Raw genomic sequence first — 134649 nt, forward strand, 5'->3', positions numbered from 1 at the left:
AACTCATGAATGTCACAGTCATTGCACCTAGGGGTCCTCAGTTAGGTGCATTCGATGGCTTCAATCGGCAGCTGGCTAACCCCCTAGTCCATTTTGATTCCCCACTTCACACTTAGGGCACATCAAGGGTAAGACATACCTAGGGAGGTCAATCTCGTCTATGGCTAGACATGTCTCCCTAAGTTGCACCCACTACACCTCCCTCCCGCACAGTCTGGGTCCTCAAGTGTGGGAAAACACCAGGCCTAACCTAGCTCCCAGTTCCACTGGCACGAGCACAATGCACTGCACGGTAAGGTAGACACATCCCCTAGGCAATGCACTTTTCTTCTCTTTGCAGATACATTCGAATGATCCCAACCAGTGACATCAGAGGCCCTGCCATCCACTCAACATACCCCTCGACCTCCACCATCACAATCAATTGACAAGCTTCTCTCCCATGACCAATCCCCATAAGGCCCCATCATGAACTCACAGAACCACCCTTCAAATCATCGAGCTTTCATCAACAATGACCCATAAGTGCCATGGGATTGGCACTCAACTAGGAGGGGGGTAATGTTAACCTCGATGAGAGATGGAAAAAAAAAATCAAAATATGGAATAATGCAAAAAAAGGCAGCTCGGTAAATGAATAAGAGAGGAAAGGCCAAAAGTGCAAAAGGTCAAATAAAAGGTAAATGCACATTTTAAAATACAAAGGTGTCACCAAAATTTTGTAAAAGAGCACCAAGCTCCCTCTTGTGCAAATTGTAAAATCTAGATGAGCATAGGTGAAGGGATAAGACAACTAGAAGGGAATAGGGAAAGAGGACCTTGGCAAGATGCCCGGTCATGTAAAAAAGGGGATGGGTTCCCAAGGGATTTAGGGCTTGTATATAAACTCAAAAAGTGAGTGAAAAGCTCATTCTTTGTGTGTGGCTAAAGTGGCTTCTTCTTCTTTTCTTCTCTTCTCCCCTTCTTGCTTGTGTGTGCTTGTGTTGAGAGAGGGAGTGTGAGAATGTGAGGGAGTGAGTGTGTGAGGGTGAGGCATTGGGGAGGAGAAGCTCTCTATCTTCTCCTCTCTCCTTCTCTTATCTTCTCTTGTCTCACGCGCAGCTATGGAGGATGGAGCTTGAGGGAGAAGGCTTGAGGTTTCTTGAGCTTACATCTAGGATCATGGAGCTATCGGAGTGCTTGAGGGAGAAGGCCACTTATTTAGGCATCGAGGTAAGCTCACTACACTCGTAGGATGGGAAGCGTGTCAGCTAGGTGAGAGATAGCCATTAGAGCTTGCTTGAAACGCATGAACAATAAGTGGTCCGTGGGTCATGGCGGTTGAGCATGAGCTCCCATAATAGTCACCTTTTTCATTTGTGCTTCAAACTCTCTTTCATATTTGAGTACTTCTACTACATCTTATTTGATTATAGCCACAGCTTAAGCTGCTTATGCTTTAGTCCAAAATATAGATTTCCATACCTGAGGAAATCTGATTTTGCACTGGTACCTACTCTTGGGCAAGATAAAGTGGGGAGTGTGGATCCATGTATTGTCGACTTATTGGCATTACATCCACAAACAAAAGGGTTCCAAATGGGCATTGGCCACTAGAAAAGTCGCTTCCTTATCATCATCCAAGCCATCCACCATGTTGATTGTTTCAACTACCACTAGTTAGCAAACTGTTGATGGAGGCAAATTTATGTTTAAGAAAATTCTAATTTTGTTGTGACCTTGGTGGATTGTCAATTAGTCCCAATACCAGTTATGATTGGCTTGCCACTGGGGCCATTCAAGCAAGATGCGGTAATCTTCACCTACATGCTCCATATTCAGCATGACCAAAGAAATCACGAATGAACTTGCCACTTCCATTAGGACTGATCGAATAATCCCAAGAGGCCACATTCTCTGTTGATTAGCCATGAGGTAAATGACCACTATGATGATGTTGACTCTTGAGCCACTATTGAGCAAGACATTACCAATTACTCTACCTTTGAATCAAAGAGAGATTATTGGAATAATGGGGGTCTTACAATGGTCCTAGTGGGACTGGCTCATACTACACCTTATGGACTTCCTCCTCCAATGCAATTGTAGTCAGGGCTACCACCTTTAGTTCCAATAGGATAGGTTGATCCAATTGAATCATTTGCAGTAAGTGGTCCTTGAATGCTAGGACCAAATTTAATGTCTTCCAAAGGAATAGTAATAAAGACCAGTCCCATGCAGTCTATGATTCCAAACTTGTTGGAACTGCATGTGAAGAAGATTGGACTTTGACTTTTGGTGATGGCTAGTTCCCTTCCACCCTTGTGGATATTATCTCCAAACGAAGAGTCAACTATACTACAAATTCTACATCATAACCAGTATTACTACAGTCCCTTTTTCTCTTGTGGGTATTGACTTGACCTTGGCTGCATAATCTACCTTGCTACTGATGTTTCTTCAATCCCTTCTGATCTTTTAACTTTAGATCAAGAGTCTACTACAAATTCTACCTCAGTGTCTCTGGTCCCTTTTGCTCTTATGGGTGCTGACTTTGGACCAAGAGTTGTATTTTGCCTCATTATGTTAATGTATATTTGGTCCCTTGTGCTCTTGCAAGTCTTGAATCTAGTATAAGAATTGGCTATGGTTCCCTCATGGCCACCGGTTCCATAGTTGTCCATAGAGCCACTTGGTGGTAAGTTTTCTCTTGTTCTACCTAGGAAATTCCTGTAGACTTCTTTGCTGTTTCTTTGAGTTTCTTCTTGATTGTGTAACAACATTAACTTCTGGCTCAGGTAGCTCTTTGATTTCCACCATATTGATAGACTACAAGGAATAATGATCCTAACTTTGTTACTTTGGAGCATCATATCATTGGGCTTCAAACACTTCAATCTATCATTTATGTATGCAAAAGAAACATTGTTTATTTGAGGGACAACAATATCCTCCTTTGCCTCCTCAATTCCTTCCTCATCCTTTGTGCCCCATGCCGAGACAGATAATCTTGTTGTGTGTAAGCCACTACCGGTGCCACTACTGTAGATGGCAAGCTGCACTCCTCTTGCACCTTGCTCGTTGGCAAGTTGTGCTCCTCCCACAGTGTGCCATGCTCGAACATGTCCCATCTAACTCCTCGCATATTGACAAACTTATGTGTTGTGGGTAGCCATATGGCAAATGCCACACCATCATTGATTATGGTTGTAATCAGTTGTTTTCCAAATGACCTGCATTGTTACACTTGGTACACCATAGGGTTTTGGTTGCAGGTTTGTGAGTGCCCTACGAGGGGTTGCATCCCTTGTCCTTCCTCTTAGACTTTACAGGCTATTGGCATCCCTCATCCTCAAAGTCCTCTTCCTCACTACTACTTTCCTCCAGGCCTGAATCTAAATCTGAGTCATTAGATTCCATACAACAAGGTTTACTAGTGGATTTAGCTGATTTCTTCTCTTTTTCTAACTTCTCCTTAGTCAAAAATATCAACACAAATGGCGTGCAAATAAAAATATTCTAGGTTAAGACTAGGTAGATCTTCTGAAGCCAAAGCTATACGGATCTCCCGGTTAAATCCTTGCACATATAGTGAGTGCAACATTTCACCAATGGATTTTGTGTTTGGAGACATTCTTCCCCTTAGGACTTTGAATTGAGTTGTATAGCTTTGGACTATAGCATCATGGTGCTAGAGACTAAGTCTCTCCAACTTCTAGTCCAGTCTGGTTAGAATCATGGGTGCAATGTTGCCTTCACATCATCAAAAGCTGCCTAGTTGTTTTACATTATGAGCCAAGTTGCCACCTTTTTTTGGATTGATGATTCAAATATGGCCACCTTATGGGGGGATCCATTTAGGAAAAAAAATTAACCATATATGCCACCTCAAACTACCTAAGGAAAGCATCGGAGTCCTTAGCGGATAAGTCAAAAACTTCAGAAAGGGAACCAGTGTGTGGACAGCCATCCAAATATGGATTGAAATACCATAAGATGGAATGGGTAAACCCATAACTTTTTTTTAAAAATGCAAACAACCACCTTGCTAGCTTCAAAGGCATCACAGAGGTGATTGGCATAATAGGAAGTACATCCTGAGGTCTCGAAAAAAAGTTTGAGCACTATTTGTCATCATCATTGAGGAATGAATTACCCTTGAGAGATTGTACCTAACATCATTGCTCATGTCTACACAGCCATGAAAACACAAGCTGGACACCAAAATTCTTGACACCACTACTCACATCCAAACCACCATGAAAACACAAGCTGGATGTCCTCTGGTAGACCTTGAGAGCACATGTGCATGTAGACTTACATGTGTGGGAAAGATCAGCATAGTTGCCATGTGTAATTAGGTCCAAGCCAAGTTTTTGGTCACTAGGTGTGATTGGGCTATACCAAATATATGGGACAGTAGAGTCCTAACATGCTCAAACCCGACACAATGACATGCTAACATTGTAGGTATATCAATCACATCATATCAAAGGAAAGCCCACCTAAATGGACAATAAAAGACAATACTTAACAAAAAAGGGCATACTCACATATTCAAATAGCTCAACAGATGTAGTTCATACAAAGCATCATGGTCTCTCAAAGAGAAAATAATAAACATAGACAAGACTCAGATCAATGAATACATCCAATGTTTTAAAGCATAGAAAATACAAGGCATAAGCTAGATGACCATGGCTACCATCAAAGTGCTACAATAAAGCTAAATGTGAATGTGTGAGGTTGTATATATGAGGATGAATTGGTTCTATACTCATGCCAATGATGCCACCCTCATCTAATGTCATCATGTCAACAACTGTAAGAAAGCAATCAACCATGGAATGAAATCTAACTGAAATTGAAAATTAACTAAGCTACAACAAAGAATTAACAAATCTATTGCACCAAGACATCCTCATCATGTATTAATGGTTGGGAATTCAAGAATACATGACGGCCATGGCTGAGTGCTTCAAAGGCTAAGAAGAAGCTAACTCCAAGAAAATGGTAAAGCCAAGATTATTAAATGATCAAAGATGTCTTGCCTTTGGCCTCTAGTCCCTTTTTATTCTAACCCTCTTTCCAAACTTAAGGGCTGTTCACACATGTACACATAGGCTAGGGCTAAATTTACAAAGGCTGGAATTAATCCAAGGTGCAAATATTAATGTTGTATTTTCCTTCATGACAAACCATCCCATCCTGAAGATGGTTTTGTCCTCAAAACCAAGAAGTAATGGACTAAATCCAAGTCAAGGATGATAGTAATCATGCCCATTCATCTTCCAAGTGATAAGAAAGCACTGTCCATGAAAAGAAGACCTTTTGCTTGCCAAACTGTGAGAAAACTGGCTGCTGTCCAAACAAGGCTGATTCACTAAAACTGCCATAACTTTTGATATATTGGTCCAAATGAGGCGTATGAGGTGTAGAAACGAAGTATACACTCCCAAGCATCACCCCATAACATCAGAATCAAATTTTGATGAAGTCAGGACAGTTTTATTGTCTGCAGAAATTTCATACAGCAAGCTGTCTCTGCACAGTCACTGCATACTGCATCATATATCATCCTGTAATAACCAAGGAAAGTTACTGACATAAGTGGATGGTTGCCAAGAAGACTCTTCAATGGGCAAATTCTTCCACTTAATGAGATACTCAATGAGAGTACGATTTCTGAGAACTTTCTCTCTCTTTCCAATAATGCTTTCAGGCTCATATATGATCAGTCCTGCCTCATCCAATGGTGGTAACTCTTCCAATACTTGTACATCGGGCCCAACATACTTCTTCAGCTGTGAAACATGGAATACATCATGTATTCTAGTGGAAGATGGTAGCTGAAGTTTATAAGCAAGCTCTCCAATTTTGTCCAAGATCAAGTATGGCCCATAAAACCTATGAGCAAGCTTATTGTTCCCACCCTTTAATGAAGCATAGTGCGTCTTGGGCACTTTGAGAAATACCCAATCTCCAACCTTGAAGTCAAAATGTCTTCTTTTCTCATCTGCATAGACCTTCATTACCTCTTGTGCTTTCCTTATGCTGTCCTTGCATTGCCTCATGAGCAACTCCATTCTTTCCAACTCTTCCTTTGCTTGTGGGTTGATGTCTTCATGGAATAAAACTGATGGAAGTTGGACTTTATACCCATAAAGAGCTTCAAACGGAGACATCCCAATGCTCATGTGATGCATGTTATTATAGCAAAATTCAGCAAGGTGGATCCAACGATCCCATGAAGCTTGTGTGTCATGACAATAATGCCTAAGGTACACTTCCACCCAATGATTGACTCTCTCCGTTTGCCCATCAGTCTGAGGGTGATAGGCCGTGCTAGGAGTGAGGAAAGTACCCATAGAGGAGAATAGACTTTTCCAGAAGTTGCCCATAAACTTCGAATCACGGTCTGATACTATTCTCATAGGCATACCATGTAGTTTGAACACACCTTCCATAAATTGCTCGGCGACTTGCCTTGCTGAATATTGGACTTTAGTTGGGATAAAGTGGGCTGATTTGGTCAATCTATCAACTACCACATAGATACTGTTCCATCCATGACTGGTAGTAGGCAATCCCATTATGAAATCCATGGAAATATCTGTCCATTTGCCCGTGGGTATGGGTAAAGGCTGAAGTAAGCCTACTGGTAATAGAGTGGAATCCTTATTTTGCTGACACTCCAAGCACTGAGATACATACTCTTTAACATCTTTCCATAGACCTTTCCAATAGAAGCTTTGATGAACTCTATCAAACGTCTTGAAAAGGCCCAAGTGACCAGCCATTGGCGATGAATGCATCTCTTGAAGCACCTTCAGCTTGAATTTACTGCTGGGAATCAAGTACACTTTATCCTTAAACCATAAGAGGCCATTATGCACTTTAAAATTAGGAAATTGAGCATCACACCCTTGCTGTAATTTCTGTAAAATGTGGGCAGCATGCTCATCAAGCACATATTCCTCTTGAATGTCTTCAATCCAATCCTTATAGATGGTAGACACAGTAGATAGACTATATGCCCACATTCTTGATAACGCATCAGCCCACCACATTATCCTTGCCAGCCATGTATGATATTTCAAAATCATATGATTGCAAAGTGGCCAAACATCTCTTTTGCTTGGGAGAAAGATTGGGCTGCAAGAGAAAATATCTCAAGACCCTATGATCGCTTTTGACCTTGAAGTGTGTCCCATAGAGGTAGTGGTGCCATTTCTTGATTGCATGTAAGATAGCAAGCATCTCCTGCTCATAAACATGCATCTCTCTCTCTTTGTCATCAAATTTTCTGCTCTCAAATGCAATGACACCATGCTCCTGTACCAAAACTGCCCCCAAACCTCTACCACTGGCATCTGCATAAATGGTAAAAGTCTTGGAGAAGTTAGGGCAAACTAGTATGGGTGCTGAAACAAGCAATTGCTTCACCTCATTAAAGCTCTTGTCAGCGATCTCATCCCAAAAGAAGGCCTCCTTTTTCAGCCGATCGGTAAGAGGAGCTGCAACATGAGCATAGTTCTTCATAAACCGTCGGTAAAAGGATGACAAACCAAGGAAACCTCTTAATGAAGTGGCATTGGTTGGTGTAGGCCATTCTTTGACGCACTGAACCTTCTTAGGATCCACTTTGATTCCATCTTCTCCCACTATATGACCCAAGTACTCAACTTCCTTTGTCATAAAAGAGCATTTAGTGGCCTTGGCAAACAGTTTGTGTATCCTCAATATGTCAAAGACCTCTTTTACATGTTGCAAATGGTCTTCTTTATTCTTGCTATAGATCAAAATGTCATCAAAGAATACCAAAACTGTTTTAAAGAGCAATGGCTGAAGTATCTTATTCATGAGAGACTGGAATGTGGCTGGAGCATTTGATAACCCAAAAGGCATAACCATAAACTGATAAAGACCCCTCTCCGTCCTGAAGGCTGTTTTAAATTCATCCCCTTCCTTCATGCGTATTTGATGATATCCCGATCTCAAGTCAATTTTGGAGAACACCTTGGCATCCTTCAATTCATCTAAGAGATCATCTATTCTAGGTATTGGATACCTATTCTTGATAGTGACCTTGTTGAGATCGCAGTAATCAATGCACATTCGAAAGGAGCCATCTTTCTTCTTCACAAGAAGGACTGGAGAAGCAAAAGGTGATTGTCTTGCCTTAATGAGACCCATTTCCAAAAGCTCTTTGACTTGGCGTTCTACCTCTTCTCTTTCCACTTTGGAGAGGCGACATGGTGGTTTGTTGATGGGCTTTGTATTGGGCAGCAAGTCAATGGGATGATCCACTTCTCTTTTGGGAGGAAGAGAGGTAGGTGGCTGAGAAATGTCATCATATTCTTTCAGCAATTTACAAAGACATGGGTCCATGTTGTTGGTAGGAGAAGAGGGCTGATCCTCTTCAATCTTGGAAAGAAGAATGGTGAACATACATGCCTTTGCATTTATCTCTTTCTTAACCTTCTTGGGGCTGATCATCTCCATTCTTTTCTTTTCAACTCCATGTAGTGTTACTTGTTGTCCACACCATTTAAACTCCATTTCCATGTTGTTGAGATCCATGGTAAATCTGCCCAAAGATTTCAGCCAGTTGCAGCCAAGTATTATATCAATGGGACCCATTTCTAATGCAATTAGGCTCACCGATGTAGTGCACAATGGGGAAAGGGTGATAGGTACATTTGGACAGCATTGATTGCTCTTCTCAAAATTTTCATTTGCCACTTGGATTTTGAGTGATGTAGGCATTTCATGCGTATTCAATTTCAGCCCATTGAGTGACTTAGCATTAATGAAGCTATGTGTACTTCCCGTATCTATGAGTATATGAGCGGTCCTTCCCTTGATTTGACCTTTAAGGCGTAGGGTATTATCCCCTCTTGAACCACTCCATGCATCACTTGATATGGCACATAGCGATGGATGTAAATCAGTCCATGAATCATCCAAATAATGACCACCCGGGTCGAAAGGAAACCCATCCATCGGATCATAGAACTCATCATGGACATTCTCTTCATTTTCATGCGCCTCTTCTTGAGTTGTTGTGACATCAAGCTGAGCCAAGCTTCCTTCAATAGATTCAACATCGGAATCATCCTCGATGATCATGCTAATCTTCATATTTTTGGCCTTGCATTTGGTCTTATGATCGGGTGACCATTTCTCTCCACATTTGTAGCATAGTCCTTTAGCATACATATCTTTGAGCTTGTCATTCGATACATGTTTGCCTTGAGTTGGGGCTGAAGTTTTGGCACTTATATCAGTTCTCTTTCCATCAAATCTATTTTCAGCATTAGGTCTGAAATTACTGCTTTGTCTTGACCCAAAAACAGTAGGAAAAGTGGGTATCTTGCTGTAGGTATTGCTGAAAGTATTTGATGGCTTCCCAAAATACTGAAAATCAGTTTTAGCATGCCCATAATGGCCTGATGTCCTTGGGAACTGCGTAGGCTAAAAAGAATGCCCTGTTTTTGGCTGAAAACCCTTGTATTTCTGCCCATAATGTTCAACCAATTGAATGGCAGCTTGTAGGGATGTAGGATTCATGGCTCCAACTTCGGAAGAAAGAGTAGGTTCCAAACCAAATATGTATTTATTCAACTTGGCACTATCGGAGACCCCATGAACATACATCGAAAGGTTCAAAAACTGATTTGAGTACTCTCTAACCGAGAGACCACGTTGCTCAAGTGCATACCACTTTTTCTCTAACCGCTCTTTTTCAATAGGGGAAACAAAGACTTCAATCATAGCATTTTTCAATGCATCCCATGACAAGAAGTCATGTCCCATCCTCGCCATATATCTCCACCAAGTGTGAGCATAGCCTTCTAGATGAAGGGCTGCAAATTTTACTTTGGCATTCTCGGGCCTTGGGTAAAGGGAAAAATACATCTCTAACTTGTCAAACCACTCCTCCAACTCCGTGGGTGAAGGGTTCGCTCCCTTGAAGTTTGAGATAATTATTTTCTCCTTGTACTCTCTCTCGTATTGAGGAGGTTGTCCATTATGGTGCTGCTGCCCACTATGGTGTTGTGGCCCAAAAGAATTGCCAAAAGGTCCTTGCCTAGGATATTCATTATTTCCATGCCCTTGTGCATAAGGAGTTTGCTGTCCATAATGCATACCATGACTTTGTGGCTGGAAACAATGTCCTTGAGGCTGAAAGTATGTGTTGCTCACATTGGGAGGTTGTCCATGGTACCCTTGAGGTTGTCCATGCATAGGTGAGTTGAAAGGTGGTTGCTGCCCATTATTTTGCTGATTCCAACCATGATTTGACATGGGACTTGGCCTATTAGGCTGCACTTGAGTAGAGAAATTATGTTGTGGCTGTCCAAAAGCATTTGGGGCTCAATTCACATGTCCATGTGGCTGCCCATAAGAGTTTGGGGCTGAATTAACTTGCCCTTGCTCATAGCCACCAACATTTGCTTGAGGGTAAAATTGCTTGTAGAAAGAGTTGCACCCATGGATGTCTTCATCATGCTTTGAGTTTGTTTGCACTCTCTCTTGAGGATCCTGCCCATGTGGCTGAAAGTGACCCTTTTGTTGATGGAATTGTGGCTGAAGTGAAGTGAGCTGAACAAAATCCTTAGCTTTAGATGACTCTCCAACTTCAAATTGACCTACCACCTTAGGAGTAGGTGGTTTAGGTGGTTCTTCAGCCCTATGAGGATGTGGGACATTAAGACCAGCTGTAGGCAACATTTTCTCACCAAGAAGTGCTACAAGCTTGTCAATACCCAACCTCATACCCTCGAAACCTAATTTCATATCCTTTATGTCATTTGACAATTGTTGAAAACTGTTTGAATTTATTGAGATATGAGACATCTCTATGGGTTGATTGGTAGGGGAGTGGTGGAACTTGCATCGACCTCTTTGTTCTCATAATGCATTCGGTAAATGGCATCTTGAGAAGTGTCATGTTCACCTCTTGTGTCATGTTCACCTCTTTCCTGTTGATGTTCACCCCTTTCCTGTTGATATTCCTTCAATTCTTCATTGATAGTATCCAAAATAGGGTCTCTCTTCTTATTCCTAGCCATGGGTTGATTTTTGTCCTGAATTTCCTGCAGTAGAAAAACTTGATTATCTTCACTTCTAGAGCTCCAAATTACGAGATCTTTGGCTCTGTTCGAAGCTTGAAGAGCCCTCTATCCAACGATCTATCAAGTGCAGAAAATGGATGAGTACAGAAATTTCTGTAAGGGATTTTCTGTTGCTGTCTGAAAATTCCTGCAGGCAGTGAATACCCTGTTCTAGTCAATTAATGGCTTGTACCATCAATACCAAGCATGTACCAACTTCATAACCCTGTAGGAGAGTCTCATACATCTGCCCATACTGAAAATGACCTCTGTAACCAGTAAAATGGCTATCTAACTCAATGTAGACTGCAATCTTTAATGAGGGTATGCATACATACTCTGTCCCAAACTTTAATGCTGAACCATAGTGTCTTTACCATAGGATGCATACATTTTACTGTAGCCATATGTCTTCATACATTTGCCATACATTCATGAGTACCATACATTTGCCAATATCTCAAGAACTCACTGTCCATAAACTCATGTTGTAGACTGATTTCAAGTGCCTTTGAGATTTGTACCTGCACCTAAATTTGAAAATGCGTGGGATCCGAGACCCGAGGGGTTTGCAAAGTTCCCTCTCGAGCCGGGTTGCGCTCCCCTTCAGGGTCCTCGTCGGTAGGGGAGGGTCACCTCTCTTTTGTCCTACCGACTCGCCCGGCATCCACTTTTCCTCGTGGGCATGTACATGGCAAGTGAATTCTAGCTCTAAAAATCAGTATGATATGCATGGAATAGGAAGGAAATACAATTGCCTTTCATTTGCCCTTTCATGGTATGCAAGATTGAAATTGAAAAGGCTGAAATATAAATGAGAAATGGAGAGGTATTTACCTCAGTAGTGACTCACTGCTTACAAAGCTTTTCTCACTTACCAATTGGGTAATGATTTTCTTATGATCAAGAGGCAAAATAGGCAATCAATTTCATGTCAGGGTTAGGCAATAAAGATTGAGTAATGAAGCTCAAGAAATTACTGATTTCAGTGAATGAAAGTAGATGGGTAATGCTCATTCTTTAAGGAAGAGTTTGAGACATTTAGAGATGGCCATTTCAGTAAATTGAAGAGGTTTAGTAAAGACAATGACTGACATAACCTATAGGCTTCATGTAATGCATTAAGCTATGAATGAAAGCTTCATTAATCCTCTTATTTCTCTTCAACAATTGGAAATGAGATCAGCAATTGGATGTAAAGAGAAATTAAGAGTGATTAGAGTACCTCATTTAATTGATTGGAGAAGAGCATTGTTGATGGAATGACCTTCAATCCATAATACTTGACATAGGTGAGTTGAGCTTGATAATCCTTCTAAAATCAGTCCAAGAGATCTTCAATCTTCAAGAATAATCCCTTCCTTGATAAGCTTCAGCTTCACTAATCCCATGAAAGCTCCATGACTCCATGAATGCTCCAAATGAGGGTTGATGAAGACCGATTACCTTCTCTACTTGAAGTAGGTTGCAATAGGTAATAGAGAGGGCTTCAATGTGTCCAAGAGATCCCGAAATTTGAGAGGGAATGCCAAAATTTAATGGCATAAAAGCTTCATGTTGTCCATTGAATACCTAGACCTCCATTAGCTTCAATCTCCTTCAATGTCGGTCCAATGTTGATGGATTCTTGAGGGGAAATGGTTGAGGAAGCTTCAGAGATGCTTTGCCCACAAAAGCCCCATGATTTGCTTTAAAAATTTCAGGAATCTTTGATGCTGTCCCAAACTGTTATGCATAGGGTTTGCAATCTCCATATCCATGCTCCATCAAAGCTTCAAGCTTCAAGATCAATCAATGTTGGTACTAGGATGTATGTAGAAGCCTCAGGGAGTATAATAGAGCAAAACCCCTTTGATCTTGATGAAGAAATTTGAGAAATTTTAGTGCTGTCCAAAACTGTCATAAAGCTCTATACCTAGGGTTTGAGAAAGCTCCCATCTTCAAAAAGGGTGAAAGATCAAGTAGAAGATGATGTATACTCCATAGTTGCACTCCATTTGATCATCCTATGAAGAGTATAACCTCTCATTGCATCACGTTTTGTTGATCAAGAGGGGGGGCTGTAAAAACAGCGCAAACTGCTGCAATACGTCCTCTTACAGCACGTGATGAAAACGAGGTGGATATGAAGCATATAGGTATTCAAATGAGTCCTCTGCGCCTTGAGATCGGGGTGAGATGAGATCCATATACCTCTTGGTTTCCACAAATCCCATCAAAATGAGTTGAATAATAAACAGAGTCTTTGTACTAGCAAAGTCAAACTGAGTAGCCCCTGCTTCATACCATACAGGCAGATCCTTCTTTAAACCTGTCCATCTGAGCAAATCTGTAAAAAGGATACCAGCCACACCGGCCATTGCAAAACGTGCATGTATAAGCTCCGCTTGCACGTATCATTGTAACGCAGCAGGCTCTTTGCCAAGTTCTAGGGGATCGAAACCATAGTCCCCTGGAAGGGATCCATCGAGATGAGGAGGGGGGTCCAGGCCAGGCAACCAGAGGCGTCTTTCCTTGCATTCGGCAGCAGATGGCAATGATGATGATGATGATGATGATAGTTCGGCCTTAGCAGACCCTGTTGTCGATGCAATGGTAGATTTGATAGCAGCAGTAGTAGTAAGGCCAGGCTTATGGCCGAGCTGCCATACTCTTGTACCCGCCAAGGTGAAGCATATAGGTATTCAATAGGTAGCTCAAGACCCATACAACATTCTTACATAAGCCATTTGAGCACTAGAGGTCATGGGAAGAAGATCTGAGAAGAAATGTCCATGGCAGTTTGTAGGAAGCTCGAAGGAATGAGGAAAGAGAAGAAGAAACCCTTCCTTCTCAAAAGTAACCACAGTTAAAGTGTCCTGTAACCATTAGTTTGTCCACTTACCCCAATTTTTGGCTCAAATCTTGATCACGTCCTGCTATTTTGGCTGGAGCCCTCCATTTCTTCCATTAGTAATGCCAAGAATCACCATCTTCATCCCTGTTTGTAGCAGACCTTCACATGTAACTCCGGTTTGAAGCCTTCATGTCCTGTCAAGTCCTGTCACTCAAATTCCTAACTATGGTTTGCTCTCTCTAGCCTAGGAAACTGAATCTAGTACTTGAAAATGACTTCTGCAAGGATCTAAGCTACGGCTCTGATACCAATGTAAGAAAGCAATCAACCATGGAATGAAATCTAACTGAAATTGAAAATTAACTAAGCTACAACAAAGAATTAACAAATCTATTGCACCAAGACATCCTCATCATGTATTAATGGTTGGGAATTCAAGAATACATGACGGCCATGGCTGAGTGCTTCAAAGGCTAAGAAGAAGCTAACTCCAAGAAAATGGTAAAGCCAAGATTATTGAATGATCAAAGATGTCTTGCCTTTGGCCTCTAGTCCCTTTTTATTCTAACCCTCTTTCCAAACTTAAGGGCTGTTCACACATGTACACATAGGCTAGGGCTAAATTTACAAAGGCTGGAATTAATCCAAGGTGCAAATATTAATGTTGTATTTTCCTTCATGACAACAACTCTCAAATGTAACCCTCGTCACTTCCTCTCTACTCCTTTTATAGCCTTTGCTACCCTCCACGGTGTCTTGAAGTCCTTCTATTTCTATCTTTGGCTAGATTTTCCCTTACCAGCATCGATTACCACTTTTAACTACTATCAATCTGCCCCATTTGTCTTGCACTTAACAAGGGGTCAGGACACTCCATTGGAAGGTGATCTTTGCCATAATGAATGCATTAAATGTATGGTTTCATAGGTCGCTTCACTATATCTTGAAGCTTTGCAAGCTCTAGTTTAAGACTTGCCATTTCTTGAGGTCCATGCCTTTTTCTTTGTGTTGCATGTCCGATAAAGATTTCTCATTATAGATGGTGGGCCTTTTTCTATGTATAGAGAATAGTCTTAGTATTCCTTTCGTTTAGTAGATCATCAATACATGAGGATCTAACTTTTAGAATTGTATACTTGAATTACCACTTTGTACAATTCATCATTTTTATCATGTTAATAGAGCACAGTGGAGATAGCCTATGGGTCATTTATCTATTGAGATCCTCTTATAAATCATTCAAAAATGGGTGATATAATCACACATTTCCTTTGTGCTTTTGGCTTACATTCATGAACTTGACTATTAGGTTGAGCGCATCAAAATCATTGTGTTTAGTATAATCTAGAATGGTAAATCAACAGGCTCTTTCCTTTTCTTCTATATGATGCCTAAAAGCTTGCTCACTTATTTAAGTGTTGGAGGTTGTTAGACTCACATACCTATTCAAATTGCTCCACTAAGCTATAGGGATCATTCATGCTTTGTAATTCTCATTTGGCTTTCAGACTATAGGGATTTTCACTTGGTTCCTAGTGTTAGGTGATATTCCTATCTTGCATAGGATTGAGGTTGCTAATGCCATGCTACTTCTCTCACATTGACCGAATTATCTAGCAATCATTTAGTCAAAATTTTGGCTATTGTGAGATGCTTTGAGGGATCTTTCCTTATTGGCATTTGCTCTTAGTCCAATTCTTCTAGTGAATGGTAAGATACACCGAACATGGTTTAGTTTAGCCTCTCTCCTTGGCCTATCAATCCTATGTTCCTACGTGAACCTAGCGACTTGTTGCAACAAATCATTTTTCTAGTCTCCTTTACTCTTTCAAATCTATTATCATCTCATGTGCTAATCCTCCCCAATGCACTATCTTCATATTCCAAACATATTATTGTGCTAATAGCTATTCAATTTCCACTTCCAATTTACTAGGGTTGAACCCTAGGTCATTTGGTTTGAGAAACATGTTTCCTATTTCTTATTGCTAAACTAAGGTTTCAATGAGGCTAATAAGATCAAATATAGAGGTGGTGGCTCTTGAGGAGGAAGACATTGCTCACTCTAGAAGTTTGGCTAATGGTTAGCATGTTACACACTTAAAGTCAAAATGGTGGTTGTTTAATTAGCCCTCATCAATTAGTAAGGCTCATTAGCTATTGGGGTCTCTGTCATGTGTATCCCTAGGATATTTTCCATGATAGGCTTCATCTTTCGGTGATGCTCTTTCTTTCACACTACATGCATAGAGTTAGCCAATCATTGGTTCTCTCTCTTTGCTTCAAGGTCTCTTTTTTGTTGCTTGGTCTCTCCTAGTTGGTCCATATTCCTTTTTTTAGCTCCTTTTGTACTTTATGTGTTCTATATTTCTTTTAGAAGAAAGAAATCTTTTTACCATTCTATGCAAATGAATGTCAGTGCATAGTAGGCAACTAGGTATTCAATCTTTCACAATCAATGTGATTTAATGCTATGCAAGTAGTATTGTGGTGATGGTGCTCAAACTGACTTTTTCACTTTGCAATTCAAGTGCAATGTCTGAACAAGCATTAAACCTCAATACATGTGACACATTTCACAATTAATTGACTTTCTTCTCAATGAATCAAGTCCTTACAATTACTTGCATGGGTCAAGATTTTCATTCTCTTAATTCTATGCAATTAGATTTGTAGGTAGGATGGTCACTTTTTATCTTATTGTGTGAGTGTTCACACTTCTTCTATCATTTTGTTCTCAACCCAATGATTTCTTACAAATTGGTTTTGATTATACACTCAATAGCCACGAGTTGTCACTTGATCTTACTTGCTACACAATTCAAGAAGATATATTTCTCCTATAATGTGCCTTAACGACTTTGAATTACAAATTTTGTGAATGTCAAGGTGTCCAATTGTGACTCACAGCTATGGAGAGTTACAATCAATTAGTGAAAGGCATGATAATGTCCCAAGTTAAGGAAGCTTTCTCGATTCTTAAATCTTGATGACTTTACCTTGCATTATCTTGGCCTAGTGCTAAGTGGTATATACCATCATTGTTTTTGCTCTTCTAAGACTTCTAGTCAAGAATTAGATGCCTTACTTGGTTGTGCTAATGGTTTGTGATGCTTTTGAGAAGTGTCTAATTGTTGTAGTTTTACTCTCATTGCTCTAATGAATCCAAACCAAAGGGTAAGGGTAGCTACAATGTTGAGCTCCCAATGTAAGGATGGCTCTTGGGAAATATGATGCAGGCATAGTGTATCATGGCAGGTCAAATCATCTTCTAGTCCTTTAGACAATGGAGGGCCTCAAAGCATTGTCCTAAGGTGTATGCAGTCTCTCCTTGCAATTATGGCTTGGTATTCCACCTAATGAGAGAGTTCTAAGGGTCCGGCCTTTTGGCTTGGCTCTTTCCTTTTGCCTGAATGAATTAACAATGAAAGCATTTTAAATTAAGGCCTTGGCCTTCATAGCTATGTGATTAATAATAAGACATTTTGGCCTTAGCCCTTGCCTTTTGAATGTCAATTAAAAAGGCCTTTTGCCTTTATGATTTTAGCTTGGCCTTTACGATCAGATAAAAACTCAAGGTGCCCTTTGCCTTTAAAATAGGCCTTGAATGACCAACTACAACTTCAAAGGGCCTTATGCCTAGGCCAAGCCCCAAATGGTTGAATACTTTGTTCAAAGGGTCTTTGGCCACTAATTACCCAAGGCCTTTTTCCTTTAGGCTTGGTTGAATGATTTTAAAAGAATTAGATAAGGCATTTTGCCTTTAGGCTATTAGCCTTCGTCCACACGAGCTCAACAATTTAGAAGAATGCCTTTGGCCTTTTGGCTTGTTAGCCTCAATTGAATAGGTTGAACATGGCCTACTCAAAGGCCTTTGAACCTTAGGCCACTACCCTTCACTTTAGCCTTGTGGCTTCCTATGCAATGCGGTGAGGTAGAGGATAAAGGAGAAAGCATTCATACAAGGACTCAATCAATTGATTCAACCAACAAATAGATGTCCCAAGAGCCATACATGCTTGTTCATTGTGGATTGAGTCGACAAGACCCTTGCCATGATCAATTCATCCTTCTATCTCTTTCACCTCCCTGTGAATGGCAAGCCTCTTTTTCTTCTCCCTCTTTTGTTCTATTCCTTCAACTCCAAGAGGTCTAAATACTCTTTGCCAAAAGGATGAAAGCAAAAGGTAAAAGCAAAAGCAAAGACTCCACAACATGAGAAGTTATACATAACTATAAACCCCTTGCTTTCTCAAGCCCCTTGCTTAATAAACCCTCCACTTCCTTATTTTTCTCCCTATGAGTAATTGAGACCTAAAAACTCTTATTTTTAAGGATTTTTAAAACTCTTTAGATCTTAGCTTGTCGTATTTCTATTTATCTAAAGATTTTCAAGACACATAGCGGATACATCTCTTATGCTCATTTATCTATTCGTTCTCCTCTTAAACCCCATGAAAGAGAAAATGAATGAATCAACAAGGGTGTAGTGATCTCATTGCCTTACCTTCTCCTCAAAATCGTAAAGTAAAAGCTCAATGGTAGCTGCACAATCGATGTAGTGGTCCTCAATCGGCATGTTCTACTCCATAGCTTCAAATTTGATCCATAAGTGCTCAATCCACAAGAGTAAACATGAAGAAAAAGAGAAGCAACCCAACCTCTCCTCAACTCTGTCATTTATCAACATCCTTTACCAAAGAAGAGGATGAAGAAAAAAGCATGTGGCAAAGAAGAAGCTTCACCCTCCAAAACCCTCACTCTCAAGATGAAGCATAAGAAGATAGAGTAGAAGTAGTGAGGAGAAGAATGCTCTTAAGTTCACACACCATGAGAATAAGCTTATCTATTCAATTTTTAGTTTTTATACATGGCCTTGATTTTTTGGACACCTTTTCATCTTTTTGGCCCATATTGGATAGTGCATACTTTTTTTTTTCAAACATTTTTCCACCTTACTGAGCTACAAAGTTATGCTCATAATACTCACTCAATTAATATTACAATTTGCATAAGGGTAAGCTTGACTCTCTCTCTCTCTCTCTCTCTCTCTCTCTCTCTCTCTCTCTCTCTCTCTCTCTCTCTCTCTCTCTCTCTCTCTCTCTCTCTCTCTCTCTCTCTCTCTCTCTCTCTCTCTCTCTCTCTCTCTCTCTCTCTCTCTCTCTCTCTCTCTCTCTCTCTCTCTCTCTCTCTCTCTCTCTCTCTGCTACCAAAATGGATCCTAAAGGAAAACGACCGTAGGACGAGGAATACAAAGAAGCCAAAAGTATTATGTTAGGCCTTTCCAAAGCAACCAGACCCAAGAATACTCCTGCACTATTCAAGGATCCAACAAAGCAATTTGTTCTTGATTGTTATCTCTGTTAAATTCATGGAGTGTGTTATCACTACTTCTAGGTCTAGAGTGGTGTTGGGGGTAAAGGCGCCTCCGTCGTGCCGCCCCGTGTATTACTACACTGATAGTACCCGCCACTGCACACTGCAGGTGGCGGGCGCCCGTCATGTCACTTTATTCTTTATTCTTTTAGTGACAGTTTGAATAAAGGAAGGCCCGGTCACACATTGTGACCGTTGGAGTTTCCATTTCTTGTCTCTCTCTTTCTTGCTCTTGCTCTCCCGCCATAGCTCGCGTGCAAGCTTCGATCCTTCTCACCTTTCAACTGGTATCAGAGCTTGGCATTCTCTTGCTCGAGCTCGACTCGGTGCTTCCCGACCTTCGCATCGACTTGCTTCACGCATTGGGTCTCCATCCCGGCAGCCATAGCCGACCTCTCGAGCTCCCGACTCTCCTCGGCTTCCCGAGCTCCATCCCGGCCTTCTTGAGCTTCATCAAGGCCTTGCCCTTGAGGTATTGCTTCAGCATTTGCAGGCATTTGAGTGTATTCTCAGTTTGAAACAGGGCAGGAACAAAGGGCAGCCACTCTTCTTGAGCTCCATAGCTCATATTTTCCCTCCCCTTTGCATTGGGCCTTCATGGCTTGGTATGTGCCTACCTTGGGCCATCATTGAGCCCCCCCACACTCAACATTCAGCCACGTTGATCAGCAGCCATTTTCCAGCAACTCACGCTGATTTCAGTGCACCTATTCAGCCCTCCCCTCCTCACGTGTTGAAGCTGCAGCCACTTGATCTTCATCAAGCCCTTGTGTGTGGCCTATTGGGGCTTATTTTGGAGCCCCCCAACCATCATAACTCCACGTGATTGGCAGCAGCACTCCAGGCCTCAACACGCTGAATATGGTGCCCATTTTCAGACTTTGACCTCCACGTTTTACAGCTGAATGCTTTGTTGCTCATGGAGCACTCATCATTGGCCTATTTGGAGGGCATTTGAGCCATTTTTTGGATGTCATTTTGATGCTTTGGCTTGACATTGAGGTTGGGAGCTGATCATTCTCAGTTTTGAAACTGTCATTCACTGCATAACAGTGCTGGAAACAGGGCAGCACCCCTGACACTGACATTTGTTGCTTATGCCTCATTCCATTGGAGCTATTTGATGCCCGTATGCGGTCTACTTCCTACCCGGATGTATTGGGGATGTATGCATTTGGTTTGACCATGATTTTGGCTTGAATTCGGGGCTGAAATCTACTGTTTAGAACAGTAAATACAAGCTGGAATAATAGTGGGCTGAAGGTACTTTACATGCTTTGGCACTTACCTAGCGATACCGGATGTATGCTTTGAGCTTTGGCATGATGTCTCTGACATTTGGGGACGACTTGGAGCATATGTATGAGATTATGGGATGCTTTTGAGCTTCGCATTAGCTCCGTCTTCACTGGCATTTGGACCGACTTGGCATGCTCATGGACCGCCTATGCCTCATGTCTCTGCTTGACAGTTAGGCTTTTGCATTACATGCTTTGGTTCGTGACATATGCTATTTGGTTCGTGTATGCCATACCGACATTTGGAGCTTGGATTTGGATGTATTTGAGCATTCCCGGCTTACTTGATCACACTGATCTTGGTTGCTATTTGGATGTCATTGAGTTGATCGAGAGCTTATTTGGGCTTATGTATTGCTTCATGGTTAATACGACCGGTGCTTCATGTATGTCATGCTCTCTTGGATGCGCTTGATGCATTGACAGGGTCACTTATCACTAGTGCTTTCTCTTGGGTTGTTTGAGCTTCTGAGCTCGCTTTGTACGCCTTTTGTGCCAGTGGGAGCATTTTACATGCTTGCTTGACCTTTGACAATTCCATGCTATTGGAGCACTTACATGTATTTGGAGCAGTTTATGTCTTGAGCAGCTACATACGCATTGAGACTTTGGGATCATACTCCGATCTTTATGGATATGCATTGATGTACTCTTGGTTCATAGGATGCTTATGAGCTGAGTTTCATATTTGGATCTTTCTCTTTGAGCAGACACCTATTTGTGTCAGGTTTTGGCAGTTACAGGAACACTTTGCCTAGAGTGTCTAGGGGTGTGCCTTTCACTGGCAGATGTTATTTTGACATGCTTCGGTGTTGAGCTCATGTTCTTTTCACTGTCATTGGCCTTGCTTATGTCCGTTTCATGCCGGCTTTGGACCTAGCATTGTTTGCTTGACATTGGACCCTATTTTGGGACAGTTTGCTCTCTAGACTGCATACCTGCAATTTATTACAGCAAGCAGTTATTGGTGGACTAAGGTGTACTTTTCATGCTGAAATATCCTGATTTGGTGTACCGCACCTAGTACTAAGTGGGCAGCATCTTTTGGCACACTTTTCTCGCTATTTGGAGCTCATTTCAGTGGATTTTGGGCATTTTCTGCAGTAAAACAGCCAATAGTTTTACATTGTCTGTGCATTTCCAGCCTGCATTATGGCATCCTCTTCGACTGATAATGCCATATTTAACATCACAAAGTTGGATGGTACCAACTACTCTTATTGGAAGTATCAAATTTGGCAGGTCTTGGTGCAGAAATCTCAGATTAAGCCACTTCGGTTGAGTGGGGAGCAGCCTGAAACTATGGACAATGACGACTGGCTTGAACTTGATGAGCTATGCAAGTCCACGATTGTATTGTCTCTCACTGAACAGGTACATTATAATGTATTTGAGGAAGCATAGAGTGCATGGGATCTATGGAATAAGATCAAGAATCTTTATGATAAGAAAAGTCCGGCGAGTCAGATGTACTGGTTGAAGCAGCTTATGGATCTGCACATGAAGGATAATGCAACTATGTCTGCTCACTTGAGCCAGTTCCATGCTATACTGAAGAACCTGACTTCGCAGGATATCACCTTTGGAGAGGAAGTAACTCCTCTTTTCTTGCTTGGGACTCTGAATGAGTCATGGGATGTTTTCCGTACTGCTCTTTGTGCCTCTAGTGCTACTCTAAAATTGGCAGATGTTGAGAGTGCTCTTCTTCAGGAAGAGGTGAATCGCAAAAACTTGGGTGCCTCTCGTGGTAGTCATGCTTTGACAGTTAGAGGCAGGAATGACAGGTATGACCGTGGTAATGGCCGAGGCCGTGACTCGCAGAAGGGTCGGTCTAAATCTCGTGGCAAGTCACGTACTAAGTCGTGTGGGCGCAATGCAATTGTCACTTGTCATCATTGTGGGAAAAAGGGCCATATTAGACCACAGTGTCATGAGTTGCGCAATGAGAAGCGCAAGGATAAGGGGAAAGATAAAGTGCAGGAGAAGTCCTCTGATCGCAGCATAGTACCTGCGAAGTCCAGCGTCAAGATTGAGGAAATTAATGTCACGCAGACTGAGGAGTCCGACGGTGGTGATGAGTTTATACTTGCAGCTAGTTCTTCTGATGCTTCACACTTGACTGAGACATCTAGTATGTATGCACAGTGCTGGTTATTGGATTCAGGTGCGTCCTTCCATGTGACGCCTTACCATGAGTGGTTTCACTCTTACCGTACTGTATCTGGATCAGTCAGACTTGGAGATGACAGGTCTCTTGATATTGTGGGCTGTGGTGATATTCAGTTGCAGTTTTCCACCGGCAGTTCGTTTTTGCTTAGGGATGTACGTCATGTACCTGCGCTTACGCGCAGTCTTATGTCTGCAGGACAGCTGGATGATGCAGGATTTCATGTATGTTTTGGGGATTCTGCCTGGAAGATTACTCGTGGCAGACTTGTGCTTGCTAGAGGCGCCAAGGCTAGCAGTCTCTATCCTCTTGTTGTATCTGGGTCCTCAGTTGACCATGTTTTGGCAGTGGGTTCTATCCCACATGTATCACTTTGGCATGCTCATTTAGGGCACATGTCTTTGAAGGGTATGAAAATGTTATCTGGTTTGCAGTATCTTCCGCCTTTGGACTATGCACGTTTTGGCTCGTGTGATCATTGTCTTTATGGTAAGCAGAATAGGTCTACTTATAAGAAATCGGGTAGGCCACGCATGAGTGAGCCCTTGGCATTGGTGCATTCCGATGTTTGTGGGCCTATGCCTTATGTCTATGGGTGGCGCGAAGTACTTCGTTACCTTCATTGATGATTTTTCTAGGAAAGTGTGGGCTTATCCCATAAAGCAGAAGTCCGATGTCTTGGCAGTTTTTCAGAGATGGTTTGCTCTTGTTGAGAACCAGACTAGGTATAGGCTGAAATGTCTTAGGACAAATAATGGGGGAGAATATGTCTCGCATGCTTTTGAGCAGTTTTGTGATGACAGGGGTATTAAGCGTCAGTTGACCGCCCCTTACACCCCACCCCAGAATGGTTTGGCTGAGCGCATGAACAGGACTATTCAGGAGCGTGTGCGCTCTATGCTTAGCCATGCAGGCCTACCCCAGAGTTTTTGGGCTGAGGCAGTTAGTACGGCAGTGCATGTCATAAACCGATCGCCTTCCAGTGGATTGGATTTCCAGGTTGCATAGGAAGTTTGGGCTAGTAAGCCACCCTCTTATGCGCATCTCCGTGTCTTTGGATGTGAGGCATTCTGCCATATGCCCAAGGACAAGAGGAGTAAATTGGATCCAAAGAGCATTAAATGCATATTCCTTGGCTATGGTGAGTCAGGAGAGATGGGCTATCGCCTATGGGATCCGCAGGCACGGAAAATAGTACGCAGCCATGATGTCATCTTCCATGAAGACAAGATGCACAGGCAGCCTGAGAAGGTGGTTGAGATCCGCAGAGTGATCTTTCAGGAGGAGCCTAGAGCTCCAGCACAGCCAGTAGTACAGCCTGCAGCAGTTCCTCCACAGGGCCAGGGTGTTGGACAGGCAGTTAGACAGGCAGTAGAGCCTGCAGTGAGACGATCTGCTAGAGACAGATGTCCACCTAACAGATTTCAGCTCTCTATGCATTATGTTTTGGTTACAGATGCAGGAGAGCCTTTCACTTATGATGAGGCTATGCGCAGGGGTGACAGTCACTCCTGGGAGAGGGCTATGCAGTCTGAGATAGACTCCCTGCATAAGAATGAGACTTGGGATTTGGTTGCCTTGCCTAAGGGCAAGAAGGCTTTGCCATGCAAGTGGGTGTACAAGCTAAAAAGTACCCCTGGACACCCCAAGCCGGCATACAAGGCTAGATTGGTAGCAAGGGTTTTAAGCAGGAACATGGTGTGGACTTTGATGAGGTCTTCTCTCCTATGGTTAAGATGACCACCCTGCGCTTAGTCTTGGCTTTGGTTGCACAGGTTGACTTAGATCTATATCAGATGGATGTCAAGACGGCTTTTCTACATGGGGACTTGCATGATGAGATCTATATGGATCAGCCTAAGGGCTTTGCAGAACCTGGCAGGGAGCACCTAGTGTGCAAGTTGAAGAAGAGCTTGTATGGCTTGAAGCAGGCACCTAGGGAATGGTATCATAAGTTTGATGCCTTTATGCAGTCATAGGGCTACAGCATGAGTGCTATGGATCTGTGTGTTTACACGAAGAAAGCCCGTGATGGCAGTTTGCTTATCTTGGTACTCTATGTTGATGATATGCTGATAGCAGGGAACGCTCATGATGAGCTAGATGCTCTTAAATCTCAGCTGAAGAAGAGCTTTGAGATGAAGGATTTGGGACAGGCCTCACATATACTTGGGATGCGCATTAAGCGCGATAGGCATCAGGGGCTTTTGTATCTCTCACAGCGGGAGTACATTCATAAAGTCCTTGAGCGCTTCCGCATGCAGGACATAAAGCCTATTGGCTGTCCATTACCTTCTTATGTGAAGGTATCACAGGCCGATTGTCCGCAGACAGATGAGCAGAGGGCCGAGATGGCCAAGATCCCTTATACTTCAGCCGTGGGCAATTTGATGTATGCCATGATAGCCACTCGTCCAGATATTGCGCATGCAGTTGGTGTTGTGGCACGCTATATGGCTACACCTGGCAGCAGACATTGGGATGCCGTGAAGGGTATCATGAGGTACCTGAAGGGCACAACAGATATGTGTATTTGCTATGGCAGCCAGGATACAGGGGTCGTGGGTTACACTGACTCCGATTATGCAGGACATGCAGATAGTAGGAAGTCCACTTCTGGCTATGTATTCACCTATGCTGGAGGGGCTGTCTCTTGGATGTCGAGGGTTCAGAAGTGTACGGCTTTGTCTACCACTGAGGCCGAGTATGTTGCAGCCACTGAGGCTTGCAAGGAGGCCATATGGTTAGGCCATCTAGTTGCTGACTTGGGATTGATGCTACACCTACACTGCATTCGGATTCTATGAGTGCCATTCAGTTGGCTAAGAATCCGGTCTTCCATGCGAAGACGAAACACATTGAGCTGAGGTATTACTTCATACATGGTGTCGTGGAGGACAGATCTGTTGACCTTGTCAAGATCTCCACTGACAAGAATCCTGCAGATCTGCTCACGAAGAGCCTCACTACTGAGCGCTTTGCCTTCCTCAGGAGGTTGATGGGCGTTGGATGAGATGTCGCCTTTCCTCATCCCTTGTACCTATGTACATTTGTACTGTCTTTTCTTTTTTCTTTTCTCTCTCACTAGGGCAGATTCGCCTTTAAGTGGGAGGTTGTTGGGGGTAAAGGCGCCTCCGCCGTGCCGCCTCGTGTATTACTACACTGACAGTACCCGCCACTGCACACTGCAGGTGGCGGGCGCCCGTCACGTCACTTTATTCTTTATTCTTTTAGTGACAGTTTGAATAAAGGAAGGCCCGGTCACACATTGTGACCGTTGGAGTTCCCATTTCTTGTCTCTCTCTTTCTTGCTCTTGCTCTCTCGCCATAGCTCGCGTGCAAGCTTCGATCCTTCTCACCTTTCAAGTGGAACCCAACTCATAATATTATAACATTTAGTTGTGACCAAATCTTTCATCTCACTTAAGGAACAAATCCCTAATACTTCAACTCGAAGGATGTAAGCCCTAAAATTAGGAGCGTAAGCAATTCAAAAACTCATAAGAAGTGCTATTCTTGACCAAAATCTCCATTTAACTTAAAGCCATAATTGATTAAAAATTTTATTATATAAATGGCAAAGGAGAATGCACAAAAGGAGAATCGATTGTAATCAATTATCACAAGGAACTCTATAATAAAATATAAAAGTTTGCATATATGGCCATTCATGCTAACCTAGGAAGTCTAGTTGCAAAATATGAAGAGTTCCTCAAATGGTCATTGACATGGGAAGAGCAAGAGTAGATTTGTGCACAAACATGATACCTAGAAACAATCGCTATACTCATGTAGTCTACTCTATAGATAACTCTGAGGATCTTTACTCAGTTCCCTCTTTCCACACTAAGAATTGTGAAAGAAGCCTAAAGGAAGTCCAAGCACTAGAACTATAAAGTAGAAGGATAGAGAGAGTTTGATTGGTAATGGTACACCATGTGGACTTTAGACTTGGAACTTCACTAATGAAATGAAGGGCTAATAAAGGTCATTCCAAATCGATTATAGGTCACACTCAAATGATTGCTACATCTTAACCATAGATAAGACGTGAATGATTGATGCCCCTTGACCATGCTTAATGTTGCTTACAAAAAGGATTGTAAAGACCATCTTGCAGTGAACTAAATTTATTTTATGTAAGATATTGCATCCCTTCCAATATGGCTTCATTTCTAGCAGAATATCCAAGATCTAATCTTGAATATGGTCATGATACTTAACTAAACAATGCTATTAGGTAAGTAGTTCATGCTAATCAACATGGATTTTAGTCAATGATCACATTTCTTGGCAACTTTTGATTAAAGTTCTCCAAGCATTAGGATTTGATGGTGACTTTTGCAACTTGGTGCAAGCTTTAGTTGCTAATGTGTCATCTAATGTTACTACCAACAATGTCATATCCTATCAAAAGGATCTACTCTTCAAATATCTGTGAGGTAGGAATGCTCATTTGCCCCACTACTATTTGCAATAGCGATTGAGCTACTTTTGAGAGCTCTCAATTGCAAGGTGGAGGATGGCGTTTTAAGGGGGCTCCTCTACTTCATGGAGGTGTGTTTATGGTGCAAATGTTCACGCATGAACATCTTCTTGACAAAGGTGTATGAAGGTTTTTCAATGGCTTCAAGCTCAAAGGTAACTGGAAGCAAGACATAGGTGTTGTATTTATCTTGGGATGACCTCCCCGTGTGGCTAGTAAGGGGGGGATTTAAAGTGATGTAATTTTCCCCTTGTCCAAAACAACATGCAACAATGTAGAGGTACTCTTGAAACCTTACTTATGGAGATATAATAATACCAAGAAATGTGTCACTAAATTGATTGCTTATTATGCATTCTCTATTTAATAAATTCATGTCAATAAATTAATGACTCACTTTTCTTTAAGTGTTGATGATGATCTAGCATGGCCATGAGACCATTTAGGGACCAGTATTCCTAGTGCATCACTTAATGGGGTGATCAAAGCACTGTGACGGGGATATCTGGTACAGGCAGTACAAGTTATGAAGGGGGAAAGAAGTGTCTGCCAAGTGTAAGAGTGTACACAAGAACCAAGGAGTTACACATAAATGAAGATGGATTGAGTTCTAAGAAGAGGAAGTGCATTAGCATTGTGTACATATATTTCTGTGTGCATCCAAGGATGCCTGGGAATGTTTACTTGTGTGTAATGAGCATTGCATTCATTTGGGGTCATCCTCTCCCCTACAAGTCAAGGTTTAATGTATTTTCTTTCATTAAGAAAGATGAGAGAGGGAATTCTCTCATTAAGAAAGACGAGAGACGTAATCCTTTGGAAGTGAGGAGAGAAGCGATTTTCTCTTTCTAAGGTCTAAAATGACATAAGCTTTTGTGTGGAATTCAATCTTAAGGTTGAGGCCCAAGGCAACCTAATGAACTCTCCTTATCTACTAGCGTTCCTGGCGCACTTCGCGCGTAAGGAACGCTATCCCGCTTTGCGAGGGAAGTGAAGCTGCCGATCTACTAGCGTTCCTGGCGCACTTCGCGCGTAAGGAACGCTATCCCGCTTTGCGAGGGAAGTGAAGCTGCCGTCGCACGGCAGCTTCACTTCCCTATCGCACTGTGGGTAATGCTATCACAAAAACATCACATGCTTTACTCTCCTCTACTCACAACCCCTCTATCTCTCATCCCATTTACACCTCCCCCCTCTGTATCCACACTCACTCACTCAATCTCTCTCTCTCTCTCTCTCTCTCTCTCTCTCTCTCTCTCTCTCTCTCTCTCTCTCTCTCTCTCTCCAATTCTCTCTAAGCATCCTCTCTCTGTCTCACACACACACACCAAACTTAAACTAAAAGTAGTTTAAAACCAATGTAACACAAAATGCCAGACATAGAAACAATCTCTTCCATGCACCATACTTACAAACATTCCTCTCGACATCAATGTAAGCAATCATATGCTTGCACACGCAATAATTAGAAACAGCAACGTAATACTGAAAACGAAGCCATAAAGGCCAAGTGTAAGGTACGCAAGTGTTTTTAAGCACCATAGGCAAATGGCCGATGCCAACAAAAAAAGACAATGTCTCGAAGATGCCCAATAGAAACAAAGCTTTTTGAGTAATCATTAACAAAATCTTCCTCGTTGAGAAAAACATGAGAAGGCGAAGCCAAGAATGATCCCATAGTTTCCATTGGTAATCGTATGGGCAATGCAACGGTCCTATCACCTGCATTGGAACAAAAATCACAATATAAGTACGTGGAACAACAACGTTACACTAAAGCGGGTCATAATTGAGACAAAGACCAAGCACCATAAAAAGAATTTCTATAAGAGACCTAGTCAAAATGAAGCCACAAAGGCCAAGCATAAGGCACCAACGTGTTTCCAAGTACCATAGGCAAATGGCCGATGCCAACAAAAAAAGACAATGTCTCGAAGATGCCTAATGGAAAGAAATCTTCCTTTTCTTCAAGGAATCATTAACAAAATCATCCTCCTTGAGCAAAATATGTGAAGGTGAAGAAGGGAATGATCCCACAGTTTCCATTGGTAATCGCATGGGCGATGCAACGATCTTACCTCTTTCTTTACCACCTGCATTAGAAAAAAATTACATATAAGTACATGGAACAACTAACAAAGATCATTCCATCCCAACAATAATAATACCTGGTCGAACATTTGTGAACCACTCCGTAGATACTGATAAACATTGATGCAGCGTCACAAAACAACCCAAATCTTTGAATCCATACTTGAACCAATGCCTCAGTATCTTATCAGTATGAGAGCGTTGAAATCTCTTCTTATGGTCAACCTCGTACATATGCACCCAAAAACATTGCGTGTATCCACAATGTACAACTTCAATAAAAACTGGGAGCTTGATGTTGATATTAACATCATCATATAAACGTTCGATGACACTTGCAAGTGTCCTTCTTATAATATCATCAGGAGCTATAGTGAGTAATGTGCACTGTAGCTCCTTTTGATAGTCAAAAGCTGGGTAATAGTGCCACTCTAGGGTAGGCATCTGCAAAAGTTAAATGAATACTGAAATATGAAAAAATTATACTTTCAAGAGAGTATATGCCAACCAAATAGGGCATAGAGAGCAATTCACACATATGCAAAACCAACGTCCCTGCATGGTCATCAATAACTGTATCTCCACAAAGAAAGCAACAGAGAGTAATTCACATATATGCAAAACCAATATCCCTACATGGTGGTCAATAACTACATATCCGCAAAGTAATGCACATTACTGCACCTTTCGGAGAACATCCTTGTATACAATGTTTGTGGTCATACCCCCATCCTCTTCACCCAATAGCACTTTCACACCATGCGAAGTTTTTACCCTTGAAAATGCAACATACAGCTGACCATGTGTAAATACTAGTGCCTTTAGATAAAGCCCAACAATGAACAAAGTCTGCCCTTGTGACTTGTTGATTGTCATAGCGAATGCCAACCGGATGGGAAACTGTCTCCGCTTCATAGTAAATGGCAGTTGTGTAGCATTCGAAACAAAAGTAATCCGGGGAATAAAAACTCGTTTGCCCACATTTGCCCATGTTATTATCTGATCATCTATCACTTTCCTATTGAAAGCTCTACATATCAATCGCGTACCATTATACATACCCCTTCCTGGATTTAGGTTTCTAAGAAGAATAATAGGTGCATTTATCTTCAGCAGCAATAAATGAGGAGGAAATCCACCTCCAAGGTCCAATGTATTTAAATACTCAACAAAGTACAAAAATGAGTCGTCAGTCTCTGCAATTGAATCTGCACTATAATACTGCCTGACCTCCCCTGGTATTAGTTGCAATGCACGATCATTCAAAGTAGCCACCTTCGTATTCCGCGAGGCAAGTATAGCTCGCTCACTAAAATACGACGTGTAGTCACCCACATTGGACACGTCACTGTAGACACTATCAATCAGTGTTTCGATAGAGTGCCCTTTTAATATCATGCCAGGTGGGACACACAACTTATCACAACTTTTGGTAGCACCCACTCCATCCCCTATTCCTTGAATCCAACAGATAAACCCATTGTCCACCACACTACCAGCTGTCGACACTCGCATATTGCCAGATAGCCTTAGCGCCCTTATGTAACGCCACAAATCAGAGTAACACAATGCATCATTAACAATATCCTCACATGTTCCCTTTACCACAACCGGCAAGACCTGTCTAAAATCCCCCCCAAACAAAACAACTTTTCCACCAAATGGCTTATCACAGCTCATAACATCTCATAGAGTTCTATCAACCGCTTCGAAGGCATATCGATGGGTCATAGGAGCCTCATCCCACAAAATAAGGCTTTTTTGTCTCAATAACCAAGCAAGGTCACTTTGAACAGGAATATTGCAAGTGGATTGATTATTTAATTCTACTGGGATTTTAAACCGCGAGTGAGCTGTACGACTACCTGGCAAAAGCAAGGCAACAATGCCACATGATGCTATTGCCAACGCTATGCGACCACCACTGCGCACCTTCGCAAGTAAACGTTTGTATAGGAAAGTCTTCCCAGACCCACCAGGACCATCCAAAAAGAATACATCCCCAGTATCTATATCAACAGCATCCATGACTGCACCAAAGACAATTCTTTGTCCTTCATTCAACATTCCCTCCATGGATTCAGAAACCCTATGTTGTTCTGATATGTTGTATGCATATTCATCTTGCAAAAGAGGGTTAGCATGCAGTTGTGATTTTGGTTGATGAGGTTCAGGCAACCCATCAAAATCATAGAGTCTTCGTCCTACATGACGTAAAAGGTCTTGCAGATGCAACAAAGCCATGTTAGATGCCTCATGTTGCAGAACACCAAGAGAGGCGTGCATGTGTTGTAGCTGCAATCTATACATGATATCCTCTACCATTGGCACCAAAAATCTTTCCCATAGATGGCCAGGCCGAGCTGGCTCACAAAAGACCAAAATTGCAACAAATAAAGTTCGGAGTTGAGCACCAATTTGCACAGAGGTAGCTTCTTCTAAGCACACAACATATTCATCATCGCTCTCCAACATGCCCCTTGCAATGCAAGCATCCCTAAAAGTATCATAGAGCACACTATCAACAGTACACAAATCTTCAAAAGAAGTACATCCTCGACACTCTGTTAAAAGCATCTGCAAATAGTAGAGCTCACCACAGGTAGGCGCCACGAAATACATCCGACCACATGTATTCCTACGCTTCCTTCTAGTCCACATCTTATGTCATGCATTCCACACCCAATACACTGGAAAGTCCTGATAGCGAATAGTCCTAGCCTTTGGATGAATCCGGTTGCACACAAACCATTCAGTAAGAGTAGTTTTTTGGAGGTCTTCATTCCGCACAACATCTAGTATACTATACGTATACCGAAACACCACATAGTTCTCACCAGGTAAGTGTACCTACAAACGTTGTATATCAGGCTTTTCATCGTGCAATGCATAATCATAGATCCGCCAACACACCTCAGAGGCAGAAACATATCGTGCATCCAAATAACTTTATAGCTCGTCCACCTCGTGAGCATCGCCACCATTCCGGACTGAATCAACCCCAACAGAAAATTTGACTGTTGCACGATCATGCCCCTTGTACACATACTCATACAAATACTTAACAGTCGCAATTGTCGAGCACACCTCCACATTTATGTGTGCATTGTATTTCTTACTCAAGAATGGATTATATGGAACAATCCATCGATTATCAATAACATTACCATTTATGATCACAGAGCTTCCATCATCTCGTCTTCGATAAATGGGATAGCCAGAACTATCAACCGTTGTCATTGTTCAAAGAGTAGAGAGAGAGAAAGGGAAAGACTCCATATCCATGAGCCTTCAGGCTCTCAAGCTCATTCCTTCATTTCCACACACTAAACTGAAAAGCACACACACACTACAAGATAAAGTGACCTAGTGTAAATGTAGACTAGACTGACTAACTCTAGTCAGGTCACTGACTGACTACTAACCCGACTTATTTAATGTAGTCACATGTAGACAGCTGTACACACTAGCTATCATAGATGTCGGTCATAGATGAAGACACACTGACGGTGAGCTTGATTTCTAACACTCCCCCTCAAGCTCAAAAACAAAACTCAAATCATCTGCATCACTCCAAGTAGCTATCTAAAGTGAATGAACTTATCTTTACCAAGTGATTTGGTAAAGATGTCTGCTACCTGGTCTTCAGTCTTCACATGCTCCAAGTCAATCTGATCTGCTAAAACCATTTCCCTGATGAAATGGTAGTGAACCTCAATGTGTTTTGATCTTGCATGATAAACAGGATTGCTTGCTAACATAACACTGCTCAAATTGTCACAGTACAGCTTGACTTTGCTGTCCAAGTGTACTCCCAAGTCATTCAGTAACTTCTGTAACCACTTAGCTTCACAGGCCGCTAAGGCCGCACCACGATACTCTGCTTCCGTACTGGACAATGCAACTGTAGGCTGTTTCTTACTCTACCAACTGATCATGCTACTACCCAATCCAAATGCATAGCCACTGGTTGACCTCTTGTCATATGTGCAACCAGCCCAGTCAGCATCAGTGTACCCCATCAAGTCAAGGGTTTTCCCATATGCATAAAACAGCCCATGATCTGTGGTACCCTTTACATATCTCAGAATTCTTCTGACTACATCCAAGTGTGGTTTGCGAGGCTTCTGCATGAACTGACTGATCAGCCCCACAGCATAACTCAAGTCAGGTCTAGGGATCGTGAGATAGATCAAGCTGCCTACCATCTATCTGTACATAGTAACATTCTCAATCTCTGTCCCAACATCAATCTGCAGCTTGACATTCTGCTCCAAAGGTGTATCCATAGGCTTGCAATCAGCCATACCATATTTCTGTAACATGTCATGAGCATACTGCTTCTGTAGTAGCCATATGCCTCGAGGTGTAGAGACAACCTCAATCCCCAAAAAATATTTCAGCTCTCCAAGATCCTTGACCTTAAACTCAGCCTGTAAACATGTCTTTATTTCTGCAATCCCATTTTCATCATCTCCTGTAATGATTAAGTCATCAACATAGACAACTAGAAAAACATAGCCACTATCTGTCTTCTTTGCAAACAGACTATGATCAGCATCTCCCAATCGGAAACCATGTTGCTGTAAATAACTGCTGATGCGAGCATTCCATGCTCTGGGTGCCTGTTTCAACCCATATAATGCCTTTTTCAGCCGACATACATGTGCTGGAAATTCTGGATGTACATAGCCTTCAGGCTGTTCCATGTAAACCTCTTCCTGTAATTCTCCATTGAGAAATGCATTCTTTACATCCATCTGCCATAGTTTCCAGCCTCTAGCTGCTGCCAAAGCAATCACAGTTCTAACTGTAGCCATCTTTGCTACAGGGCTAAAAGTCTCCTCATAATCAAGACCATACTGCTGTGCATACCCTTTTGCAACCAGCCTGGCCTTATATCTTTCCAATGATCCATCTGATTTATATTTTACCTTATACACCCACTTGCATCCAATAGGTGTTTTGCCCTCAGGCAACTGTACTAAATCCCATGTACAATTTTCAGCCAAAGCCGAATATTCCTCATCCATAGCAGCACGCCAATTCTCATCTGAAACTGCCTCATCAAACTTACTTGGTTCTCTAAAACCTGTTACTTTCATCATATAAGCATAATGATGGGCTGAATATCCAGTGTAAGTATACCTGTCAACAGGTCGTCTGACCCTCTCTGATCTCCTGAGTTGTGGCTCACTGTGAGCTTGCCTCTCATGAGGCGGCACATAACGGCTCTGTCTAGCACCTGGCGTCATAACAGACGGAATCCCCAATTCACTATCTAAGCTGTCACTGCTAGATGAATCATAACCTGCAGTGAGTGGACCTGTTACATCTTCAAAAACCTTTTCTTTTCCCTTATCTGTTCTCCCCCTCACTGACATATCAATGTCAGTGGATGCAGTAGTGCGACTCCGTAATCGTCCTGTCCAAGGACTCACTGTAGATGATACATCACCTGTCTGACTAGTCATGGAAGTACTCTCTGCAGGAGTATTTTCAGCATGACTCATACTGGGTGAGCCATCAGTATGCACTGCAACAGGATTCCCATACCAAGATGCTAACTCATCAAATACCACATCTCTGCTTTTGAGTGTCTCATGCGTAGAAGGTACATAACACTTATAAGCTTTCCGTTCCTGTGCATATCCAATAAACACACTTTTCACTGCCTTAGGATCCAATTTCTTCCTCTTCTCATCCGGTATATGCACATATGCAATGCTGCCAAATACCTTCAAGTGTGAAATATCAGGTTTATGACCATACAGCCGTTCATACGGAGTGACATCATGAATCCCTGCTGCAGGGGTTCGATTCAACACATATACAGCAGTCACCACTGCTTCAGCCCAATAACCATTTGGCAGACATTTTTCATTCAGCATAGCTCTAGCTGACTCCATCAAAACCCTGTTTTTCCTCTCTGCAACACCGTTTTGCTGCGGTGTATAACTGCATGTGAGCTGTCTTCTGATCCCATGTTTAGCAAGATACCTGTCAAAGTAGTTTGAGACATATTCACCTCCTCCATCTGATCTCAAACATGATATGTAACAGCCCAATTCATTTTCAGCATGTTTCTTGAAGTCTTTGAATGCATCAAACACATCATCCTTATGTTTCAAGATATAAAGCCAAGTGTACCTGCTGAAATCATCAATAAATGAGACATAATATCGTGCACCGCCAAAGGAAGCATTATGTGAAGGACCCCAGACATCAGAGTGTACCAACTGTAAAGGCCTAGTGCTATTTTTTACATGTCTCATGAAAGGAAACCGTGCCTGCTTCCCAAACTGACATGCAGGGCATACATGACCAAAATCATTATACTTGAATTTAGGTAATCCAAGTACTACTTCTTTCTGCTGCATAGATTTCAGCTTTTGTGCATTGACATGTCTGATTCTCTTGTGCCAGATCTCTACATCTCTGATGGCACTCTCATCATGAGCAAACATAGCTGCTTTAAGTTCAGGAATGGTCGCTTCCAAAGTAAACATCCTGCCATCCCTTCTGCCCTTGGCAATTAGCTTGTAGCCATTTCCATACTCCTCAATGAAACATCCATCCTTGTTAAACCACACTTGCAGATTCTGTTCTGCCATTTGACCCACAGACAACAAATTCTTTGTTATGGTCGGTACATGTAAGACATCATGCAAGCCTTTCTTCTTGCCATCAGGCATCATCAATGGAACAATCCCTTTATGCTTTATGTCATGTTGGGTATCATCCCCAGTATATACATGACCATGTGTACCTACAACCATCTCATCAAACCACTCTCCATGCGGGGTCATGTGGTTTGACGCTCCAGAGTCAATGTACCATCTGTCATCTCTATCATATCTCGATGCATTTTTAGATACATGCTGCATGGCAAAGAGTCTATCAACTGACTCATCATGAGCACCACTAGAAGATGCATAGTGCCCATGCTGTCTGCCCTTTGCCTTCATATCTCCTTGCTTCTTGTAACAATCCTTTGCAATATGCCCATACCGGCCACAATAATGGCAGTCCTTGTCCCTGTTGGACTGATCAGACGACTGCCATGAACCAGAACCACCACCTCTACCTCGGGGTCATCTCCCCTTGCCTCTAAACCCACCAGATCCACGCTGGCCTTGTGTATTTGCACCATGCCAATTACTCTGTTGCTGCTGCTGTCCATAAATATTACGAGTGTCACCACGACCTCGAAATGAACCACGACCTCTAGATCCTCTACCACGCTGGCTAGAGTACAACACAGTGTCTCTACTCTGAGATGCACTAGAACCTGTATTCAAACCAAGTTTAACTTCCTCATGCAGCAACAAAGCAACTAGCTCTTCCCAGCTAGGGGGCTCTTCTCTGACAGAAATGGAAGTGTCAAAAGCTTTATACTCTTTGCCTAAGCCATTCAAAGTAACAGCAATCATATCATCTTCTGATACACTTGAGCCAATAGTAGCAAGTTGATCAGCTATGGTCTTAATCTCCGTGGTATACGTCTGGATGCTCTTGCCATTCCTAGACATGTTTGATCTTTCTTGCATGTGTCACGGTTCCATAATTTTTCATCAGTATGTCCCAAGCATCCTTCGGAGTCTCACATCCAGTGATTTGAATTACCATAGCATCAGATATACATAAGGAAAACCAATGCAGCACCTTGCATGCTCTTTCATTCCATAGCCTGTAGGCTCTTTTCTGTTCATTTGTTGGATTGTGTGCAGGCAACTCAGGAGCAACTTCATCTCCTGTACATAAATCCCAATAACCTCTGCCAACCAGAAAGTTTTTCATTCTGAATTTCCATAATGTAAAGTTCTTATTATCCAACTTCTCTCCAACTATCTGAGTGATATTGTCAGTCCCATGTGCATTAGCCATGATGCAATAGACTGTCTATCAAGTGCCTGACTCCCTGCAGTCCAATAAGTATGACTGACTAAGTTCAGTCCGTAACAGTTTATGACAGTTTTCTGCACTAAATTGCAGAAAAAAACCAGGGTATTTCAGCCCATTGACACCCCAAAACAACCCTCAAACAAGTGGTCTCAACTGTAGATATAACTGTCAATACATAAGCTATGTGTTTGCTTCAGCTTAAGCTTATGTAACCTCACTGCCAGGGTACATACATGCAGTCTGAAAACTGTAAACTGTGAGTAACCAGCAGCAATTTCAAGTCCAAAACTGAGTGTGTCAACAAATTTAGTTTCAGGTTGCAGTCAACCAGAATTCAGCATACCAAGCTCCAAGCAGCTCCAAAATGTCTTTTGACCATGTCATACATTTACTTTGTAGTGGCAAGTTCAATACATGAGCATCTGAGTAGGCATAGACAACCTGTCTTCATTAACCAATGGCATAAACCTCATGAGCTGTTTGTAATTAACCAGGACAGTGTAACTGCATTTATTTCAGCTTCAAAATTCAGTTTTCAATGATGCTCATTGCTTGCTTCAATTCTCCATGCATTCAGCATGTATAGGCCAGTTCATATAGATTATGGAACCCCCAAGATGACCTATATTGCTTCAGTAATGCACAGTACTTGTCATTGACTGTGTATGACAGTTTTCAGCCTGTCATTGATTTTCAGATCTGAGATTCTGTCATTGATTGTGTATGACAGTTTTCAGCCTGTCATTGATTTTCAGATCTGAGTATTCTGTCATTGACTATGTATGACAGTTTTCAGCATGTCATTGATTTTCAGATCTGTATTCTGTCATTGACTGTGTATGACAGTTTTCAGCCTGTCATTGTTTTTTAGATCTGAGTATTCTGAGCAAGAGATCTCAGCTCCAAGACATTTGATCCAATGTATACATGCTTTGACACATTCTTGTGCTCCAAAGATGCCTTCTGAGTGTAGTACAAGGCTCCTGTGTGTCAGTAATGACTGAATGCATGCTGTCCATTCATGTTTACAGCAGTTCAGAAATGATTAGAGGTCTGTGTCTGTCACTCCAGCTCATAACAGAGCTCCCACACAAGCATTTACTCCTTGCACACTTCAAATACCTTCAATAGTGAGCATACATGCTCTATGAACCTTGTCCAGGTGCCCCACTGAAGATTGACAGGTTGCTGTCCACTCAGATCAACAGGCGTAGATTTTCAGACCAGGGGGCGCAGATTTTCAGGCATAGGTTGTTGTCCACTCAGATCAGCAGGCGCAGATTTTCAAACACAGGTTGCCGATTTTCAGGAGGCAGTCCACGATTTTCAGAAGGCAGTCCACGCTAATTCCTTCCTTTGACTATGGCTTCATTTGCAAGTGTCCAGCTTCTTCCTCATTCCTTACTTCCATCTCCTTTGCACTGCAAGTTGTCATGCCCATTCTCCCACAGCCTCATGGATAAAGCTCTGATACCATGTTCAAAGAGTAGAGAGAGAGAAAGGGAAAGACTCCATATCCATGAGCCTTCAGGCTCTCAAGCTCATTCCTTCATTTCCACACACTAAACTGAAAAGCACACACACACTACAAGATAAAGTGACCTAGTATAAATGTAGACTAGACTGACTAACTCTAGTCAGGTCACTGACTGACTACTAACCCGACTTATTTAATGTAGTCACATGTAGACAGCTGTACACACTAGCTGTCATAGATGTCGGTCATAGATGAAGACACACTGACGGTGAGCTTGATTTCTAACAGTCATGCATACTAATTTTCGCGAGTAATCTTTAGTACATCTACCCTTGTCCATATAGGGACTCTTGGGGTTCAATCCTCCGCAAGGCCCATGAATGTTACACTTTGAAATTGTCTCAAATAAGGCTTGAAACTTAACTCTATTGGATAACTCAGCACAAACCAGTCTATCGTAGTGACATGCTTCAGAAGGTTTGAAAGACGGCTCTAAAATTAGCAAAGTATGAGAATGTGGTAGTCCCCCTCTTTTGGAATTCAATCACTGTAACATAGCCTGCAACCTTTCCAAAGAGATCCTTCCGCAACAATGTATACATTAAATCAGCATGCTTTTTATGAAACACACGAGCAGTCAAATCCGGACGGTCATAAGCACTTTGCCCAGGCAATAAAGCATTAGTTATCTCCAACCACTTTGGATTGCATGTCATTGTTATAAAAAGGTCAGGTTTTCCCTTACATCGCACTATAGCCATGGCATCCTGATATAATTGATACACGTGCCTTGGTCCACCTGTGAATGACGACAGTAAAACTATCCTCTTGCCAACAGAGGCACCAACAATCAGCATTGTCCCATTATCGTTTGCCCCTACCATGTCTGCCAAGCCTTTGTAGGCCTCTGATTGTAACACCGATTGATTCTGGCGATACCAAGTTAACCTACACTGCTCTATACTACAATAAGCATCAACAATAAATTGCTGCAATAGTCGACCAGCACGCAATATGCACACCTCAGTATCTTCGCGCACTTGAAGACAAAATGCATAAAACTGCATCTGGGTAACACAATTTTTATTGGACAATTCATATATGTTAACATGAACACTAACATTACTGTAGGGAACCTTTACATGCCAACCATCATCCCCCATAGAAAAAAGGAGGACATATAGCATTGGCATATATGCCCTATGCAAGTTTGAAATAGCAACACATCGACCACCCCGAGTGTAAACATGAATATCCCGACGATCAAGAGTACCCTCATCACCCTGCCCTAGCATGATAGCTGCAACCTCAATTGTTCCAGGAGCAGAGTATTGTTTACTGGTTCTTTGAATACCAAAAATACTCATTCTTAGTTCCTGCACGGGATTATTTTGCAATTGCAAACCCACTGACCTAAAAGCACGTGCATATATGTTGTGTGGATGCATCATACATTGAAGCTCCCCTAGCAAGTTTGGTAATAAATCATGCATAACCCCTAGCCTATTAAGCAACTCATGCTCGGTATCATAAACATACAGTTGTGCAAATCTTGGCCTTTCTTGACGCTACACGTCAGGAAGCAAAGTACCTATACGGTGATAAATAGAGCCATGTACTCTAAAGGTGTTACCATTCCCAATAACAGGTAGCTCGTCAACATTAGCTCCCAGTGATACAAATGCAAGAGCACTGTTGTATGCTCGTATATTGTTTTTAAATATCCTACTCTGAGGGTGCATACCATGCAACAAATCATGCAATGGATGTGGTGGATGTTGCAATGGTGGCAACATTACTTTTCCATTTCGACAATAGTGTCTTCCAAACAAAATTGACCCTTGAACCCAAGTCTCTCATCTCCACAACTTAGCTGAACACCTTTCACACATCACATAAAGACTCCCCATGGAATGCACATCCGGCTCTTGAAATAGTAGCATTGACATTACTGGGTGAACATCCGTTGCAGGCAAAGCATTTAAAATGGAGCACAATCCACCACTTTGGGGATCAAAAACAACAATATTATGAACACGTGACTCATTAGCCATGGAATTTTCCACATTGTGGTGATTTCCAAAATCTAAACCAACATGCTGTTCAACTGGCTCATTATCCCCATTTACAAATTCAACACGGTGAGACACACTCTCACAAACCACTCCACTAAGATTTCCCCCATGTTGGCACTTAGACATTGAAACATTATTAACATGTGACTCGAAAGTCACATGCTTAAGACCATTGCAACCACCCACTGATGGCAAAGCGTTCGTCAAATCCACACCAAGCTGTCGCAGGGCTTGAAATCCCCTAATGGTTCTATCCGGTGATGGCAAAACATTAGCCACATCTATACCAAACTGTGGTTGGCCTAGTTCACGATGACCACTTAGAATCTCCTCATGGAACGTCAAGTTTTCAATGTCTCTTTGAATGGATCTACCACGATCTAAAATCCCTTTCCGAGCCTTGAGTCTAGCAACCTGTCGTCGCTCATACCTTGTGGAAGCAAGCATCTTCCTACGAACATGCAACACATAGTCTCTTCCAGTTGCTCGATGTGAACACCCCATATTGATCACTTGGCCACAAAACCTATTATCAACGTATAGACACATTTAATATTTAAATATCTAAATATTAAGATTAAATATCAAGACACAAAACCACTACAACCCAATCAATGTATCTGTCTACAAAGACGATGTGGCTGCCTGAGAGAGAGAGAGAGAGAGAGAGAGAGAGAGAGAGAGAGAGAGAGAGAGAGAGAGAGAGAGAGAGAGAGAGAGAGAGAGAGAGAGAGAGAGCCTGGTTGCTAAGATAGAAGCAACATTGGTAATAAACACATGCACAATTAATCCATTTCAATTAATTAACAAAAGAAAGTAAACATGCAACCGCAAAAACGACTATCAATACACTTTATCAAAGGCATGCTTTGATTTATAAACTAAATGTATTGCGTACATTCGATGTACACAATAGATCAAATCTAAATATACCAACCATTATTGGACTATCAAATCTGCTCCATGTAAATATCAAGAAAGAGACATCACATCATACACACTCAATACATTTTACTCAAATACGCTTTGTTATATCAAAACCGTTACACATCTTAGCACTTTCCACGTAGGCTTTACAAAAAAGAAGCAAATATTATCATAAAAAGTGCTAGCCCACGCACTTTAAAATACGGAAGACAATCTGAACCTATAAGTTCCAACCTAAGCAATTATTGCATTATACAAAGAGATCCTTCCGCAGCACATACACATAGTCTCCTTAGATGCGACCGTTCATCTAACGACTCAATTGTTGCAACAAAGCATTAAACCTACTAACATTCATTTGAAACTGCAAGAACGGCAACCAACAACCCCTCTGGCAGATCACAGGTTCGTGGTCATCTCCAAGCCCCCAAACCAAAGCCCACATATCATTTACCAGCAGATTCATTAATTTGCTTGTCTCAGAAATAATTGCTGAAGGTGCCCTTACTTCACCACCCAGATCAGTCGACACTTGTTGCTGTAGAATACCCTATGTGTGCTTTGTCTCGCACACAACACCATACAGACCTTTAGCCTGTTCATGTAACTCCATTGAGTACATGGCAAGCGCACTATCAACACGCGTACATAAACTCGTATGCATTTCCATCAACTCATTCATCTTGGCCTCAAGTTTTTTAAAGTCCGAAGCACCCGAAGTAGCCCTTGTGTTTCTTCGAATCTTTGTAGCTCTTGTACATTTAGCAACATGCATCTCTTGTCCCCTTGCCATCTCTATCATTTTTCGCACATTCATTCTATTAGAGCCCAGACGTTGGCTGCAATGAAACATATAAACAATCATCTCCAAAAATATAAGTAGTAGCACTTTGATGCAATCACAATTAACAAAACTATCTTCCATACCCATGCGAATAGCTCCAAGCTGGCAAGCGTCGAAGAGATGATGTCGTTGCCATTTTGTTTAATTCAACTGAATCCACTACATTCAATGGAGTCGAAAGCACTACGTCAGGAATATCTCCTATGGCTTCGCTTTGTTCCATGGCTATACCAAACTTTAAAGAGCACATAAGAGTTGCACAACAAATAAATCTCAAAGCTATTTGCACACCAAACGTCAAGATATAAGTGATAGACACATTCACAACCACAAAACCTAAATGCACGAAACAATATATGTACACTATGCAGAAGTGTTATCATGCACACATGGCACTCACCAAGTACCAGCCACGCATTGCCTAAAGGCCCTGCAAATGGATCTTCATTCATGTACATCTGCACAATCTTCTTGAGAGAAAAGAACATGTCCTATACATGAAGGTATCCCCAGTCTCGAAATACTTATTGGTGCCAATCCCATAGGACACACAATAACTTACCAACTCACATTCGCAACCACAAACCCTAAATGCACAAAAGAATATATATACGCTACACATGAGTACTATCATGCACATATGGCACTCACCAAGTTCCAACCATGCATTGCCTAAAGGCTGTAGCCAATGAATCTTCATTCATGTACATCTGCACAATCTTGAGAGAAAAGAACATGTCCTATACAGGAAGATGTCCCCAGTCTCGAAATACTTATTGGTGTCAATCCCATAGGACACACAATAACTTACCAACTCACATTCGCAACCACAAACCCTAAATGCACAAAAGAATATATGTACGCTACACATGAGCACTATCATGCACACATGGCACTCACCAAGTTCCAACCACGCATTGCCTAAAGGCTGTAGCCAATGAATCTTCATTCATGTACATCTGCACAATCTTGAGAGAAAAGAACATCTCCTATATAGAAAGGTGTCCCTAGTCTCAAAATACTTATTGGTGTCAATCCCATAGGACACGCAATAACTTACCAACTCACATTCGCAACCACAAACCCTAAATGCATGAAAGAATATATATATACGCTATACATGAGTGCTATCATGCACACATGGCGCTCACCAAGTACCAACCACGCATTGCCTAAAGGCCATGCCATGTCGATCTTCATTCACGTACATCAGCACAATCTTGAGAGAAAAGAACATCTCCTATATAGAAAGGTGTCCCCAATCTTGAAATACTTATTGGTGTCAATCCCATAGGACACACAATAACTTACCAACTCACATTCGCAACCACAAACCCTTAATGCATGAAAGAACACATAAGCCACCTAAGTATGAGAGAGAGAGAGAGAGAGAGAGAGAGAGAGAGAGAGAGAGAGAGGAGGGAGGGAGGCAAACTATACAAAACGTCCCAACATATCAAAGCTGCAATCATTCTATGTATCTAATCCAATCTAAGTTACAAAAGTACATTATCAAAATTGCTTAGTAATCAAGAGAGAAACATAGAGAAACAGAGAGAAAGAGGGACTATTAAAATGGTTTAAAAGTAGTTTTATAATTTGCAAGACACATACGATGTATTTCAAAATGAAGATTTTCATCAAACAATTCATTTAAGAAGTCTTGCAGGAATTATATATACCAAGCAAACCACGACAAAGAAGCACTGGTTAACATTGCCAAAAACCTATTGTGAACCACTATTCAAAGATGCAACATCCTCTAGTGCATATCAAGGACAATGATCTCCAGTGCCAAAAGATGAGCCTACACGGTGATTCATCTGCATTAACATAGCTGAAAATCTATTCAGATAAACTTTCAAAGAAGTAAGTTGCACATCAAGAGCAATGTTCTCCGGTGCAATTAAGCTCTCGTTCTTGTGTGCAATCAGCTCACATACTCCATCCTCTATACGACCTGCACTATCAAGAATATCTTTCAACTTCTCTTCTTGATCGTTCGAAGATCCAGCACGCGGCCACCAATTTTTCTGGATATGTTCATAAATGTCACCTATATAACCCTTAATCTCTTCTAACTCGCCATGTATCATTACTACATCAGCAAGGTGCCCTTCATATTTCTCTTCCAAGATTCTCTCAATCCTCTGTACACGGTCACCAATGTTCTCAGAAATTGAAATCGAAGCTTTTTGATGCCGAAATAGTGTCTTCACTTGCTTTTCAATCCCATCCAAGCGATGAATAAACCTTAAGGAACCAACGGAACTATCATGCCCTGCAACATGCTTAAGTGCACGACGAACGGCCTTTTTCCTTGTGGCCTCCTTTATTTTGCATGAATTCATTTGCACGTTAGAAGTGCACTGTATAATATCTTCTACAGACATATTCTTGCTTGTTGTAGAAGCCTCCATACTGGACAAAAAGCACGCGTTAGCCTCGAGGGATATATAAAATATTCTTAAAATTTAAAAACAGCAAAAACTCCCATGTCTAATAATACCAAAGTTCAACTAACCCTCTCTCTCTGCTTCTCCCTCTCCCTCTCTATACACCTAACCAACCAACCAATGCACTAACTAACCAACCTCTAAACTAAAGTAGCCTACCAACTAAACTAACTAAACCAAGTAAGGTAAGCAACTAATCTAAGGTAAAACCTACTAACTTACTAATCAATCATCAATTTGTCTACTAACTTACAAAAAACAAACAACCTATTTAACTCACTTACTATATTTAACTAACTTACTATTTAAACCAATAAATACATCAAAACAAATTTACAACCTGAGAGAGAGAGAGAGAGAGAGAGAGAGAGAGAGAGAGAGAGAGAGAGAGAGAGAGAGAGAGAGAGATCACCGAACTAAAACAAACTAACCCTAAACTATATCTAAAGTAACTAACACAAATAACCAATCAATCTAACTAAACTATTCGATAGATAATAAACAAAAATAATTTAAACTAACTAATCTAATAAGCTAACGTATCTAACCAAACTAACCCTAAACTATATCTAAAGTAACTAACACACAATCTAAAGTAACTACTAACTTACTATTTAACTTAATAAACTAACTAAACTAAATAACCAAATTAACTAACTAAATAACTAAATAAACTAAATAACTAACTAAATAAACTACTAAACTAAAAACAACCAAAACTAACTAAACTAACTAACCACAAACTAACTAAACTAATCTCTCTCTCTCTCTCTCTCTCTCTCTCTCTCTCTCTCTCTCTCTCTCTCTCACAAAAATAAATAAACACGACCATAAACAAAACTAACTAACTAAACTAAAGTTAACTAACTAACCAAACTAGACTAACCACAGTAAACCAACAAAACTAACAACCTATTTAACTAACTAACTTACTATTTAAACCAATAAATACATAAATACATCAAAACAAATTTAAAACCTGAGAGAGAGAATGAGAGAGATCACCGACCTGAATACTGGCTAGACAACCAATCCTCACAAACAAACTGCACCAAATAAACCAAAATACCAATAAATTAAACCATACTAAGCAAACCAATCTCTCTCTCTCTCTCTCTCTCTCTCTCTCTCTCTCTCTCTCTCTCTCTCTCTCTCTCATAACACACAATCTAAAGTAACTAACTAACCCATAACACATATATAAACTAAAACAAAAAAACAAACCAACCCTAAACTATATATAAAGTAACTGACACACAATCTAAAGTAACTACTAACTAAATAACTAAATCCATATGTAACACACAAAAATAATTCAAACTAACTTATCTAATCAACTAACTAAACTAAATAACTTAAAAAAACAACTAAATAAACTAAATAACTAACTAAATAAACTAACTTAACTAAATAAACAACCAAAACTAACTAAACTAACTAACCACAAATCTAACCAAACTAACCATCAACCTATTTAACTAACTAACTTACTATATTTAACTAACTAAACTAACTAAATAAACTAATCCTAAACTAAACTAACTAAACAAACTAACTAAACTAAATAACTAACTAAATAACTAAATAAAACAAACTAACCCTAAACTATATCTAACTAACTAACTTACTATTTAAACCATATAAACTAAAAAAAACAAACAAACTAACCCTACACTAACACACAATCTGAAGTAACTAAGCAACTAATCTAAGGTAAAGCCTACTAACTAAATAACTAAACTAAACTAAATAACTAAATAAAACAACTAAATAAACTAAATAACTAACTAAATAAACTAACTAAACTAAGTAAACAACCAAAACTAACTAAACTAACTAACCACAAATCTAACCAAACTAACTAACAACCTATTTAACTAACTAACTTACTATTTAAACCAATAAATACATCAAAACACATTTACAACCTAAGAGAGAGAGAGAGAGAGAGAGAGAGAGAGAGAGAGAGAGAGAGAGAGAGAGAGAGACCATCGACCTGAAATACCAATCCTCACAAACAAACTGCACAAAATAAACCAAAATACCTCTCTCTCTCTCTCTCTCTCTCTCTCTCTCTCTAAACTAAAACTAAAACAAACAAACATATATAAACTAAAACAAAAAAACAAACTAACCCTAAACTATTAACTAAATAACTAAATAAAACAACTAAATAAACTAAATAACTAACTAAATAAACCAACTAAACTAAATAACTAACTAAATAACTAAATAACGTAACTAAACTAAATAACTAACTAAATAAACTAACTAACCACAAATCTAACCAAACTAGCTAACTTACTATATTTAACTAACTAACTAACTAAATAAACTAAACAAAACAACTAAGTAAACTAAATAACTAACTAAATAAACAACCAAAACTAACTAAACTAACTAACCACAAATCTAACCAAACTAACTAACAACCTATTTAACTAACTAACTTATTATATTTAACTAACTAACTTATTATATTTAACTAAATAACTAAATAAACTAACTCTCATTCTTCTGCTCCTCAGAGTTAAGCTTGAATATTTCTTATGATTGAGAGATGCCCCAAGACATCGCTCAAACGGAAATATTTCGTTGTCTGAACTCTAAAGGTAGATTTCACATTTTTCCTCAATAGGAAAAGCCATGAGTGTACTCATCACTAAGGGTAAAGTACTGGATCGAAGCAACTACAAGATGCAATGGTGGGAGGATGCTAATAATGAAAGCAAAAGAAGGGATATCGGCAGGCGTCACGAGAAAAAGAACGGGCTGCAGAAGTCGAACTGGTCGTGAGAGAGAGAGAGAGAGACAATGGCTGATGGGACGGCCAGAGGTGCATCACGATGGGGGAGCAGAGGTCTCTCTCTCTCTCTCTCTCTCTGCAGAAAATGGGGGAGTGAGGCGACAGAGCCATTGGACTCCCTCTCTCTTCGACAGAGAGCAAGGGTGCAGAAGTCAAACGCGCGTTCTCTCTCTCTCTCTCTCTCTCTCTCTCTCTCTCGATGGCTCTGACGGTGCAAAAGTCGAACGGGCGGGTGGAAGGCAACTTCTCTCTCTCTCTCTCACGTCCAGTCGTCAAAGAGAACGCGCGTTCTCTCTCTGACGACTGGCCGTGAGAGAGAGAGAGAGAGAGAGAGAGAGAGAGAGAGAATGGCAGTACCACAGAATGGCCCTCCCGCACAACACTACAGCAGTACCACAGAATGGGCCTCTTGCTAGAAAGGGCAGCTGGACTGGCAAAAAGAGAGAGAGAGAGAGAGAGAGAGAGAGAGAGAGAGAGAGAGAGAGAGAGAGAGAGAGAAGTAATACTTCTACTAACCAGCAGTGGAGAGAGAGAGAGAGATATGATGGGCAGTGGAGAGGATTGACCAATAGTGGAGAGAGAGAGAGAACACAAAAATGGCCACAGAGAGAGAGAGAGAAAGAGAGGATTGACCTGTTGCTTGCTGCTTGCTCCTGCTGCCTACTGGCTTGCCTCCTCCTGTCCCGTGAGAGTGAGAGTGAGAGTGAGAGGAGAAGAGAAGAGAAGGTGGTGGAAGGAGACCACGTTTCCTTCTACCCCCAATCATGTGACATAAATGGTCACTTACCTTTTCTTTTGCCCCCAATCATGTGACATAAATGGTCACTTTGGTTTGGTTTGGGAGTTAGGTTCGGGAGCACTGTGGTGGTTCTTCGACACTTTCCCGAACCTGTAGCTCAAATAATAATGTAGTATAAATGACTCAAGGTGGTTGCATGGACCACAAGTTAAGAGTATAGTTTAAAAAGCTGTTTTTTGGAAAATCCATTTTTACAATATCTCGCAATAGAAAAACGATCTCTAAAAACGGGCCGCCCGGGTTATTGGAAACAACGAGATCTACAACTTTCATATTGGACGTTTTTTTATCCAAACAACACACAAAGAGATATCTCGAAATTAGTGCTACAGAGTGGAACAACCATATCTTGCATGAAGAACAACTCAACTCTCTCTCCAAGAAGAGAAGCTCTTGAAAGCTTATAAAAGAGGAGGCTCTCTTTGGGTGTAACAGAGGGGTGAAGGAAGCATCACTTTGCATGTATCCAAGAGGAGAAGAGAAGGTGCAAGTGCTACGGAAGCCCTGCTGAAATAAGTTCCAAGAGGAGAAGAGAAGGTGCAAGTGCTGTGGAAGCTTTGCTGAAATCAAGTTCCAAGAGGAGAAGAGAAGGTGCAAGTGCTGCGGAAGCTTTGCTGAAATCAAGCGCCAAGAGGAGAGCCCTACACATATTGTGTAGGAGAGAAGGAGACTCAAGAAGGATCAAAAGGTGCCAACTTCCAAGTTGTGCAAGTGTTAGCCGGTTGTATACCATGCAAGGAACCATGACCTTGTTTCCAAGTTCTATAATTAAGAATTGGCTTATGTGTAACGGAGGAGCTTGCTCCTTGTCAATAATATAACTCCACAAGGGGGGGACTGGCCCATCTTCCAGTCCCTAGTGTGTTGCCAAATTTTCTATCTCTCTCTCTACATCTTTCTTTTCTCTCATCTACTCTCCCTTTGTGCCAATATAATATTCGCCATATATATTTTAAGTATATAAGAAAGTCGAGCGTGTATCTCGGATTTTATAACACAATGGGCTACAATCAACAGGGAAACAATTATTGTATGCAAGTCAAAGGGTGGTCTTGGGTTATTGGTTTTGCAAAGGCTTGACCTTAAGTAACCTTAGTAATAAGTTGTTAAGGAGTTTCAAAATCGAGCATGGATGGGATAAAATCTATGAGCTTAGCTAAATTGGGCGGGCAAGCTATTCAACATTAAGATTAAGCTTACTATCCAACACTTAGACACAATCCAAACTATGGTACCTTGCTGGTGTGAGGTAGTGTGGATATAGCCAAGGTGATGCCTCTCTATAGTAATTGTCTAGGTCCAACATGTAACCTATGAAAATGAATCGCAACAACTATGCCGAAAATCATTGCTAAGGTAGAGGGCAAAGGAGGTAAGTAGTGGATTGACCTATGCGACATGAGAAAAATGGTTTGGAAACATTGAGAGGAGATACACAAAGAGTTCCATATTATGACAAGGGAGCTTGAATTGCTAGAAGAAGGGGAAAAAAAGAGCGAGTGGCCCATCTCTCAGTTTGTTTATTGACCTAGCATGTTGGCCTCTATGAAATACAAGGGAAGTGCAAGCTATCTTGGATAAGGAAAAGAGTGAGTTTTCTCCAAGTGAGCACTTTATTTGTGGGGGCTAAAGCTAAATACATGGGACAAGCTTTTCCCCGATGCCTTTTTGTAGGTTAAGGGGCATAGAAGCAGGAGGCTCTGAAAGACAACCTTAACCAATAGGCTTGATGTGCTTTTGTGGAGTTTGTTATTTTAGAAACTCCTTATAAAAGACAAAATTGCTAAGTTACGTAATTGTTACCCACTTTGCAAGTTAAAGGGCATAGAAGTAGGAGTCATCATATCTTTGAAGCATATGGAGGAAGTTCGAATGTTTCAAGCGGGCTTCCATTTTGTTATCAAATGTAAACTTGCACTTTTTAGGCAATTCAAGGAGGCATGCCTAAAAGATGCTTGGAAAATTTGGGTTGTGTTAATGATAGTGGTTATTAAATTGTGGTAGATTAAAAACGAAGGAAGAGAAGGGGCCCCTAGATTCCATCATGATGACATGCACAATGCTTGTGAGAAGTGCTTGAAGGAGGTTAAAGTTTTGTTTAGGTCCCTTGGAAGGTTGTTGGTGGATCTATAAGGTCGCTAGCAAGGGTTTTGCTAAGGTCCTTCAAGGGAGTTGTAAATATTTTACCACTTCTATTAAAACGTGTCCTCATGTTTAAAGAAAAGTGAGACTCTATCGATTTCATGTGATTTGAGAAGGAAGTAAATTTGATTTCATAAGGGAGTGCCTTAAAGCTAAGCTATATTATTAAGTAAATTTGAGAAGGAAGTAAATTTGATTTCATAAGGGAGTGCCTTAAAGCTAAGCTATATTATTAAAAGTGTCATAGACGGCCCAACCAGTGGGTGACGTGGACAAGGAGCACAGGAGACCGCAGCTGAGGTGTGCAGCATAACCTGTTAGGATGTTGACGCGTGGCATGCGAATCTGTTGGCTGGCTGCCCTTGGTCCCGGCTTTGCATTCTTGCTTTAGTTCTTTTCTCCCATGCGTCTCTCTCTCTCTCTCTCTCTCTCTCTCTCTCTCGCGTCCCCCGTCCCCATTTCCCTGCCTGCGTTCCTGCGTTCCTGCGTTCAACCCCAGTTTGCTCTGCTTTTCTCCATCGCCTCGCAGGCATTTCCGGCCTCTCATCGGTTGGAGCGACTCGGACACTCGTTCTTCTCAAGATTTGGCTTCATGCAATATAGGTCTGGCAGCTCTTGGAGGTCGATGATCGGATTTTTGCCTTGATTTTGTCATTTGTAGAAGGTTCATGGCTGTCATAGACACATGCCTCTCATCTCAACATTGGCTTCATGTAATACAGGTCTGGCAGCTCTCGGAGGCCGATGATCGGACTTTTGCTTTTCATTGGTAGCGGGTGTTTGCTCTGATTAATTTATTGGTAGAAGGTATCTGGCTGTCATAGACACATGTATCTCAAGATTGACTTCATGTGATACAGGTTTGGCAACTCTTGAAGGCCGATGATCGGACTTTGGCTTTGATTATTTGATTGGTACAAGGTATATGGCCGTGATAGATGGTACTTTCAGGGCTCGTGCACACATTCCGGAGGCTTCTTGGCCACGTCTGGCACACCTCCTGTCTGAGCATCCGCTCTGACATGGATGCTCAATGCGGTGATCAAGTCCTGTTTGTTGAGGCTATGGAACGGCAATCACAAGCAAATGCACGGGCCAGTCAGGCTGCTACTAGGATTGGCCCCATGAAGAGGAAGTTGGATGAGTTGGATGCTGGAGCTGCCACAGATTTCCATAGAGTCACTACAGTGCGTGTACGACCTTGTCGACAGGGCAGAGATGATCTGCAAGATGGGGTTTTGCCTGAGAGGGCACGTGCTGATTTCTACAACCCTGTAGAGGCTCAGTCTTTGGATGTAGAAAGCGAGTCCAGAGATGAGAACGGCAATGCAGCGGATGAGTCAGATGCCTTGTTGGATGAAGTATGTGCAGGAACCCTTATGTTTGAGGATGCTGTTATGGGCTTGACTGAAGAAGATGTACAGAGGGATGCTTGTGCACTGCTCGAAGTGAAGTTTGTTGAGGAACAAGCAGCGTGCTTGCCACCTCCTGATTCAAGGACTTCTGAAGAATCTCAAGAGAGGAACTATGTGATTTATGAAACAGGTGGCACAGAGAAAATGGAGCCGGAGATTGGCACCATGGAAGGGGTTAGGGAGCTTGAGGATTGTAGTGCCGAAACTATAAAGTTAAAGGTGCAAGAAAAGTCATCATGTTCTAGGCTGGGTGCCAGTTCCAAAGGTGCTGATTATCAGATTGAACTTGAGGAGGCATTTCCTCAAATCAATAGACATTGTCCAGGCTCATCTAGTGGTTCAAGCTCTGAAATTGACTTTATGGCTCATGCAAGTTGTTATAATTTAGCTGCTGATAGGTTCCACAACAATAGGCTTCAGTTTTTTGTCAGGACTTATATTGATGGTCGCACTATTGTTCTTCAAGCCAATGCATTTGATGTGATTGAGCACGTGCATCGGCAAATATTTCTTCGAACAGGTTTACCAATGTCTGAGCAACGCCTTATCTATCGTGGAAGGCAGCTGCAGCATGACCAGACACTTGCAGAATATAGAGTTGTTAATGATGCAACATTGTTTTTGGTTGCACGAATGCGTAGCACAGCTCTTCCTCGTTCGTGGCAGCTTGTTAATAATTTGGTTGCTACAATAAGACAGACATGCATCATGAGAAACCAAGAAGACCCCCTTGGGCTCAAGTTGATGCAGGCTCAAGACAGCATCAAATGTGGTGTAAAAGATTTTCTGAAGATGGCTTTAAAATCTGCCCCATTGTCAGAGCATCTGCAGGTGTTCCAACTTTCTGGGGCCACATCAGCATTAGTGTTATTGCTACTATCTGACATCAAATCAAATCGAGAGTGTGCTGAAGATTCAATTAGGTTGTTTCTTTCATCAAACGAGGATTGCTTACCATCGCACATCTATTCTCATCGAGCACCATTGCTCCTGGACTTCTGTAAATTGCTGTCAAAATGTGCACCTACTCACACACTCTATCCTGTTTGCCGCAGTGCTCTTGGTAGTTTACTTGATGCAGATGGTGCTGGTCATGGCAGTGCATATTTCAGCGAACCCAGTGCAGAAACTATAATCCATGACTTCGCCCCTTTTGTGAATGAGCTCTCAACATGTCTATCTTTCAGTTTACGATGGGCGGCCAAGGAGCAATCAGCTCATTTTGCCTCTTGTTTTAGGGAAGCACAGGACTTCAACGCTTTCATTAGCCCTCTTTGCAAAGCTATAAGAGTGTACAAAGAGGCAGATCCAACTGATTGGGTTTGGGTCTCTCCTAAAGCTGATGACAAAACATGTGTAGATATGCCCAGTGGCAGCCTCAAGAGCACCATGTGCATCACATGCACAGATGCCTCAAAGGATGCTGATTTTGGAAGGGGCTGTATGCAATTGTCACACATTGCCAGTTCTGCTGATGGACTAGACACGGTAGTGGGTTCCCAGCTGTGGCTACAAAAGATCTTCCTTGAACTGCTCCAAGATTTGGATAGTTGTCTAGGAGTTGAAACTGCTGGGCTACCAGCAGGTGATGAAAAGTCTTACGGTTGGGCTCCATATTTAGCCGTACTTAAAGGGTTGTACACCATAGCTAAATTGTATAGCGGTGCTATGGATGCATTGCTTACAATGCTCCAATCACGGCGATCAGCTTTGAATCTACTGATCAAACAGTCGCGGTGGCAAGATGATCATTCTTGGCTGTTAGATCACAGGTCTCTTTTGGATTTTGATTCAAAGAAGAAGCTTGTGATGGCAATGCTCCCAGAACCACAGGATGATCATGATGATAGGCAGGAGATCTTTGTGCAACGCTCTCATCTCCTCCCTGATTCTTTTGAGTTGCTAGCATATGCTGATCCAGATGCTTTACAAGGTGGCATTTCTTTGGAGTTCTCAGCAGAGGAGGCGACAGGACCGGGTGTTCTTCGAGAATGGTTTTCTTTGATTTGCCGTGAGATTTTCAATCCTCAAAATGCTCTCTTTTTGTCTAGCCCAAGTGATCGAAGAAGAATTTTTCCCAATCCTGGTATGTATATTTCTAGACTGACTATCTAATGTTGAGGTTTAGTTGCCTGCACTCTCTTGAAATAAGTTTTTGAATATCCTGAGCTCCTCTTTTTATCATATGTCTCCTCTTATGAGTTGTCATAACTGGTATTGGCTAAGTTTTTCCTGGCTGTACATAGGCTAGGATAGTAAATTCATAATCTGCTTGCAGGAGCTGGTAATAGGTTAGAAAAATATGTTGCTACGAGTTTTCTGCACGTGCTGGATTTTGGGCCATGGCTGGCTTGTTAGAGTAATATATTAAGTTGTGTGCACCTTCAATTCTATTGTGCGATGAGAATTTATCTTGTGCAATCATGTGTATGAACACAATTATGGAATAGGTAGAAAAGGTGAAGATAAGAAACACATTGATACATCATTGCTGTGCAGCAGCATACATGAGGAAAACTCTTGTAGTGCGAGGATAGTGAGCTAAATCAATCATTTTCACTCTCCTGGCAACAAATTTGACAGTTTTGACTAGACATCACAATTGGGAGAGATTGGTTTCTGCTTCTTCAAGGATACCTTTTTGAGACTAGGCACCACAGGCCTTCCTCATCTGGATATGCTCATCTAGCAAGCAGACTACAAGATGATATTTTAGCACATCTATAAGGGCATATTCTTTACTGATGGCGAGAGCTCCCAAGTTCTTTTCAAAAGAAGTTGCATAAGGAATACATGAGTTGCTAGGGGTCATGCAACTTTTGGCTAGGCTGGGGAGAGTGTTTCTAGATGGATTTTAAACCTTGCAGAGGCGGCTGGAAACCAGCTGTATTTTGCATGCCGACATTGGTGGGTGTATTGGCATCTATAGTGCGAAACACTGAACCATGCCTAAAATATAACTTGGATGTGTAGATTGTGGTGGACTTGTTTTCTGCCCATAAGAGGCATGCTGTACATTATGCCCTTGTGGAAGAACAAACTTATGGATTGGAGGTCCTTGTGCATACACCATCATTGGTGGCGGTGCATGCCATGCCTTTGACTAGTTGAATGTGCATGATCTTCTTGTGACTGCAAACTAAGATTGTGCCCTTTTCCCCTTCACATTGGAAGTAACTTGTATAAAATCGGCAAATTGAGGTTATCGAATTTAATTGTTGCAAAGTGTTTACAACACTTGCCAATTGTGCCCTAAACATTGCATCTACTTTCTATTCATCGTGAATCTAAGGGGTTGCATGTGAATGAGTTGCATGCTTGCCATTCACACTTGTTGCTTTGTGTCCTGAAGAATTTTGAGCATCCAATGACTCAGAATCATACACAAATTGCCCATTTGATCTCTTATGGTTGGAGAATTGGCAGCTAGCCATTTGTCAAAAGCCCCATCTCCAATGTGAAAAGATGAGAGAATGGGAACCTTGTAGAGGTTCTTAAGCTTGGTCCACACTTGGGATGACATAGTTTAACTCCTTCACATGAACCAACACATTGTTAGTACAATTGAGCAAGTGGAATATCAAGGCTCTAGCATTGAACATCTCCTATAAATCAGCCTGATCTTGTGAATCTTCATCAGCATGGGTCAGTGTGGGGCGGGAGGGGACAAAAGTCAACATCTTGTAGTTATCAAGAATGAACTTGGTCTCCACCTTCCATCGTGCATAATTGGTGCCTATCCAACTTTTGAGCATTTATAAAACTAGGAGTATAGAATCATGCACCTTGGTGCAAGGAGAGGGAAATGAGGCTTCGTCCTCTTAACCATTGGGAAGTAGAGGTAGAGAAGGATCCATCAAATTCTAAGAACTCAAGGAATATTTCTTCAATGCTGCACATGAATGAGACACGTGGTAAGTTAAAGGTACCACCAAAGACAAGGGTATCGAGTCATTGGGATGGCTGTCCACCTATTAAAATGCAAGGTCATAGCTGCATAGGCAGATGCCCATCTGTAAATGCAGCTGTCCCAGCCACTACGAGATGAAACTCAGCACGAGCACCACTAGAAATAGCAAAGACTTCTTTGCCATGTTATAGAATACGAGGTCCAAAGATACTTACGTCTCTTTCTCTTGGAGCTCCAGAAGTGCCACATAACACTACTATGAGATAGGAGACCGGCTCACTTAGATGGACCTATATAGAGAGTAGTGATAGACTTTTTCCATAGATTAGACCCTATAGATATTATTAGTCAAGTACAAACAAATCCACCCTACCAGATTTCACTCCAAGCACAATGACCTCGTCTAATAGGACCACGACCTAGAAGACCGCGTCATAGGTAGATTAGAGCTATCATTGTGAGACACTCGAGACCCACCACTAGGCACATTAGTCAAGCGGTTGGGAGTGCATTATAGCTGACATCATGCACATATCTTTAGGTCAGCTACAATCTCCACTTTCATACATATAACTATAGATATACATTGCAAGGTCCTATAGTCTCCACTAGAGTTTCTTAAATACTAGTGTTAGATTAGGGTGCCTATTTCATTCTACTAATGAGATGACATGGGACATGCATATACTCTAGCATTATCTCATTGTACTCTTATTTTCAACTTAGATTGAGACTCACAGACAAGAGATGATAGATGTTTGTATTGCTAATATAACTAAGGGCAACCAAGTTACCTACAGTTTCAACTGGCATGGGTCTCTTTTGTTGCAGGAAGATCAAAGCAGTCTCAACCACAATGCTACCATGGTGATCGAACAAGCCTTATTCTACCCACTATTGTAGAAAAGGTCAAAATCAAGTGGAGTACAAGCATGTTGGTAAAAAACCAGCAAATACCCATGCTAGTCATTCACCTCCTTTATCAAATAATTTCTCCAAGACACCTTCCCATATTGGTCATTTCTCTTTCAATCCCTCCAAAGGTACATCCAACAAACCAAAGAGGTGCAATTATTATTGAAAGACCGGGCATGACATCACTAAATGTCGTAAGTGCATTGGATCGGAGAAGAATTAGAAGTCAGGTCTCATTGTCACCAATGAGATTGCTAACCTTGTTTGTGGCTTCTACTTGGTATATCGATAGTGGTGCTTCTAAGCATATCATTTCTTATTGAGGATTATTCTCATCCATTTATCATATAGCTGAGTGGGGCATAGTTGTGTGCAAACAATGCCTCTTATGCAATTGAAGGCATTGGTACTGTGCAAGTTAAATACTATTTCTGGCACTTCCGTGACATTATAGAATGTCCTCTATGTACTAGGCATTAAGAAGAACCTTCTTTCCATCTCAACCATTGCTACTTTGGACTTTTGTGTCCTCTTTGATGGCCCTCAGTGTGTGGTTTATGATGATCAGGTATCTTCTTAAAGGAAGCGAGTCCGAAGTGGAAGCATGCGAGCGGAAGTAAGAGCTATGGTTGAAGGAGCAAGAACGAGAGAGAGAGAGAGAGAGAGAGAGAGAGAGAGAGAGAGAGTGGAAACTCCAACAATCACAAATGTGTGACCGGCCTTTCCTTTGGTAGCATATAGCGTGCCACAACTCCCATTGCAAATGCTATGTTAGGACAAGTGGCTATCATGGCATACATCAAACTACCCACTGCGGATGCATAAGGGATCTTGGCCATCTCAGCCTTTTACTCATCAGATTGCGGACAATTGGCCCGACTAACCTTCACATAAGAAAAGGACAGTCAATAGGCTTACCATCCTACATATGAAACCACTCAAGGACTTTCTAGATATACTCCTTTTGTGATGACAAATAAAGGAGCCCCTTAGAGTAATTGCATATGATGTGCATCCCAAGAATATGCAAGGCTTGTCCCATGTTCTTCACCTCAAATCTTTTCTTGAGCTGAGTTTTCAAGGTATCTAGTTCATCATGAGCTCTCTCAACAATAAGCATATTGTCCACATAGAGTACCAAAATCATAAGGCTGCCATCACGAGCCTTCTTCGTGTATGAACACGGATCCATAGTACTACGGCTATATCCTTGTGAATGCATAAAAGCATCAAATTTGTGGTACTATTCCCCAGGTGCTTGCTTAAGGCCACAAAGGCTCTTTCTTAACTTGCACACTAGGTGTTCCCTACCTTTTTTTTCAAGGTCCTTAGATTGCTGCATATAAATCTTATCATGCAAGTCCCCATGTAAAAAAGCCGTCTTTACATCCATTTGATAAAAGTCTAGATCTAACTGAGCAACCAATGCTAGTACCAAGTGTAGGGTCATCATTTTGACCACAGGAGAAAAGGCTTCGTTGAAGTCAACACCATATTCCTGGTTGAAACCCTTAGCTACCAATCTCGCCTTATAAGCGGGCTTGGGGTGTCCAAGGATACTTTTTAGCTTATATACCCACTTGCATGGCAATGCCTTCTTGTTACTAGGCAAAGGAATCAAATTCCATGTATGTTTAGTCTGTAAGGAGGCAAACTCTGATTGCATAGCCGTGTCCCATGAGTGACTATGATCTCAGTGCACGGTCTCATCATAAGAGAGAGACTCACTTGCATCTGTTACCATAGCATAATCCATGGAGGGCATAAAGCGCTCAGGCTGATATCGAGCTCTAGTAGAGCGTCTCAAAGGAGGCTGATCCTACACAATAGGCAGGACCTGGGCCACTGGAGCATCAGCTGTGCATGTTGTCTAGCTAGCTGTACGGGAGCGAGCAGAGCCTCCTAAAAGATCAACTTGAATACCTCAACCACTTGCTCAGGCTACTTATGCGTCTTTTTCTCATGAAAAATGACATCATGGCTGCAGATAACTTTGTGAGCTTGCGGATCCCATAGGCAATAGCCTTTCTCACCTGCATCCCCATAACCAATAAAGATGCATTTCACGGACTTAGGATCTAGGTTATTGTGCTTGTTTTTGGGAACATGGTAGAATGCCTCAACCAAAGACACGCAAATGAGCATATGATGGAGGTTTTCCAATCCAGAACTTCTTTGCAACTTGGCAATCAATAGCAATGCAAGGGGACCAATCAATCAAGTGTACCATAGTAGTAATTGCCTCAGCTCAAAAGTGTTGTGGTAAGTCTACCTAGCTAAGCATATTGTGACTCTCTCCTGAATCGTCCTGTTCATGCGTTTGGTAATATCATTTTGGGGAGGGGTGTAAGGGGCGGCCAACTAATGCTTAATACCTTGGTCATCATGAATCTGCTCAAAAGCTTTCGAGACATACTCACCCCCATTATTAGGTCTTAGGCATTTCAACCTATATCCCTACTAGTTCTCAACAAGAGTAAGTCATGTGAGTAATCATCAATGAAGGTGACAAAGTACTTCGCACCACTAGTGACTAATAGGACATGGGACCACATACATCGGAATGAACAAGAGCCAAAGGCTCACCCATGCGCTTCATGCTAGTCTTCTTATGCGAATTACGTGTCTGCTTGCCATATAAACAATAATCGCAAGACTCAAAACACTTATAGTCTAGGGGCGGGAGATATTGTAAACTGGTAACAATTTTTATTCCTTTCAAAGACATGTACCCAAGGCGACAATGCCAAAGAAATACATGTGGAACTGTAATCACAACCAAAACATGGTCAACTGACCTAGATACAAGTAAAGGATAGAGGATACTAGACTTAGCACCAGGTGTAATAACAAGATTTCCACGGGTAATCTTCCATGAGGAATCACCAAAAGAGACAACATAACCTGCATCATCCAAAGTGTCAGTAGAGATAAGGCTCTTCGTGAGACCCGGTGCATGATATATATCATGAAGAGCGAATGTGTTGCTTGAACCAAAATGCAGTTGGACATCACCAATGCCAACCATCTCCAATGCCAAGTCATTATCGAAATGGATAGATTCAGTCATACTACGATAGGAGTGAAACCACTCTCTACGAGGGGTCACATGAAAGGAAGTCCCTGAATCTATTAACCAACATTGAGTATATTGTGACAAAGCATCAATCAGCTGTGAAGCATCCAAAGAAGAAGTTGTCAAGATAAGATCATCGGATGTATGAGGCTGCACTACATTAATCTCCTCAATCTTGACACTAGACTTGCTAGGCAAAGTGCTGCGATCATCATTCTTGTCTTGTACTTTACCTTTGCCCTTTTCCTTGCGCTTGTCTTTACGCATTTTATGGCATTGTGGTCGAATATGATTTGCTTTCTCATAATAATGACAAGTAAGACCGGACTTACGGCCACATGACTTATTGCGAGAATGCCCACGTGTCCGAGATTGAGACCTATTAGAGTCTCTACAATGGCCATTTCCATCTTGCCGGCCTTTCACAGTCAATGCATGTGACGTACGGGAAACATCCACATTCTTTCTGTTCACCTCTCTTGTCAAGAGGGTACTCTCAACATCTTGCAATTTCAGCCCATGCTTAGCACAGAGAGCCATATGGAAAGTGTCCCATGACTCAGGTAGAGTACCAAGCAGAAGTAAAGGATGCAAAGTATCCTTGAACTCAATCTCCTACAAAGCTAAATGGCTGATGATGGAGTGAAACTCATTCAAGTGTGCAGACATAGAAGTTCCTTCCGTCGTGTGATGGACCATCAATTGTTTTAGTTGATACAGTTGAGGTGCAGGACTTTGCTTGCCATAAAGATTCTTAATTTGTGTCCAAAGCTCATATGTAGTTTGATTTTCTATCACAACATTGTAGTGAACCTACTTAGAGAGAGAAAATGATTGCAGACTTACATAGCTCATCTAGTTTATCCCAATCCTTAGCCGCTGTGTTTTCGGGTTTGGCACCCCATTTTTGAGTGGTCGAACCTGCAATTTCTGCACTAAAACTTGCCATACTTGGGTCTTCCAATAGTTGTAATTAGTCCCATCTAGTTTCTCAATATTGAAGATAGCAATGTCGCAAGAACCTCTAGCCATAATGAGACCAAGCAAGTATATAGAAGGGCAAGATGGGCTGTTGTAATACCTTGCAAATCAGCCCCAAAACCATTGCCAAATCACGCGGGAGATAGGAGATATTGCCAAAGTAATGAGCTGTCTGCAAAGTGTAAGCAAAAGACTGTCAAGTATAGGTGATTGCCCTCAAATAGAATGCATAAAAATGAAATGATAAGCTGCTGTAATAAATTGCACCAATATGCCAACAACCAATTGTGAGCAACCAAGAAGGAAGAAGCAAGAAACAACCGGCTCCGAAGACTGTCACAACTGTAGTGTGTTAGAACCTATACATGCAATAGGCATAGACATCATGCACAGGGTAGGTCTCAAGGTAAATGAAGAGAATTGCTAGATGCATAATCCATTGAGCAAAGTACATAACTAACAAGCATATAAATACCATTGACAACACCTTGACAGACATAAGTATCAGGTCCAAGCCAAGAGATCAAATCAGCCCATGATAGGGTAGTTGCATCCAATAAATATCAAGAGAGCATGTACATGCCACAATGAGTCCCATTGTCTCACTGTGATAAGCTTAAGCTCAACTACATAAACCAAATGCTCTATAGTACATCCAAGTGTCAAAGTGGCTCAATATATAAAGTCGAATAGCTCCTACTGAAGCAAAAGTCAAAATGCCAAATGAGCAAGCAAAGCGTAGAATATCATGGTGATGACATCAAGACATCCAAGATCCATAGAGCATACATCCGAAAGCATAAAACCCAATATGTACTTTAAGCCCGTAACTGTATAAGCCACTGAAGTAAGCAACACATGTAACCACAACCAATATTAATGTGATGGAGCTCAAATCTCATCTCAAAAGCATGCCATAGCATATTGGGAAGTATACATAACAATCGAAGTAGTGGTACATCCATTGAGTATTCCGTAAAGTATTGATGAGCATTAGGCATATAAGCTTTTCACTGATAAATGCTTGTTGCCCTGTTATTATAGCATTGAAATGACAATGAAATCTGAGCTATTTTAAACCCAAATTAATCCCAAAAGCATAATCATACCATCCGGGCATCAAAATAGCATCCTCGAAGCATACATTATGGAATTTACCAGAACAGTTCTGTTCTGTGTGAAATAGAGAACAGAAAGCTACACAGAATCAACTCTGTGAGTGTCCAAATTTGTAGATCTCATCACGCTCTTTGTTTCTAGCTATAGAATACCTAAATCCGATACCATATGCAAAAGTTGTGGCCAAAATATGATAGTGTTGTCAAGCTGCCATAGCTGTCCATGACTTCTACAACATGCTATGTATCACTCAAAATGGATAAAATGGCTACTCAGCTCAATAAGAACTCAACAAGGCTCAGTTAAGCCTTGGGAAGCTCCTTAACAAGTGCGGAGTAAACTGGAAGAAGAAAAGACTCAATGCATATCTCAAGAGAAAGAAACAATGGCTGCCATGAAACCTTGAGTTAAAGCTTTGAATCCATGCTTAAGCAAAGGATGAAGAAGCTCCTCGAATGGTTAGCTTTGATACTAGTTGAAGGGAGTGAGCTCGGAGTGGAAGCACGCGAGCAGAAGCAAGAGGCTATGGTGAAGGAGCAAGAGCAAGAGAGAGTGAGACACAAGATGTGGGAACTCTAACAGTTACGAATGTGTGACTGGCCTTCCTTTTCTACTCTTGGATCTCCTCCATCCATTTCTCTCTACATCCTTCTCTTTCTTGTGTCTCATTTCCTATGGGTAGCTCTATTTCTATTTTTTCTTCCTTTATCTCCTCTTCTTTTCCTTTCCCTACCTCTATCTATATCTCTATATTCTTTATCCCTATCACCTTTCCTAAGCCTCTTACACATTGCTCACCTTGAGTCTTAGCCTTCGGTTTCTTTGTATCTTATCACAGGGACGTGAAATTTTGAGATGCTTTAATCTTGCTAGTAATGTAAGTTACTAATCAAATGTACAAGGTTGTCAAGCATGTGTTGCACATGGTGGTTATTTTATGGTAATAGGCCAAGGACCTCAAGGATGCAGTGGGTGTTAAAGGCAAAAGTTGTGACAAGTTATGCCAATGGGGCTTTGGTGGTCAATTGGTGTTAGTTTTGATCCTAGGACAGTTGTTTGGCTAAGAAGTGTCAATGGTGACACTAGGGACTAGCATTAATTAATTAATTAATTGCAGTCTTAGGTTTCGTCTAAGGTTCAACAAAGGTTGGGGACCACTCTAGGTTGCAAATGGCTTAGCCAATTTAATAATGGATGGGCGCGTTCTAATTTAGGCAAGGTTAGAAGGGATGAAATTAATATTTAGAATTAAATAATTTTGAAAACTAATTTTGTTGGATAATGCTGAAAATGGGTTTAGAATGCTGCCACTTGGCACAAATACCCATGCAAATGTTGGGAATAAAGGCCTTGTGCCTTTAAATGTGCTTGGGTGTGAACGCACCCTTAGCACTTGTACTTACACATATATATCTATCTAAAAAACCTAAAGGTACACACTCGTCATTGTACCGAAAATGTGCTCACTCTCTACTCTGCTTGCTCTCGCTCTCTCTCTGTCTCTCACTGCGTGTAGGACTGTTTGCCTCGATTGTCGTGCTCTAATCGGCCCCTACAGCAAAGTGAGAAAAACATCTTTGGGCCTAGTTTGAGTCATTCAATGTTTTCTTAGCTTGTGAGAGAGAGAGAGAGGGAGGAGAGGTTGCTGATCAGAATTTGTTGCCGTGGAGACATTCAGGAGGCTAGTAACTACTGTAGGAGAACCTATTGATGCAGGTGATAGCATTTATGATGCATAAATGCATGCGATAGCATTTAATGCGGGCAACAATAGCTGGGCAACAGGCGACAACAATCTGGTTTGATGAGAGCAGGCAATAGTCAATTTCAGCCATTTTCAGCATGGAAAATTAGGAATTTCTCTCTGTTTTGCATTCTCTCACCTTCTTCAGCCCATTTTCAGGTTATCTCAGTGAATATCAGCCATTTGGAGAAGGTCACAGCCAGATTTGGTGGACAGCAAGAGATATTCTGTTGTAAACCCTCATTTACAATAGTAATTAGGGTTTAGTAGCCACCTTGGGACTCATGCCATTAGTCACGGGCATCGTACATTGAAATCAACACCTGAAATTCAGGGAATTGTTAGGAATTTTAGATACCAACTCATTCATTGTGAATTTGGGGCAGCATTTGGTTAGTTGGGGTTCCATTAGAGCAAGTCTTGGGTGAAATTAAAGAGGCAATTGGCTTGAATTGTTTGCTGTTTGTTGGTACAGCAAGGGGCTTTTGGATCAGCCAAGGAGATAGTGAAATCTTGGTGCTTGTATTCAACCCATTAGCAATTGAAGTTAAAGAAAAACTGAAAGGGGTGCCAATTTTGGGGCCAATAGGGTGTCCATTGTCCAAGATTATTAAGGTAAAGTGTGCATTTTAGTTTATGCTTATTTATCAATTGCTGTAATTAAGTACTTAATCATGTATTACCACCCTATTCGAGAAGAAAGGTTGGTTTCAGTATCTATTGCTTTTTGTACCTGCCACTTGGCACTTGTGACTTGCCATATCATGATCCATGAATCCTAACCCGTCATTGTAGCTATCTTCTTTTTTTGATCCATTGTACTTGCTTTCAATCTTATAAATGAAATTGGATCTTGGAAATTACCAGTGACTAGAGTTTTGGATTTACATTTTGTCTAACCTCTCATCATGTTCATGACTCATTGTTGAAAATCGAAGCAAAGACATTTGTGGTTTGTAAACTGAAATTAGTATTGGATGGATAATTCCTTGTGACAATCTATCGCATGGGTAGCCACTCTCATGTTAAAACAAAACAAGTATTATTTTACTAGTCTAATCCTTAATTTTCCATGTATTTTTTAACGACCATACAAAACATTGCGTGAGGGACCAGACCACCAGGGACTTGTCGCGGGAGGCGGACACGATTATGTCGGAGTCGATGATGGGGCAGGTGATGGAGGTGACCCAGTCTCGCTGTGGCCCTTGAGGGTGGCTTTGAGCTGACGAACAGGCCGGTGGAGTTGACGAGAAGTACGGGTGACGAGCTGCAGGTCGTTCTTGATGAGGATGAGGCGCTGCTGGGACAGGTGGCGTACACAGGTACTGATGGTGCCTTCAACTATTGGCGAGAGCTGCAAAACTGACGAGGGCTGTAGACAGTGGAGGCTACAGTTTGCAGACTGCAGACTGCTCTGATACCAAATGTAAAGATGGTGATAGGATCGAAATGCAGCTGAGAGTGCAGTAGACAGTGTGAGAGTGAGAGAGACAGAGTGAAGCATGACACCCAATCCAATAGACTGAAAGAGTGTAACAAGAAAGTATAAAGTACAATCCTTAAACCTTAGGGTTGTAAGGGGTGTTCACATCCGACACACACTAAGTGCCCATAAGTGTGTAACATAAGCACATAAGCACATACGACAATAAGACTATTAAGTCTGGGGGAAAAAACCTCTCCTACCGAGAGTAAAAATTGCCCTGGTGTCCTACTGATCGCCGACACTCCCATATGAGCGTAGGCGTAAGTGAGGCGTGAGTCAAATACCCAACAGTCCTCTCGATCTCGGCTTCCATGCACGGATCTTCTTCTTCATTTAATCCTTTAATGGTAATATTGAAAGTTTTTGTCCTTCCAAATCTTGCACGACCACGGCCATGGGTAGCCTTGGCTTGGCCTCCGAATTTTCCTTGACGGCGGTCCCCGCCAAGTTTGGGACATTTCCTTTTAAAATGCTCGGGTTCATTGCAGTGAAAACAACGCAGGCTTTGTTCACTTCGTTGAGTGGGGACAAAGTCATTGATTGCATTTGCTCTTAGCTTCTTCCATTGACCTTGACCCTGTCCTTGCGCCCTTTTTGTTGAGATGGCAAGCTCAACACGTGTGGATATTGATGATGGACCGCCTGGCTAGATGAGTCCGCACGTCTATACTTAGCGCGTTGGTGGTCATTATGATACTCACATGGCCACTGACTTATCACTTATTATATTTAGTTTGTTACACCTACCTGCAGCTGGCAAAGATATAACGCTAGTCGATTAGTGTAGTCGGTTATGCATTGTTTGACTTGGAAGGTCACTTTTCTTTATGTTGTATCTTATCTATACTTTGTGTACATTGTATAGTGTATGGAAGAAGAAGAAGAAATCGGCAAGAAAACGTTTTGGCCTCCATCTCTCTTCTTGTGTTCTTGAGTGAGCTTCCTCTTGTGTATACAGTGTGTGTTTGGCGGAGTAGCTCAAGCACATCCCCTATCACGCAATTCTTGACATGGTATCAGAGCCGTGCCATTGAGGGACGTTGATTTCGAAGGTTGAAGTGAAGGAGAAGAAGCAAGGTTCGAGCAAGCAAGCAACGGGTAAGAAGCTCTCCCATTCTTTCACGCTCTCTCTTGGATAGTTCCTGTGGAGACACCGGAAGCAGGGTCGAGCAAAAATCTCAGATTGCTGTGAGATTTGGTGTGCGAGCATATCACTATATATTTTGTAGATAATCCTTTAGGGCTTTCCGTAATTATTTTGGGCGTTTGAGGCCGTTTCAGGTCCCGTTTTAGAGTTGCAAGGTTGCGGACAATAGTTTCATGGCACATTGTGATTTCGACTGTATTGACCGAAAGTGGGTGCACAGGTTACAGATTTCGAATTTGTAATTTTTGAGGTGTTTGCAGGAAGCAAACATAGGGTTTATTTGCAAACAGGTTGCAGATTACATGTACTATTGAGCAATCAGTGAAAAAGGTTGCTTGTAGTGCTGTGCACGTGTTGTGAAAGCTTGCAGAAGACTGGCTTGCTGTGTTGTATCCTTGTTTGTGATAATGGTGGAGAATAGTGGAAATCCCATTATTGAGAAGCTCGACAAGAACAACTACCCTTCATGGAAGTTCCGTATGACGAACTTCCTCATTGGAAAGGGCCTTTATGAATTTGTTTGAGGTGAAGAAAAGGAGCTAGAGCTGGGTATCCCTCCGACTGCAAATGAGTTAAAAGCATGGAGAGAGTGGAATGCGAAAGACAAAAAGGTAATGTACTGGCTATCTGCAGTCATTGATAATACTATGCTAGGACATATTAGGAATGCAGAAACTTCACATGCAGCTTGGATAATTTTTGAGAGCATGTTTTCAGTAAATACAAATGCACGAAAGGTTCAACTCAAGTAAGAGTTGGATGCCTTGAAGAAAGAAAAAATGTCTGTCAATGAGTATGTGTTGAAGGTCAGGAGCATTACAGATGCTTTAGCAGCAATTGATGCAACGCCGGATGATGATGATTTGGTTTTATCCACTCTGAGTGGCCTTAACAATGAGAAGGCATGAAAATCATTTGTTACTTAAGTATATGTACGGAAGTCATTTCTAGATTTTGATGAACTGATCTCTCTCATGATTACTGAAGAGATCAATATGCAGGGTGATTTGTCTGAAAGAAATGGTGAACATCTCCAAGCATTTTACTCGAGTTCAGGAAGGGGACGTGGTAGATCCTCTTCGAGAGGCCGTGGTATGGGACATGCTGACGAAAACCAGTAAAATAGGTTCAATCAATAGTTTGGTGAAATGCAGGTTTCTGGAGGCAGAGAAAACTTTAGAGGCAGGGGGAGCTCTAGAGGAAGAGGTGGATGACAGAATAGAGTTTTTGGAAATTCTGCTATTGTTTGCCATTATTGTGGCAAAACAACAGGCCATATTGCAGCCCATTGCTATGCAAAGAAGGATGATATTCGCAGTGGTAAATTGCAGCAAGGAAACTATGTATCGTCTTCACGACAGAATGAAAAGAAAAACGAGCGTCTGTTTGTTATGCAGCATATGATGAATGCAGTTACAGAAAAGGAGACATGCTGAATGCAGCATATGATGAATGCAGTTAGAGGAAAGGGGACACATGGTGATGTATGGTATGTTGATTCAGGTGCATCTAATCATATGATCAGTCATGAAGTTCCCGAACTGAGAAGATCACAAAGGTTGGAGTGTCCACATTGGCTGTCTCCTCTTTAGGGCATGTATTCGGCTACACTTCATTGGACAAATCCTCCAATGGTCCCCTTTCTTGGTAGGACTATCTTTATTAAGTAATGCCCCCTCTTAACAGAGCATAACAATGATTCTTCTTCTTTTTCTTATTGTCATCTGTCTTAGCAATGGGAGGCTTGCAATTGCACTACACTCCTCACTTTCAACATTCCTTGCATATACAACTTTTTTTTGAGAATAAAGGCACCACCCTTGTATAGGTATGGAAGGAGTTTTCCACTAGTAGTATAAGTAAAGAGATGCAGGACTTACAAAACCTAGGTTATGTACAGACGGGTGATGATTCATGCCACCTAATTTTACACATTGGAAAGGTTCCCTTGTCCTTGTATGATGACCAGACAAAGAGTTTGACAGATGTATTACATGTGCCATCAATTACAAAGAATCTAGTGTCTGTTGGCCAAATGGTAAAGCAGGGGTTGCAGGTCCGATTCAATGCAAAAGGTTGTTTTGTAGAAGACTTTAATGATAAGTGCAGGTTGGTCGTAAAAGGAAGTAGAGTTGGCCGAATGTTCACTTTAGATGTTGGAATTTCTGCAATGGATGCTACTATGTATGCTAAAGGAAAAGGAGTAGTTGTAGATATTGAAATATGACATAAACGTATTGGACATGCAAATGTGCAAAGGCTGAAATTAATGCAGTCTAGAGGATTGGTTACATGGTTGCTTTCTTTTAGAGTTGCAGAATTGTATAAAGTCTGTGAAGCATGCCAGCTTGGTAAGCAGGCAAGACAACCCTTCTCGCATGATAGAGAAGTGAGCAGAAATATACTTGATGTAGTACATACATATGTTTGAGGGTCTACACAGAATGTATCTCTTGGTGGCAGCAAATACTTTGTCACATTTATTGATGACTGTTCAAGAAAGCTATGGATATACTTCATGAAGGAAAAGAGTGATGTGTTTGAGCACTTCAAATCTTTTAAGGCAGCTGTTGAAATAGGAACATGCTTAAAAGTGAAGTGCTTGAGATCAGATGGAGGGAGTGAGTACCAATGAGTTCAGTGGCTTTTTGAGGACTTATGGGATAAAGAGGCAATTTACTTGCAGGTATACCCCACAGCAAAATGGTGTTGCAGAAAGAAAAAACAGGCATATTGTAGAAGTTGCACGAGCATCAATGACTGAAAAGAATATGCCCAGGTCTGAGGCTGTCCATACTGCTGTCTACATTATGAACAGAACTCCCACAACTGCAATTCATAGGATGACTCCTAAAGAATGCTTTATTGGCAAGAAGCCTAATGTATCACACTTAAAGGTATTTGGCTGTGTTGCATACGTTTATGTGCCAGATGAGCTACGGAAGAAGCTTGATCCAAAGGCAGAAAAATGTGTTTTTATTGGATACTCTTTAGAGCAGAAAGGGTATCGCTGTTATAACCCTATCACAGGTGAGTTCAGAGTGAGTAGGGATGTTATCTTTGATGAGATGGGAAGTTGGTATACACCTATTGGTGATGTTTTGGATGATGATAATAATCAGGACAGCTATGTGCAGAAAGATAAACAAGAATCACGGAGTCTTAGTGGATCAAAAACATCATCTGGTACTACATCTACAGTGAGTCTTTGGTTTGGGAGACTAAGGAGTAGCTCCACATCTTCAGGTGGATCTATAAGTGTTGCAAGGAAGGACAAAGGAAATAAGAAAGTATTGGATGGTAATGATGCATCTACCAGTCATTTGGGATTTGATGGAGATTCTAGTGGTTTGGAGAGTTTGGATGATAAGCTTGGTATTCCTTCACTCAGGATACCAGGTGTACAGAGAGCTCATAGTAATGTAAAGGCTCCATTGAGTGATCCGGTGGTACGCAGATCTAGCAAGGTTAGATATCCTGTTAAAAGATTTGGTTTTGAAGGTTATGCAGCTCACCATTATGCTTATATGGTGAAACTAGTTGAGGATATTGAGCCCACTTGTTTTGAGGATGCTGTTGGTCATGCTCATTGGGATGCAACAATGGATGAGGAGATGGCTGCATTAGAAGCCAATAAGACTTGGGATTTGGTACTCTTACCTAAGGGTAAGAAAGCTATTGGCTGTAAGTGGGTTTACAAAGTCAAGCATAATGTAGACGGTTCAATTAGCAGGTATAAGGCTAGGCTGGTTGCAAAAGGCTATGCTCAAACATATGGCATAGATTATGAAGAGACATTCAGTCTAGTTGCTAGGATGGCAATTGTTAGGTGTGTGATTGCCTTGGCAGCAGCCAAAGGTTGGAGTTTGCAGCAAATGGATGTTAAGAATGTCTTCTTACCTGGTGAATTGCAAGAAGTCTATATGGAGCAACCAGCAGGTTATGAGGATTTAGAGCATCCCACATATGTGTGCAGGTTAAAGAAGGCGCTCTATGGACTGAAGCAAGCACTTAGAGCATGGTCTGACAAGATTTGAAAGTATCTTGTCAATATTGGATTTTGTATTTTTGATGCTGATCACTCACTTTATGTGAGAAAGGGAGATGCAGGGTTGGTCATCATATTCATCTATGTGGATAACTTGATTATTACAGGTGACAGTGACAATGGGATTGCTGAAGTTAAGGACTTCTTGAAGAAGAAGTTTGAGATGAAAGATTTGGGTGAGCTGAGATACTTTCTTGGTATTGAGGTGATCAGATGTGATGATGGTATATGGCTATCCCAAAGGCAGTATGGCTTGGATATGTTATCCAAGTATGGTATGATAGTATGTAAGCCTCTTTCAGTACCATTGGAGCAAAATGTGAAGTTGAGTGTTGACGTTGGGGATGAGATAGAAGACCCTACTATGTTCAGGAGGATAGTGGGGAGTTTGATTTACATGACTATCACAAGGCCAGACTTGAGCTATGTTGTTGGCCTTGTCAGTCAGTTTATACAGATGTCTAGAAAGCCTCATTTGGATGTAGTTAGACGTATATTGAGGTATGTGAAGTCCACTTTACATTATGGACTTTTTTGTGAAGTAGGTAAGGACGCACATGTCTTTGGATACACAGATATAGATTGGGCTAGTAGCATGTCAGATAGAAGATCTACGAGTGGATTCATGTTTTCCCTTGGTAGTGCAGCAGTTACATGGAGTAGCAAAAAGCAACCTACAGTTGCTTTATCGAGTACAGAGACTGAGTATAGAGGTGTTGCTATGGCAGCATGTGAGGTGGTATGGCTGCAAAAGTTATTAGGTGATTTGGACATGCAGGGAGATGGTCTAGTTGTCATTCATTGTGACAACATGAGCAGCATACAGCTAGCTAGGAATCCAGTGTTCCATGCTAGGACAAAACACATTGAGATGCACTATCACTTTGTGAGAGAGAAGGTACTTGCAAGAGAGATTGACTTGATATATGTCAGCACACAGGATCAGATAGCTGACATTTTCACAAAGGCATTGGGTGCAGAGAAGTTCGAAAGTTCCGAAGCTTACTTGGAGTTGCAGAGATAGAATTGAGCTTTAGGGGGAGTGTTGAGATGGCAAGCTTAACACGTGCGGACATTGATGATGGACCGCCTGGCTAGATGAGTCCGCACATCTACACTTAGCGTGTTGGTGGTCATTATGGTACTCATATGGCCATTGACTTATCACTTATTATATTTAGTTTGTTACATCTACCTACAATTAGGAAAGATATAACGCCAGTCGATTAGTGTATTCGGTTATGCATTGTTTGACTTAGAAGGCCACTTTCCTTTATGTTGTATCTTATCTATACTTTGTGTACATTGTATAGTGGATGGAAGAAGAAGAAGAAACCAGTAAGAAAACGTTTTGGCCTCCATCTCTCTTCTTGTGTTCTTGAGTGAGCTTTCTCTTGTGTATACAGTGTGTGTTTGGCATAGCAGCTCAAGCACATCCCCCATCACGCGATTCTTGACACTTTTAATTTGAGCTCTCGACATCCCTGGATTTTGGTCTCTGTAACCCAAGGTCTGGACTTTGGCTGGACTTCTTGGGCAATAGGCCTTGCTCTTATCAATGCATCTTGCAAGTTTGAGGGACGCATTGATTTCAACCGAGTGTTTATAGGCGGATTCAGTCCATCACAAAACTTCAAGACCTACTGGGGGATGCTCATTGTCGGGGTGTATTTTAGCAAAGAAACAAATTTCGAGTAGTATGCTTCCAGAGACAGGCCCAACTGCCTCAACTTAAAAAACTCATTCATTTTTTGAGTTCTATACGCAGGTGACATATACCTCCCGTGCACTACTTCCTTTAGTTTTTCCCAAGTTATTGTGCTTTCACTGACTGCTTGGTCTTTACACCATTGCTTCCACCACAGCCTAGCCTCGCTGGTGAGCTTGAGCTTAGCAATCATGGCTCGGTTCACATGTGCTGTTCCTGCTGCACTAAAATAGTCTTCCATAGATTCAATCCATATTTTAGCATCAGCTTCAACAGTCTTTCCCTTTCCATCAAATTCTGGTGGCTTAATTTGTTTGAGAAGAAACTTCTTCTCTTGTACTTCTGCTGAGCTCAGTGTGGTAACAGAGTTCTGGATCTGCGCTTGGGGGTGTATCTGATTACCATTTAAACTTTCCCGTATTAGGTTTGCATTTACACACCCCTATATAACTTAAATCAAAGCGCACATATTTTTCCATTGCAACCATTCAGATGAACATAAATTTCTTATTTAACCATAGGGAAACGTAAGCCTCAAGTACAATTATTCGGGAGTGGATAGGGTTTGACTGAGATGATTTTTTTCCTTCTTAGGAGTTACATTCGCGCCAAGTTAATAATTCTCTATTGGATTCAGCTACAGGGACAGAATAGTAGTATGGATTTGGGGAATGGATTCTTAGGAAACGATAAGTCATGGGAAGTTCAGGAAATCTCTATTTCTGATAGCCATGACATTCGTGTCACCCCATTATTTTAATTCTGTCCGCTTGTAAAATTTTAACCACCTCATCGTAGATGTAGTGGTTCTGATCTACTTGCCGGCGTCCGATGTGTAGGGTCGAGTTCACACGAGCCTCATGAAAGATGAATAACTTGATAATCTTTAAGTCTTTCAACTAGCTTAACCTCTTCAGATTGTTTGGAAGATAGGTGAGTCGGTTGGTGTCTATGTAGCAGTAACCTGCGCTCCAAGTCCAACACCTTTCCACATACAGCGGTGAGGGGTTGTAGAGCCGGTCCAGGATCCTCATCATGTTAGATCGTCTGCGATAGCTTGAAGACTTCATAGCTGTCATGAACATGATTTGAAATACAAGGAACCTATTCCATGCCTCGTAAGTCTGGAAGCGGCATCAATCCACAAGTGAGTATAAAAGAAAAACATTTACTAATGAACATATCACCTCACTCTTCCCGATTTTTCTCCTTAATTGTTTTAGTGGTAGATCGGCTCTGATACCAACTGTAACGTGTCCACCTATTGGCTGTCCAAGCAAGTTTTTAGCGGTCCATCGAGAGACGAGTCTAAGCGATGCCGCCCGGCACTCCCATGGAATGTCACGGGGTTTGTCGCCTAGGATTTCTCGAGTCCGCCTCGCAACGGAATGTTTGCGGCCGAACCCACTAGGATCGACGTGAAACTTGAGTCCCTAGTGGTCAAGGTCTCCTGACAGCATTCTAGCGTCGGGTTTTAGATATTCTACTTTACGCAGAGATACCCAGCCGAAGCAGACCCATGCCGCACTTGATTCAAAGAGAATGGAAAACGAGATGGATGTGACGCTCCACCTCTCTGCCCATAGGATATAGTCCCATTCTGGTCCCCTAAAATGGCATGAATTGGGGTTCTAACCTAATGATTTCTAAATGTCGGTCGTCAGTAAAACCTTGTGAGAAGCCTCCCAGTTCTTTGGGACCACCCTGCCATAGGATAGACCCATTGGGGGTTCCGCCCTCCCGCTTCCCTCACTTGGCGTACTTTAGTTTTCTAATTAGTCCTATCACTTTTAAGTGTGACAGGTAAAAACAACTTCCTTAATTAAACCTTTTTAGGGGACAAGGTTCGTTCACGTAATCTTATGGCATTGACACAAAAACAAATTTGAGCAGTTTCCTTGGAAGTACTTAATATTAACAAATTATCAGAATTACAAGTCTTGTTCAAAAGGGACAATATTCACAATCCGTAAGGGTGCATTTTAATTCCACCAAGTTTCCGCCCTGCACTAGTAACAAGGGCCCCTCGAAAATCTATTCCGAGTCACGGTGATCGTTTGAGTAGGGCCCGGAGGCAGGGAATTCAAAGTCAGAGCCCCCCCTGGCATCCAAGCGTCCTCCTACATTCAAACCAATCCGTGGAGAGACCTCTCGTGGCGGGTTCGGTCCATGTTCCCGTCACGGCTATTTAAAACCCCCTTGGCTAGGGTTGGCGGCCAACTGGGGGTGGTTTGGCGCGCCCTCTAAAAGTTCCACCTGATTCACTATACTTATTTATGAGTTTGGGATTTCACGATTTTTAAATTTAGAAATAGTGTTCCTAAATTTACAAGCACAAACCAAGGTGCAGGTGAGAGCTTGAGACATTTGCTAAGGTGGGGTCCCTCTCTTGACCCAAGCGTTGTCATTCATGCCTTAGCGGTAATTTCCAATATCCTCCGAAGGATAGGGAATCTCTTCGTTTCGTCCCCCTATGAAATAACCCTAGATTGGCTTAGTTCCTTCGAAATCCTAAATAAGTTGAGTTGAACCCTATCCTTGCGTGTATAGGGTTCATTTATATTGAATGGCTCTTGAACAAATTTTTGTATTTCATAAGTGCGGTTGATAGTTATCTTCAAGATGAATCCCTAGTAGCGCAACTAGACTGATCATGATGCCACGCAATTTAGAGGTGTAGCTCTCCTAGACAATACAATGTTGCAAAGCAGGCTTTTGATTTTGGGAATTCATTTCGATGCACTTATGCCAAACACAAATAGAGACTTGTGTATATATATATATATATATATATATATATATATATATTCCTAGGGTGGAGGACGTGAAGTTATTAGTCCTAAGGAAAGAAACGAACACTCCCTCTGAAAGTTTATAGGAGTCGGATACTTGTCTTTCTCTTGCAATGGTCTAGATATGCCTAAACGTTATCGTAGCAATTCAGGAATTTCATGTACTTGGTTCAAACCCTCACTTCTACCTTTCCAATTTCACAAGTTTGTGATGCAAACAAAAAAGTACAATTTTTGCTTAATTGACGAATATGCATCAGTGTTTCAACAACCCATTTTTTTTAAAAAGCATGCTAATATTAGCGCATAATTTGAAGTATTACGTGCATAATCAATAAGGTTCCGGCTTCTTCTTTTGCGTGCATGAATACACGATTTTCAATATGATAAAATGATGTAAACTAAACGGTGGTTAGTTATGATAGACTTTTTCTGAATAGTTTTCCATTCCCAATGAAGCCGGCCTATGTCCTTAAGACTCCCCATCAGGGTAGGGTGAATAGAACGCACCTGATTACCAAGTGACGCGGTTCCTTGCCCCATGGCTCCATAGGTTGAGGCGGGGTTTGTGTTTGGTTGGACCTTACTTCGTTGGGGAGGCATCGTATGATTTGGCTTTTGCTTCGCGGCTACGCACCCAAATTGCGGAAGAGACGGCTTCTCGCGGAAGGGACTAGGCTGCGAGGCTTTTACTCCAAGGGGGGGAAAACGTAAGAGGAACGGCGAGCTCCGATTTCTTTAACGAGGGAAGAAAAAAACAATTCCCTTCTCTCTCTCTATCTCTCTTTCTCTCTTCTCTTACCCTCCTTTTTCTTCTCTTCTTCTTCTCCTCTCTCTCCCCCTTTCTTCTTATTCTTCTCTTCTTCTCTACTCCCTCTCTCCCTCTCCTTATTCACCTCTTCTTCTCTACTCACTCTCTCCCTCTTCTTCTTATTCCTCTCTTCTCTGCCCAATCTCTCTCTCTCTCTCTCCTTATTTCCCTCCTCTTCTCTACACACTCTCCCTCTTCTTCTTATTCTTCTCTACTCTCTCTCTCTCCCTCTGCTTCTTATTCCTCTTCTCTTCCCTATTTGAGCAGTAGCAGGTCGTTCCCCTCCACCTAGCCTTCCCATCCCCGGGTGGGGTTTTTTAATAGCTAATTGGGGAGGGGGGGGAAGGAGTTTGTAATGAAGGCTCTCTGTAAACGCCCCGAACAACGTAGTATGCTTAACAATTATGATATTCACTTGTTTTCGAGATTTAATATAAAAGAGAATGAACACTTAAAGCTGAAAATGAAAATTACTCACAAAATTACAGCCATGAAAATGTAAAAGTAATGGAGACAAGATTGAGGGTTGAAGATGGGCAACCCCCTCCCGAAGGAATGTATTTCTGCTCAACCCAAGTCTCTTGGGGAAGAGCTCAGTTACAATCAACCTGAGAGTGAGGAGAAGTAATTCTCACTCTCACAAGATCATGCAAAGATGTACAAACACACATGCATTATCTATTATGCAATGATAAGAACTGATTTCTTCACAGTATGAGAGAAGAAAGAGGGGAAATCAGCCTTTCTCCATCGTTGATCACAGCAGTACATGGATAGGGCTTGCTTCTTGTTGCTAAAATGGAAGAAAGAGCTCGAGAAGGAGGTGCTGTAATGAATTTATAGGCTTGCTGTCCTGTAAAACAGCAGTGATAGAAGAGGGAATATGGAGGAATTTGATAATGGAGAAGTGGGGGATGATGATGGAGATAGATGGGGCCAGTTTCTGGCTATTTGTGGGTGCTGTACATGAGTTTACAGCAAAGAAAAATGATGCTGAATGAAGAAAAACGAGCTCTTATTTATAGGAGAGGAAAAGGCTAGTACAAAAGGGGAAAGTGGAGTAGCACAAGACAAGTGTCCAGCCACATGTCATGAGATGTGACAAGTGGTGGGACACTTGGAAACTTGTGTGACAAGTGTCTTGACACTTGTCTCTTCTCTATGGCCTTCCTTTTTGGGCTGAATACTGTCAAGAATAGAAACAACCAAATTTAGTAAGCACAGTCAGAGTACAGAATTTACTATTTTTAGAATGACATCCCTATTTTTTAGGACTAGCATTTTTAGGCTAATTCGAGGCTCCTAAAATTTAGGGACCCCCCAATATGGGTGTCATATGAAAGCTTTTTCCGTGTACATTGCAAAACCGGTATCAAAATCTTCATGTGACTTTCCTATGCAAAGAAATGTGCATTTCAAGCTTTCAGCCCACACATGCACATTGTACAAGCATTTCATGATCATGCCATCTTGTTGATTGTAACTGTCTGTTTTGGCGGATCTAGCCCACACTTCAAGGCATCAATTCTTTCTGTGTGCGAGTCTAGCTATGATATGCGTGAGTTCTGGTCACAGGCGCCCAATCGGGCCATACAGGTGGAAGTGTGAACTATCTTTTTTCTAACCCACCGCGTGGGTCCACCATAACCTGGGACCACTCATCAGTGGCCAGCTCCAATGCACTTTTCTTCTAAGAAAAATATGCTCAAGCACTCAATGCAAGGGCTGAAAACAAAAAAACTTATAATTGTAAGCACTACCAGTGTTGGGGTGAGGACCAAGCCAAAGCTCTGATACCACTGTAAACGCCCTGAACAACGTAGTATGCTTAACAATTATGATATTCGCTTGTTTTCGAGATTTAATATAAAAGAGAATGAACACTTAAAGCTGAAAATGAAAATTACTCACAAAATTACAGCCATGAAAATGTAAAAGTAATGGAGACAAGATTGAGGGTTGAAGATGGGCAACCACCCCCGAAGGAATGTATTTCTGCTCAACCCAAGTCCCTTAGGGAAGAGCTCAGTTACAATCAACCTGAGAGTGAGGAGAAGTAATTCTCACTCTCACAAGATCATGCAAAGATGTACAAACACACATGCATTATCTATTATGCAATGATAAGAATTGATTTCTTTACAGTATGAGAGAAGAAAGAGGGGAAATCAGCCTTTCTCCATCGTTGATCAGCAGTACATGGATAGGGCTTGCTTCTTGTTGCTAAAATGGAAGAAAGAGCTCAAGAAGGAGGTGCTGTAATGCATTTATAGGCTTGCTGTCTTGTAAAACAGCAATGATAGAAGAGGGAATATGGAGGAATTTGATAATGGAGAAGTGGGGGATGATGATGGGGATGGATGGGGCCAGTTTCTGGCTATCTGTGGGTGCTGTACATGAGTTTATAGCAAAGAAAAATGATGCTGAATGAAGAAAAACGAGCTCTTATTTATAGGAGAGGAAAGAGCTAGTACAAAAGGGGAAAGTGGAGTAGCACAAGACAAGTGTCCAGCCACATGTCATGAGATGTAACAAGTGGTGGGACACTTGGAAACTTGTGTGACAAGTGTCTTGATACTTGTCTCTTCTCTATGGCCTTTCTTTTTGGGCTGAATACTGTCAAGAATAGAAACAACCAAATTTAGTAAGCACAGTCAGAGTACAGAATTTACTATTTTTAGAATGACATCCCTATTTTTTAGGACTAGCATTTTTAGGCTAATTCGAGACTCCTAAAATTTAGGGACCCCCCAATATGGGTGTCATATGAAAGCTTTTTCTGTGTACATTGCAAAAACGGTATCGGAATCTTCATGCGACTTTCCTATGCAAAGAAATGTGCATTTCAAGCTTTCAGCCCACACATGCACATTGTACAAGCATTTCATGATCATGCCATCTTGTTGATTGTAACTGTCTGTTCTGGCAGATCTAGCCCACACTTCAAGGCATCAATCCTTTCTGTGTATGAGTCTAGCCATGATATGCGTGAGTTCTGGTCACAGGCGCCCAATCGGGCCATATAGGTGGAAGTGTGAACTATCTTTTTTGTAACCCACCGCGTGGGTCCACCATAACCTATGACCACTCATCAGTGACCAGCTCCAATGCACTTTTCTTTATATCTAATTAGTGCAAAGGAAACAAGTTTAATAAATCATTATATAGACAAATTAATAAAAAAAGATACAAATTCTGTTTCTATAGAGTTGTGACACTCCCCCTCCTGCCACCTCCTTCGCCATGCGGTAGCAGCAGTCACCCCCTCCTGCCACCTCCTTCGCCATGCGGCAACAGCTCCCTGCCCTTCCACGTCCATTGACACGACAGCCCCCCCTCCCCTCACACAGTTTGCCAGTTGGCGGCGTAACCCCAGGGGGGGGGGGGTAATTCTTTTTTTTTTCTTTTTTTTTTTCCATTTAGGGGGGGGAGGGGAGTCCTATAGTGGGACTATTACACTCTCCCTAGAATCAGAATACCCCAACCCTTTACCGACTAAGTCCCCCACTCCCCAACACATATGCATACTCTAGCCTGAATCGCGGTAGCACCTATAGCTGCTGCCTAGTGCGACTCTAACCTGGCAGAGAAGAGACAACCACTTCTCTTTAATCATTATTTGAGATTAGAGTTAGGACACACCATTGGGCAACTGACACACTTATCATGGGGAAGATTCTCTTTACAGGTCACTACATCAGTGGGGGAGTGGTTTGCATTTCAAGAGTTACCACACGAGACTCAAAGGCAGAGACTATACGGTCTTAGGGGAGCCAGGGCTATGATTGAGGTCGTGATGGAGGGGGTTCCACTAGATTGGAAAGCTAATACACCTTCCTCTCAGACTTGGATTGGTCTCTTCTCTAGAGGGGATATCCTTCTAGCAGTCATTGCATCTAGTAGAGACAGGACATTCACTTTCACAGTTGGGGAGGATGACTACCTCCAGTGAGAGGATTTTGACCTTACAGCCTTGACTGGTTGCTCGAGGTAGAGAATTAGAGTAGTGGCACACTTTGAAAGGAAATGGCACATAGATCCGAACCCAACCACTCGTCTTACAGATGGATGGAGATATTGGGCATACCAGAGGAGGCCCCACAAAGACTTCAATGGGATCTGGGAGTCTGGGAGAGTGGGTGTGGAGGGATCCCTTCCTTGATAGGCCATGGAACATCCTCTTTTTTGGCTACACCACTAGATTGGGACAGAGGATACAGATGAGCAAGATTAGAGCACAGCTTGTAGCCACCCCTCATTGGCATAGAGAGGAAATCTCAAATGAGTTTTTATATTACTTTTGGAGGCAGCTACATGATAGCTTCAGGCCTAGGAAGATATCTCTCTTTCTATGGCTTCTAGTCCATAGGAGTTTAGTAGTTGGCACTTGGCTTGGATATGGCAGGGACCCAGTGGCATGTGCGTGATATGGTGAGCTAGAGGAGACACAAAGACATTGCCTATGGGACTGTCCTAGAGTCCAAGAGATTTGAAGGAGAGCTCTTAGGATAGTGTTCCATGGTACAACGGAGTCCATGGTGGCGACATGGGGGGCTGTAGCTTGGGTCATAGATAGAGGTCCAACATGCAGCTATGAGGACACTCAGGGGAGCATTTCTTTTCTCATCATTGGACAGCATCTGAGCAGGATCCCTACCTCGAGACTACTCATAGACACGGTGGACTTAGGGACATTGTCATAGATGGGAGCCGATTTCGAGTATTATAGCTTGGTACATATGGACTGCGAGTTGTAGCCAGGTCATTGATCTTCAGGATATACCTACTAAGGAGTCTTTATCGATGATTTGGAGAGAGATAGTCCACACTGATGCAGGGCAGCTTTGAGACGATGAGGAAGAAAAGAGAGGCTTTCTTGTGGATTTTGGGATTTAGACACCTTCTTTCATAATCCTTTCCACATGCAGCTCGGTAGGTCCAGGCTAGGGAAAGCTAATCTCCACCAATATGCAGCGAAGCCAAACTGCCTCCATAGCTGTAGAATATAATGCACGATACGCGGCCTATGTAGAAGAAAGGGCCATAGTAGGCTGCTTCCTATTGCTCCACGAGATAGCGTGCAATCTAAGGGAGAAGGCACGACCTGTAGTGGACCTTCTCGAATCCACATCACTTGTCTAGTCAGAGTCACCCCAACCAGAGAGTGGGAGTAGGATTGAGCCCCTTTTAAATGATGAAGAATGCGTAAGTCTACTCTCCAATGCTCCAGAGTGGGAGTCTTCATTAAAGAAGACAACAATGCTATGACAAAAGAAATATCCGAAATAAGCCAAATGAGGGAGCCAACAAGATACATGTAACGAGTGGCATCTGTAAGGGAATCTTTGGCTGCCAAAAGCTTGGACTTTGAGTCTATGGGATATGAAATAGGCCGACAATTGGCCATATCAAGCTCGGAGAGTAACTCAGAGATGTGCTTGTGTTGGGAATTAAAAATGCCTTGTGCCATCTGATAGAGCTTCAATCCAAGGAAGAAGTGTAGGATCCCAAGATCTGTCATGTTAAACTCGTCTCAAAATCTCTTGAGTCCGATCAACATCTTGAGAATAGCTCCTAGTGATGATAAGTGTCAGAGTGAAGCAATGCGGAAGCGAATTACCATGACAAAGAGTGAACGGAGAGAGAAGAGAGAGAGAAAAAGAGACAGTAAAACACAGAAAATCTGCAGTGAAGAATGCTGTATTAGAATGCAGAATTATACACGGGTGCAGAGAGAATATGTGTGTATGTCGACCTTGATCTCCGTCAGCCCAAGAGCTCTTTGTCACTAGCAGGCTGTAATCTGTCAGATACAAGTGATCAAAACTGCTGGAAACACAGCCTTTAAAAGGCTGAAAAGAATGCCTTGTAAAAATTCCAAAATAGGCAGGTCGGTTGCAGTGCAGTTGGACAGTCCGACTGCTGCCACGGGGCAAAACTGCCACGTGGCACTGCTGACGTGGCAGGGGAGCTGACTGTTAACAATAAGATCATCCACATACAAGATGATCAAAATACGCTTGTCACCCTCAACCTTGTAGTATAGGTTGGGGTCATGAGCTGATCAGATGGAAGCCACTATGTAGAAAGAAGCGATCAATCCTTTGGTATCAAGCGCTAGGAGTCTACTTTAGGCCATAGAGGACCTTCTGTAATCTTTAAACATGGTCCTCCTTCCCCTGCACAAGAAAACCTAGAGGTTGTGAAACATAAATCTTCTCCTCAAGGATGCAATTCAAGAAGGTAGACTTTACGTCCATTTGATAAACAAGCCAGTGGTGGTGGACTGCAAGAGCCAAGATAGCTCAAATAGTAGACATTCAAGCCATAGGTGCAAAAGTCTCAAAATAGTCCAGACTTGCTCTCTATGTGAAACCCTTGGTAACAAGCCTTGCTTTGTGCTTGTCCAAGGAACCATCTGCAAGGTACTTGGTCTAATAGACCCACTTGATATCTATCACCTTCAACCTTTGTGGATGTGGGACCAACTCTTAAGTCTGATTTTGCTCGATAGAATCAAGCTTTTCATGCATAGCCTGATGCCAAATATCCTATGCAAGAGCCTCCTCAATTGTAGTAGGCTCTTTGTCATGAAGAACGTGACATAAGAGCATAGTTCACATAGAGTGAACTATTCCGTTGGGCCTGCAAGCAAGTGGATGTGCGTAGACCTGTAGGAGAAGTAGAAAAGTGAGAAATACCTAAATCTTGTATGAGCTGTCTGTATCAAAGAGGAATCCGAATAGGCTCTTGCTGCTGCGAGGAAGACTGAGTAGCCTTTGGTTAACTTTTAATCAAATGCTAAGCAAAGTAATAAAATTTCACGTTCTCATGACATATTAATTCTGAAAATTAATTTAATAATTATTCTAGTACTCAAAAAATTAATTTCACAATCCGATAATTAAATTGGTTATGCCAATTCGTTTTCCAAGTATCCCTGAGCAGTTATTAACCCTTAGATTGACATTAATCTATTAATTAATGCCTAGTCTCTAATGTCACCATTGACATTAGTGGCCAATAAATTGGTCTAGGCCAAAATCAGACACCGAGTAGCACCTAGTACTTGTTAGACATAACTTATTACAACTTTTTCCTTTGGCACCAACTGATATCTCAAGGTCCTAGGTTCCACATTGTGAAATAATTGACTTGCAGCTCACATGTGCAAGTCACATTAGCACATTTGATTAACTTTTAAGCAAATGCTAAGCAAAGCAATAAAATTTCACGTCCTTGTGACAGACCACCCCTTGATATCTCTGCAATCGTCCTCGATTGCACTGCATTGTGCTAAAGGAAAAGCGTAATGCATTGGAATTTCGATAAGGCATCATAGTTGCAACATTGGTGACTACTGTTGTCCAACCATGCTATATACCCCAGACCTACTGAAAATTTCCAGCCAGTATATACATAACATAAAACTGAAAATCAGTCTAGAATTGTTGCTAGAAACCCATTGGATACATCCATAACTCATGTTTCTCAACTATTCTGACTTCAGAACCACGATAAAGCATATTCTCAGCATAAACCATGGCTGAAACTATCAATGGCATTTACTAACATGTTATTGTCCATGGAACTAGCTGTAAACCATTGAAAATTGAGCATAAACTGATTACTTGCTGATTTGAGAACTGATCACAAATTGTTGCAAATGTGATCCCAAAGTGATTGCAAAAACTGATCCCAAAAGGGACCATAAACAGTTCTCAAACTGATAAAAAACTAAGCTGAAACCGATCAAAATTTATCTCAAAACCGAGGCAAAAACTCATGCCAAACTAATCATAAACTAATGCAAAAGTATAGTTTTAGTGCCTGGGTGAAACTCATTTATTTACATACATCTCACAGTGACTAGTACACTAAGTAGCGACCTCATGGTAGACATATCGTTAGCACAGTAACTTGGATACATGTTGAATACATCTGAGATTCACTACATACGAGAGCTATACACAATTGGTGGAGTGGAAGTGCTACTTTCCCCTTGAGTATCAGGCATGCTCTAGACCCTTACTCTGTTGAACCTGATTGAGCTTGAACCAAAGTTGGCTCTAATTAAAAGGCATCTCGGTAAAGTTGCAACAATTGAGGACGGTTTGCCAAGTCATCCTCTTCCATCCACTTTGCATCTATTAGTGAAACAATGTTGAAGCTTCACCAAGAAGCATATAGAAACTTTGCCTCTAACTTTATTTGCCTCAAACCTCCACTAGGTTGTAGGCCTTTCTTTCCCTTAAGCATTGTGATGCTTTATACTTTCACACTATTGCAATTCCAACTTAACTAATATGCAACATTGCATCTAGTTGACTAGCCCCTCATGTGTACTTGATGCTAGGAGCACCGGATGCATTAGGAAACATTCTTGTTTGTATACTTTGGACCATTGCAATGTGACTGTGCATGGAAATTTGCATACTATCAGCCATACCAAGATACATTTTTCCATACATTGCATACAATTCTAGCAGCATTTTTCTTGATGCAAGCATTACTAGCTGCATTTTTCCTCATGACCAACACTATGCGGAGCATTTGCATGACCGACATTAATACCATGAGTTTCAAACACAGTGGGCTTCATATATGCATTGCCAAACTTGCCACTTTGTGCCCCAGCATCATGCCAATATTGTTATACATGGGGTTATGCATATTACGAGCCGTACTCGGGTGGATACATTGGGCCTTGCACACCACGCATTGGTTGTTGCATATGATAAGAGAGTTGTGTCATGCATTTTTGTATGCTGTCCCTAAGCACTTTACCACTTAAATCTTAGACATTGGACACCCTCTTGGCTCCAAAACTGATGCTTCTTTTGGTATTTCTTTAACTTATATTGCAAATGGAAGGAATACAGCTAAGACCCTTTGATCTTATCCGCTAATCCAAGTGCCTCGTGTGAGCATTGTTTGTTGTAAGCAAACTCAACCAAGGGCAAATACTGCTCTCACTGTGTCTTGTGATCTGAAACATAGCGCCTCAAAAGATCTAACATTGTGAAATTTTCTTCCTCAGACTAACCATTTGTTTGCGGATGGAAGGATGATGAGAATATCAGTGTGGTATCCATATTCTCAAACAAGCCCTTCCAAAATAAATTGGTTATCCGGGGGTCTCGATCACTAATGATCGACTTTGGCATACCATGATACTTAAAGATGTGCTGCAAAAACAATCGTGCCATATGATCAACCTTTATTTTATTCCTCACTGGAATGAAATGGGCTTGTTTGCTAAACCTGCAAATGATAGTCCATATTCCATCATTTCCTGTGTCCATTTTCCATCATTTCTTGTAGGTGTCTTAAGAAGCTAAAAAATAAAGTCCATTGCAATGCTCTACCAAGGCCTATCTGGAATAGGCAAGGGTTGCAATAAACCCGGCATCTTTTGCCTCTCATGCTTTACCTCCTGGCATACGATGCACGTCTTAGTAAACTGTTCTACATCATGTCTCAAAGCTGGCCAATAAAAGAAATGCTCCACTGCCTTGACCGTGGCATCAATATCTCTCTGTCTTGCATACGGAGAAACATGACTTTCAGAGATAACTCTAGGCCTTAACTGCTTTGTGACACAGTCGTCCATGCATCATCAGAAATCCATCTCTTAGCATAAAGTGTTCATGCCTTTGGCCATTGCGAAGCTGATCATAAACATTAGCAAAGTCCGAATCAGGAACATATTACTCTTTCATGGCATCCAACTCAGTGTGATAAACCATGTTGACGGCTGAAATTTGTGGCTTACGTGACAGTGCATCAGCCACAACATTATTTTTACCATCAATATGTACAATTTAAAAATGAAACATAGAGAGAAAATTTGCCCATCTCATATGCTTCTTTGACAACTTTGTCTACGTTAGAAAGTACCTCAAAGTTTGATGGTCTATCTGCACTGTAAAATCAGCCCCCAACAAATAATGTTTCCACGTAGACAGTGCATGAATTACAGCCAAGAGCTCTTTCTCATAAACCTGTAAATTCCTCTCTGCATCGTGGGGAATTCGGTTCTCATAAGCCACAACTTGGCATCTTGCATAAGGACAGCCCCAATGCTGTTACCACATGCATCACACTGAACCACAAATGACTTCCTTAGATCAGGCAACATAAGCACATGATCTGAAGTCATCGTTTCCTTCAACTTTTCAAATGCTGAAATTTCCACTGCTGTCCATCTAAATGGCACATCTTTCTTTTGCAAAGCATGCAATGGAGATGCAATTTCAGCAAACCCGCGTACATACTTCCTATAGTAAGAACATAAACCCAAGAAGCTGCGGATCTCATGAACATTCTTCAAAGTTGGCCATGAACGTATTGCTTCAACCTTAGCAGGGTCCATACAAATACCATCAGTCGATACAATATGTCCCAAGAAGTGGATTTCATGCAAAAAGAATTCACTCTTCTTATCATTGATAACCAGTCTATGCTTATGTAGCTTATTGAAAACAATGTCCAAGTGTTTTCTATGCTCCGTCTCATTCTTTGAATAGACAATCATGTCATCAAAGAAAGTACCCACAAATGCTCTATGTGGCTGAAAGATGCGATCCATGATCCAATTAAAAGTGGCAGGAGCATTCGTAAGTCCAAAAGGCATGACAAGAAATTCATATGACCCAAAAAGATGTCTTAGGCACATCCTCCGGTCTAATGCGTATTTGATGATACTCACTTTTCAAATCTATACGGCTGAATATTGTTGCCCCCTGCAATCTATCCCTAACATCATCGATCCAAGGGATCGGAAAGCGATTTTTTATTGTGATTTTGTTTAGAGCACGATAGTCAATGCACATACGCCATGAACCATTCTTTTTCTGCATCAAAAGCACTGGAGAATAGAAAGGAGATGAGCTGGGCTGAATCAGCCCTTTTTCTAACAGCTCATTTACCTGACTCATAATCTCCTCCTACTAGGATGCACTAACTCTATAGGATGGTTTATTAGGAGGGCTACTTCTAGGGATAAGGTCTATGCCATGATCTTCGGGTCTTTCAGGTGGTAGCTGCCCAAGAAGTGATTGAGAGAAGCAATGAGCATACATTTTCAGAAATGACATGCGATCCTTCTCTAATTTAGACATATTTCCAACATTCTCACTATCATCCTTATCCTTAGCAAAAACTAAATACGCTGAAAGATGATTTTTCATTACTTTAGAAATAGCAGCTGTAGATACAACAAGGACAGATTCCCCTTTCAACTTTACATCAAGTGTGAGTGTCTTTCCCTTATGTTGAATAGTGATCTCTTTTGCATATGAATCAATCAGTGCATGCATACGGTGGCACCATGGCATACCAAGCAACACATCCACACAACCCTCAAGTGGAGCAATGTAAAACTCTTCGTTGTCCACATATCCCTGTATGTGCAACCGAAGCTTTCCAATGAGTGGTGTGACAGGTTCTGCATGACCCTTACATGCCATTCCAACTTTTCCCATGGCTCCCATCTCATCCTCTTTGATGCCTAGACGGGCTGCCATGTCAGTAGATATGAAGTTGGCTCGTGCACCATTATCAAAGAAGATCAATGCATACTGATCCCTAATTTTGCCCCATGCTCTGCACAACTCAGTAGCATCATCATTGGGCTGATCACTAACAACATCGGGCACCAATCCCATTGATGTTTTGGGCCTTTTACCCTTAGGATCTCCCTAATTTTTTGATTTTGCAGCTTGCTGCCTATTGGGACAGTTCTTTGCAATATGACCCTCCTGTTCACAAATAAAGCATTTATTTGCAGCCATCAATTCCCTACGTTGTGCCAATGTTTTCAAGCCATTTCTTTGTTGTTTTGGCCTCTTTTCAGGCTGGTTTTCAGATATGCCCCTTTTCTCAGCCTTAAACAACTTTTTATTCGGCTTCTCCCTGCTCTCTTGGAAGTCCGAATCCTTTCCACGCAGCAAAGCATCGGCTGTAGCAGCAGTCTCTATGAGTTGAGACATGCTAGACACGGTGGATTTTATGCAAAAATCCTTGATTCCTTTGGGCAGTCCACATACATATTTTTCCACTTGCTCATGAAGGGGTACGGCACGATAAGAAGTGACGGGCAGCAATGCATCCCAAAACTTCTTATTGTATTGCTCTGAATTCTTGCATCCCTTAGCATCGAGCTTGTTCCAAGCTGTCATGATGCCCACCTCAAAGGTACTAGTCAACCAATTTGATGCAAACATTTGCTTGCTTCAAGAAAGTGGCTGCCTTTCGAATCTTTAGAGGATTCAGTTAAGTTTCCCCCTGATAGGCTGTATCAAACTGCTGAATGAAGGTCAAAGCTTTCAACCTATCTTGTGCACCACTGAAGGACTCAAAACTTCATTGCTTTTCCACCCTCATCATAGTCTTTTGCTTCCCCTTTGGGAGTCAAGTTGTCATACACTGGCTGCTGCAAAAAGGGTGCATTTGCTGTATTTACATCATGACCAAGCCCAAATGAAGCATTTGGATGACCAACAGTCATTCCTTGAGCCCCATAAGCATTCGGGGGTGCAGATGCATTGCCAAACATTCCACTTTGTGCCCAAGGCATCAAGCCAATGCTACCATACATAGGGTTTTGCACATTTCCAGCCATATCCGAATACAATGGGCCTTGCACACCATGCATTGGCTGCTGCATACCATAGGGATTTGTGCCATGCATTCCCGTATACGGCCCTTGGCCAACCATTGCATGAAAAATCGTGCTACCACCAAAGTATCCTGGCTGCCCCATCATAGCATGCATGCTCGGCTGTCCAAAATCCATTGGATTGGCACTTCCATAATGGCCTTGCATTTTCATTCCTTGCCCCATAGGTACCAACTGTTTAGCTTCATTGGCCTCTTTAGGAGCTTCAAGTGAAGGATTTGGCACTACCTTCGGTGCACCTTGCTGTCCCGAAGGTGTAGAAGTTGACTTCTTCTTCTTGCCCTTGCTGTCCTTCTTCGGAGCATTAAAAAATCGGGTGAATTGAGGATCCTTTGCCAATTCAGCAAAGAGATTTGCTGCTGTCCTCATCCGATTCTTGAACTGGTCATCAAATTCCTCTTCACTTTGCTGGTCATCTACCTCATGACGGCTTGAAGGCCTTGCATCTTGCCCAACAGCAACATTTTCAGCTTGTGGTCCATCATGAGAGCCTTGTCCAAGATTAGGCATTGCATTTCCTTCATTCCCATGAGAATGTCCATACTGAGAGGCATCATCACTGCTTGATTCCATCTCACTGTATGAAGACATGTTGCTGTAATTTCTCAGCTGAGCACAAAAATTAACACTAGCACAAAGCTTTGGCTTGCAATCAGGTGCCTCGGGCTCACCAAATCAAGAGATTGAGTGATTATCCCGTCAATGGAACCATGAAACTAGCCTTCCTTCTCAGATAGGGTGGTTTAACCTGATTAAGCACTTAATTACAGCAATCAGCAAATGAACATAAACTGAAGTGCTCACTTTACCTTCATAAACTTGGACAGTGGACACCCTGTTGGCCCCAAAACTAGCGCCCTTTTCGTTATTTCTTTAATTTCAATTGCTAATGGATAAATTACAAGCTGAGATTTCACGATCTCCTTGGCTGATTCAAAAGCCCCTTGCTGTTCCAATAATCAGCAAAGCATTCAGGCAAATTGCCCCTTGATTTTCACCCCAACTGGTCAAATGCTGCTCCAAGTTCACAATAGATGGGCCGGCATCTGAAATCCTCACAATTCCATGAATTTCCGATGCTGATTTTATTGTACAATGCCTTTGACTGATGGCACATGTCCCAAGGTGGCTGCTAAATCCTATTTACTGCTGTAATTTAGGGTTTACAGCAGTAAACTCTCTGCTGTCCACCAAATTTGGCTGTACTTTGCTACCAATGGCTGAGAATTACTGGAAATGCTTGAGCATAGACTGGAGATGAGAGAATGCTGCAGAGAGAGAGAAAATCAGCTGAAATGTATCTTTTGATTCGTAGCTCTGATGACAAATCTGATGGCACCAACAGCTTCAAAAGGTGGGTAAAACACTAGCTCGGCTGGTGAGCTCTCCTCTTCTATTGCCGCCTCTCTTGAGGCGGAAGAGAAAACCTGCTGTCCCCTGTCCTGTCGCGGTCGTCGCCTCTCAGAGCCAAATCTGATGACCTCCTTTCCCTCTACCAAGCTCAGAATGGCTGCAATTCAGCTTCCACCACCCTCCAATAGCCCTCTCCCTAGTTGCATGGGAAAGTTTTGTGAAGTGGCAGCCTTCCTAATGCATTTTCAGCCATTAAGTTAATTTTTCAGAATTAAATAATTCTGAAAATTAATTTCAGTCCTTTTGACCCTGCCCAAAATTAAACATGCCCATCTGTAAGGAAATTGGCTAGGCCATTTACAACTTAGAGTAGTTCCCAACCTCTGTTGACCCTTAGACAAGCATTAATTAATTAATTAATGCTAGTCCCTAGTGTCACCACTGACACTTAATGGCCAAACAATTGTCCTAGGGTCCAACCTGGCACCAACTAACCACCAAAACCCAGTTGGCATAACTTAACACAACTTTTGCCTTTAACACCCAGTGCAATGTGCATCGCATGTGCTAAACAACCTTGCACATTTGATTAATAACTTAATCAAATGTTACTAGCAAGATTAAACCATCTCAAATTTCACGTCCCCGTGACAAGGAATCTCCTAAAAATTTAAGGATCCCCCCAATATGGGTGTCGTTGAAAGCTCTTTTTTCATATGAGTTTTCTATGCCAATATATGTGCATTGTGTGTACTATAAAAAAGAAATTGTATCCTTTCTATTGTTTTGTATATTTAATTGTTTATTAAATTGGTTTCCTTTGAATTTACTAGATATAAAGAAAAGTGCATTAGAGCTAGCTAACTAGTGATGAGTGGTCACAAGTTATGTTTGACCCATTCAGTGGGTTAAAGAAAAGATAATACACACTTCCACACTCCAGCATATTAAGGTCAGGCTTGCAAACAGAAAGGGACACCTTTATAGGAGCACTGGTGCTCATGTATTGAAAACCATTCAATACAATGTATTGATAAATTCCATAACCTTTTAATTGCAAGCAATATGTGCATAGGGTGTGTGTGTTCTTGTGCCTGATTTCCCGCACTGGCTCATCTGCATTCAGCTTCTATGCGTGTCACACCACATTTCTTATTTAGTCTCCACAGGGAAATCGAAGATTTTCTAACTTCCATATGAAAACTCAAAAGTCAGAGCAATGGCAGATTGGCAGCAAATGGTCAAGTGTTAAGCACAGCCCTTTGCAAGAGTTCATAGTGGCAAATATCTTTTACTATGTTCTAAGGCTATTACAAGTTGGCAGACAGATGGATCTCCTCAGCTGAAAAGAATTGGACTCATGTAGGGATACCATGGAAGTATCTGCTTGACTAATTCATATGAATCCTGAGGTTTTGGTTGGTCTGCATTGAAACATGTAAAACTTCTGTTGGATAATATCCCTTTACTGTGAGCCTCAATGTAATGTAAACTGAGACTCTGCTTCACAATTTCTTTCCCTCTTCTGTATGGTTGCTTGTGTGTTGGATTTATTGTGCATGACACTTTTGTGGATATGAAATCATCTCAGTCAAAACATCATAAGCTGGTGTATGTTTACAAGAAAGACTAAGTATGCTTCTCCAAATGCTACAAACTTGTATGAGAATGGCTTGGAGTTGAGTGCTGCTGTTTGTACACTCAATTTACTTTTGTTAAAAGCAACTCAAGGTTCGTTTTTTTGATGTTGTAGCTTCTGGTGTGAATCCTGGACACCTCACATATTTCCGCTTCAGTGGACGAGTTATGGCATTGGCCTTGATGCATCGGGTACACATAGATGTGGTTCTAGCTTCGGTTTTTTTCAAGCAGCTTGCTGGTTTCACTGTTACTTGGGAGGACACAAGAGATGCAGATCCTGTACTGTTTGAGAGCTGCAAAAAAATTCTTGAACTGAATACTGAAGTTGTTGACTCAGATGCACTTGGTCTAACTTTTGTATGTGATGAGGAAGAGCTTGGTATTATCAAGGCAGTAGAACTATGCCCAGGGGGGAAGGATATGCAAGTCAACAGTCAAAACAGGCTAAACTTTGTACAGCTGTTGGTACAACGACGCTTTGTTAATTCTGTTGCAGAGCAAGTCAAATCCTTCTCCCAAGGATTTTCTGATCTACTTGTTAATGGGAATGCTGAACAGTTTTTTAAAGGATTGGACTTGGAGGACTTGGACTTGATGTTAAATGGCAATGGTCAAGAGATTTCCCTTGAAGACTGGAAGTCACATACTGAGTATCATGATTATAGTTCCTCGGATGCTCAAATCATTTGGTTTTGGCAGGTATGCATCTTTGTTGAGAATAGTGCTCAATGCCTTTAAATTCCATTTCTAGGTATGTTTAGAAGAGATGAAGATTCCAAGGTGCTATGTGCCCATTTATGTGGTAACAAATTCATGTTTTCAATAATGAACATTTATTCATATAAAGATTAAAAAGTCTCCTCTCAGATTATTTATTAGCGTTTATAGGTAGATGGGTTTGGTACATTTGTTACTTAAACCTCGAGCTCTCAAAAGGTCAAAAGTTTCCTTCTTAATCCATATCATATCGAAATCTTTTGATTTATTTATTGTTGAATTTAAGGTTGCAAGAATGCGCACACATAGTGTAGATAAGAAGAAGCTTGAGATAGCACAACACAAAAGGTACTGGGAGGTAGCAATAGAGAAGATTTACAAGACTAAGTATGCCCTAAAGTGAAGGCGGGCTGCCCTAGGGAAAGGGGGAGGGGACCTCCTGGAGAGAAAAAAAGGTGCCGTGGTATATCACTACTGAAATATGGAAGCAAATTCCCATTGGGAATTTGACATCGGGTATTACCAAGTAGTTGTCAGACATAACTTATTATAACTTTTGCCTTTGGCATCAATTGATATTTCGAGATCTTGGGTCCCACACTATGAAATAATTAACTTGCACCTCACATGTGCAAGTCACATTAGTACATTTGATTAACTTTTAATTAAATGCTAAGCAAAGCAATAAATTTTCGTGTTCTTATGACAAACCATCACAAAAATGAAAGTACAAAATTTACCATACAATTTGGGACATTGGACAGCCTGTTGGTTCCAAATTGATACTCCTTCTAGTATTTTTTAAACTTTTATTGCAAATGGATGGAGTACAACTGAGATCCTTTGACCTCCTTTGGTAATCCAACTGCCACTTGCTATCAAAATTGACTAGTAAGTCTCCAAACCAGTTTGAGCATGGGTTTGCTTGGGGATTGGCTTTCACCTTGCGTCTTGAAATACAAATTTAGCCCCAAATCTGATGTTGGTTGGCTAGCCTCTTAAATCTTCCTGAAATTCCTCAATTTTAGCTATGGGAATTCAAGTCCTGGACCCTCAATTTTGCGTACACATCCCGAGGTGGTTGTCAAACTCTATTTTTTACTGTAAATTAGGTTTTACAGTAGAGATTTTTCAATATCTTCATCTCTTATGACTCAAATGATTGGATTTTGTTGAGATAACTTGAGAGATGGCTGGGGGATGAGAGAGAATGCTGTAGAGAAAGAAATTTCAAAGTTTCATTGTGACAAAGGCTGAAAAATTTATTTTGCTTGCTCAAACAGCCATGGAAGCTGTCATCTACAACTTAGAACCACGAGAAAGATTGCTGCCCCCTTCTATAAATTGTCACCTGCCCTAGAAGGACCTTGGATGGTGTCACTTGCTTTTAGAGGGCTCCAAACTATTATCACCTGTTGTAGGATTGGTCCTTGTTGGTTGTAAATCACATTAGCAACATCTTTTTGCTCTCTAATAGTCTCCTTCTCTCTTTCACTATGACTGGAATAGACTTCCACCAAACCCCTAAAATGTTTTTTCCTCTTGCATAGGCAAGTTTTGTAAAGTGATAGCCTTATAATCCCATTTTTCAGCATTATTTAGCTTATTAAATTATTTTTTAGAATATTAATTTTAAAATTAATTTAATAATTATTCTAATGTCCAAACAATTAATTTCACCAGACAATAGTTAAGTTGGCTAGGCCAATTTGTCTCCCAAGTGTCCTTGAGTAGTTATTGATTCCTAGGTTGGCATTAATTTATTAATTAATACCTAGTTTCTAATGTCACCATTGACATTATTAGCCAATAAATCGGTCTAGGCCAAAATCTGAGATTGGGTATCATCAAGTATTTGTCAGATGTAACTGATTACAACTTTTGCCTTTGGCATCAATTGATATTTCGGGGTCTTGGGTTCCGCATTGTAAAATAATTAACTTGCAGCTCACATGTGTAAGTCTCTTTAGCACATTTGATTAACTTTTAATCAAATGCTAAGCAAAGTAATAAAATTTCACATACTTGTGACAGATCCTCATCACATAGACTAAAAATATCCAATTGATTCCTAGGTTGGCATTAATTTATTAATTAATATCTAGTTTCTAATGGCACCATTGACATTAGTAGCCAATAAATGGGTCTAGGCCAAAATCTGAGATTGGGTATCATCAAGTATTTGTTAGATGTAACTGATTACAACTTTTGCCTTTGGCATCAATTGATATTTCGGGGTCTTGGGTCCCACATTGTAAAATAATTAACTTGCATTTGATTAATTTTTAATCAAATGCTAAGCAAAGTAATAAAATTTCATATACTCGTGACACATCCTCATCACATAGACAGTAGATTGGTTTGTGAAATTGTGAGAAACTTGTATAGGTTGAAAAACTACTTCATTTGGTGTTGCATGTAATTGCTTACCACTAAAAAGAGACAACAAAGTGTCATAGATATTTTGAAAGCATACATCTCTCTCTTTGGTTCATGAAACTAAAGGCTGAATAGCATCTTTCACAAAGACATTATCATGGCTGACTAGTATATACTCGGTTTACGGATATTGTAACCTGTAATCTTTGCTTCAGTAATGTAACCAATAGAAATGCGTTTACAGCCTTGTTATTCAACTTTTTGCAGTGTTGTATTGGCACTAATGCATAAGCCATGTAACCAAAAATATACAAGTGAGCAACATATAGCCTTTACCGTGCCAAGCCTCATATGGAGTGATAGATTGCAATGCCTCGGTGGAACATAGGCGCTTATAAACTTATTGAAGTACAAAAAAAATTTGGACTTAGCTTTCAAAGCATATACCCGTGCATGCTTGGAGTAATCATCAATGAAAGTCACAATGTATATGTAGCTGCCAAAAGATAGTGTTTGCATTGGACCACAAACATGTAAGAATCATATAAAGAAAAGTCATAACTACATTTTGCATTGAATGGTCACTTTGTATCCTACAAAACATTTGCAGATTCTAATTTAGAAGGAGAGGTATTGGCAATAGCCATACTAGCCTATTTCTTCGCCTCTTTGGTATCCAATTTGGGAGTCTTAAATGACATGATCTTTTGCTTTGCAATGCTTGCAATATATGTTACTCTCATTTTTTTCTCATCCTTTTCAGCTTTCTTATTGCAAGTAGCTATCTTATAAGAGCGAATGTGTGGAATCGTAGCATGTTTAAAAGAAAATGCAATGAAGACACGAGCCTTTGCATCTTTGCTATCCCAACAAATTTTCTTAGGAGTAGGTGGTGGTGGTGGTGCTCTAGTATTAACCGTAGCAAAACTCAAACCTAGCAATATCCTCAACAATACCTATTTTTGCTAGTTCGTAGCAATGATGATATATCGTAGTTGTGAGTATTGAGCTGCAGGGCTGATGTATCCCATGAAGTCTATTTTTCACTTCTTGAAGCGTTGACACACCAATACTGAAACTAATTCCATTTTTCTCTTTTTGATGGGCTCTTTGATGTGTAGACACTCATCGCAATGTTTCAAAAATTGTGTGGTATCCTTGAATGGGATTGATCACTAGCGCTGAGATTAGAGCACCTTTTGGGCTATGGTTCTAGTGTCAAAGTGATCTTCCATTATTTCTTTATGTTTTTCTTGCAACATTTCTTCAACTTCATGCGCACAAACGTATCTACTAACATACTGTCCTGTCCGAGTTTGTACAATTGTCCTACTGTCAATTGATAAGGTTTGGCATTGATAAGGAAGTATGTGAGGCAGACCTTTTCTATTGGGCAGTCCATGCATTGGACGCTAGGAAGGTTATTGTTAATTCCAATTGCCTTTTTACCACTTGTCACTCTTGACATGTGGTCGGCCATGTAATACTACTTTCCTTTGCTTACAACCACATCGAAGTCAAATTCAAGGAGCAATAGTGGCCATCTAGCAATGTATCTTGTGATGCATGGTTTGTTTACTAAATAAAGCAATTTTTACCACTTGTCACTCTTGACATGTGGTCGGCCATGTAATACTACTTTCCTTTTCTTACAACTACGTTGAAGTCAAATGCAAGGAGTAATAGTGGCCATCTAGCAATGCATCCTATGATGCATGCTTTGTTTACTAAATAAAGCAAGACTTGATGGTCTATAAAGAAAATAAAGGGAATGGCAAGCAGGTGATGATGGAATTGCATGACATGATCCATGGCGAGCACTGCCTGCTCAATCGTAGAGTAGTTTATTTCTGTTTCTATAAGATGTCAAATAGCAAAGCTCATAAGAAATCCATATTGTGCTCACTAGGCTGGTATAGCATTGCTTCGTTGGCAATTTTAGATGCATCAATATGCATGTGGAACAGGATTCTCTAGTCTCGGGCTCATAGAATAGATGCACTATCTAGAGCTGTCTAGAGGGCTTCATACATTTGCTGACACTCAGTCTATTGCTCGTCTACTAAGAGCATGTGTGCAGTCAAGTACTAACCACGTAGTTGATCATGAAGTGTCTATAGTAATTGGTTAACCAAGGAAGCATATTGCCCTTGGTGTTCTTGAGTAGTAGCAACTTCAAGGTGACTTTGATCTTTGGTGTGTTAGTGGCAATGCTGTTGTCAGGGTCTCTAGGTATTGTCTGCATTGGCATGTGTGGTAGTACTCCCTTAAGATCAGTATTGTTCCTGGCAACCATGTCTTGAAGTTTGGTCAAAAGCTCAATAAGCTTTCTCTTGTCCTCCTTTGAGAGGTCATCAATGATATATACAAGCTTGGGGGGACTCTCTCTCCTTTGTGAGATTCATCTCCTTAATTCTTGGTTGGTCCCTTTTTGGGTTTGTTGGACTTTCCTTTACGTTTAGTGCCAAGCATTACAACTATATGATTTCCTTTCTTGAATCATGTGAAGCGCTTAGGAAGATCTTACAATTTCGTTTGCTTTTGTTAATCAAAGTCTTGGTTTTTTTGAGCGTTCGTGAGCCCTCGCCTCCTTAAATGCTTCGATAGCTCTCTCTTGGATCTCTTAGCTTTGCTAGGTGATGGGATTTCAAAATGCATGTCTATGCTGGCAAAAGGCTTTGAGTTTGTGTTGAACTAGACTCTTGTGTTGTGTCCTTGTTGTCCTCCTTTTTTGTGGTTGCAAGTATTTTGAGAGTAGGGACTAGGTCCATGGCCTTAAGCCCTGTTTGTTCGTGATTAAAGGCCTCTAAGTATTCTAGCCATTCTAGTTTTAAGTTTACTCTAGCTACTCCAATATCCACTTGTAGTCGTTCCACCTTCCTATGCTTAGCATCTATTGCAATCAGCTCTTTTGTTCTGCCATTAGAGTTGTAGTTTGTCGATCTGTTGTCTTCATCATCCCCTCCGGCCTCTTTGGAGAATTCCTCTTGGAAACACTATACTTATCCTCAATTTCTTCCTACTCTATAAGTGCACCATTAGATTGTTGTGATGTTTAAATAATGCACAATGTAGCTTGGCCCAGTTCCACTCTTGTTGTTGAAGTAGTTTCTTAAAGATAAGCGGGTTGGCTTCGAGATCATTCTCGAAGCACCACCGCTACTAAGTGAGGATCTTTCTTAGCCCCAAGTGGTTGGTAGGAAGATTGAACCCCTTGACGATCGGTCGAGATGACTCAAGGTTCATCATGAGGACAAGTACCATGAACCTGGCGAGTTTGTCTTTGCCCTGTTGACTTCTCTGTTCATGGGCCTCCTTGCATTCGTTCTCTTTTGCGAAGGGCAAGTCCACACGTGATCCTGACAGGCCAATCTTTTAGCACTCCTAGCGGTTGGACCTCATATTTGTCAGCTATTGTAAGGTTGAACTGCATTCTTAGAGAGTATTATTGTGAGCCCCTCGCTTTGCAATGTTGCCTTGGTTGCGGCTCTCTTCCTTCCTTTGTTTATGTTCTTATTCTCTATAATGTATATTCTCGCATATGTAGCATCTCTCCTTGCCCTGTTTTTCTTGTTACATTTTCTCTCTTTATGTGGGTTGTTGATGCGCATGGCCTCACCTTTTTCTTAATTTAGGTTATTGTTATCTAGCTTGGAGCTATTGGCTAAGGCCTCATAAATTCATTCATCACATATTTTTTTTACAAAGGTGTTAGCGATTGCCTTGGGGTTTGGTCTCCCAGTAGTGGAGATTCGATGGTACAAGTTGTGAATCTTAGAGATGTAATCTCTCATATCCTCATTCTCCTATTGTGCTAAGTTCATGCCCGTAGTATGAGGTGGTTCCTAGACCTAGCTTTCACAAATTGCATGATAAAATAGGTCTTTGAGCATAGAGAAATGGGATTTCTTAGTTATGTCTAGGCTTGCAAACCACATTCTCCCCTTGTCACCTAAGCATAGCCCGAAGGCTTGCATCCTCTTGGTATTTGAAGTGAGGCAGTTGGCCTTGCAATCTTGTTTGAACCGCTCTATGAAGCTGTAAGGGTCATCCTCTACTTTGTATTTCTCTATTTGCTTGGCGGCTAGTGAGATTTTGACTTGGTCCTTGGATCTAAGTGCAGCTCCTAGCCTTGGGAGCAATGCGTTGGCAATGTGTATTTGGATTTGGATTGCATTGGTATTGTGCAACAATCTTCTTTGCACTAGATTAGTAACTGAGTTGCTTGATGACCTAGTGCATTGAGCATGAATCTCCTAGTAACGTTTAGCTATTGCTATACACTCTCTTTTCTCCTATTGGGATCCTATCGTCAAGTCCATGAGATTTTCTAGCATTGCTTTGCTCTTATCCTACGAGCGAGTGGTATTGCTCTTTTATGTCCAACAACTCATTGATATTTTCTCTTGTGGCTCAAAAGTTGCCTAGTGTAGTACTTGGGTCTTCAAGCACATCCTTCACTTGTCATTCCTTCTCCATTGTGGATGCCTTGTTTCGTATCATAATGGCTTGATGGTAATTGGTTTGGTCATGGCCCTCAGCTAATATGGGTTCGTGCATACCCTTGTGCTACTTGGCTCGTGATGGCTTGATCAAGCATTGTTGGTTTGTTATTAATGATTTTGTGTGAGGTTCCTTTTATAGCTCATGGAGTAAATCGTTACTATTTTTGAGGTTTCGATCATCATGTGATGGATTAGTTTTCTTATGTGAGTTTGCCCTAATTGTAGGGATTTTGAAAGGTTGCTTTCACATTGCAAAATTTGAACGAGTTTGAATTAAATGAATTGGATAAGTTGTGTTCACATTTTAAGCAAATCACCAAAACCACCGACTCAATGATCTCTGCACATTCTATTCTAATTATGTAAGGCCTTTACAGCACAAAGAAAGTATATCTATTAAGAAGGGTTACTTGTATGCTTAGATGCTTGCACAATTGCTTGCGTTGATGTGTATATTATAGAATCATGCACTAGTGAAAATTACCCATGTAGATAAGAGCCAGTTTGATGCTCAGGGAGGATAAATATCTTTTTCAACTATCTTTGCTCTCTTCTCACCTCTAGTTAACTGCTTGGTCTATGCGTAGTCCTAATTTTGCACTTTGGTCTTTGGGTGCCCTTGAGTGTATCTTGCTTGAGTAATTGAGGTCGACTGTGTTAACTTTGTTCTACCTGGGTTAACTCAAGCATTGATTGAGATGGGTAAAGTTTTGATGGTTCTAGTCTTGAGTGACTTGCTAGGCTTAGCCTCAAGTTTTGGCTTTATAGTTGGAATCATACTCGTATGGTTGATTGAACCAGACGTGGGAAATAAATGATTTTAAACTCGTGTGCAAAAGGACAAACATACTTGACTATTATGATGTTACAAAATTAGGGTCAGACCTAAAAATATGGTGACTTTTTTTTAGTAAAAGTGCCTCTCATGCAAGAACAATGAAGTTTCAAAGCTGAAATTTTAGTTTAAGCTTTCATAACTCATTGGGCAATGCATATTTTCTTGTTTACTTTTTTGAATTAAAATTAGGGTTATGCATGATACTTCAATCATACTTCCATATATGCATGTGTGGAAAAAACTACGGTTGGCTAGGACTAGCCTTGAGGGTAGTTAAGTTTGATGTTCTAGTTTTTTGACTCATTAGGTATGGGTATGGGCATGGTGACTGCATGAGTAGCCCATGGAGGAGGGATAGGGACATGGACAACAGAGGATGGAAATCCTTGTGTGGGAGTGATCCATGGATTGTGTGATGATGCATCATAAGCAGAGGATGGAAACTCTTGTGTTAGGAAGGTCAATGAATGGGGATGGGAGTAGTGAGGGGGATGCCCATCACAATTGTCCTAGGGTAAAAGGAAGTGCTTACTTGCGAGAATGTGGAAGGCACAATGTTAAAGGGTGGCGTTTCCCCTAATGATATATCATTGTGCAATGAGGTAGTGAAGTGCGGGTAGGGAGAATATGGTGTGGAGAAAAAGAAAGTGCTAGGAGCACCAATGGAGGACCCAACTCTTAGTGTGCTGGATGCGGAAATGGAGTGTAATGTAGGGTTTTGGAATGATGAAGAGAGGAAAACGAGGAGTGGATCAGAAGAGGGTGGGATGGAGGGATTTTAGAAGAGTGGTTTATATGCCCAAATCAAACAGAAGATATAGATATACTTGATGAAGGATGTTTGCTTCGAGAGCTCCCTTTGTTGAAGTTTATATACTAAAAATGATTTGGAGCCGGACCAAAAGGAGAAAAAGGAGAGGGTTTTGATTCGTATGACTCAAAGGGATTCTAGGAAACTGACACTAAGCCTAGTATAGATGGAGATGGGTTGCTAGTTGTTGCAAATGTCGTATATCCTACATGATCGTGAGAGGTGGCCAGCCTCGCCAACTGGTTCGGACGGAGTAGCAAAGCTGGTAGGAGGAGTGTAAGCTTGACTATACGTAATGCACAAGTACTCTTCAAACTTCTTTGTCAAGAGACTAAAATCTGGAATAGGAGAAGAAAAAGAGGGTGAAGGTGGGGGGTGGGAAGTTGTTAGGAGGGGTGTAAGCTCGACTATGGGAATGCACAAGTACTCTTCAAACTCCTTTGTCAAAAGACTAAAATTTGGAATAGGAGAAGAAAAGGAGGATGAAGGTGAAGGTGGGGTGTCATCTTTCTCTCGGAGTCCATAATACCTCCTTAGGCCTAAACCTTCAATGATGGACAAGCCTTATAAGACATGGTGGGATCCTGAGAAGGTGTCTGATACATTATGAATTAGATGCATGTTATTTGTGTACCTTGCAAAACCAAGCCTCCACAATCCGTAGGATGCTCTTTACAAGAGCACTAGCTCTGAGACCATGTGAAGGTATGCTAGGGTTTTCACTAAGGAAACACATAAAGCATGGCCATGACTTAAACACACAGACTTTGATAGTGATGCGCAAAACTCAAACCCTAAATGCCAAATGTAAAACACAAAACATACAAACATGAACAAAGAAGAGAGAGAACTCTGAAGTGAATGAATGAATGCTGTAAATGAAGTAAGGAATGTACAAGATGCTCAAGGGCAGAGCTGTCCAACAGTTGGTGGCTCTCGTGGGAGTAGGTTGAGGGAGTTGTTGATGTTTGTCGTTCGTCAGAAATGGATCTTAAGTGCAGTAACCACCAATTAGAGTAGATGCTAATGAAAAAAAGTACTGAAAACAGAAAAACGACCTGATGTAGATGATGGAAGTTGATTATCGGTAGTAGTGGAGGTTGGGTGACAGCTGTAGGCCATGCATTACTAGTTGTTGGTTGGATGGCTAGTGGAACAAGGCTGATGGCTGGAATCTGCAAGACAAGGATGGGGCTGAATGGTGGGCAGCTTGTGTGTTTATAGATGTGGAAGGATTCTTCCAAATGAGAATTTTGCATGTGGGACATAGAAACTCTCTAGAATTGCTTCCCATGTAATGAAACTATTAGTAATTTGCTGTTTTTGGGGTTGTTTTAAAGAGCTAATCAAGATGTCATGAATTTTTAGCTCAACAATTAGTACCTCTATCAATGTGCAAACAAGTATCAATGTTGTTGGGTTTTTACTCACATCTATGTTCACACAAGAGTGTCGGTGATGTGTACGTAGGACATTGGGGCACCTTGTAACTCTCTGTAAGAAAGGTTATTTTCCCTAGTCATATTATTCTTTATTTGTGTATTTATGTTATAGAGTTTGGTCATTTATCACACATTATACACTTTCGTGTGTGAACGCACCTTAAGGCACTTACACAATCCTAAAGTCTAAGGGTTGTACTTTGTACTTTGTACTTTTGTGTTACACACACTCTAACTAATCAGGTGTCGAGTAGTGACCACGCTCCCTCTCTCTCTCTACTATCTGCACACTCTGATCTTAGCTGGTTGTTGCCATTTCCAAAACCAAGAAGTGGTATCAGAGCAGGCTTACCTCGACAGCCACTCAGTACGCCCGTCAGCGGCTGTAGCAGCCACAGCCAGTCCGCCTGCTCCAGCTGCCAGCCACCCCACCAGCCAGCAGCTGCAGTGCTGTCCAGCCAGCGGTCTGCCTTGCAACGCTACCCTGCCCAGGCTGTCGCCTGCCCTGCAGCACAACATACTGGCCCACTTGCAGCCTGCTCTGTTGCCATCATTGCATCAGCTGCGTCGCCTGCCAGGCAGCCTGTCAATGCTGTGCTGCTGCCACCCTGATGAGCGGCCACCTGCAGCTCGTCTGCCACTGCCAGGCTGAGCCGCCAGTTTTGCCCAGTCTGACCGCCCGCCTTCTGGCGCTGAGACACCCTATTCGGCAGTCTTGCCAGCAGTTGTGCCTGCCTGGGAGCAGCCTGACAGCTCCGATTGCTATGTTAGCATTCATTCGGCTCGTCCTCGGCTGCCACAGGTATATCTTATTATTTTATTTAAAATATCAGAGCCAAAGCAAGGGGCTTTTGCAGGGAAATGTCCATTTCTGCTACAAGAGGTACTTTCGTGCACAAATTGCAGAATTTTTTTTTTTTTTTGCAAGTAAAATGTGGCTGATTATATTACTAACAAAAACTGATTACAATGGAGTACTCATGCTCAACAGACAAGCTGGAGCTGATGAAAGTCACAGATACATTATATATACAAGCCTCTCAAGGCGGTCTGGGGGAGATGGGGGCAAGAAGCCATGGAGGGGGGGGGGAGGGTGGTGTATCGCCATCTGGGGCTGCCTGCCTGCATCACGAAGAACAGGTCCTGGCCGCCCCAAGTGCGCATGAAATGACATCGGAGCTCTTGACGAGCCCTGGACTCGCCCTGCACCTGATCCCATTGGAGCTCCTGCCAAAAGACCAAAGGGTCCAGCCGCCATGTCTTCCCCTGAAGGCCAATCACCCAGATCCTCTTCCATGAAAGGACAGCTATCCCCTCATCTTGTTGCCCTCTGTCAAGAGCCAGACGCCTCCCTTCCTGCACTGTGAAAAAGGTCCTAGGTGGAGCGCCACCCACTCTTCCTGCCACCTATAGGGGGATGCCTGCTGGTGAAAACCTAGCGGCCCATACCTCCCCGGGCTCTATCGGCTCTCGTATCGGGGGAGCAAGCCACTCCTAAGGTATTGCTGCGTCTATCTCCCTTCTCCTTAGCTCCACTCCTCGCTGGCAGCCTAATACTTGCTGCAACACCTCCTCGTCCGCCATCCTGTACACCTCCCACAATGTTCTAATGGTACGAGCCGGGCCAGCCTCCCAACCAGCCCACTGGATGTGGGAGTGCTCGCCAATCTGTGCCCCTTCCCGGTCCCTGACCTGGGGGTTCCAAATCACCGGCTGACGGTCTATCTCCTCTTGGCAGCTTGGGGGGTTCTGGATTAGGGCCTTACGGAGGCCCTGCCACACGCGGAGCAAGCTGTGTAGGAAGGGTGATCTGGGCTCACGTGAAGATCCATCTCAGGGACGGCCTCCACTCACCGCCAAGCCTCGGTCTACAGTCTTGAAGACCCTCCTGCAATAGGACCTTTTAGGTCTGCTCTCTTGGTGTGAGGCGGCGGACAACTAGCTTGCCTAAGAGGGCCATACTCTGATACTCTGGGTCTATGATTCCAAGCCCTCCCTCTGACCGATGTCGTATGATGGTCGCCCACGTCACCTTGGCCCTGGAGTCCCTGGAGCCGTCTGACCCAGACCAAAGGAAATTCCACACTAGGCGGCGAAGCTGCATTACGCAGGAAGAGGGGAAGCACCAACACGAGGTGATGTACCAGGCCGTCGCTAGGCTAGTGAGAGGCGAGCAGTGCTCCAGTAGGTCAGCTTCCTCCGAATAGAATCGAGGACTGGAAGAAACTGTTGGGCGGGAGTGATGTCGAGTCCCACCTGGAACCCTAGGTACCGGACGGTCTGTCCTCTGCTTACCCATCTAAATCCCAGGTGGACGCCCCACTCCGTGTCAGAGTCCGGGTCTATGAGGAAACCAACCGACTTTCGCCAGTTGATTTTTGCTCCCGCTGCAGAACAAAACACCTCAAGAGCCAGCCTCACTCTCTCCAGCATCAACTCGTCGTCCTCTATGTTGAGCGCTGTATCATCTGCATACTCTGAGTCTAACGTGACCTGAGGAAGTGAGACATCGCCTCTGCAAAGAGAAGAAACAGGTACGGGGCCAAGAGGCAGCCCTGTTGGACCGATCTCTCCAGCCGAAACTCCTCCCCTCGCCTACCTTCTATGAGAACCCTGTTGGTGGCCGATCTATAAAGTGTGGAGACCCCGTAAATCCAAGCCTAGGGGAAACCCAACCTCACCATGGTGCCCTCTAGGAAATCCTAGTCCACCCTGTCATAGGCTTTCTCAAAATCCAAGAGTAGTACGGCCAGTCTCTGCCCATTGTGTTGAGCCCACTCTGCCGTCTCAAAGAAGGTGAATACATTGCCCAGGATGCTCCTATCCTGGACCTGTTTGTGTGTCATGGATGATGTCTGGAAGCATGGGGCGTAGTCGCCTACCAATCATCTTTGCCAGCACCTTATAGGCCATAGACAATAAGGTGATCGGTCTCCATTGAGAAAGCTCCAACCGGTCTCTCCCTTTGGGGAGAAGACTGATAAGACTTGCTGAAAGACTCCCTGGTATCTGTCCTAAAGTGAAAATCTCTTGAAAGGCCATCAGTAGGGGGTCCTTCACCACTTTCCAGAAGGTAGTGAAGAAAGCCTTAGAGGCAATTCTCCGGGCATTTTTGCCCGTCTTGTGAATGGAAAGCCTTCTCTAGTTCCTTCTCTGTGAAGGGGGCTAGGAGGGAGCGTTCCATCTCCTCTGTGACGAGGGACGGGATGTTATCCCAGACCTGATGTCTACATCGTTGTCCTCTAGCTGAGGCTGTCTCCTGCTGGAAGAGGCGACTGTAGTAGTCGGTGGCAATCTCCATGACCTCGTCTGGGCTAGAACGGGTCCTTTCATATTGATCTCGGAGGTTGCATATTTGCTCTCCTGAGGTGCGAGGCTGGTGCACATGGAAAAACTCCCTGCACATCGTGTCCCCCTTCCGCGCCTAGAAAGTTGCTGAGGTGCGGAAAGAGAACTCTTAGCGCCTGTCCTCTAGGCCAGCAATGTTGCTTCCGCGCGCACCTCCTGTGCGTGAAGAGTGGGATCCCCTGGTGCATCCTGTAATAATCTGTGTGTGGCTGCAAGGTCCCGCCGGAGTGCTCTCTCCTCCCAGCTCTGCTACTTGGCCTGTATAGCTACCTCTTGGCAGATTTTTCTTGACTCAGCTAGGACCTCTGCAACTTCTCTGCGATCTGGTCCCTCCTACCCCACTCTCTGGTCCAAATTTGCTCTGTCTGTCTCGTCACCTCCTCCCTCCTATAGATTGAGTTAGGGATGTGACAAGATCGTGTATCCAGGACAGATGCTGGGGGATCTAGTGTGAGAACCGGGCAATGATCGGACAACGTGGTCCCCGCCAACTGCCCAATCTGGCCTCCCCGAGAGCCTCCCCACTCTCCCACATAAAACCTGTCCAATCACTCTAGCAGGACTCCATCTAGCCGCGTGTATCCCTAAGAGAAGTCTAGCGACCTCTCCCTCCTGTGGAAGGCAGGGTCTCTCCAGGCATCGCGTACTCTTATTGCCAGTAGAAAGACCTCCCATGCCTCCTCCTCCTCCCCGGCCATGCCTTGGTAGTTTCTCCCTCTATCTTGCTGGTCCTCCAAAGCCTCCAGGTGGTTGAAGTCTCCTCCAACAATCCAGGAGTCCACGTCTAGGAGTCCTTCCGCGATCTCCACCTAGAATCTGTTGCGTGCCCTAACCTCCGTAGGGGCATAGATATTAAGGACTCCAAGGCACGAGTCCCCAATATCCAATTTGATCCATAGCACTCTCCCTGCCACTATCGTCCCATGGTCTCCTACACAAGCGGTAAGACTCGGACCAATAGAAGTGCATACACTTCCAATCCTGCCGTGGGCACCTATGGCGTGCTCCCAGTAAGTGTGCGAGCTGCCTGGGAGTACCTTCCCTACTTGCTGGGCCTGGGTGGGGGTGAGCTTGTGCTCCTGTAGAAGTAAGATGTCGATCCGTCCGGCAAGGGCAGTAGGTTGCAGCTCTTGCCGAACAATCAATTTGCTGGAACCACGTGTCCCACTGTAGTGGAGGCTATTCACATTCTAGGATGCAAGGTGTAAGCTCATGGGGAAACCTGTGACTGATCGAACAGGCATCTATTCGGTGTGGAGGCTGCTGATGAAGAGGAGAAGCTATGAGGCATGCAAGTACGCTTTGCCGCCGGTCTGGATGGTGAACTCCAATCCCCCCTGGTGGCCCTCGGCCGGACCATAGGGGTGATAGATGTTCTAGGTGTCAGCTAGTTTTTATTATTGCTCTTGTACATTTGGACGAGTGACATTTAGCATGGCAAAGCAAGGACAGAGTGATGCCTTCACTTATGTATCTAAAGAGGATAGATTGGATGGCAATAACTATTCTTAGTGGTCCTTCATGATGAAGCATGTACTTGTTGTAAAAAATCTTTGGGATTATGTTAGTGGGGAAGAAATTGGTCTTGGAGATATGGCTCTTACTACTCTTCCACAAGGAGGTTGTGGTCAAAGACAAGCTCCTGTTCAGCCACCACCCCAGGGAACAATTGCTCAGAAGGCTTTGGACACTAGGGGTGCCCAAGCATTGTCACTTATTGCATTGGCAGTTTAGCGGTCTATAATTCCGCATGTTCGGTCTACTACTTGAGGATGGAAGAAGGTGATGCTATGCAGGATCATCTTAATAAAATTCAAGACTTGCATGAACAGTGATCAATGTAGATGAGTATTATTCTGATGCTCAAATGATCTCTACTACTTTGAATTCTTTGCCAACTTCTTATTTGGCTTTTCACATGGCATTGAATCTTACAATGCAAATTTCTATGCAGCCACTTACCTTTCTTCAATTGGTTAGCTTGTTGTTGGAAGAAGAGCAAACAAGGAAGAATAGTGGGGTGGATGTTGTAGCCTCTAAACAAGCTTTTGTGGCAAGATAGAAGGGTAAGGGCAATTAGTCTAGGAATGCTCTACAGAGTTCTAGAAGTTCAGGAACTTCACAGAACAACAAAAGCAGGGGGACACGCAAGCCAAGAAGGGCAAATGCCATTATTGTAAAAAACCAGGTCATTATATTACATAATGCAAAAAATGCATTGCCAAGGAGAAAAAGGAATTTGGGATGTCAGTTTCAAATGCACCTTCTATTGCTACTACTACAGAGTTCGCGTCATTTGTCATTGATCGTGACTATTGTTTTTACACTTGCAGTTACGATTTTTCTTGGGCAGATAGAGCATTCAGCTCTATAGAGGATGCTAGCACTTGGTTCTTTGACAGTGGTGCTTCTAAGCACATTACATTCCATAGGGATTTGTTTACCTCTGTTGTTGCAACTTCTGTTGGCAAATCTATGCAATGTGTCAACAATGTCTCTTATCCTATTAGAGGTGTTGGAGAGCTTGTCTTGAAAGCCATTGATGACTCAACTCTCCATTTGCAGGATGCTTTGTATGTACTAGGGATAAAGAAGAATTTGCTGTCTATTTCTTCTTTAGAAAAATGTGGAATGCAAGTTACATTTGATGATGATAAATGCATGGTCAAGGATAACGAATTCTTGACTTAGGTACTCACTGTGTCACGAGGATGTGAAAATTTGATGCTTTGCTTATGTTTAATTGACATTTGATTAAAGGATTAATCAAATGTGCAATTAAAAGATGCACATGTGAGGTGCAAGCTACTTTCTCATAGTTGAAGGTCGAAGGACCCTGTGAAAAAAATGGGTGTCAAAGGCAAAAGTTGCAACAAGTTACGCTTATTAGATTCTAGGTGAATTTTGGTGTCAGTTTGCCCCTAGGACCATTAATTGGCAATTAAGTGTCAGTGGTGACACTAGGTACTAGGCATTAATTAATGGATTAATGCTTGTCCAAGGGTCAATTAATGCATGGGACCACTTTGGGTTGCAAATGGCCTAGCCAATTAATTTTTGGATGGGCAAGGTCAATTTTCTGGGAATGGATTAAGGGCTGAATTAATTTTCAGAATTAATTAATTCTGAAAATTAATTAAATGGCTGGAAATTGCTGAAAATGGATTAAGAAAGTTGCCACTTGGCAAAACTTTCCCATGCAAGTGGGGGAAAGGCTAAATAGGGGCGAAGGGAGAGGGAAATCTCGTTTTTTCATTTTGGAGCTGTTGGGAAGAGGTGTTGGACTGTTGCTGCCATCTTCTAGGGCCATTTCCCAGCCATTGGAGACCATTTTGGTGATGGAAGATTGCATATTCTTGACCTTGGGAAGCTCGCAATTGCTGCTGATGCACTTTCTCCTGAAGATCACAGTCTCTGATGCTCCTATTGTTGTTGCTGCATCCGTTTGGGGCTGGTACAGCAGGGCAGCAGCTGATTTTGATTAGTTCTTTGCGAAAAATCTCAGAATTTTCTCTCTCTATAGCGTTCTCTCATCTCCTTCAGCCTATGCTCAGCCATTCTCAGCAATTTTTAGCCATTCGGAGGAGATCTCAGCCATTTTTTGGTGGGCTGATCTGTAATTTCTGCAGTAAACCCTAATTTACAGCAGAAATTAGGGTTTAGCAGCCACCTTGGATCCGTGCCAGAGATTGAAGGCTCAAGGGACTGAAATGAGCAGCTGATAATTGAAGATTATCAAGGGATTTCAAGAGCCAGCCCATCCCGAATTGATTTGGGGCAGCATTTGACCAGCCAAGGGTCAAATTGGAAAAGAAGTCCTGGGTGAATCAAGGGGCAAATGACCCAAAAGGCTTGCTGGTCATTTATGACAGCAAAAGCAATTGGTTAGTAGGAGGAGATTGAAGAATCTCAAGTTGTACTCCTTCCAATTGAATGAAAGCTAAAGAAATACCGCAAGGGGCACCAATTTTGGGGCCAACAGGGTGTCTACTGTCCAAGAATGTTATGGTAAAGTGTGTATTTCATTTTATGTGCATTTATTTATTGCTGTAATTAACTCTTAAATCAGATTATCACCACCCATTCCAAGAAGGCTGGTATCACAGTGGCACATTATGTTGTGGACTTTATGAGTTAGATGCTCATTCGGTTCAAGAAGGCTGGTATCACAGTGGCACATTATGTTGTGGACTTTATGAGTTAGATGCTCATTCGGTTGATCAGTTAGTTTATTTAGCATCTACTATTACTTTTGCTATGTCACAGGCAAAGTTATGGCATGCTCGCATGGGGCATGTGAACTATGGTAGTTTGATGCTTATGTGGCGTACTTAGATGTTGGAAGGCTTACCTCTCTTGGAGAGACCTCTTGAGCATATTTTTGAGGGATGCATTTTGGGAAAATACATTGGCTTTCTTTTCCTTGTGATGTTGCTTTCAAAGCTACGGCCATGTTGCAGATTGTTCATTTTCAGATGTATGTGGACCCATGTAGACAAAGTCATTGGGTGGATGTTATTATTTCGTCACTTTCATTGATGACTTAATTGGTTTTTGTTGGGTTTATTCATTAGTGAAAAAGTCAAAAGTGTATGATGCATTTTTGGCTTTTAGTGCACTTGTGGAAAATCAAATTGGCTATTAAATTAAGACTCTCTCTCAAACCGAGGGGGGGTAATATATGTCTTTCTTGCTAAATAGTTTTTTAAAGCAAAAAGGCATTGCACATCAGTATGCTATTGTATATTCTCCATAGCAGAATGGGGTTGCAGAAAGGAAGAATCGGTCCCTCATGGAGATGGTTAGATGTATGCTGAAAGCTAAAGAATTGCCACATGGATTTTGGATGAAAGCAGTTGTGTGTGCTTGTCACGTTTTGAATAGGTGTCCTACTAAGGCATTGAAAAATATAATGCCTTTTGAGGCTTGGAACAATAAAAAACCTTCAATTGGTCACTTTCGTACTTTTAGGTGTCGTTCATATGCTTCCCAAAGTATTGAGAAAAAAGTCGGACAATAAGGTTGTCAAGTTCATATTTGTGGGGTACAGTAGTGAAAGCAAAGGGTGTAGGTTATACGATCTTGTTTCCAAGAAAGTTTTCATTAGTAGAGATGTGATTTTTGACAAAACATCAGAATTATCTCTTGCTGGTTATGACACATATCAGGTTGCAAATGATATGTTTGAAGGGCTGTTGTCTATTTCTTTTGGTGATATAGCTAGAGCTTCATTAAATGAACAAAATGTCCAACTAGCTGCTCCATTAAATAATGCAGAAATTCAACCTATGACTGATTTGAATATTTAGCAAGATGCTGAACTTGAAATTTATCAAGAGAATGCACCAATCAATAGGCTAGACAAATACCTAGATGATACCTACAGACTCTACAAGACAATCATTTGGATGCTCCTCTTGTTGGTCGTACTTGAAGATAAAAACGTCTCCATGATCATGCTAATGCTATGGATTTTGTTATGGCAGCGAACACACTTGATGATGATGAGCCTGATTATTTTGAGGATACACATCAAAGTGTGCATTGGATGGCAGCAATGCAAGCTGAATTTGATTCTATCATGAAGAATCAAACATGAGATTTAGTTACATTACCTGTTGGAAAGAAAGCCATTGGTACGAAATGGGTTTATAAGTTGGAATGAAAAGTAGATGGATCCATTGATAAGTACAAGGGCAGACTTGTGGCAAAAGGCTAGGTGCAAAAGAAAGGCATTGATTATGAGGAGACGTTTGCTTCTACATCCCGTAGTATGACTACTATTAGGTGCATGGTTGCATTGGCTGCCCATTATGGTTGGATTGTACACCAGCTTGACATTAAAATTGCATTTTTACATGGGGAACTTTAGGAAGAAGTATATGTTAAGTAGCCCATGGTTTTTGCAATTGAGGGATCCGAACACTTGGTATGCAAGCTGAAAAAGGCTTTGTATGGATTGAAGCAAGTTCCATGAGCTTGGTGTGCCAAAATTGATGCCTTCTTACTCAACCATGGGTTCATTAACAACCCATTAGAGTCTACTCTTATGTATGCAAAGAGGGGGGTCATTTGTCTTTATGGGGATGACCTTTTACTCATAGGGATACATGCTGGTCAGATTTTGGCATTTAAGAAAAATTTGCAGCAAAATTTTGAAATGTTAGATTTGGGACCTTTGCATTACTATTTGGGCATTCAATTTATTCATAATACTAGAGGCATTGGATTGTCATAGTCCAGATATATTGGTAAACTCCTTGAGAGATTTGGCTTCTAGGATTGCAAGCCAGTAAGTACACTGATGGAGACTGGACTTAAGCTATATTTGCATGATGGCAGTGACATGCTTGACCTTCATACGTATGCTTCAGTAGTTGGATATCTCATTTATTTATGCAACACAAGGTCAGATATTCAATTTGTAGTTTCAGCCGCGAGTAGATATATGCACAGCCCACACATATCACATTGGCAAGCTGTGAAGTGTGTTTTCCGGTACTTGCAGGACACTAGGACTCTTGGATTGCTTTATGTCAAGGGGGGGCCACTGCAGTTACATGCTTACAGTGATTCCGATTGGGTTGGAGATTTGATTTTCGTTACTCTACAAGTGGAAATTGTTTCTTTCTTGGCTTAGCAAGAAACAATCCACTGTTGCCACATCGTCTTGTGAAGCCGAATACAAGGCAGCTTTTATCACTACAGTTGAATGTGTATGATTGAGATGTTTGTTCGTTGATCTTGATGTATCTGTCATGGAGCCTACTCTTGTGAGAACAGAGGATCGAGGTACAGCTGGGATTCAGTAGACACTGTGAGAGTGAGAAACAGAGTTGAAGCACGACACCCAAGAGAATAGACTGAATGAGTGTAACTTGAAAGTACAAAGTACAACCCTTAAACCTTAGGGTTGTAGGGGGTGTTCACACCCGACACACACTAAGTGCCCAAATGTGTGTAACATAAGCACATAAGTACATACGACAATAAGACCATAAGTCTGGGGGAAAAACCTCTCCTACCGAGAGTAAAAAGTGCCCCAGTGTCCTACTGATCACCGACACTCCCATATGAGCGTAGGCGTAAGTAAGGCGTGAGTCAAATACCCAACAAACCCCCCTGGAGTGAAGAGTGATCAAGAGTACAAGGATCATCCGCCACCAAAGGATATCAAATTTAAAGCATCTCGAAATGCTTCAAATTTGTCACGAGGAAGAGCTTTGGTGAAGATGTCTCCCACATTACTGGTGGTAGGACAATAGACAAGGCTGATATCACCTGCATGTAGCCTCTCTCTGACAAAGTGATAGTGAATCTCAATGTGTTTCGTGCGAGCATGAAACACTGGGTTCCGTGCCACTGCAATGGCACTCTGACTGTCAGTGAACAAAGGAGTAGGCTCAGTAACAGATACATCCAAATCAGCTAGCAAGCGTCTAAGCCATACGCATTCAACTGTGGTAGTGAAAGCTGCCTTGTATTCAGCTTCACATGACGATGTGGCAACAGTGGATTGTTTCTTGCTAAGCCAAGAAATGCAAGAAGAGCCAAGAAAGAATCAATTGCCACTAGTGGAGTGACGTGTATCATAATCAGCAGCCCAATCAGAATCACTGTAAGCATGTAACTGCAGTGGTCCCCCCTTGGCATAAAGTAACCCAAGAGAACGAGTACCCTGCAAGTAGCGAAAAACACGCTTGACAGCTTGCCAATGTGACATACGTGGCTGATGCATATACCTGCTCAAAGCTGAAACTGCAAACTGTATGTCCGGCCTAGTATTGCATAGATAGATAAGACATCCAACTGCAGGAGCATATGTATGTATATCAAACAAATCACTGTCATCATGTAATGACAGTTTCAGTCCAGGTTCCATGGGAGTACAAACTGGCTTGCAATCCTGTAAGCCAAACTTCTCAATAAGCTGCCCAATATACCTTGACTGTGATAACCCAATACCTCGAGCATTATGTATGAACTGGATGCCCAAGTAGTAATGCAAAACTCCGAAGTCAGACATGTCAAAAGTTTGCTGCAAATTTTGTTTGAATGCTGAAATCTAATCAGCATGTGTTCCAGTGAGCAAAAGGTCATCAACATAAAGACATAAAATCAGCATAGATCCCCCTTCTTTACATACGTAAAGGGTAGACTCAGATGAGCTGTTTAGAAACCCTTGACCAAGCAAGAAAGCATCTATTTTTTCATACCAAGCTCTAGGAGCTTGTTTCAAACCATATAGTGCCTTTTTAAGCTTGCATACCAAATGTTCTGAGCCTTCAACTGCAACACCAATGGGCTGTTGTACATAAACTTCCTCCTGAAGTTCCCCATGTAAAAATGCAGTCTTGATATCTAGCTGATGTACTGTCCAACCATAATGTGCAGCCAAAGCAATCATAGACCTGATGGTCGTCATACGGGAAGTAGGAGCAAATGTCTCCTCATAATCAATGCCCTTTTTCTGTGCGTAGCCTTTAGCTACCAGCCGTGCCTTGTATTTATCAATGGATCCATCTGCTTTTCTTTTCAATTTGTAGACCCATTTCGTTCCAATGGCTTTCTTCCCAAATGGCAAGGACACCAAATCCCAAGTTTGATTCTTAGTAATAGAATCTAATTCAGCTTGCATAGCTGCCATCCAATGCACACTGTGTTGTGCATCCTCATAACATTCAGGCTCTTCATTATCAAAAGTACTTGCTGCCATAATAAACTCCATGGTATGTGCTGAATCATGCAAACGAGTTTGCCTTCTAGTACGACCAGCCATGGGTGCATCCAAAGGACTATCTTGCATAGTCCGCAAATACCATCTAGGTAGCTGTCTAGCATCCTGGTTGTGTGCAAGCTCTTGCTGAATTTCAGTTTCAGCATGATGCTGAATATTCCGATCAGCCAATGGCTGAATTTCTGCACTTTCCGTAGGAGCAGCTGGCTGAACATTAGGTTCATTTTCTGAACCTCCAGCTGAATCACCAAAAGTAATGGGCAGCAGCCCTTCAAAAACATCACGGGCAGCCTGATATGTATCCAAATCAGCCAAGGATAATTCTGATTTTTCATCAAAAACAACATCCCTGCTGACAAAAACCTTCTTCATAACGGGATCATAGAGTCTGTAGCCTTTGCTCTCATTGCTATATCCCATAAAAATGCACTTAACAGCCTTGTTGTCCAATTTTCTTCTAAGTACCTGTGGAATATGGGCATAGGCAAGACACCCAAAGGTACGAAAGTGACCAACAGAAGGTTTACGGCTGTTCCAAGCCTCAAATGGTGTGATGGTCTTCAAGGCTTTGGTAGGGCATCTGTTCAAAATATGGCAAGCACACATGACTGCTTCCATCCAAAAACTATGAGGCAAGCTCTTTGCCTTCAGCATACATCTGGCCATCTCCATGAGTGACCTATTTTTCCTCTCTGCTACCCCATTCTGCTGTGGAGTATAAGCTGTAGTATACTGATGGACTATGCCCTTCTGCTGCAAAAAAAAATTCAGCATAGAGGACATGTATTCCCCCCCTCGGTCCGAACGGAGAGTCTTAATCTTGCATCTAGATTGGTTTTCAACAAGTGCACTGAAAGCCAAAAATGCATCATACACTTCTGACTTCTTTTTCAAACAGTAGACCCAGCGAAAACGTGTAAAGTCATCAATGAATGTCACAAAATAATAACAACCACCCAATGACATGGTCTGCATAGGCCCACAAACATCTGAATGCACCAACTGCAATCTGGTTGTTGCTCTGAAAGCAACATCACGAGGAAATGAGAACCGATGCATTTTCCCCAAAATGCATCCCTCGCATAAGTGCTCAGGAGGTCTCTCTAAGAGAGGTAAGCCATCCAGCATCTGAGTACTCTGCAAAAGCATCAAGCTGCCAAAGTTTACATGCCCCAAACGAGCATGCCATAACTCCGCCTGTACCATAGCAGGAGTAAGAGTGGATGTCAAGTTTGCTGACTGATCTACTGAAAGAGCATCCAACTCATATAAACCATGACACAAAGATCCTGTCAAGACCAAAGTCATGCATTCTTTTTCTCTAACCATGCAACGGTCATCATCAAAGGTGACCTGCATACCACAACGTGCCAAAGAAGAAGTAGAAAGCAAATCCTTCTTGATTCCAGGCACAAATAAAGCATCCTGCAGGCGGAGAATAGAGCCATCAATGGCTGTGAGCTGAATCTCCCCAATACCACGAACAGGGTATGATGCATTATTGGCACACTGTACCGATTTCCCAACGGGAGGTGCACTAACTGAAGCAAACAAATCTCTGCGAGATGTTATATGTCTAGAAGCACCACTGTCAAAGAACCAAGTGTTAGCATCCTCTGTAGAGCTAAGTGCTCTATCGGCCCAAGAGATGTCATAACTGCAAGTGTAAAAACAATAGTCCCTGTCCACAACAAAGGACGCGGACTCACTAGCAGTGGAAGGAGTAGTAGAAACAGACATTCCTGACTCCTCCTTCTTCTCTTTGGCAATGCGCTTCCTGCACTCAGTGATATAGTGGCCGGGCTTCTTACAATAATGACATTTTCCTTTCTTTTCTTGCGTCCCCCCTTGTGATTGATTCTGTGATGTGCCCGAAGTGCCAGAACTCTGTGGAGCATTTTTCACCTTGCTGTTCTTGCCTTTCTGTCTTGCCACAAAAGCCTGCTCAGAGACTATAGCATCCACACCACTATTTTTCCGTGTTTGCTCCTCCTCTAGAAGCAAACTAACCAGCTGAATAAAAGTGAGTGGGTGCTCAGCAATCCTCATTGTGAGGTTCAATGCAGTATGAAAAGACAAGTACGAAGGAGGTAAGGAATTCAAGGTGGTGGATATCAACTGTGCATCCGAAAAATACTCATCTACATTCATGAGTTGCTCCCTCAAGTCCTGAATCTTATTTAAGTGATCCTGCATAGAATCACCTTCATGCATCTTCAGAGTTTCCAACTCTTTCTTCAAGAAAGAGATCCGAGTCTCATTCTTTCTTGCAAACATATGCTCCAAAGTCAACCATGCATCTCGTGAAGAAGATGCCGAACGGATATGAGGTATGATGGACCGCTGAACTGCCAGAGCAATCAGCGACAAGGCCTGTGCATCACGGGTATCCCAAGCTTTTTGAGCTGCAGTTCTTGGAGGAAGTGGCTGAGGTGGAGCGGGCTGAGGTCCCCGTTGTCCACGTGCGCCTTGGGGAGGAGGAGTAACGGGAGCTACAACTCCCGGTCGAGTTTCCTCTCCACTGACATAATCCCATAAATTCTTGGCCACTAATACATTCTTCATCATGAATGACCAAAGGGAATAGTTGTTTCCGTCGAGTCTGTCTTCCTTGGATACATACGTAAAGACATCACCTCCCTGATTTGCCATGATGACAAATTTCCAAAGACAAAATGAGCAATGTCAAAGCAGTATGAACTGGAAACCTGCAAATTTCCAGAAATTGCAGCAAACACGTTTCTGCATTTAATGTGCAAGGGCGTACTCTGTCAGAAAACTGTCTTTTAATGCACGCTTCCCAAGGTGCAAACAGTGCACTGCAACACTGTTATCTCAAAATCCCCAAAATTTTTGCCAAAATTTCTGTCAAAACAGTCTTTCTGTGACTGTACCAGCAGTTCAAATGCAACTGTCCACAAAATACACAAAAGCCCCAAAATTTCTGATGATCCAGTCCAGAAATTTGCATGAAATTTAGTTCCCACCTGTTCTGTGCTGCGCGTATGAACCTCCTCTTCCAGAGGTGTGATTGGGCTGAAATTAAAAAAAAATTTGTTTAAAATTTTACCTGACGTGGAGCAGGCTGGCGAGCAGACGCAGGTTGCTGGTCAAATCGTGCAAACGAAATGCAGGTTGCTGACGTGGACACGTGAGAACTGTCGTGAGCTGCAGGCGGGTGTCAAACGGTGGGCAGGTTGGTTGTGGGCAGGTTGTCGGGCGAGCGGGCTGCGCAGTGGCAGGTCGTCAGGCGAGCGGGCTGCCTGACGTGGAGCTGACCAACGTCTGACGGGCGGACGACAAGCGGACAGTCGAACGAAGGCAGCGCTGAGGAACAGCGCGCTGGTGAACAGTGCGCCTGTCTGCTGATGAGACTGACGACGGGCAGACTAACTGCTGACGTGGAGCTGGAGCTGGCGTCGCCCTTCAGACTGGTGGCGACTGGCGAACGTGCTGGAGGCAGACGTGCTGGAGCGCCCAGACAAGCTGGCGACCGTCCAGGCAGTTTAGGGAGAACCTGACGGGGACTGGCGAGCAGTGTCAGGCGATGCTGGAGCAGAACTGGCGTGGACTGCAGACTGCAGACTGCAGGCAGAAGCTGAGTTTAGAGCTATGCTCTGATACCAAATGTGAGAACAGAGGATCGAGGTACAGCTGGGATTCAGTAGACAGCGTGAGAGTGAGAAACAGAGTTGAAGCACAACACCCAAGAGAATAGACTGAATGAGTGTAACCTGAAAGTACAAATTACAACCCTTAAACCTTAGGGTTGTAGGGGGTGTTCACACCCGACACACACTAAGTGCCCAAATGTGTGTAACATAAGCACATAAGTACATACGACAATAAGACCATAAGTCTGGGGGAAAAACCTCTCCTACCGAGAGTAAAAAGTGCCCCAGTGTCCTACTGATCACCGACACTCCCATATGAGCGTAGGCGTAAGTAAGGCGTGAGTCAAATACCCAACAACTCCTTTGTTTACTGACAGTTAGTGCCATTGCAGTGGCATGAAACCCAATGTTTCATGCACGCACGAAACACATTGAGATACATTATCGCTTTGTCAGAGAACGGCTACATGTAGGAGATATTGACCTTGTCTAATGTCTTGCTAACAACAATGTGGCATACATCTTTACCAAAGCTCTTCCTTGTGACAAATTTGAAACATTTCGCAATGCTTTAAATTTGATCTCCTTTGGTGGATGATCCTTGTATGCTGATCTCTTTTCACTCCAGGAGGGTTTGTTGGGTTTTTACTCACACCTACGCTCACATAGGAGTATCACTGATCTGCATGTAGGACGATGGGGCACTTTTTTACTCTCCATAAGAGAGGTTTTTTCCCCTAGTCATACTATTCTTTATTTGTGTATTTATGTTATACTATTCGGTCACTTATCACACATTACACACTTTCGTGTGTGAACACACCTTAAGGTATTTACACAACCCTAAAGTCTAAGGGTTGTACTTTGTATTTTGTACTTTTGTGTTACACAATCTCTAGCTAATCAAGTGTCGAGCGGTGACCACACTGTCTCTCTCTCTACTATCTATACACACCAAGCTAAGCTGATTGCTACCATTTCCAAAACCAGCGGATGTCAAAGAAGAAGCTCGAATCCTCGACCTTCGCGACAAAGCTTCACTCCTCGTGCTTCTTGCTCCAAGCATGAGCTCCCATGAACACTGAACATTGCTCTGATACTAGTTGAAAGGTGGAGTAGGAGTGGAAGCAAGAGAGAAACTAGAGCTATGGAGGCTCTAGCAAGAGAGTGCAAGACGGCATGTGGAAACTCCATCAGTCACAATGTGTGACCTACCTTCCCTTATTTTAATTGTCATGTAAAGAATAAAGAATAAAGTGATAGTGACATGCCGCCACCACCTGCAATGTATAGGTGTGCAGGTGGTAAGTACAAGTAAATGTAGGTGGTTAGGCATAGGCAGCTTTTAACCCCCAACACTAGGGTATCCTCATTGTAAGAGATCTTTGTACTATCCTCACAATCCACATGAACATGCAAAATTTTCCTCTTATGATTGATTATGTCCCTAAGCAATTCCATTAGGAAATGTAAGGTAGGAGAGGAAGTTGTCTAGATTGATCTTCTTAGTGTGATATTGGTTTGGGACTGTAGGGAAAAATAGAACATGAAAAATGCTTAGATGGGCATGCAATATTAGAGATGGAAAAGACTACTTTTTAAGGTTTGGGGGTCCAATTTGTAGTGCCAAAACTAGTGGTAGTTCGGAGAAGCAGTGGGGCATAAAGTGGTTATGTAATGGCTTTTGGAGGTTCCAGGCACCATATGTGTGGAGCTTTAAAGGTAGAGTGATTTGGAGGCATTTTAATGCAAAATAGGGTATACATCCAACTTGCTAATGTAGCACTTTGGAAGAGTGGTGGATCCCATCTTGGAGGATGAAAAGGGTTGTTACTTAGGTGAAAAGAAAGGGGGATTCCCTTCTTTTGAGGTGGGGTCCACCATAAAAAGTAGGAATGTAAGGGGTATGAGGGACAAAAAGGCACGTAGTGACCATATTCACGGGACTAATTCAAGTTTAAGGTTTCCTAATCAATTCCCTACGAGGGCCTTTTGGAGTCTATATTTTCCCTAATGCACTATTTTACATGCATATTTGTGAAGCTCACTTGAGCAGGTGAAACCCCTTGAGGACTTAATTCTTGTAAAAACATGTTGCATATCATGCCCCATTTTGTATTTGCCCTTGCATTTGGGTTTTATGAGTGTTATTTGAGTGCTTGAATGGCTCAAAGATGTGATTGGTCAGCCTTCCAAGTAAAAAGGCTTGCATGTGTGGGCAGAACTTGGAAGTATCTGTCCACACATGCAAGGCTTTTTACTTGGAAGGCTTCCCAATCACATCCTTTTTCTGTACTATTCAGACTTGTAAAAAGACTTGCATGTGTGGACAGAACTAATCAGGTCATCAATCTGTACTATCAAAATGTTTGTCAATGTTCTATTATAAAAACATATGAAGATACGTTGATGGTTTTTTGACCGTAAAGTATGGCCTGCTAGTTGTCAATATGCCATTGTATTGTACAGGACCTTTCTCCTCTTTGTTTCACTCTACTTTCTGAAGGTTCCATGGCTATTTTTCATTTGTTAAGACTTCAGCCTTTTTCATATGTAGGTGGTGGAAGGTATGACAGCTGAACAGCGCAGAAAGCTTCTTTTTTTCTCAACATCGGTCACTCATCTTCCCATTGAAGGTTTTGCAGGGTTGCCTTCAAAATTTCATATCCATAAAGCACACACTGACATGACATGGCTTCCTACTGCACATACATGTTTTTGCCAGTTAGTTTTGCCATTATACCCATCCTTAGAAGTGATGCAATCAAGATTACTTGCCATAACAGAGGGCCATATGGCTGAAGGTTTTGGTTTTGCTTAAATGTTATGTACATATAATGTGATAGGATAGGGCGGTTCAGAGACCAACAATTTTTTGGTGTCAAAGATTTGACAAACATTTTAATGGTGAATATGGCCTTGTGCAGCTAAGAGTTGTTATTCGCTTCTTTTTTTGAGCTTGAACATTGGTTAACATGACTGCTATAAAAGGTTTTGAGGAAATTAAAGCATGAAGTGGAAATAGAAGACCACCATTGGCTGCTAGGGTCCAGGAATATTGGTATGATGCTCTGTGACAAAAGGGCTGCAAGCAACAAGGTGATAATTAGGCAATGTTTCCACAACAGATTCTAATGTCCTACATGTTTCTATGAGAATCATTATTTATTGACTTACTATATGACAATTTCAGGAAAATAATGTTAGCCAACGAAGATCACTTTAGATATATTGTATACAACAGCAGGGTGCTCAGCATTTGTAGCTTGGCTCCTCAAAAGTGGGAAATTTCTTATGGGTTACATCCACTATCCACAAAGCCGCAATGGTTTACTGTACTTAGCATTTGGAACCCTTGAGAGTTGACCTTTTTCTTTTTGGGTTTGTTACTTTTATCCGTTGCAATACTGTTGTACTTTTAATGTGCTTAGTTAGCTATATCTGTGTGACTTGATGGAACATTTCTCGAACTGGATATTGTAAAGAAATTTTTCTCATGATATAAGGAAACCGAATGCCTTATGGCCTTTTTCATACCAAGGATGCGATGGATTTCATCAGCATAGCTAGTGTGTGAAGGTTGGTTGCCAATTTGTGCTCCAACTAGTCACTTGATTTTGCTTCCATGTGTTTGCCGAGGTTATTGATACTAAGTAGCTTGTTTAGCCTTGAGTATTATAATGAGTTTCTCAACACTCTAGAGGATAATCCGTAGAAATGGCTACCATGATGTATTAGGCTTGAATGTCTAATTCAACATGATTGTTTTGACATTTATCTCACCTCTTGTCAATCAACTCACCACTGGTGAGGCCAAGTGGGCTGCAAAAGCAAAATTGCAGGATTTTATGGTAACAATTGAAGTTACAGCATAGGTTCTGTATGGGTGAGAGTATCTCATATGTACATGGCCTTGTGAGATTCATATGATCAAATGTATCTTATTGGCTAAAAAAGCCCAATGCATTGATTAGTTGAGAGAGAGAGAGAGAGAGAGAGAGAGAGAGAGAGAGAGAGAGAGAGAGTGTGTGTGTGTGTGTGTCTACAAAAGGCCAAATTGGCCCACGAAACTAAAATGTTACATTTGAAAATTCAGGGAAATTTTCGGTGTCCCAAAATAGTTGGCATCTAATGTGATGACCATCTAAATGGAAAATAGGCAATGAAAAATACATAGTTGATGAGTACAAAATGATGTCTAAGTGCACTCTCATTTTAGGATCTCTCTCATGGGTCTATCTAGCAGAGAGGTTGAAGCGGTGAGGTAGGGCCTTCTTGTGATGATGTATCATCTGTATTTGCAGATGGTGCTCCTGTGAGGGTGTCGACTAGTTGGACGAGTTTAGTGGGCTTTGCATCTCTTCGTGGTTGTGTCTAAGGCGGTTCCTTGTGGTGGGATTGTTGGTCACAGACCAAGGGGGGCTTCGTGGTGAGAGCTTGCGGAAAATTCATATGCCTTTTTGAAGTGCTTAAATCTAATTTTTGCATTAGTTTTGTGTTATTTTGATATTTGGATAGTTGCTGCTTGGTTTTGTGGACTATTTTGAAATCTGTGGGAGAGTTAATGGAGCAGCCAAGAAACCTTTGAGTAGAAGAAGCCTAGAATGCCATAATCAAAGAGATGAAGGCACAAATATAGAATATAATGGATTTTCCCGCTTTGCTAGAGCTTCTAATATAAGAGCAAAGAAACTCGGAGGAGGTGGTACAAAAATTTCAAACACAGGAAGAATCTAGTAATGCAATGATATTTGACTTTAAGCTAGATGAGGGACTAGTGATTGGACTTTGAAAGTACTTGCATTTTGAAACAAACCAATATGTCCTTGATGCTAAACACGTAGATACTTGTGAGAAATTGGATCATTTGGCCTATGATCTTTGAGAAATGTGGTCGATGCTCTATAAAACTTTGTGAGTGCATGCTAGTGTGTGGCTTTGTGTGTCTGTTGTTGGGTTTGTAAGAGATGCTCTTTGTTGCGATGTAGCTCTAGTAAAAAGAGCCCGAGACATCTTTGATACAAGAAATCCAAAACCCTCGATAGTGGCCCAAATCCCCCTTTGAACAAGCAATGGAAGCACCCTTGGATCTCATAGGACATTGGGCATCTGCATAAGTAATGCTCCTTTGTCTTTGGCTCGAGTTAACGAAGTTGGCAAATCTTATCCTTCAGGGGAGGGAGTTTGCATTGTATCTTCTTGTCTCAATTCGCAGCTGGTGTGAGGATGTATTGAGTTGCCCAATGGCACATTGTACACCATTAGATAGGTGTACATTCATGTATCTCAGGCAAGCAACAAAGCCATCAAGGGATATGTGTAGAAGATGCTTCTAGTAGAATGGTAGTATTTGGATTGATTGCCTAGTTGTCATGTGTTGCTTGTTTCATAGGTGGATCTCCCTCATCTCTTCAGTGTAGCATTTGTGTTTGGTACCCTTGTATTCGTGGCGAGCATTTTGCTCTTATCTTCTTAGCTTTTTGGTTTGTCACCCCTTTCCATGTGGCTGCTATGTGTGGAGTCATTGTTTGGAAGAAATTGATAAGCTATGGTTGATGTTTCCCTCCTTGTATGGTGTGCGCTTGTAATAATGATATGCAAAGCCTTTGAATCTTGACTTAGATTGGGCCCAAGTGGTGTTGGTTTGGGGATTCCATGAATAGTTTGAGGGAAATGTCTTCTCCAAATAGCATGGGGTATCTGGCTTGAATTGTGCTATAGATTCTACATTTGTAGGCATTGTTCCTTACTCTCCACCTCCTCTTGGCATAGTCTGCATATTCATTCAGCTCTAGGAATGTGGGATGCCCTCCTAGTCTTGATGTCAAGTTGATGAGAGGATACCCTAAGTTGGCCAATGGCTACTCGCATCTCATGTGGCATATATGCATCTAGATATCTAGGTATGACAATGAAACTATCCATTGCAGTCATCACAAAGTGATCATTGTAGTATGCTATCTTTGGTGGAAGAGGTTGCGAAGGCCAAATCCATGTATGTTGTATGTGCAATTGGTAAAGGGGGTCCCATGTCGATCCCATATCTTGTGAGCCACTATTGACCTATGTGGACCATGAAGTCTCATGTCCTACCTGATGTAGCTACCTAGAGGCCTTGAAAGCTCTCTTAGGTGGTCTATGTGGATGCATGTTGTGTACTTTGTGTATGAAGCTAATGGGCTAAAAAAGGACCTTTGTCATCATGGGCAGTGCAACAAACTTGGCTTTAATGATCTCATGTTGTATTGATGGTTTGTTGTGGATCATGTGTGCATAAACTTGTGGTTTCAATTTGGGTCCATGGGTATATAGCTAGGTTGGGGGTCCAAACATGTATGCTATACATCATGGCTGGTCTGACCCATGTGTCAAATAGCCACCTTTGTGGGTGGGGCATTTGGAATTGTGCTTGGGGGCATTGTCACTCCATTGTAAACAATGTTGCGTATCCTCTTATGTGTTGGTTTTGGCTGCTTGTGCCATGGTGAATCTCCTAGTCGATGTAATGAATGTGACCCTTAAGTAGACATGAGTCCACAACCTTTACCTATCTTGCTCCTTGGATGAAGACTTATGTCCTCATTTGGGTTGATGTGTGGAAGATCACGATCTTGGTTTTCCCAATATTAATTGTCAATCCCCGTTGTGTGAAAAAGTCATGAAGAGCATGGAGATTTTGCTGTAGAGTCTATTGTGACATAGAGACCAAAACAATATTATCAAGGTAAAGCATAATAGAGACTAACATATATGCTATCTCCACCTCATCACCTCCTTGTGTGATGTGGATCTCTATCTCACAAATGTAGAGTCCAAAGGGTGTAGGGGAGGAGGGACATCCCTCCTTCACTCCAATGGTGTTAGAGACTATGTTTGAAAGTCCTCATGGGCATCCCACTTGGCTTAGCACCCTCTCGTATAGTGCATAGATGCCCCACATCATGCCTCATGGGATCTTGGCGTCTACAACCTCTTTAGTAGTCTATCTCGTGGAGCTGTATCGAATGCTTTGCAAAAATTGATAAAGTAGTTATAGTCTTTTCTTTCACACTTTCCTTTAATCATGCACCACTAGGTGAAGATGTGGTGGAGTATAGAGAATCCTTGTTTGAATCTAGTCTATCCTATTGCCCTCAATCTCCCTCTTCTTTGTATATGTGTTGAGCTCTGCCTCAATCATTGCTCCATATATCTTACCCAATGTGTAGCCCACCATGAGGTCTTGTAACTATTAGGATTTGGGGAATCTTGGGACTTAGGGATATGCATGATGGTATGCGTGGTCCACTTGTTTGGGAAGCCTTCTGCTAAAGCCTTGTTGAACATAAAAGGAAGGAGCAGAGCAAAAATGTCCATTTCATAAATGAAGTGCTTAGCTTGCGTACTTGTGTGATCCATTGATCATCCATTGTCCTCACCATATCATGTGTGAAGAAGGTGGATGTGGTGCATCTGGTGGGTGAGGAATTAGTGGTTGTTGAGGTACATCATATAGTCCCTTTGCATGGGAGTGCCATGTCTCTGGGTTATTGATTGATATTGGGTGGCGTGGCTTCCATAATCTACACCATGCAATGTCTATATCTTTACTCATCAATAAATGATATAGACCCAATATTGTGCCTCCTCATGCTGATCGCTTACGATGAGTCAATGTCCTCATCTACCACCAAGCCTCCCTTTATAGACCTAGTCCTCTTTGGATCATGAGGTGTCTAAATATCTCTCTGCACTTGTCATCATACCATCTGCTATGAGGCATAGTCCTAGGTCTTGTGAATCTGTTAGTGTGCGTGGATTGTGGGAAGATCTTGAGGGCGGTTGAGTGTAGGATGGAGGTGAGTGTGCTTAAACTATGTAAGCCCATCATAGACATGATGGATGCATATGTTTGCTAGCTCATGCTAAAATAGAAAATGGTGGGTCGGGTGTAAGCAGGAGTTGGCACTTATGGGCGTGGGGAGGAAAATATGGTGAGTGTCATGTAAATATGATATGCTTTGATTGGGAATTTGGGGGGGGGGCGGGGGGGGGGCGGGGTGAAGGATCTAATTTGTTCCATGTCAACTTCCATCCTCTCAATGGAACCTAGGACATAATCTAGCGTGGCGGAGCCAATGGACTGGAAGCAAGTTAGTGTTTTGGATTTGGGCCACCTTTTCATCTTGTTGTAGATAACGAGATGGTGTCACAACCCTAGCTCTAGTAGGTATTGGCCATAACGAGTGCTATCTCCCCCAATATCAGTTGATATCCTGTTTGTGCCCGTCTCCTCTACATATCACCTATAGTTGCGCTACATCCTCAAAATCATGTGTTATAATGTTTGTTCTACGTCATGGGACTTAAGTCTCCTATTAAGAGAATCTCTCCTAGTCTAGAGTAGTGTACAATCTTGTTTGAGTGTGTTGGTGAAAGGGGACTCTCCTCCATCTCCATGTCTCTCTTGTTGTGGGGCTCCTTTGGTAGCATATCTTGACCCTCATGAGGGAAAGTAGTAGAGGGCAATGCGTAACATCCAATCATGGGAGATCTCCACTCTGATCCACATGGATTGCGTGCTAGGGTCGCATGGAGCTCCTATCTGATCAATACTGTCACTACTTTTTGATCCTTGGGTGGCACCCTAATGTCTCGTGTCTCTCTTTTGTGTGAACTCCTAGACATATCCATGTACTCTAGGTAGTCCCCTCTTAGGACTTTGATGTGTGTTTGTGACTAGAATTGGCTCATGGTTCCCCATCACCTCCTCCATCCTCAGGTGGTGCCTCTATAGCAAGCCCTTACAATTCCATATTTCCATCTCTATCTTTGAGGTGTCTATCTCATAGGCCTTGTGTTCCTATTTAGTTGCCTTGCCATCAATGGTGACTCGACCATTTGTATACACTACCATCTTTCCCTCTTTCTTGGATTATTTTGAGTATACTCATGCATTATGCTCCACCTACATCTTGGTAAGATCATAGTCTAGGTGGATGGAATCCCTTGGGAGTCCGTGTAGGGCATGGGCAAGGGTGAGATCAGAAGAATGGGGCTGGAGAGAGGGGGCAAGATGAGGCAAACATGGCCAAGAGAGGGCCATTGTGGGAGAGAGAGTAAGGCAGAGGGACATGTTTGGGGTAGGGCAAGTGGTAGGGCAAGATATGCGCAAGGCAAGTGAGAGAGTAGGGTGGGGTGGCAGAGTTGGTGTAGAGGGTGGGGGTCGGTAAAAGAGGATGGGGTGCTAGGAGAGGGTGAGAGTGTAGAAGGTAGGGGTAGGGGCAATGGGTGGGGCGGGGTCTTGGAGAGGACGAGAGTACAAAAGCCAATGACATGAGGGCTGGGGGTGGGGTAGGGGATAGAAGGCACACAGAGAGAGAGAGAGAGAGAGAGAGAGAGAGAGAGAGAGAGAGAGAGAGAGAGAGAGAGAGAGAGAGAGAGAGAGAGAGAGAGAGAGAGAGAGAGAGAGAGAGAGAGAGAGAGAGAGAGAGAGAGAGAGAGAGAGAGAGAGAGAGAGAGAGAGAGAGAGAGAGAGAGAGAGTGTGTGTGTGTGTGTATCATACCTTTGTTAATGCGTCTATCTGTTAGTTACATAAAAATGCAAGGATAGAGGATGAGGGGAGAATTAGACAATATGAAGTATTAAAAAAATGCAAAGTTGACACACTAATGAATAAAGTATGTGTCTTTTATTTCAATGTGACTATTCACAAAAACCTACCTAGAGGCTCCCCACACGGGTGAATGCGACAAGAATGTGAAAATAAGAAGAAGAGGGGACAATATCGAGCATCAAAGGACAATGCATTGATAACCTAGCTTGAGAGGCCAGGGTGTCTATACATACATGGAATAGCCAAGCGAAGGAACCTCAAAGGTGACAACTAGTTAGCTATGTAGCTTAGGAGATGTATGTCTTACAAAGGACTATTAGGGGGGACTTTAAGATGGTGCTTAGTCAAGTAGATGTTGGGTGGAGGATAGGGGGATTGTAGATTTATAAGACCACAATTGGGATTGGTATACATGAAAGGGTACTTGCAAATCAATGATTTCCATCTCACCTTCAACTCTCAAACCACTCGTGTTATTGGGCTAGATTAGACAAATGGTATTTACTAAATGATGGAGAATGGCTTCTTGTTGTGGCTAAGCTAGAGGTAGATATTGAATGCTAGATTTATGACCATGATCTTATCACTTTAAACTTGGAATAAATACAGATGCACAAAATTGGATCTCATAAGTTACTTGTTGCAAATACAAGAAATTACAAGTAGATTGCTTTTACCTACATGATGAAGGGATTGAAATGATTGATTTTTTGGTTGTTTTTTGTTGATTTTTGAAGTTGAATTACCTTTTTTGTTGAAGTTTTTGAGGTCTATGACTAGTTTATTGGTGCTTTTGCGAGTGTTTATATGAGTTTGGATTGATTGGATATCTTTTGATAGCTCATTATGGTTTTTGGGTTAGATTATGATGTTTTGATGGGTTCTATGTCTTGTTTGGATATGTTTGCCTCTTTCAAGTTTTGTAGATTACTATTTTTCTTATGTTTGAGGCTTTGATGTTATATGAGTTCAAATATTGATTGATATATTTTCAGTGGTTTTGGGTTGGTTGTAGGTTTTCTATTGACTTTGTAGTTTTGTTACCTTATGTTTGGCTTTCATTAGGTTTTGTGAGCTTCTATATGTCTCTACAACCTTTTGTATGCCTCCATATTGGTTCTATTTTCTGGGTTAGTAGCTTGAGAATGCTTTGATTCCTTGGAAAGAGGAGAGTAAAGGCTCTTTGTAGCTAGTTCAAGCAAAGAAGGTTGCACATGGTAGAAGAGTCAGCTAAAGACTCAAGTGATAGTGATAATAGTGTATTGTAAAGAGACACTTTAGCAATTGTGGTGCAATGAAAAATAATTAGATGACATAAAAGGGGGGTGGAAGACCTTGGGAAGGATTTATTTACATTCCACAACACTGTATAAAATGGATAAGGGGTTTGGATTTTTTATAAGGTTTGATTCAAAAATGCCATAATTAGGAAATGGATATTTTGAGTCAAGCACAAATAATAAAAAAGGTTCTTTAATTAGAGGGATTGAAAAAATAAGTTTCCTTCATAACTGAAAAATAATAATAGACCTACATTACATCTCTCTTGAATTCATTAGAAGTTTGAAGCAGACGAGGCTCATGGAAAGCTTGGTAGTACTAGGATAGGTTGATTGACCATGGATCACAAATGATAATAGACCTACATTACATCTCTCCCGAATTGATTAGAAGTTTGAAGCGCAAGCAGCTCAAGGAAAGCTCGGTAGTATGAGGATAGATCATAAAGCACTACATCAGCCTATTAGAGCCAATGCAAAAATTGGTCTCATAAGAGGATAATGCAACAAAACCATTTAATGAAGAGTTTACTGAAGGTTTGAGGTGGCTAGGTACCAAGAAATCCCTAGGTTATGATGGTATAATAGGTTAAATGATGAGGTCCTGTTGGTAGATTTGGGAATCCATGTAATGTAGATGGAAAATGAGTATTGGCAAAATAGGAATTGCTAGAATATTGGACAAGAAGCATCATTAATTTAATATATGAAGAAGGAAATGCTCAAAGTGTGACATGTAAGTCCATTTCTTTCATGGACATGCTATATAAAATCAAGCTAAAGCTTTAGCCACAGATCAACATTGGTGATTAAAAGGTGCATCTATAAGCACCATATCATAGCTCAAATTGTGGGCTGACATCATTAATTGAAAAACAACATATTTGCAACTTGATGTGGAGAAGGCTTTTGGCAAAGGCAAGTGGGATTTTTTGAAAAATTCATGCTAAAGATAGGATTAGATAGGAAAATTTTTAACCTTCCTTTCTTTTTAGCAAGGCATTCACATGGTCATATGTTTCTTATTAAAATCTGGGTGGGGAGTCGTACACATCCCCTTCTTGAGAGGTCATCCATCCCAATATTGTTCACGACGCCAGTGTGCACTTAATTGGAAGATCCCCACAAATTAAACTACCATCTAGGCCCCCAAAACGTTAGGGATATGGATGATCTCTAGCTATCCAATTATGGGATCTCTCTGTTCTCTTGGGATTGAAACCTTGTCTCAAGACATTGTTGCTACATTGATAGTGAGCTTGTTTTCTCTAGCAAGTGTGGATTGCATTTTCAACATCCCTAAATAGACCAATAAGTCATCCCATCAAGGTACATAGGGGAGTAAGATAGGATGCCATGTCAATCCTTTTTTGCTATACCATTGTTTTGTATGTTTTGTATAATAGAGAAGATGGCATGCAATCAAGGGTTGGAAGTTATGCAATACATGTGGGAAAGAAATTGGTGGGACAAGATTTTGCAAATGATTTACTTATGATGCTAAAAGTAGATAAAAGGAATTTGGATAAAGCTTTAAGCTAATATTTTTTTTTCAAAATTAATTATGAAAAGTTGTCATTGATTAGTGTTATTGAAGAGAGCACGCCCAAGTTGGATTGGAGAGAGCAAGTCACAAATAGGGGGCAAGTCTTTAGATATTTGGGATTCCATGTTGTTATTGAGAGAAGGGAAACACAAAGAATGAGATGGGTTTTGGCAAAGATAATGAAAAAGTTAATATATGGGAGCTCAACAACCTAGCCCTTGCATGTATAAGTTAAGATATTGAAGTACTCCATCTTTTCATCTATGTATTTTTATTTTCTTTTAATATGTTGGAGACCAACCTACAAAAGGAATGGGACTCTTTGATGCGTAGGTTCTTGTGGGATAAGAAACTATAGGAGGAGGTGTCTAGCTCCAATTTTGATAAAATCCCTCACAAAATAGACAAAAGCCCATGAGATCTTTAGTTGTTAAGCATAGAATATGAAAGTCATGCCTTAAGGGACAAATTTTAGAAGGTGTTGACTAAGGATATGCCCTTGGTGCAAATGCTTTTAGACTTCACATAGTATTGAAATAGCTAGCTTTGCAGGTCATGGAGTCTCATTGGCATGGACTCCATGATGAACCAAGCAATTAAAAATGTCAAATAGCAAGGCATAGTTTCTAGCCTTATTGATTCATGGAGCCTGAGCATGTGACCTAAGAAATTAAAAAGGTCAAATAGCAAGGCATACTTTCTAGCCTTATTGATTCATGGAATAAAATTTTAGGTAGGAATAGATGCATTAAAAATATGAAGGATGATGAAAACCTATTTTGGACCTAGGAAGAGAGCTTAGAAGAGCATGTTAATGAATATAATTAGATGTAAGCAAGAGAATCTTTGAAGAAGCTAGTGACATCTAGGGATTACTTAACACTTACAAACTTTCTTTGGTGGCGATTGCAAGTAGTTGCATAAACTTTTAGGTTTCAAGAAATAGGTAGGATAATGTCTCTATATGGCCTCCTCTTAAGATTTCTAGAAAGGATATAATACAAGTCCGAGTCAACACAAAAGTGATTTAGGAGATAACAAGTCGGGGGGTTTAGAAGTGGAAAGAGTATATACAATCTGGGGGTTATATATCCCTAAGGATAAATTGAGAGTAAGTACTTGAACATGAACTGGCATCTCATGCTACCTTTCAAAGACAAAGCGTTTATGTGGAAAGTCAACATGGGGGTCATTATGATATGCGAAAAACTTCCAAAAAGAGAACTAATGCACAAAAAGTATAGCTGTGGAGTGATGAGACTCTAAAGCACTTATTTTGGGATGGATATAGTATCACCAAAGTGTGGTAGAAAGTTGTCCCTCATATTGGCTTCTAAGGAGACAAGAGAAAATGGAATTTTGTACCTTTGGTGGATTGAAGATACATAGTAAATACAAGGAATTAGGCTTTTAAGTTTTCAAAGCCTTCACTCTACATGCACTATGGGAGGCAAGGCTAAAATTAGTATTTGAAAAGAATAGTGTAAAAGTAAAGTGAGAGGAGGTAGTATACAAAGCAAAATGGTTAGGGTGTTGTTTCTAAAGTGGAATGGAAGAGATTTGGCTAAGATTCTTAACCTAGCCTAATCTACCCTAGATTTTTTATATGTAGCTATTTATTATTAAAATTATATATTTTTGCATCTAAATCTTAGTCAAACATTGAGGCCAAAACGTGTCAAAAATGACATTTTTGTTAATCAATGGATTATGGAAAGGGCCAAAGAGAGTTCGCCACATGTAAGAATATAATATTCTTGTCTCCTCTACTTTGGAGATAGTAGAGTCCATTTCATGGATTTCTCCTCTTTTTTATATGAAATATCTAATAATTTGATATCTTTTCACAGTTCCAAAGTTTGTAGACTAATAAAAGTTGACCAAGAATGCCATAGTGATGGGATGAAGTTAATACTATCTATTTTGAAAGTCAAGAGGCATTTGAATATCCTTTTTGGCACCCATTGTATTTTCATTAGTCTCGTTGGACATAATGCTTTTAGTTCATCGACCTTTCCTCTCTCAGTTTCTTTCTTTGCACATTATCTAAGATTCCATTTTTGCATGAAATACCCAAGGCATCCTTCTCATTTGATAAACTCTTGCAATATCTTTAATAAAAGTGTAGATGGAAAGTGGAAGCCCAAAATGTTAAGTACAAATGATTGGGTTACCATCTTGCCATCTTGCAAGGGTTCTTACAAGGTGAAGAAAATAAAATGAGAGGATATCAAATATCACTAGAAGGGATGTAACATTGGTTTCAAAATCATAGTGCAATGGTGGTTTGCTCAAGTGCAACATGTTTACATGGTGAATAATATATACTTGCCTCCAAATGAATGTTTTTCTCAGTAAAGCCATTGTAAGTTTTGTTTGAGCTTGTTAAAGCATATACTAAAAAATGAATCATCGGTGTTAGATATCTTTCCATGCACAAGTTTTGAATGGGAGCTTATGGAGAGTCTCAATGGTATATTCAATGCAATTCATAAAGAGTTTGTAGACATCATCTATGTTGATCAAACCATAGGGTTTCTTAGTGAAGGTATGATTTTTATAGATTATGCACATTATGTGGTTCCCTTAAGAGTAGGTGTATATGGACATATTAGGCATTTTCCATTGCCAAGCCTTGCATCTTTGAATTGGATGACTCTTGAGATGAAGCAATGGTGTACAGCTTCAAACTCAAACCAAGACCTTTAAAAGGCGATTTCTATCCTTAGATGTCTCTGTAGCTTGTTTTAAAATAATAAATTTATAGAGGATGACGGTTTCATGGCCAAGCAAAAAGTTTTCACAAGAGGATTTGGATAACATTCTAGGGCTATTTTGAAAATTTAGAGAGTGTGACCACAAGGGCAATTTTATACGATGCAATGCATGCCCTTATGTCTTACAACATCACTCGACAATCTCTTATTACGAGTTTTGATTATAGGAGGTACAGACTTAGATATGGTACTTGGGTTCCTTTAGATTCTGATGTTGATTGTATTCCATTGAAACTCAAGGTGCAAGTTTGGACAAGAAGCAAACAAAGTTAATGTAACTTTCAACTGGAATCCAAAGGATGTAAGATATACCTTGGAGTTTTTGGACATTAAAACTCCTAGGTATCCAGTCTCACCAGTCAACCTCTTCCAATTGCTGTAGTCGCCTCGACCCTCTTCCCCTCGCCAGCTCATAGCTCAACAGTCTCTAGTCACCAATCGTCGCCAATTGCCTTGGCCCTCTTCCAATCATCACCAAGTCACTGCTCTCGATAGTCTCCAGTCGCTCCAGTCGCCAGTGGTGCCAGTTGTCACCACTCGTCAGTCGTCAGTGCCAGTCATCAATGTTAGTCGTCAGTATTGCCAGTCGTCACTGCTGCCAGTTGTCGGTGCCAGTCGCTAGCTCACTGCTAGTCGTCACTCCCTGTCGCCAACTCATTATAGTCAGTAGTTCACTAGGGCCTTTCTGGCTGCGTTTTTCTACTCACATGCTTCCTTGGCTTTGGCAACAGCTCTGGTAGGCACATGGTATCCCATGCGGCTATGTTTTGTAGCTCTTGCTCCATTTGAGGTGAGATTTCTTCATCTGGCAGGTTGTCCTCTTCTTCTTCACCATTTGGAGTTTGCTTAGTAGTAGCTGATGATCTTCTGGCAAGCTCTAACGACCTAGAGGATTGTGGTTTTCTCCCTCCATAACTATCTTTCATCTTCAGGATTTACTTTGATATCCTATTGCCAGAGGATATCCCTGTTAACCCTTAGACGAACAAGGTGGAAAATCCAAAAAATCCAAAGTAGAAGACAGAGACCAAAGAAAAAGTTAAACGGAAGACGAAGGCGCGCCAAGAAAAATATGGAAACACAAGAAGTGCAAAAAAGTCATAAATAAAGGAAAACGGCGCACAAGAGAAAGCGCAAGTCAATACTTTTGTAAAAGAGCGCAAGCGCATCATGGTTTAATTTAAAGAGCGCTGGGCTCTCACCCATGCAATTCGTAAAGGCAGATGGGTGGTAGGAAGGAAGCTAGGAAGATATAAGGACAATGGGAAAAAGGGCTGGCCATGTAAAAAAGGGGATAAGGGGATGACCGCCCAAAAGGGATTGAGGGTTTTGTATATAAAGTTAAAAAGTGAATGAGAAGCTCATTCTTGTGTGTGGCCAAAAGTGGCTCTCCTCCTCTTCTTCTTCTTCTTGTTCTTGCTTGCTTGAGCTTGTGCTTGAGAGA

The 134649-nt window shown here is 41.8% G+C and overlaps 1 protein-coding gene across 6 annotated transcripts; it reads left to right on the top strand.

The window, feature by feature from the left end:
• Nucleotides 1-51198: 51198 nt before the first annotated feature.
• Nucleotides 51199-121528, top strand: LOC148014301 (E3 ubiquitin-protein ligase UPL5-like). Of its 6 annotated transcripts, none has more exons than XR_015688579.1 (6): nucleotides 51199-51405; nucleotides 51507-51556; nucleotides 51645-54285; nucleotides 91728-92314; nucleotides 120564-121105; nucleotides 121200-121528. XR_015688579.1 is itself a non-coding variant. In XM_087666213.1 (5 exons), exons 3-5 carry the CDS (start codon nucleotides 51723-51725, stop codon nucleotides 120825-120827), a joined length of 3414 nt encoding a protein of 1137 aa, XP_087522339.1. In that variant the 5' UTR covers nucleotides 51199-51387; nucleotides 51507-51553; nucleotides 51645-51722; the 3' UTR covers nucleotides 120828-121106. The 6 variants fall into 6 exon arrangements, 1 of the variants encoding a protein (XP_087522339.1); XR_015688577.1 differs by having other exon boundaries at nucleotides 51507-51553; XR_015688580.1 differs by having other exon boundaries at nucleotides 51199-51387.
• Nucleotides 121529-134649: the final 13121 nt, after the last annotated feature.

This window comes from Lygodium microphyllum, chromosome 25 (assembly GCF_053477565.2).
Source record: "Lygodium microphyllum isolate KBCC chromosome 25, Lygodium_microphyllum_v1.1.10, whole genome shotgun sequence".
In the NCBI taxonomy this organism is placed as follows: domain Eukaryota; kingdom Viridiplantae; phylum Streptophyta; class Polypodiopsida; order Schizaeales; family Lygodiaceae; genus Lygodium; species Lygodium microphyllum.

Bases quoted from the DNA above. Each gene is read 5' to 3' on its own strand.
- LOC148014301 (XM_087666213.1), top strand. From the start codon at position 51,723: ATGGTACTTTCAGGGCTCGTGCACACATTCCGGAGGCTTCTTGGCCAC. The intron at 54,286-91,727 runs GTATGTATATTT...TTGATGTTGTAG, and splicing joins AAGAATTTTTCCCAATCCTG to CTTCTGGTGTGAATCCTGGA. The intron at 92,315-120,563 runs GTATGCATCTTT...TTTCATATGTAG, and splicing joins AAATCATTTGGTTTTGGCAG to GTGGTGGAAGGTATGACAGC.